General features: G+C 38.9%; 3 protein-coding genes across 8 annotated transcripts; all 3 read left to right on the forward strand.

The window, feature by feature from the left end:
- The first annotated feature begins 26,794 nt into the window (after positions 1-26,794).
- On the forward strand, positions 26,795-97,856 carry LOC145997339 (uncharacterized). 3 transcript variants are annotated; one of them, XM_083134285.1, is made up of 6 exons: positions 26,795-26,928; positions 33,134-33,505; positions 38,143-38,220; positions 74,173-74,820; positions 88,892-89,035; positions 94,206-97,856. In XM_083134285.1, exons 2-6 carry the CDS (start codon positions 33,260-33,262, stop codon positions 94,962-94,964), a joined length of 1,875 nt encoding a protein of 624 aa, XP_082990411.1. In that variant the 5' UTR covers positions 26,795-26,928; positions 33,134-33,259; the 3' UTR covers positions 94,965-97,856. The 3 variants fall into 3 exon arrangements, with proteins under 3 accessions (XP_082990411.1, XP_082990413.1, XP_082990412.1); XM_083134287.1 differs by lacking the exon at positions 88,892-89,035; XM_083134286.1 differs by lacking the exon at positions 38,143-38,220.
- Positions 97,857-115,544: 17,688 nt separating this feature from the next.
- Positions 115,545-123,939, forward strand: LOC145996980 (uncharacterized). 2 transcript variants are annotated; one of them, XM_083133574.1, is made up of 3 exons: positions 115,545-115,751; positions 121,346-121,675; positions 123,034-123,939. In XM_083133574.1, the coding sequence occupies exons 2-3, from the start codon at positions 121,398-121,400 to the stop codon at positions 123,779-123,781; spliced, it is 1,026 nt and encodes a 341-aa protein (XP_082989700.1). In that variant the 5' UTR covers positions 115,545-115,751; positions 121,346-121,397; the 3' UTR covers positions 123,782-123,939. The 2 variants fall into 2 exon arrangements, with proteins under 2 accessions (XP_082989700.1, XP_082989701.1); XM_083133575.1 differs by having other exon boundaries at positions 115,545-115,746.
- A 4,273-nt stretch (positions 123,940-128,212) lies between these two features.
- On the forward strand, positions 128,213-139,626 carry LOC145996981 (uncharacterized). 3 transcript variants are annotated; one of them, XM_083133578.1, is made up of 3 exons: positions 128,213-128,300; positions 134,039-134,150; positions 137,454-139,626. In XM_083133578.1, the coding sequence occupies exon 3, from the start codon at positions 137,491-137,493 to the stop codon at positions 139,600-139,602; it is 2,112 nt and encodes a 703-aa protein (XP_082989704.1). In that variant the 5' UTR covers positions 128,213-128,300; positions 134,039-134,150; positions 137,454-137,490; the 3' UTR covers positions 139,603-139,626. The 3 variants fall into 3 exon arrangements, with proteins under 3 accessions (XP_082989704.1, XP_082989703.1, XP_082989702.1); XM_083133577.1 differs by having other exon boundaries at positions 128,261-128,330; positions 137,422-139,626; XM_083133576.1 differs by having other exon boundaries at positions 128,261-128,330.
- Positions 139,627-144,179: the final 4,553 nt, after the last annotated feature.

The raw sequence follows: 144,179 nt of genomic DNA on the forward strand, positions 1-144,179 counted from the left end.
CATTGTCATGACGAGCTGAGATGACAATTAATTGTATAATATTACATAGTAATCGTGGGTGATGTTTATTGTCAGCTAGTTGTAGGTAAATTTGAAAAGTTGAAAAACCTGTCCGGAAACTTTTAAAGGGCTGTCCAGCCGGTCCTAATTGAACTAGAGTGAAGGCAATTGTAGATTCGGAATCTGCACATCAAAGCCTTTCCATAGAGTATATGGAAGGGGTCTACGGTCAAAATAACTCTAGAAGGTACCATATTTTCTACCATGTCCTCGTATATTTCTGTTACATTTAGCCTCAGTGTGTAAAACGGATTTGAAACAACGGTTCAATCCGTTATTCGGTCGGCCCCTCAAAAAATACCACATTTTTACAATGCCAACCTATATTTCTGTTCCGATTAGTCTCTGTGCATAACACAAATTTGAAACATCGGTTCAATTTGTCATTCGATCGGACCTTCATGAAAATACCACATTTTCTACCACGCCCTCATATATTTATGTTTCGATTAGCCGTAGTGCATAAAACGGATTTGCAATATCGGTTCAATCCGTCACTTGATCAATCGATCGGACCCCGAGAAGGTACCACCTTTTCTATTATACCCTCGTATGTTTATAAACAATTCCCGTTTCACTTATGTTTTCTCCTCTTTTACATCACCGGACAATAAACTGAACTTCAGCGGGAGTGTTGCCATCTGAAAATAGATAGATTAATATGTTAGTTATATTTTACACAGACTGTAATCACTGTCATATATTAATTCACACATAAACATGTGATACGACATGGGAGGCTTTGCGAAATGCTTACCATCACTATGAGCTAGGCGTTGAAGACGCAGAAAATTTCGCAGAGCTCACCAGGTCTGTTCCGAGGTAGCTGGAGGAGCAAGTTACAATCGATCGCGGTTCGTCGTGACCGGAATCGGCAAAGCCTCCAGATTTTTGAAAAAAGTTTAAATTTTTTTGACAAAAAGTTGAATTTTTAAAAAAGTTATTTTTTTAAAAAAAAAGTTTAAAAATTTTGAAAAAAGTTGAAATTTTTTTGAAAAAAGTTTTAAAAAATTTTGAAAAAAAAGAATTTTTTTTAAAAAAAGTTGATTTTTTTGAAAAAGTTGAATTTTTTTTTTGAAAAAGGTTGAAAATTTTTAAAAAAAAGTCGAAATTTTTTTGGAAAAAGGTTGACATTTTTTTTTGAAAAAGTCGACATTTTTAAAAAAGTGAAATAAGAGTTCCCTCAGTTACGGCCCTGTTTGCCCTGGACCTCAAGTTTCGAAGGGTCCCTTAGTTACGGCCCTGTTTGCCCTAGACCTCAAGTTTCAAAGGGAACCTTAGTTACGGCCCTATTTTCCCCAGACCTCAAGTTTCAAAGGGCCCTCAGTTAGGGTCCTGTTTGCCCCAGAGTAAAAGTAATTGTACATTCGGAATCTACACATACCCCACTTTTAAGACTGTAGGCCCTGTACTCATGTTTCAAAGAACCCCCATTTTCGACCTTGTTTGGCCCACAGTAAAACTTACTGCAGATAAAGCCCCAGCTCAAATCCTCTTTGCCTCAAAAGTAATTATACATTCGGAAACTGTGCGTTTGGAACCCCTTTCTAAAACTGTAGGTCCCGTACTCAAGTTTCAAAGAACCCCTGTTCCGACTCTGTTTGTCCCCGAGTAAAACTAATTGCAGATAAGGGACCCCGGTCCTGTCTATCCTAAAACTAATTACAGATTTGGGCGTGTTCGGTACCACATTTTAAAACTGTAGGCTCTGTACTAAAAGCCCCCGGTTATCTAAATTGTTTTCACAGGCACGTTCTCCATTTTTCGGTTGTGAATGTTTAATTTTTAACACCAGTGAATCTGTGGCAGGATGTAACAAGGAAGTCGTGCTTCTATTAATAGACCTCTATCGAATTCGCATTCCAGACGGAAATCGTTATATGATAACGATAACCGCTGCTAATTAGTCTACATCGAACATATGTGTTGTAACCATTACAAAGTTTTCCTTCTTTGGCGACGCTTCAACAGTACATGGCCAGCAAGGAAGTTGCATCCGTTCCGATAATGTCTAAACCCTACACCGAAATTAAAATTATCTCTTGCCCGCAGACTCAAAAAGGAAGTTGTGGTTGGTTATCTCTGGCATGCATAATCAGCAAGGAAGTTGCATCCGTTCTGTTAATGACCAAACCCTACACAGAACTGATATGTATGTGTTGTGACCATCACTGCAAAGCTTTCATTCTTCCGTAACGTCTTTACTGGTACAGTGTTGTATTGATGGAGGGAGATAATTTTGTACGTATATTACATCTATTTATTTCGATACAATAATAACATTTACTTGTATGTACAAACTCTTTTATTACTTTACACATTCTTTGTTAAAATACGGGTACTTTAGTATAGGTTTTTTGCAGTGGCGACGAAAGGTTCCAAAACTGGAGGGCATCCAAACTAGAGGGGCAAAGTGCCAAACTAAGGGGCAAAGACAGTTTACTTTTCCCTTGCAGGTGAGGTTTAGCATAGTGCGGGGCCACAAATGACAAAAGGTGGGTAGGCGAAACAAATTCTTAACGACAAATGCGAACGTACATATTGCGCTCTCTGTATGTTTTCTACAAAATCACCGAATACTGACGCATTTCTTTTCCCTTCAATAATAAAGCTGAATATGTTGACCAATGTGTCCACCTTCACTTCATGCATATTTAGGGTGATTGGGACCGGGGTCTATTTTAGGACCGATTGCTGTTTAATTTCAGTTTTATGCACATATAGGGTAATTGGGACAGGCCCAGGGGATATCCAGAATTGGATGTGTTATGGGCAATTCGAGATCATATTTGGAATGTTTTGTACACCAAGTGGACTTTATCTTGACAATATACTTTAGTTAGACATTTTTGTACGTACTTTGGATATTGTGTGGATACAAAAAATACATTTTAGACTACATTTGGATCTTATCTGGACACGATTTAGATATGAATAAAACTTTTTTTTTAACATTTTCTGGGTGTTATTGGAATGTACAAAAGATGTTTCCTGTTTGGAACATATTATGGAAATTTTCGTACCATTTTATGGATATAACAGGGACTCTTTAAACATTTATTATGACACCTTTTATATGTCAAATAGCTGTATCCTTAACTGAATTGCATAATTCTTACGAAATCGTGTGTGCACATGGAAAACATCAAATTCAAACTTGGTGGTGTTTAATATTCACACACCTCTCAATATCACATAACATTCTCAAACATCTCCGCCGCCACACAATATTTTAAATCCACCAATAACACCCTTGCCCTTTTCCAATATTTTTGGTATACCCCTGAACTTTAACTCCTTTCCGAAAATGTAGTATGTCCCTCAATAATTACTTCCACAACTATATAATAATATTGACAGCAATTCCCCCATTTGTGAACAACCCTCATATATTATTTTCTTGTCGCACCCCCATTTATTCATCTTATCTTTTATCCCAAAATTTGTATAACCGTAATGGTAAATATTCCTCCAATTCTTTTTATCCTGAGTGTTACATAACCCATTCGAGATTCCTACAAATAATTCATATTTTTGAATATATTATTTTCCTCTCTTATCGAACCCCATCTTCACCTATTCCTCTTTTTATCCTCCTTATTTTCAACAGATACCACATTTCTTACCTACAAAAAACTAACAAACATTTCCCCACACAAGAACCGTTACCAGATCCTATTATCTTTTATCCCTTCTATTTGTACCTTTTTTTTCCAATATCACGTTTTCCGTTAAACATATTTCAAACAGGCACAATTCCTAGAAGATTACGCCCAACCGTTTCCCTTCTCTTCTTCAACCGTCATAGACCCATTAACAGCCGGAAACCCATATCTTCAGCCCGACAAACACGCCGCACATATCACTCAACCGTTCCAAGAATACCATAACAATCGGAAACCCCTATCTCCCCCACAACACTCCCTCCCGTCCTTTTCAATTAACGACCGACAAAAATCACAACTCCAAGCAACCAACCGTTGCCGAATTTCCTACTTCCCCCACCACAATTTCATCAACGCCAATTACCATCCTATTTCCCTAAATAAACGCACATTCTTATCTCATTCCCCCTCCCAAATCTCAGAATTTCAAAATCATCAACGCCACCTCAAAAACAGGAAACACATATCACAATTCGAAGAAAAACGGCGCGCACGCCCAATTTATGACGTCACAATTCTCTCAGCTAATCAGGGAAAATCCCTATTCCGATATAAACAGTTCCATTCTCCCCATAATAACTCATCAACGCCATCTCTCCTCAAACAACGGAAACACGTATCACGATTCCCAGAATTTCAAACTCATCAACGCCATCTTTCCTCAGACACCGGAAACACGTACTCCAATTCCGAGAAAACCAACCGTCACAGGAATCCACAACTTTTCCTCCCCAACAACCAAACAAAATCCTAATCAACTCCCGACCGGAAACACTTATCACTCTCCTCATTAACAACAGGAAACCCATATCATTATGCCACGCCCCCTTTTTCCCAACAGCCAATCAAAACCCTCAAAACACCCACACTTGCTTGCCCACACACCTACATCATCAATTGATCTTTGATCGATCTTTTCCAATCAATTGATTTATCGACTTCAACGCGGGTACATAACTACTGCATCATCGGCGTAGTCTCTTCTGACATCGGGCGAATCGACGTAACGCCCTCATCTCTCTTCTTCCTTTAGCCCGCCATAGTTTCCGGTGTTCCTCGTTTCTCAAAAAATTATAAACGGCGTAAGGTAATCACAAAAACACGGTCTCGCTTCAACTTCTCCCATCGGTTGAGGTAGGCGCACTCGTGTAGACTTACTTACTGTCTATCACACACACTGGTGTTCGTAAAACACAACAAAGTCCACTGTACACACAGAGGTAGCCCGGAGCTGCTCTCGCTACAAGGATCGCGGTAAGACTGTGTGTCGAAAAACCATGTCCTTCGTTTTATTTAGATTTGAAAGAAGACGCTAGGCGTTCGTTGAAGTGACGCTTCCGAAGAGGTCATTTCACTTTGCTCTATTGTCTCCCAAGTGGGACGAGCCGTGCTCGAAGTTGAGTTTGTGCGGATTAAGCCTCAGCCTCGCTGTCGCCCATAGCTCAATTGCAACCGGTGTCCACAAACTGATCAATTACAACCGATTTGATCTGGCGTCCGTAATTGTTGCTTGATCGCGACGAAACTCCACACATCCGTCCTTGCACACATGCCGCTGCGCTGGTATAAGTTTCACGTGAATCTGACCGCTGGAAACCGAGATATTTAAATGTTTGTCATTACGGTCGAATTTCCTAAGCTTTAGACGCATAACGTGACCCTTCAGGTGCTCACCCTTAAGACACGTGAACGTCTCGTTCCTCCCGTCGGCTTGGCAAAAATCAAATATGTCAACTTAAAACTCTCAACGCTTTGAATCAACACATTTTTTACCGCTATGGACAATAATAATAATAATAATAATGACGTCGGTAAATCTGACTGTCACAGTCTCCATGTATTTTTGTGATGCTTCGAAAAAAAATTGAAAATTTGTTACAGATTTTGGTTGCTGAACTTCCATTAATCCCACACGTCAGAAGTTTCGGGGGGGTTTGAACCCCCCTCTAAATACGGCCATGATCGTGATTTCATCATACTATGTATGCAATTACGTCCGTAATACATACTGTGAAGTTTTAGCGATTAATTACACAAAAATATTTTAAGATTAGGTCCCTTAGCATTCTTCTAATAATAAACCTAAATGCTCTCATAGTTAGGTTAGGTTCTGTTAGCATTAAAATAATATAACTAAATGCTTTTTGAGAAAAAGGTTCTAAATTACCAGTACATTGATTCCCACTAGTCTTATACTTGCATTTTTATCGTCTTCATTTGTTCTTAAGATTGGTAACGTCCTCTTAGCAGACGAATTACGTAGCAGGAGCAAATTTGACGCTTATTCTTACTGCTGACACGCGCGTGTCAGCAGACTCGGCCAAAATTAAAAAGCTCTCTCCCGTGATGTCAGAACATAAGGTTGCTCAAGTGTTGTGCGATAAGTTAGACCCGTAAAGCACTAATTAATTTACACTGATTCAATGAAAAGACAGGGTTGCCAAACAAAAAAAATATCACAGACTATAAAATATCAAGTACCAAAATGTGTTTTAAACACTTCTAAAAAAACATGTTTAAAACACATTGTTTTAAACGTTTAAAACTTTTGCAAAATTTGATTTTTGATTTGATTTGATTTAGTTTATTTTACTTCGCGTTTTGTGCCTCTTGGCTAATTTGCGAAGATGGGGATGAGTGATGAAATTGATGAAAGGACATTCACAAACAACCAAGCCCGACCGGGATTCGAACCCGGGACCCTTGGCGTCGCAGCGCGATGTGCTAACCACTCGGCCACAGGGTCGGGCAAAACTTTTGCAAAAAAAAAACAAAGCCGTGTGTTTTAAACGTTTAAAACAAAGTGTTTTAAATACTTTTGTTTTAAACATGCCAACCCTGATACAAGGAAATATGAGGTGGTATAAGGATTTATTACATGGGCTTCAGCCCATTGTTTTTGTATTTCAAACAATTTATTAAATGGGTGAGGATGATTTTCCCATGATTTAAGGAGGAATTTTATTGTTAATTGAATCCACCTCTGACTCAAAGAACTTTCTTTACTCTCCATACAAACACTTACATTGGGGCTTGATTGCATAAGATCTAGTCAAATTCTCAATGCTTTTCTTCGTAATATATCTATTTTGTCGAGTAGACTGGATTTTGCTCCCTCGTAGCTGAAAGCTGCATAGTCGAAAAATTTCCGAAAGCAATTTTTATAAAAAAGATGTAAAATTTCATTTAGCAATAATATTTATGTGTCCTTTACCGCACAATGCGAGGACAACATTACATTCTAACGTCACGATACAAGGCTTTTGTTGTTAGGCTGCCTAAGTTGTTGGTTAGACTAGTTAGGTTTGGTTCTCTAAGCATAAATAATGCATTTTCAGTGTATTTATACTAAGAGAAACAAACGTAGCTGACCAAACCTAAGAAGATATAAATTTATTGTCTGACGTCAGAACGCAAAGTTGTCACAACTCTCGAGCAACCTTGTCGTCTGATGTCAGAACACAAGCATAGAATAGTGCGGTTGCAAGAGTGACCCATATTCTGTGCAACGCAACGAGTTAGAATACCTCTGAGAGCCATAGTGGGTATTAGTACAGCGCCTTGAATAACGTAGTGTGGAAAACGACCCAAGAAACTGGTTCCCCAGACGGATGAGAAACATAGATGGCAGTGCGATCAATGTCGGTGCTAATTTTCTTATGAAAGTAATGCGGCTTTGTTAGTTTTTGGAATATATTATGTAGATTTGTTTGTCTTGAAAGGCGGTACGTGAATTGATGGAAACAGTTATATTTGTGGAGTGATTTGCAGTCACGAAATGACATTAATTTGGAAAGAAAAGTAAAATAAAATTAATAAATAAATAGCATGCGTAACACAAGAAGAAACATCGCAAAGTGATTACGGACGTCAGGTGTTGGATTGTGTACTAGAGATTTATTTTTCTATCTTAGAATATAAATAGTATCCTGAGAGATATTTCATACCGAGGCGACAAACTACAAGTGTCGTTTGGAAGCTAGCAGTCCGTAATCAATGCAGCTTTTCGAACCGTAGGGACACAAGCTCTGACTGCACCATTTCCTCAAGGAGATTTTACACCAAAGCGACACGCCGCAAACGATACGAGGATTTCACACCAAAGCAACTTTGACACCGAAGCGACACATGTTGCTTGGAAACGAGCCAATCGTAGCGGCATGACGGGAAGCACACGCCAGCGTTCGGTTGGTGAAATCCTCAAGCGATAAGTGTCGCGTGCAGCTTGTCGCTTTGGTGCACAATCTCCCTAAAGCAAGACAGTCATTGCATCGCGCATGCGCTGTGACAGTCAGATTTACCGTCATTATTATTATTATCATTATTATTCATGTATGTAGCGGTAAAAAGACGTGTTGATTCAAAGTGTTGAGTGTTTTAATTTGTAAGATTACATATTTAATATTTTGCCAAGCCGACGGGAGGAACGAGACGTTCGCGTGTGTTAAGGGTGAGCACCTGAAGGGTCACGCTATGCGTCTAAAGCTTAGGAAATTCGACCGTAATGACAAACATTTAAATATCTCGGTTTCCAACGGTCAGATTCATGTGAAACTTATACCAGCGCAGCGGCATGTGTGCAAGGACGGATGTGTGGAGTTTCGTCACGATCAAGCGACAATTACGGACGCCAGATCAAATCGGTTCTAATTGATCAGTTTGTGGACAGCGATTGCAATTGAGCTATGGGCGACAGCCAGACGGAAGCTTAATCCGCACAAGTAAACTTCGGACACGGTCCGTCCTAGTTTGGAGACAATAGAGCGTGGTGGAATAACCTCTCCGGAAGCGTCACTCCAACGTGCGCCTAGCGTCCTTTTTCAAAATCCAAATAAAACGAAGGACATGGTTTTTCGATACACAGTCTTACCGCGATCCTTGTAGCGAGAGCAGCTCCGTGCTACCTCTCCATATACAGTTTTGCCGCGATTCTTGGAACGAGAGCACCTTCGTGCTACCTTTCGTGTACAGTGGACTTTGTTGTGTTGTGCGAACACCAGTGTGTGTGATAGGCAGTAAGTCTACACGAGTGCGCCTACCTCAACCGCTGGGGGAAGTTGAAGCGAAACCGTGTTTCCGTGATTACCTTACGCCATTTATAATTTTTGAGAAACGAGGAACACCGGAAACTATGGCGGGCTAGAGGAAGAAGAGAGATGAGGGCGTTACGTCGATTCGCCCGATGTCAGAAGAAACTACGCCGATGATGCCTATCCGCCGCCATGGAGAGAGAGAGAACGTCGAACGCCGCCCTATTGATACGCCGATGATGCCTACCATCCGCCACGTTGACGCCCCGACGACGCCGACGACGCCTACCAGCCGCGACAGAGAGACGTAGAGAGAGATGTTGAAACCCCGACGACGCCGACGACGCCTACCAGCCGCGTCAGAGAGATGAGAGAGAGATGTTGACGCCCCGACGACGCCGACGACGCCTACAACGACCGCTCAGATGCGACGTCCGAACCGCGCCATACCACGGAGATCCACCGATCCCGAGAGGAAGAGGAGCCGGGGAACTAGGTGTTTGAACCCTTTTTGCATCTTCATCGTCGCGACCAAAGAAACCTTTCGCGTGGATACTATGTGTTTTCAATCGCCCATAAAGACGCCAGGATGCACCCCGGAAGCTGAGAGATGGTAAAGTATTCATCTGTGTGAACCTTAACACGTGCGGCCCGATTGATTTAGAGAACGCCCTTGAAATTCGAAGACATTTTGAAAACGCCCACTCAACTCGAACTTCATACCAAACTCCCGTCGCGCTTGTAATTTGTAATCTATTCGTCTCAGGTCAATTTTTCTTATTCCTTGTGATATTTTTTTTATGATCTTAAATTCATTGTTGTTTGTGCTCCTTTGTATTTGTTTAAAGTGCGTACTATTAGAGTAAAGCGCCGCCCGCTTAATTGCATAATCTACTTGAGGTTTGTTCATTTTTATGTGTCAGCGCTGTGTCGCTGCTAGCTACGTCAGATCGCATATGTGATTGTTTGTTAAAGTATTTGCCTGGTAATGTGAATTGCTCGTCGCGGCGAAGTGTTTAAGTCCCGCCTGCTAGAGAGTATATGTTTGCGCCACTCAACGGAGGTTACTTGTTATGTTTGGAACCACGTGAGGTCCTGTAAAAGGAAAACGTCCGCCCACGTGAATGTAATTGCCGTTGAGACGCCTTTGTTTATACTGGTCAAGTAATGTATGGTCACCGCGCCGACTAGTTTCTTTTTTAAAAACAAAAGGTGAACTTAAGTAAGGGCTGGCTAGGATTTAAGTAGCACTGGAGCAAAATCACAAATGACCTGATTAGACAAAAAGTAAGATAAAATTAATTGAGAATGCAATAATTAGGGCTTGTCGTCATAAAACCTGTACATGTCATGTATAATTTCTTGTGTCGATGACCCCATGAGGATTGAATCTGAGAGAGAATGTGAGAGTGCAAGTGTGGGGACCTGTAATAATTCCATTTTTGTTGGTTATGAATAGAATATACTTTTTATTTTCATGTTAATTTTGGGCTATATCATTTTCGTATGCATGTCGCTACCCGTGATTTTCAGGTATGCAGCTAGCCGCTTCCCGGCTACAGGTAAAGAGGTGGTAATTTGAAAGTACGTATGTCTTTGTTTTTATTCGATATGGCTTATTACTATGCACTGTTGGTCACCGGTTCCTACACACGAACTTAACCTGGACCGTAACGCTATTTCGCTTGTCCGAGGGAGATTTTGCCGCCTCTATCTAGGTAGTGGTAGCATTTGTTTTCCCGGGCAGGGGAGGGCGTAACATACAGCGCGAATAACAAACCACGGCAACATGTTGCAAGCTATTGAGTAAATGGCCCAGTTTGAGCGACGCACAAGCGACAAAGCGACACGTGTGACTTATCGTGTAGCCTAGATCTGTTGTAATGTGCGGTTTGTCGTGTCGCCTATCTGTTGTTCGCACAATTAGCAGCGAACGCTTGCCAATAGACTGAATGAAGGCACCATGTTGCTTGTCACTTAGTTGGTAACTCCCCCTATAGCGCGTCGCTTCGGTCTGAGCACCCTTCCTTTAAGGAGCTTTCCGACCGAAGTAACAAGTAGCACGCGAATATGAACGTGTCGTTTGCTGTTTGGACCCTCATGTGCAATGAATGCTATTTTACAGTCTGGAAGTGTGTGTCACTAGTGTGACAGTGTGAACATCCCGTGTCGCTTGTCCCATTGGTTTGAAAGTTTCCTTACACTCATGTCGATGGCACTAAGAAAGTTTTGTGAGGTTCTCCTTGTCGTTTCATGGAATCATCATTATCATCATCGCCGCGATTAGTTTAAAGCGGAAGAAAAGAGACAGTACATATCCAAAATACAAATGCTTCAGTGTGTATATCTTTAAAGGAAATGATGATGATGATAATAATAATGAACCTAATTCATACACAAAAATTTAGTTGCCAAGAGCATTCCACGCGTATTTTTTCTCCCGTATTATTAACGAAAGTATGACGATAACAGGACGTGGTCGACTGTCTAGAATGTTCGTTAATATCTTCGCGACCACTGTACCAAATATAGCAATTATCACAACCATAGAAATGCTTCATGTAAAAGAATCAAACGTTGCAGCGAAAACTCCATTTACTTCCATTATAAGCAGACGAATACAAAGCACCGGGTTCAACACCAGCGCCTCTAGCGGATCGTTTTCGAGTGGAACCAGCCAGAGCGCGCAGGACTGTGCCGTGTTCCACACTACGTTATTCAAGGCGCTGTAATATTAGGCATGGATTAGAAATAGGTGCCTTGAGTTGTGACGGGAATTTTTTAAAATCCCGACATTCGGTACGGGAAAAATTCGCAATTTTCCGACAATCGGAATGGGAAATGTTCTAAATTTCCCGAAGATCTGGAAATCTCGAATTCTATTTATTTATTTTATTTATTTAGAAGCAATCCCATAACAGAGCAATGCTCCAATTACAATGGCATATCACAAACCCAATACTCACACTATGCAACAAGAAAACAAAAATAAAAAATACAATACACCCACCGACAAACACAATACAGCATAAGAAAAATGATAAAACTAGAATAATACTACTGTACCAATATACATGAAGCTAAAACTTCAGACTTCAAACATTATAACGAAACTCTATATTAAAACTCGCACTAAACAAAGAGATAAACACCCAACTGTCATTTTGATATTTTTCAGATTATCGAACATATAAACATAAAAGATAATATACAAATCCATAACGTTAAGTGCAATTTAATACATACAATACATAACATAAAAATAAGAAAATTAAATACCATTTATCGTTACATCTTAACTTTGTCTTGAATACTAGCCCTTTATTACCGATATGTACTTTGCGTAAGGGAATGCAAAATCTACATCAATTTTATCCTTAACAATACTATTATGTAGTCTACACATACTAATGACCACAGAATTCTGATGGACCAAATTTTTGGAAAAAGTGTATATAAACGGTTGACGCAATCTTAATGATTGAGGTTTAGTACAGAATCAGGGACGTCGTTAGAGGGGGCACGCGGGGGCACTGGAGACACACCAGATCCAGGATCCCCCCCAAAACCCGTACTTTCTCTCCATCTGGCCCTGCACTGGCTCCATGGGCGCCGAAAGGACGACACAAATAGGAAGATTTAGCTACGGGTGGCTAGAACTTTCTGCGTTAATTATTTTATGGTTAAAAAAAAACATCCCCATGCGTTTCAAATTCCAAGAACAGAATTCTATTGCTTGTCCCTTTTTCGGCGCGGGAATGAATGACATAGCGGTTCTTCTCACATGCACTCAACTCTCCTGCTAATGACCTGCCCTGCAAGGAGGAAAGGCCACTTCCTGAAAATTCGGAGAAACATCGAAGCGGTCGATTCATCTGTTGATTTGGTGGACAGTTGATATCTGTCAGTTTGAGTAGGATTTGTTGTCCGAGCGGTGGTAAACTTCTGTAAACGCGAGAAGATAGCATCAAGTGTTCGTGATCTCGTTTTCCTACATCGCGAGTAAAATGTCGAATGAAAAGCTGCCAGATTGTCTTCCTCTGGAAACAATGGATCAGGATCGACTGATCGACCAACTATCCAACATATTGGCATTCTACAAGAGAGTCTGACTATCACACAAGATCCTGGGTTCGACTCCCAGGGTGGTTGATCTCATATATATTGAAGAATAAACCACGTTTCAATTAGGGAAGAAACTTGGTATGTAGCAATTGTTTTTACAGCCGTCTGCATGCTCTATACGTATTATGTTACAAAATTTGTATATATTTCTGACCTTCTGTGATTTCTCTTCATTTAGCCGCCACCTGCAAATGCGGAAGCTGCTGCTGCTTAGGTGGCTAGGTTGGATAGACATACAAATATAATTAATACCTAGTCACAGCGAATAATACTTATAATATAATCATGAGTTATGGAGAAGCAAATAACTTATCAAGCATTTTCTGTTTCTATTTGTTGTGCAGTGGTTAACAAGGTGCATTACGATGCCAGGGGTCCTGGGTTCGAATCCCTGACTGGGCGTGTGTGTTCTTTATGATGGTCCTCTCATCAATTTCACATCACTCAATGTCATCTTCATCTTGACGATTAGCCAAAAGGTGTAACAAAAGCGAAGTAAAATAAAGCAAATCAATCATATATATTTCTATATTACACCGCTTTTCTACCTCTTGGGTTAAATGCCACGATGAGGATGAATAATGAGCCGAAGGAATGGCGATGGGACAGACATGAAACAACCATACCTGTTCAATGTCCAAACCTTGGACCTCTGGTTTCGTAGCGTGATATACTCAGTGGAATTCTTAGGAAGAAAAACTGTAAAAGTAGGGTGAAAAGAAGCAAAGTTGTACGATGCATAAAAAGCAATGTTTAGTTCTTCTAAAACCTTCCAATTATCGAGTTCGTGATTTAAGTCCACTGTATGCACAGTAAGGCTAATAGGGGATCCTAACCACTATGTGCCTCCACCGGGTATCGAACCCGGGACCCATTGATTGCAAGGCGGCGACGCTACCACTGCGTCATCGAGGAGGCCCAGAAAAACTTACAATTAGTCAGTAAAATTAAAGTTAAGGGACAAGGCCTGCGAAGAGTTCTTTCATTCGGTTGCGCGTGGTCATCACATCGAGTCCCATAGTTTCGAGAGCAGAATTTGCTTCCATATCGCTTTCAAGTACTTCCCAAATTGTCCTCGCGATGTTGGAACAGCACAGAAATTTTGGAACTAATACGAGCAGCTATTCATTGATTTCAAAAAAGCATATGATTCGGTCAAAAGAGATAAATTATATAATATACGAGTATTAGTAGAGTTTGGAATACCTAAGAAGCTTGTTAGTATGATAAAAATATGCACCAGTGAAACAGAAAGTAAGATTCGTGTGGGTATTAATATGTCTGACAAATTTACAATTCATGATGGGTTAAAACAAGGAGATGCATTATCTCCATTGCTCTTTAATTTTGCCTTAGAATATGCTGTTAGGAAGGTAAACGAAACTAAAGAAGGACTAAAATTAAATGGTGTGACTCAGTTGTTAGCATATGCAGATGATGTAGACTTACTGGGGGATGATGTGAATACAATTAAGAATAATGCTAAAATATTTTTCAAAACTGCTAAGGAGATAGGTTTGGAAGTTAACAAAGAGAAAACTAAATATATGCTTACAGGCCGAAACCAAGTGTTAGGTAATAATCAAAATCTAATTATTGATAACAACTCGTTTGAAACAGTTTCCAAATTCAAATACTTAGGAGTAATATTAACAAGTGAAAATTATATTAAAGAGGAAATAAAAAGTAGGCTTAATTCAGGAAATGCATGTTACTTCTCTCTTCATAAACTTTAGTCTTCTCGTTTAATATCTAAGAAACTAAAAGTTAAAATATACAAAACAGTAATTTTGCCTGTAGTATTATATGGGTGTGAAACCTGGTCCCTTACATTGAAAGAGGAACATAAATTGAGAGTATTTGAAAATAGGATCCTTAGGAAAATATTTGGACCTAAAAGGGATGAGGAGACAGGTGAGTGGAGAAGGTTACATAATTTACATAGAACTACATAATTTGTATTCATGTCCAGATATTATTAGAATAATTAAATCAAGAAGACTTAGGTGGGCAGGCCATGTTGCACGAATGGGAGAGGAAAGAGGAGTTTACAGGATTCTTGTTAGGAAACTTGATGGTAAGAGACCTGTAGGAAGGCCAAGACGAAGATGGAGGGACAACGTTGAGATGGACCTAAGGGAAATCGGTAGGGATGGAAAAGAGTATATAGATCTTGCTCAAGATAGGGAAAGATGGAAGGCCTGTGTTGCTGCAGCCACGAATCTTCGGGTTTAAGAAGGCTAGAGAGTTAGTTAGTTAGTTAATACGAGCAGGCACATACCCAGGGAAGGGGCTCGGGGGCTGCAGTCCTTTCCCGAAATCCTACAAACATTTGATTTTAATAATGTGTAGTAATAATTAAATTGTCCTCCTCCGTAGCCGAGCGGGTTAAGGCGTTCACTCGTCTTGAGATCGTTCGCTGCGGGACGGCGTAGGTTCGAATCCGGCTCTGGTCGGAATTTATTCGGCCTACGTATAGGGCCGGTGGCAACCCACCATCGTGAGGAAATTGGGAAGCTCCGAGTGAGTGAGCGTAACCCGATCGAGAAGACCTGCAACGGCTGGGGGCTCGTCGGGTTGATCCCCCGACACTCCAATACTGGTCTAAGATCTCCACGCTACAACAGGTGACGGCGAAACAGTGTGGGAGGGAGACCAGCAGTCGGTAGGTAAGCCAAGGCCCTCATCGGGCTGTAGAGCTATGGGTTATTATTATAATAATTAAATTTACTTCATTGACAGGATTAAACATCTTGTAGCTATATGGTAAGTTACAATATACCAAGAAATTCATCTTCAGCGCATTTACTCCTCCCCCCAACTTTTACGTCTTTAGATGGCGGCTGCCGATAAGATATAAGCGAAGCCCCTTCCGAAATCAAATTCTGGCTACCGGCCTGACCACCAGGCAAGGGCGCCGACTTTCCAAAATTTCTGTGGGTGCATATCAATGGCGGTTAGATCTGCAATTATCAAGTATTTTATACTTTAAACAACTTACATGCACAATGATTGCAAGATGCAATGATATTATCAACACGTTACTAAAAGAAAATACCACATTCATACAAATTAAAATGAAAAACTTCATAAATGCAAATAATTTTAATTGTATTGCAGAAAGAACTATGCAAGGATTTTGTTGTGAACAGAAACTACAAAATGACTAATTTTATGTACCAAATAATAATAATAATAATGACATGTTAACTTTCAATATAAAACACATTCCTTCTTACGTCATTTGCACTTATGAATTTGTTTGCAATTTTGGTAATGTCAATATTTTTAGTAATTTCTTTATGAACTTGCAAAATTGCCAAATCATTCAATCTTTTTTGGGTCATTGTTGACCGCAAAAACGTTTTCAATCGTCTAAGTGCTGAAAATGACCGATTAGAAGTACAAGAAGTAACAGGTATAATTAAAATCACCCGTACAAACTTCACAAATTCTGTGAGCATTTCACGCATACGACCACTGTTTTCTCTACTTAAAATATTTGTAATGTCTGACAAGTTGGCCACTTTTTCTTTGTTCGTTCTGCACACATCTAGAAACATGTCCCTGTGCAATGTTAGCTTGTCTTTATCAGAGTCTGTCCCATAGAACTGCAGAATTCGATCAGCACCAATTTGACAGATAGCAAAAGCTTCAAGTTGTGAAATAAGTTCCAAAACCTTTGTTTGAAATCTACGATTTAGCAAATCCACAGCCACATCAATTATTTCAAAAAATATTTGTCTGTACATTTCCTCCGGCGTTTGATACGTATAAGGATCACTACCTTCGTCGTAGCGTTCTAGCATCTTGCTTTTTCTAGGCAAAACTGCGTTATCAATGTTCAATTCCTTCCCTTTCCTCATGGTTTCATTCCACAACTCAGAAAATATATACCTTTGTGCAGCTAAACTTTCCACCGAAGTTTTGATTTCTCGGTATGACAATGACTTCTTCTGAAAAGAAGAATGAAGTTGTTCAATCCTGCCGAAAACTGAAATTAACATTTTCAGGAAAATATGAAATCTGAATTGATGTAGGTTTGAAAAATATCCACTAGCCTTCCCACCGACTTCACTTTTTTCTTCTGACAGATCTTCCAAAAATTTTAAGAGAACGTCATAATTACTTTCCAACGATTGTAGTGATTTTACCCTCACACACCACCTTGTGGGACCGAATGGTCGCAAAGTCAGTCTGGGAATGTTTTTTACAACACCATATTCGTTGGCTTCTTGTAGCGATTGAAACACTGCTAGCCTCTTTGGCGAATGTCTTACACATTATATTAATTCACGAAGAATCATCATTCGGTTTATTCTTTATTAGTGCTCAATATCGGCAAGTAGTTATTTTAAAACAATTGTTGACGAATGGAGTGGGCGTATTGTAGTGTGTCACTTGTAAGGAAATATCAAAGCAAGCCGAGAAGACGGCATTCTATTCACAATACAATACACTTCCATTGTTATTGTGGGGACTGCCTTTGACTTGGCCAGAGACAGGCAAGGAAGGGGGGAATGTGTTGCTTGGTTGTCTTTGCACAAACACATTTGAAACAATAATGTTTTAGAGGTTAGAAATTTTAACTTCCATCTCAATGTTTAATTGCTTATTATTTTTTGATAATGGCAAGTGAGAAATATTTATTTTATTTTGTTTTTACCAAACTAAAAATCTTGTGGGTGCGGCGCACCCACAAGATTATTTATGTGGGTGCTCGAGCCCCGGACCACCCACGTAGTCGGCGCGCATGCCACCAGGGATCGAATCTTGAACCTTTCGATTGATTGATTAATTGAACTGGTGTTTTAAGTCCACTTTATGCACAGTAAGGCTAATCGGGACTGGACCTACAGTTTAAAGTGAGATCCGAACAACTATGTACCTCCATCAGGAATCGAACCCGGGCAGGTTGTTGAACCTACCGAACCAAAGACGAGAGCGTAATTATTTGAGCGTGTGGGAACTTTGTTTTATCCATTGCCTTCATATATTCAGTTTTCCACACACAAATAAAATTAATTTTAAGAAATTAGACGTGTGCATATAATTTCTTATCGTCATCATTTCCCAAGTGAACAATCAGATGCCATAGAAGACTCGCCCCCCCCCCTTGAACTAAGAGATACCGGATTCGATTCCGGTATGAACTGTATTGGGGATTATTCCTGAGTAAACAAAAAATGTTCGATCAGACAGTTCGATTATTGATGGCGGGGAAAGAACTTCCGATTTGGCGAATTTTCCAATGTTAACAAATGGAATACATATCATCACCGAGCTTATTTTCTTAGAAAAGATTGACAATTCCCTGGATCCTTTGGATGCAGATATAAGGGACAATACTAATATTTTCCAAGGCAATGTTGATCTTCTACCAAACGTTTCGTCTTTGAAAAGACTTCTCCAGGTTAAAATTAAGCTTACATTAATTATAAACATTGAAATACTTCAATCACAACAGTAAAGGAAATAATAATAATTACTACGGTTAAAATTATTATTATGCATAAATAATATATACCTAATTAAATCAATTTTATTATTATTGTTGTTGTTTATTATTATCATGCTATTCGATCCACAAGCCGAGTGAATATCCAGCACAAGTATTTTCCATTAATTATATTACATTTCATAGTTACTATACTGAAATGCACAGTTATTGTATTTTGTTATTAACTTTTTCAAGTGCCGTTCAAGAAAGAACTTTAGAACTTAGAAAAAAATACTCACAAAGTTTATATTGCATGACGTCATCTAAAATTATAATTTTTTCGAATTCTGAAAACTGTGGAACCATTTATTCTTTGTATTAAATGGTAGAATATGAAAATATAGCTTGGTTCCTGTATTTTTCACTCAAATGCATATTTTACATTGATTTCTCTGTTCGAATACTAACCAAATGCACTTTATTTCAATTAACAATAAAAATAACAAACTTCCTGCTTTTTTGAAACTTGAAATGAAGGATGCCAGTTTCCGGGAGGGGGGAGGGATTGACTGATTTACCGACGCCCATAGAGAGAGCGCTTATCAACAAACAAAAGGCAAGTGCGTTATAATATGATTATAAATAGTTCCAACTTTTAAATTTAGTCAACCCATGTGCATCAGACAATTATAATTTTCGAAAGACGTAAAATATTTTTATTTGATTTGATGAAATGCCGACTGCAAAGCATACTCTCTCGTAATTGTGTTAAATCTTTTAGCTTTACTTCCTAAATCCACTGATTTTTCCGTATCGGGTCTGTCTGAAAACGATACATAGATACCTGAGAACAATAGTTTGTTTCCAATCTCATGTTGAAACCAAAAGTCACACAAATAATATCGCCTTTTCCGAAGACACTGCCTTTACACCTTTGAATTTAATGTTATTATTTTCAAAACCGGAAGTGTAGTCCCCATCAGCGCCAAGGAAGCACAGAAATATAAACATCGGTGAATAGCTTCTTCTTCTTCTTCTTCTTCATGCCCCTCACCGCTTGTATGGTAGCAGTCTTGGGCAACGGTCTGAAAACATTGAGGGCTGGAAATTCGCGCACTAGTACAAACAGCACAATATTTTGTTCCACTTCACTTCACTGTCACTATAACACTGCAATGATGAGGCATGATATCAAAAGCGAAGTTCACACTGTCGAGCAAATCCATAGAGAATCCACATAATAGAGGGGGAAGGTGATGAAAGTAAAGAGGGCAAGGAGAGAGGAAATGGAACCTTTTTTCGAAGGAGTCTGTGAAAGAGTGCCTGACGTTGTGTATTCCATAGCGGGCATTGAAAAAATAAATGGGTGGGGGTTTGTTTATGTTCTCCACAGGTACAATTGGGAGAGGGAGTTTGGTGAATTCTTGCCAGATGATCGTTTGTGGTCACGTGTCCCGTTCTAAGGCGTAGGATACAAGTGATCACTTCACGAGGCATTTTTAGGTGATGAAACCAGGGTCGAATAAGGAGTTTATCGTTGAACCATTTATAAGTAGTGGTTTTTGCCACTGCGGCATGAGCCCAATTTTCCCACTGGGAATTAATTTTTTTTTTGACACGAGGTAAAAGATCAGTATAGGCAAGTCGGATAGGAGAGAGGGAAGGAACGTCCACAGCTGTTTTGGCATAAAGATCCACTAGGTCTTGATAAGGATTAAGATTGCTATGCGCTTTGACATAAGTGAACTGTACTCGTTGGTCGTTGTGGTGGAGGTGAAAGTACTCCTGTAAAATTAAGGTGGGAAAGAGTTGCAAACGATAAGCTGCCTTACCACAACGAGCGATCGTAAATAATACACTGAGGGCATCTGTGAGAATTAAAGTTTGCGTATAGTGTGCTTCACGAGCGTGGAGCAAAGCCTGATAAATGGCATAGCACTCTGCCGAGTAAATAGACGCTTCTGACGATAAGGAAAATTGACGTACAACATTGTATCGAGGGACATAAAAGGCACATCCAACGCGGTCGGCATCTTTGGAACCGTCTGTGTAAATAAAAGTGTAGTCGGGCCATAATTCTTTGTAGTATTCGTGTCGACCGAAATCGGTATAATTAATATTAGGGAGAGGGGCGGTGAGTATCGGTAAAGTGTAAATCAAAGGAGATGTAAATGTGAAGCTGAGATGGTAGGCGTCTCGATCAATATTATAACAAGACAAAAAGAAAAGCCGAGGGCGAAAGCGATCGAGGGTTAAAGTTTCGTTCAGTTGTCGTTGAATAGCGAATACGGTATTGAAGGGGTGAGGGTGTCGTTCCCATGTTTTCAATATGTATTTCATGGTAGAGTATTGGTATCTGAAGGAGAGAGGCGGTTCAGTACTCTCTCCATAAACGCTAACATTGGGACTAGAGGCCATTAAGCCGAGGCAAAGGCGGAGTGCCTGACGTTGTAAAATATCCATTTTTTGTAGCCAGCGATCAGACATCCCGCCCAATACGGGAGCCGAATAATCAAAAAGTGAACGAAAACAATTCTTATAAAACAATAACATAATGGAGGGGTGGCCCCCCCATTTGGTAGTGGCAAGCCCTTTCAAAATGTTTAACAATTTTTTCCCTCTTGTGAGCAAATATGTAAGATGTGGTTGCCAAGTTAATTTACGGTCAAAATGAATCCCTAAGTATTTACAGGTTTGAACCACCGGAATTTGATGTAAATGAGTTAAATTGTTAGGATAACGAGTAAGCATATACTGATTGAAAATAATGATCTGAGATTTCTCCGGGGAAAATGATAAACCGCGTAGCGATAATTGATCTCGTAATTGAATGATAAAGTTGCGTAAGTCTAAGATACCTCGAGTGGCATCTGATGTACTATTATAGAAACAAAAATCGTCAGCATATTGAAGGATATGATGATTAGAATTTAGTGTTTGGTGTAAGTATTGTGTATATATATTAAAAAGAATTGGACTGAGTGGGGATCCTTGTGGGACACCACTCCGGATTAATCGTGGTCCCGTGACACTATGGGGAAACCAAAAAACCAGTATGCGTTCTTGATATAAATGCCATATTAATTGTGCTACCACCGGATGAATATGAAGAGTATCAAGAATTTGGTATAATATTGGAATTTGAACCGAATCGTAGGCATGAGCAACATCTATGAATAAACTAAAGCAATATTGTCGCAATATTTGGCTATTCTGAAGTGCTACTGTAAGGGTACATATAGCATCTTGACTGCCAAGCCCGGTGCGAAAACCCATTTGGGAGGGAGGAAAAAAATTGCGTTTCTCTAAATTCCAAGATATTCGGTGTTGTAAAGTTCTTTCAAATAGTTTAGCCATAACTGGTATGAGAACAATAGGGCGGTAAGACGTAGCATGTATAGCTGGTTTATTTGGTTTTAATATCGGAATAACAACATGTTGGGTCCAACCTCGCGGGATTTTACCCCTACGATAAACAGAGTTAAAAATCGCAGTGAGAATATTAAGTCCTTGTTCTGGTAAATGTTTGAGGATGTCATAAGTGATACCATCATATCCTGGGGCAGTAGATGGAATGTTCTCTAGAATATGTTGAAGTTCCGGTATTGTAACAGCAGGGAAATCTGCTGTGAATGTAATGTTTGTCTGGTCTATAAAGGGGGGAGGTAAGGTGACTGTAGGAGGTGTGAGGAGATCCATAAATTCAACTTCCCAGGCAGTATTAATCGGTCGGGGACGAGGAACATGGGGGTGTCGTAAAGAGTTGAATTTGCGCCAAATGACTCCGATTGGGAGATTCACATCAAGGGACTGACAGAAGAGTTTCCATGCCTGTCGTTTTGCTTTGGTATATGTATTTTTTGCGATAGTCTGAATGTTGTGTAGTACTAGCCAGGTTTCGGGCGTGGGGTGTTTGGCATAAAGTTTTGTGAGTGCTTTTTTTTCTGTTTTTGATGGCGGCACATTGAGTGTTCCACCAATGAATTTTGGGAAATCGATCGATGGTAAAAAATTTTTGGCGAGTGCCGCTCCGATCAAGAGCTAACGTAATCATGTGGAGGAATTTGGTATATGTCATAGTCCGTTGGGAGGGTATAGTATCCGTATAATATAATTTAAGAAAATAAGATCGGAAGGTGGTCCAGTTAATAGAGTTACGTGTCCATCGACGGACAGGAATGTCAGTCACGCCTGTATTCGAGAAATTATTCGGTAAACAAAGAAAGATCGGAGTGTGATCACTCCCTCGTAAGTCAAAATCATTGATCCAATTGATATGAGAGAAAAGGTTAGGGGATACTAATGTGAGATCGATACTGGTCGGGCGGGAACCATTGTGTGGATAGTGGGTGGGGGTACCGTCATTCATGATAATAAAATCATTCTCAATGATCCAGTTTTCAATGGTGTAACCTAATCGATCTGTCAGGACATTGCCCCACAGCTGGTGATGGCTGTTAAAATCACCGGTTATTAAATAGGGTCCTGGGAGGAAAGTAAGAAGTTCATTGAGGGTGGATAACGGGATGGTCTGCGAAAAGTGGTGGGGAGGAATATAAAGGGATATGAGTGTGAATAAGTGATGATGGAATTGAATGCGGACAGCAACAATTTCTACGTTATAGTATTGAACCAAAGGGAGAGAAGGGGGGAGAGAAAGAAGAGAGTGTGGAATATTTTCATGTACGTAGATAGCAACACCTCGTTGTGTTGCGGGGAAAGGAGGACCGTAGGAAAGAAAATGTGGTAATCTGTAGTTCTCATATCGTGTGCCTTTCACCTCTTGTAGGCTAAGAATGTGGGGTTTATAATCCGCCATAAGTCGCTGTAATTCACATTTTCTGGCCGAAAAACTGCGGACGTTCCATTGAAAAATGACAGGAAATAACATGGGGGGAGGAAAGAGAGAGAGAGAGAGAGAACAAAAAAAAAAAAAAGAAGGCGGTCTATACCGGGACATTCTAACGGCCCGATATAATAGAAAGTAAATGTGTCGTAAGATCTTGAATTTTGCGAATTAATTGTTCTTGTTCTGTGAAGTCGTGAAGTTTAATAGCCGAATTCCAAAGGTGCGGGATAAGGTCCAGGAGAGAGTGATATAGAGATTGGTGGTCGCTAGATAATGTCTGATAGTCAGAACGACTGCGATGGACGTCTTGAGACTGGAGACTTGTTCCTGGCATAGCGTTTTTTAGCGGAAGCTGAAGGTTCCGCGGCCGTGGAGATACCGGGGGAATTGCCCGTTTTCCTACGGGTAAGGAAGGACAAATTTCATCCTTTCCTATCGATTGAGAGGGATGTGCTACCACAGTTATGTCGTTATCAGTGTCCGAACTAGAACTGGAGGCATGCCGACAATCCAAGTGTTCAGCACCCGGACGCCTAACCTTTGTTATCAAACTTCTGTGTGGCCGATGGCGGGGTCTGGAAAATTTGTTGTGGTTGGCGAGACCCACCGAGGTGTGGGTGACACTGGGGCCTGCTTCCGGGTGTAAAAGACTAGGTTCTTCTGTTGTCAACGCTGTGAAAGGATTTTCCCAAGCGCTACTGAGTGGCCCAAGTTGACTAGGAGTCGTATTGAGTTTGCTAGGTTTGAGGGGTGGAAAGTCCCGTTTATTATAAATCGGGTTTAGGATCGCTTCCCTCGAAGGAGGGGCCGAATATGTTCCCAAGATTTTTTGTCTTGCGTCATGGTAGGATAAATTTTCCATGGCCATTTTATTTTGGATTTGTGATTCCTGGCGCCAAATTTCACAGGTGCGATCAAGGGCACCATGACCTTGCTTACAGTTAATACAAAAGGGGGGCTTGTTACAAGGGGTATCATGGCTTTCAGATCCGCAATTACTGCAGATAGGTTTTGACCTGCATTGGGCCCTGCCGTGCGAGTATCTCATACAAACGGAACACTGCAACACTGCCCTGACACGGGGTTTGACTACCAAGACTTCACTGTTGATAAGCACCTTTTCCGGAAGAAATTTTCCATGGAAGGTGAGACAAACTAATTTGGTATCAACTAATCTAGCTGTTCCATCGTCATTCCAAAGTTTTTTCTTAAGACGTTTCGCACTGATAACTGGAAAGGGTGAAGCTATTCCGTCAAGGACATCCTGTTCTGTTACATCCAACTCTATGCCATAAACTAAACCTTCTCGTTGAACTAAACTTTGTGGAATTTTTGCCCGGACTTCAAGAAGGTCGAGGAAGGGGGCATTTTTGACAAAAGCGTTGGCATGTTCTGCGGAATTAAATGTCACACGCACTCGGTTTTTTCCACTTTGTTCTATCAAATAGACAGGAATATCGGCCTTTCTCAGCCTATTGCCGAGACTGCCGGCAGAAAGTTTGCCAATATTTCGATTCAATCCCTCTAATAACACGACATAGGGTCCAGGGATATCTGAAGAGTACCAGTAAACTAAGGGACTGCGTGGATCCTGTGTGGGTCGCGAAATTTTTTCGTGCACTGTAGGCTCCTCACTTTCCTCATGTGTTCGTTTACCTGGGCCTTTTGTTATTTCAATCATGGATATATCTTCTGTGTCGAGGTGGGGGTTGGTGTGGCCGACTTGTGCTAATTCTACAAGTCCGGCAGCCGCAGACCGTTCCTGTTCGTCCATCATGGTTGGTAGTTAAATGAGGCCGGCAATTGCCGGCTTCCTCACGACACGAATTTAAATTCCCGCAAGATGCACAGAAATAACACTGAAACACGTATCAACGGGATATGACTTATAGTAATGGTATTGATCCTATCTCACACACAAAGCTACAGTTTCAGCGCACTCGATCACTCTCGGTGAATAGCGCCCATACATGAGATGCCAAGCTTGAACTCATTACGTACACGCTTTGCACTGTTGCCAATACTTGTAAACCTGGTTCCAGCACTTTATATCTAAAACCACGAAAAAGGGTTTTATCTACTTCTCATTTTTTTTCAGCAAATTTACAAATCTAAAGACTAATAACATTGTTCTTGGTGTATAAGCCATTAAGCTAATGAGTTCATTCTGCATTTAGTTTCCCGAATAATGGCTGTGGTTTTCGCGAGAGTATATCCGTAGACTGTTGGGGGCTACAGAAGAAAATGATATTCCTTTCCAATTTATTGATTGATTGAGTTGGTGTTTTAAGTTCACTTTATACACAGTAAGGCTAATCGGGACTGGTTCTACAGTGTAAAGTGGGATCCGAACCACTATGAGCGTCCACCGGGTATCGAACCCGGAACCCCTTGATTACAAGGTGACGCTGCTACCATACGCCACCGAGGAGGCCCTTGATCCTTTTCTTTCCAAGACTATATATATATATATACATACACACACACACATACATATATATTGTATGTATACAGCAAAGGCCTATATGGTGTATAAATAGTTTGTTAATTTATAATAGTTGGATAGAAAAAATCTTACGTTTGAGCCCCACCAAACTGATCAACCTAGCTACGTCCCTGTACAGAAGTTTAATCTTTGCAAAATTACTTCTGTTTCGGTTAGACCATTAACAACTTTATATAATAAAATATGCTTTGCAATATCAGATCTAGTTTTCAAAGAGGAAAATTGAAACTCAGTTAGTAGCATATTATAAGGTATTCTTAACACGTAAGACGATTTTTTATATTTCTTGAAGAACAGATATCTTAAAAATTTAATCTGGATTCGTTCGAATTTATCGATATATAATTATCACCGTAAGTAATTGTATCTGCATATGTGGTACAAAAACTAACAATTTCCGATAAGTTCAAGACATTAAAAATACAGAAATTCGAGAATTAACGACCTTTATGACAATTCTGTATTTCCCAACTGCTCGAGATCCCTAAAAGTCGGGAAGTCTTTTTCCGAAGTCGGGATCCGGAGAAGAAATTTCTTCCCGATACCGGTCCCGACCTTGCGGGATCCCGCACACCCCTAGTGGGTAACCAAGAGCACAAGAGGCTGATGAAACAGTTGATTGCAACAACCGGTGGTATATGCGTGCGGGATCATGAACAGACAGGAATAAAATTTCCGATCCCTTACCAAACTTTTCGGGACAAAAATTTTTTGGTCGGGACGGGATCTAATCCCGACATTCGGTACGGGAAGAATTCGCCACTTCCCGACAAAGTCGGGAAATTTTGGGGACGGGAAATGTTCGAAATTTCCTGAAGCTCTGAAAATCTCGAATTCTACACGTCATTTTCAACTTAAGTGATTGTTTTTGCACTACCGGAATAGAAACAAACAATTTCCGATAAGTTCCAGACACTTGTAATGCAGAAGACGTTGAGAATTAACAACTTTTTTAAAATGACCATTTGGTATTTCACAGCTGCTCGGGATCCCGAAAAGTCGAGAAGTCATTTCCCGAAGTCGGGTTCGGGACGGAAATTTTTTTTCCCGATACCGGTTCCGACTTTTATGGATCCCACACACCCCTACATCTCGCCAGACATTTGATGCGAAAGGAAATCGGATGTACTGGTCTCTGTTTTCCGCCATGATGTAAAATGCATTTTCGTTTGCCAGACACAAGGTGCGAGGCTACGTAGGGACTATGTGAAATCATTGATCGTTTTTTCAAGATTTTTTTAGATGGAGGATAGGTATGTGAATTTTTTTATATCATTGTTACTTAAAACAACTGCCCAGCTACATTATTTCATATGCAATTTTATTAACGTATTATATTTTCTCATGTGAGTGAAAAATACCACTCGGAGAGAAGGTAATCAATGAATATTATGGACTGATTTTTTCTGCATTTTTTCTTAACTGCATCCCGAGCTGAGCTTGGATCTGGCGAGGGGTGTAGACGGAAGACAGAAGCGAATGTTCAAAGCTGATGATGCTTTGTTCGAAATTCGAAAAGCCTTGCCCATTAGGCAGAAATAAATTGATTTGACAGATACCTATCTGTTTCTACTCTTCCAGTTAACCTGTAGTGTCTTTCTTTGTCCGAAATATGTTAATAACAGTAGGTTATACTACTGCTTCTATATTTGTCACAAAGAACAGGGATTTAAATTCTATTGGAATCGGTACTAATTAACTGGTCTGGACCCAATCTATGATATTCAATTGAAAAATCCAATGTGACAACGACAAGGTTTCAGAAGAAGAGAAACAGTCCGATATAATAAATGCTGGGTGTGGAATTGAGTAATAATGAAAGTACAATTTTTTTATTTTTTTTATTTCTTATCTTTTTATAAGTAACAACATGAAAGCATTCGAATGTGTCATTTCTTTATATTGGAAGTTCTTACTGCGAAACGTTTCCCTTCATTTATCTATGATACACTTGTTACCCTTGACATTTTCCATGCCTATATATCACAGGTTTATGTAAATAAATATTATTATTATTTATTGTCACTCCCCGTGGTATGAAAATTTCAGCAACACTAGTGTGACCAAATATTTGTTGACCAAGAAGAGTATAGTCTATAGGTTGAAGGTTCGCATGCATTTTGCTCTTTCACGGGGTCCGCAAAAATCCCGTGCGACTTCTTGACAGTCTAATTATCCTGGAAATTATGCAAATTAAAACTTCTTTTTTATTTTACACTAATTTTGCACAAAAAACTATATTTTGTGACTACATAATATCTATTTTAATATTCTGATGCAATTCTTGAATATTCTAAAGTAAATTTCGGCTCGGGTACCCTTTTCTACACCCTCGATTTTTCGCACATTTCAAATATTCTCGTTACGAAAATTAGTTCTTCATAAGAAACGATGTTTCTAAATAGCGCGGAAAGTAATTTTTTTAGATCTACGTGCTAGGAAACTTACGTTTTTCAATATTTAGATTCCTTATGTAACGTCGAAACGGTTTTGCAGGGATTTGATCATGGCGCATCTTAGATTCATGTCACAGGCGCACGTCTGAACATTTTCTTTTTCTTCTTATCTTTGACTTGTGCAATGGGATAATTTGCAATTTTTTCTTGTTATGAATGACTTGTGCAATGGAATAATTTGCGATTTCGATATATTATTTATGTAATTTATTGGCAGATTGGATATTTGAGACATTGCAATTGTTTTGTGCGACTTTAGACATTGGAATTGATTTGTGTGACATTGAATTAAGACAAAAGGACTAAATATGAGATTGACACACGTTCAACGGATGAAGGACATAGAGGACTTTGTTCGACGAGACATACGGGACATTGTAATTGACTTACAGGGAGATGGTCTGCTGCCCCACGAACCATTGGCGCTAGCCCCACGAACCATTGACGCTAGCCCCACGAACCATTGGCGCTAGCCCCACGAACCATTGGTGCTAGCCCCACGAACCATTGGCGCTAGCCCCACGAACCATTGACGCTAACCCCACGAACCATTGGCACGTGGATAGGTTAGTTCAGTTAGGTTGAGATCGATAGTTAAAATTTGGTGTCGTGTTAGTATCACGATCTAGAAATTGGAAATAATTGCGAACCATTTCAAACGACAAAATTTCAACTTTAAACGGCTGTACAGTCGTAAATACTTCTTTCTGCGCTCCAATTTTTTGTTATTCACAAATAGGATAAAATAATGTTCATAATGAAAAAAAAATAATTTCAAAATTCGAGGGTGTAGAATAGGGTACCCGACCCTAAATTTCTTGTTATGTTGATGCATAGAATTGGAGGAGAATATTTATACATCAATATTGATCAATATTTTGAACAAGTTTTAATTATTGCAATTTTCAAGTATCGGTATCTGTATTGGTGGGAATCTGTAAGAGTATCTGTATCGGTTCAAAGTGGTATCTGCTCATCCCTAATCATTATCATTAAATTCCAATGAATTTGAAATATGTTTTGCTTGTTGATGGAATATGAAAATGACACTTGAAATTGTTCATAGGAAATTCTTGAGTCAAGGAGTAAATACTTCAGTTTGTTGACATCTTGACGTTTCCCATTGTGTGGATATTAAGGCATTTTTACGCGTAAAATAATGAATGAAATTAAATAGCAAGGAAAAGAGTATATTTGGGGATTATTGCAAATTGAAAAGAGTATAGGGTACTACAGCCGGGAAGGAATAACCTGGCAGTGACGCCACTCCCTGCTAAATCAGCGTTGCCAACTACTATGAAAGGAACCATGGCACGAGTAAGAGTATGATCAGTGAAGATCGCGGTGCAAACTACAAATTTTCAATTTAATGTTAGCACTGCTAGATGTTTATTTTATGTTTGTTTATTTTAATTACTTCATATAATTCGGCTTTCAGCAAACCTTCTGCATGCGGAATATTGTGAGATGATAGCCACGACTTCATTTCATCCTTCTGCTGTTTAATGTTGGGATTTTTTCAGTAACTTGTTGTGGTACGGAGGATTGTCACACACAATAACAAGTTTGGGGGCAGATTGGGAAGAAGCTGTTCTTCGACCCACAACATAAAATTGTTAGCGTTCATCTCCCCATGATAGTCACCAGAAGTTGTTTTTGAAAGGAACACTAACTTCGCCCCCTCCACAAATGCACTTTCACCACCGGCATGCACAATAATAAACCTGGCACCCTTCCTTGTTGGCACCCCCCCCCCCCGAATCTTTGGAATCCAGCCAAACTTTGGGGACAGTGTGCTGTGTGTTCACGAAACTTTCATCCATGTAAATGAAAGACCGGCGGTTTGCTCTCTGCACAGTTCTTTAACTTCACGCAAAAATGATCGCCACAACGCAATGATGCTGTTTCGTTCAAGTAGTAGTTTCCTGCTGTTTACGCTGTTTTTTTAAAATCTGAATCCTAATTTTCTTATGATCATACGCAACGACCAATGCGAAACCTTAAAATTTTCTTGCAGTTCCTTCATCAGTTTATGTAAGGTGACAACAATGCCTTTCGTGTATAAATCATGGATTGTTCGGCGCACGACTGCTTCATCAAGATAATCCAGATTTGTGACACGTTGCTGGCCGTTCGGTTGGTTTTTGCCCGCCGTTGAAAAAGGTTTCCCGCTCGCAATCGCAACACTTTTGTATTTATCTTTAAAAATTCTCCACACAGATCTTTCTCTGACACCTGTCGCCACGGGCGTTCTGTGAACAGCTGTGGTTTTGTTTTCATCGCAATCAAAGTACTTATACACATTGAAAACTATTTCTCTTATATCGCTGTGCAAGGGCTTACCTTTCTTTACTCCACTGCTCATTGTTCAACAATGACAAAACCAGCCAAAAAAACCTCCCTAACAAAGAAACAAAATAGCCTGCAATCCTTCGCTTGTAGCTGCGGTTTGTTAGACTAATGTAGCAGTGTGGGGTTTGCAAGCCTGCATCACCCCTCTCGGAATGATTTCGATTGGTTTGAACGTCACCTTATCGTCCGCCCTAGCGAATGACCCCTCGCTTCTGGAAGGAGAGGTGAAGGAGGGAGATGACGTCACTGCCAAGCTATTTCTTCTGCGCTGTAGTTTACTATCCTTCGGACAGATTTCTTCATTTCTACAGAAGAAACTACTTACCGTAATAAGTTCCTGTAGTATTGTCTAACATCTGGAAGGTGTTTTGTGTGATGTGGGAAGGTTTCATAGTGGAAATTCAACCATTGACACATAGCCCCACGAACCATTTCCGGTTAGGTTAGCTAGGGTCACAATAGGTTACAATAGTTAAAAATTGGTTCGAAAAAAATATGCGTAGCCCCACACAGCATTCTCGCATAGCCCCACACACCATTCTCGCATAGCCCCACGAACCATTGACACATAGCCCCAGAAACCATTTGCAGAAACGTACTTTCTTCAGTTACAAAAACACTTTTTTTTTTAGAAAAAAATTGATCAAAAAAACGTGAATACACGTTAAAAAATGATCCGCGAAGCAGATAGGTAAGTAGGCCTACAAATGTCAAAAATTGACGAAACTCAGAAGTTATAGGTGTCCGAAGGATAGTAAACATTTACCGAGTATAGAGTATATGAACCTCTAAAATAGTATAATACTCTTAAAAAGAGTATGTCTGGTCACCCTAAGCAACACACATTTACTGCTGAGCAGTTTTTTTTAAAGAAACTGAGTCTCACAGTTTTCGACATGGACCCAAAAAAATAATTTCCTTGCCCACAAAACATTTGTTTGTAACAGATGCATATATATCGATGAAAATTGTGTTTCTATTTTTTTTATCCTGTTGGACGTGCAGAAAAGTAACTGTTAATTTTATTGCTTACTATATAAAAAAGAAGTGTTTTGCGTTAACTCGCATAGAGCGACCGCAAAGAAAAGAACCTTCGGCCAAAAGTCTTTGTGCACCTTCCCCTCCATTGGTTCAACTCTTGTCATAAGGAAGCATGCTCCACTCTGTCCCTCTCCTCCATGCATGAGTAGGATGCACAGGAGTCGCGAGTCTGCGCAGGCTATTTTGCCTGTGGTTTCACTATAGAAGAAGTAGAAGACAATAAACAACTTATCTTTTTCACAAAATGTATTAATTTGCTTGCCCTCTCTTAGGCCACGCTGCTACGGAAGGGTTCGAACTGCAGGTACAGTTATGCTCTCATTGCAAAAGTTACCAACTTCTTGTAAAGTTGGAGTAAAGTAAAGGAGTAAAGAGTAAAAAAAATGTAAAGTTAGCCCTGTACGTGTGGACACGTGCCATGAAGGCATATAGGGTAATGTGGAGGTAGAGCCCCACATATTCTTGATCTCGGTCATAGTTGGGATGATGTGATCAGCATCACACCCCGCTGCCTTTACCCTCCAGGTACCCAGTGATGCGAGGCTGGTTGCGCCTCAGAGCCGTGCAGAAACAGGGAAATGACGAAAATTTCCTCCTCCAGATTGCCTGCCCTGGGATTCAAACCCAGGTCTTCCGCATGGTAGCCAGTTGCTCTACCAACTGAGCTACCATTGCTCCTTTTGCAAACTAAAGCAAAAGGTTAATAACGACCCATAAATAACTATTTATTTAACTTTGACCCCATTTGGCTGGCATATGAGAGCAACATCATTACTGTCATCACTCCCCACACTCATTACGAATTTGATGTCGTCACCCCACTCTGAATCAGAGTCAAACCTACCAATTGACCTACAGCCCCCAACTTCTAACGTGGGCCCGCCTCCGCTCCGGCTCCCCGGCTTTATCTATAGAGTCCCTGTTAAAGGCATGTTAGAAATTGGCCGGAGTCACCTGCCCCCAAATGAGCCCCAAACTTTTAAATTTGAAGAAATCCGTTACATCACACAAAACACCTTCCAGATGTTAGACAATGCTATAAGAACTTATTACCGTAAGTAGTTTCTTCTGTAAAAATGAAGAAATCTGTCCGGGGAGTATCAGATTAGTACCAATAGTTATATTACGAAACAGAAATCAAATGAATCTCGTGCATGTCTAACTTGGAAGAAAACATCAATGGAGTGGTAACTTTCTCTGAAGCACTTTTCATCCATTGACTTTGGTGGACAAAGGGCAAGACTGGATGCCAGCTTCGTTGTTGACAAGCTGTCAAAATTGCATCACTCCACCCCCACTCCACCTGTTGTCTTTTATACCTTCGTTCTCTTTTCCCGATCAGCCAACAATCTGCACATTGCGAAAACATATTACTTTTTCAGCTTGCCTCTAGTAATGACACAAACGTGACTTTCTCAAAATGCTTCTGACTTTCAGGAAATGCATTAAACACACCCAACGTAGAAACCACACTTTGCTCCAATGTAATCCTGGTATGCACATAAACGTTACTCTTGCTGGATAGGTTAATGCAATTTGTGGTCCTTTGTAATCATAGTGAATTTTCTTCATTAGTGATGGTTCTGATATGTGTTTTTGTTCTTTCCAGTTGTGCTTTTTTTTATTGAAAAATGTGGTGGTCGAGCCTTAAAAATTTAACAAAAATGTCGTGAAAACCTTGACCATTGATTTGGTGGTGCGATGCATACATGTATGTGATTGGGAGACATTCTACATGTTAATGATGGATAGAGGCCCATTGAATATTCCTCAGCCCATGGAGGCAAGGCCCCCGGAGCGTGTGGATGAAAATCCGGGTGGGTTGAACTTGAAAACCGGCCCAGATGAGTGCAGAGACGTGGAGAGGGAGAGGTTTGATGACCACGCTGCACCTAAAACCAGCCCCCCTCCTGATATGGGCGAATACGAGTTCACCGCAAAAGAAGTGGCAGCTGAAATGCTCATGAACCATGCTCATGAGGTAAGTGCATGAGTTTCTTTTAGTAAATAGCTTGGTAACAGTTCTGATTGTTTTATGATTTTTTCAAATTCTCCTATCAGAAAGACCAATTTGGCAATCATTGTCACACGAAATTTGAACCTTCCTTAAAGTAATGAACACTATTTGGACTTCGAAAAAAGTTATTTACGTTGAAAAAAAAAACAACTTAAAAATTGCCTTACGCAAGCATGCAATTTCCCCATGGACAAGGCATTCTCTGTTGATGGAAGTGACAGAAAGTATTGTAGACTAGTAGGAATGAATGTGGAAATAATTTAGAACTTTTTTTTTTGTAATGCTAAGGGGCCAACCTAACCTCGAAATCATTCATTTGTAACCAAGACAACAGTAAACGAATGGCTGTTGGCAGTAAGTAATCACTATGTTTTAACATAAGCAAATCGAAAGTTGAATCAAATAAAAAATGCACATGTAGCATGATGAAATTGCAATAAAACAAAAGAAACTTGGGCCAATAGCTTAAGGTGTGAATCATACAAATATATGAATGGTAATGCAAAGATTGTGTGTTTGATAATTCTACTCATCTATTAACCTAACACACTGCATCTGATGGAATATCTTTTCCATTGCCAGATGATGACAGTGTTTTAACTAATGTCTTTAGCTTTGTGCGAAGAGTGTCCCTGAGGGAGTTTCTTTAGTAGCTATATCCTTCTGGGTGTCTACCAGTCTGAAAATTATGGAAACTTACTGTTTCTGGAAGAATCAACATTTTTGTTGATCACTAAAAGCAGGTTTTTGAACAAAGGAAAATAGGGCATGCGAGAAATTTAAAATGTTTTGTGGACAAACTATACTTCAGTTTGATACACTAGATATTACCAGTATAATTGTATATTCAATACTCTGGAAAAAGGGGTCATGTTTCGAACTATCATCATGTAGAAATCCTCTACATCAAGGTGCTGTTGGAATTTATCTTGTTGCTATATTTGGTTGTGTTTGGTTGATATTAGGATTAATACATGTGTTACTAATTTTATGATGATTGTGCATTATTTATGCTATAATTGTTAAAATTCTTTGTTAACCATTAGTGAATACGTGGCAGGTATTACATAAAACCTCACCCCCTGATACCAACAGTGAAGTGAATATTGTAAGAACTTTGTTAAGTGGGGTTGAAAGTGTGATGTTTATTTCAAATATAATGCCCTTTTTACACACATGTTTAAATACATGATTTGCCCTAATCATTTAGTCTGGAAAAAATTGGTTTTTGATCTTTAAACCTGGAAAAGTCATAGCAAAAAATACCATCAGTTCACAAGACACAAAAAATCATTATTCACTTTAAATCAATGAGTTGCAGCAATTAGGTACTTTTGTATCTTGATAAATATGTAGATACATGTGGTTGCTACCAATGAAATTGCAATTGTCCCCCTTCCCCCACTGTCCACTAGTCAAAATTGTTAAATTGATGCTGGTATATAGGTTTCAGTGTCTCCATCCATTGTTGAACTGTAACTTGTCCATATACTTCAGTGTATTTCTGCCAGAGATTGAAATATCTGATAGGAGAGGTTTTGCAGTCTGTCTTGTCTATATATGTACGCGTGTGTGTGTGTGTGTATTATGTTTGTTAGGGTTAAGCCAATATCACTTTAAAATGTAAAGTTGAATCATAATAGCACATGTGTGAATTACTCACTCGTGGCAAACTGAATAATGCTTTCTAAAAAATTCCTTAAAAATTTATTTTAAAAAAAATATCTAAAAACTGTTTACTTACGTATTGGCGAGTATTTTGTTGTTTGAGCAAGGTTTGGGAGTTCCTACCAGGCTTTACTTGGCATTAGTTTATCCTACATGTCGCGTCACTTATTTAAAAACAAGGATTGGGTTAAAAGGTACATTTGGAAAATAGAAATATTTAAAAAAAACATGCCTAAGCCTTGGTAAAAAGCTTCTCAAAGCCAGTATTACTCCCGTTAAGAATCCCCGAGGACGTTAAAAAATCAAAACCTAAAACGGTTAAAAATGTTCGGCACACAGTCGCCCATGCTGGTAGCAGTTGGGCAACATATCCACTTAACCAGAAATAATCTTCATCTGAGAGATTAATTTTTTGCCCAAAATTATGATCCGTTTCAAGTTCAATAGAACATCTATTATCATAAAATTTTTGGATAATAACAAACTTTCTTGAAGCGTGTATTTAGTCATGATGAATTGTCACAGTATACTAAACACAAATGACAACTAGTAACAGTTATAACATTTGAAGCATAGTTGCCAGTTCATTTCAAAATCATATCATTCTTATTGGAAACCCCTTTACATTGTATATTTTATTTTACAGCTCCTTTTGTCAGGCTGGTTCTGTAAGAATCACCCTGTACTACAATATTCCAAAATCTGAGAAATGATATATGCTTAGAAATTGAGCATTCCCGTGAATCTTCATGTAGTTTGCTTATTCTGTTAAATATTTGTAATAGTTCAGTTGGCTTATGCAGCCATGGAACTATTGTGAATCTCTAGACAACAGCGAAAGCAAACCACATAAGGATTTACATGAATTACTCCAGAAGGAATTCTAAGTACATAGAATTCCTTTTGGAGCATTCATATATAATACACGAAATTGCTTTACTGGCATTGGCCAAAGGTACAGCCGAGCCTTAAGCCTACATATATTAACAAAATGGTAAAAACAGCAGATCGAGAATGTGTGCCTTAATGACATGGTGCATTGCACAAACTTCTAGACATACTAATTTCAGCAAGCAGATGGTGTCAAAGAACAGTCGACACTGCCCTCTATAGAATAGCTAAACATGGAGACCATTCTGAGAATCAGGACACTAGGAATACCTCCTCTACTAAAGTGACTTTTCAACCACATTCAACTTGTCATCTCCATAAATTCATTTCTTTGTTAACGTGTTGTTCAATAAATATAACTTGTTCCTGTAGCTGACTTTTCCTTTGGTCTAATCTTACACAAAATACAGTAACAGTGTAATCCAAAATAGAATCAATTATATCCAAAGATGATCTTATTTTGTAATGTGAGATATAGTGTGTAATGTATACAGTGAATTCCCGATTTTGGATGTCCGGATTTTACATTTTTCCACATTAAACCTTCATTCTTTGTGGTTCCAATATAGCAAAATGCTATGAAATTTTCATCAGATTTTACATTTTCCTGCATTCAAAGTTTTTTAAAAAAGTGGTTATAAATAACATGCTAACTGATCATGCTAATCAAATTAAACAAGTTTATTCGACACTATTAACAATAAAAATGGAAAAGCTTCAAATCAATTTAATCATATCATCCTCATCGTTGTGATTAGCCAAAGCAGCAGAAAATAAAGGATAAATAACAATAATCAATTTGCTTTTCTGCCATTGTTGGCTAATCCCAAAATCAGCTTCATCTACCTAATCTTCTTTTATATAAGGGCTAGTCCCTGTAGTTGAGTGATTAGCTTAGTGTAACATGAAGCCAAGAGTTGTAGGTTTGAATCTTAAGCAAGGCATGGCTGTTTAATTCAATTTTGTCCTTCATCTAGTTTGACTCAACATCATCATTGGGTGCATTCCGAAATACAAGCACGAGTTTAAGGTATTGAACAATGTGCACACATGATGGCTTCAAACTGCACTAGTTTGGAAAATACAACTTAATTTGAACAGAGAGATATGAAGCAACATGCACAAGCTGAGTGTTCCTCAACCATTCTGAAAGTGTGATAAAAATAAGTAACAATTCCCGCAGTGGAGTTTATTTCTTCTAGGAGAACATGCCTTCCCCTTGGCCACCATGCATAAACTTTCTGTAAACATAACGCTGTGCCTGCACTTTTGCCTAAGACGTTTCTTAATTCTGTATAATATCTGGTTTCACCAGGTTCACGAGCCCAGTTATCTTCATTGAATTTGTTCATTAAGACGGGGAATGCACCCATTGTGATCAATACAGAGAGGAAGAAAAGCAACATGAAATTACGAAAAATACAAATTTAACATAAATGAACATTAAGAAACTATTCTTACACTATGTGACAAATAGAGATATGAATATCTTGTATTATTTTACTTGTTTTTAATTACGTAGATTGTGGTATTGATTCTAAAGTGTTGGGAAAAATATATTGAAATTACATTTTTGTGAACATTGCTTTCTATTTAGTTGCGTAGAACTTTACATTTTTCCTCATGTGGTTCTTTCTTTACTAATTTAATCTAGTTTTCGAGAACTCTATTTGTTATGGTTTGTATTTATTCAGTTGTCTGGTTTCCTTTTATTTTAACCCTTTTTGCATAAGATAGGTGGATACATGTTTTTTCCATTGGTTTTGTTACCTTCAATCAGGTTTCCAAAATTAATAAGTTCGATACAGATCATCAAGGCTTCTCCCTAATTTCTCCTATTCCCATAATGGTAAACATTAGGTGAGTTGCTTCTAAGTACATTTTCCAGATTTTTCTTCCATTAATCTTCTTTCTTTAAATTTAAAATAAATGTTTTGATTTTGTAATCATATGTTGTATGAAATTGTGATGTTGTTTTTTTTTAAAAAATGGTTCATATGTTCTTTTCTTGGTGGGTAATTTTTGATGTCTGATTTCTCTAGAGGAAACTATTTACTACCAGATCCATAGTGGCATACCCGGATTCCATTGTTTCCCCACTAACCCAGCTAGGCTCTTATGTAAGTAAAAAAATCTCTTCAAATTCTTTTCATTCCTCATGTCATGTAGTTTTCTTTTTGAATCAATTTTTAAGAAGAGGCTAGCAAGTGTTTATTTCTGTTATCCGTGTGTAGTGCACTTAAATGTAGAATCTGTGCAAATGGAGTCTTCATGTTAAATTTCTGTTTCGTAACTTTAACTGATTGTGTTGAAAGAGAGAGTCTTCTTAAACTTACTTTCAGGATACTCTTTTCGAGAGATTTTCTGACTTGTAAAGATCATGGTATTTGACTCCTAGATGAAAGAAATAAGGTTCTGTAACCCTTTGTAGTAGTTTTCATGTCTTAGTAAGTGCTCATTTCAACAGTTTACTTTTGTAACTTGAAATATTCAATTGTAACGTGTGAAATCAGAGGCAAATATGCTAAAAGAATGGCAAAGGGAACTTGGGGGCATGGAACTGTTTGAAAGTATTGAATTTGTCAGAGTACCACGTTCATAGAGCCACACATATGTATGGTGAATAATACATCAATATTTCAGTACAGAAACTGGGCACATTTTGGTATCGAAAGCAGTGTAATAAAATAAAATGTCAGATTCATGTTGAAATGGTGAATAAAACCCTAAATTTGATTTATAAACTACACTTATTACACAAAATAAACATTTTCCTTCTAATAGAGTATGTATGTATTTATCACAGATTAATTACTTTATTCTTGTATAAAGGAGTACATTTTTGCTTCTCAAATATTTACAGCAGAATTAATCAATTTTCCATGATTTGCATTACTCACGGGATAATTCAGACTTCAAAAACTGTCGTGTCAGTAAATAAACTCTAAATTTCACATTTTGCAGTTCCTTTCGCATCATTACATGACAAAACATTGAAGGGAAATGTACCTCACACCTTTCAAAAACATGTTAAATGAACATAAAAATGTGTTAATTCCCATTTCATGTTTTCGTGAAAAATTAAATATGCATGCCTCTACACATTGACTATCTGTTAGTGAGAATTGCTTGTGTCAGAGACTTAAAGGCAGTAACATTACTAAATAAGAAAAGAGCAGACACTTGAAATGACTTCATATAACATTAGCAGAGGCTGTATTTCATCAAATAAAGTATTTGTTAGTGTTATTCTCTGTCTGCTGTAAAAACAAAGTCTACGTAAATAAATGTATGCGGTGTCTGAGAAATCCTATTGGTGGTTTGAATGACAGCTGTGTAGGAATCTTGCACGTGAGAATGTGATAAACCCATACCACTCAACATAGCCCGATGTGTAAGGGGTGGCCCTTGCTAGACACACCCAAATGTCAACCTCTTTTCCACATAGTACACCCTACATTTGATTTTGCAGACTAACGAAGCTCTTGACCTGCAAACAGGATAATTCTCTGTTATGTTGTTCCTACATGTTTGTGACTGTCCCTTCATCTATTTATCAGTAGTCATCCTCATCTTTGTGATTAGCCAAAAGTACCAAATCAAAATAGCTTCTGACCTCCTGGATGACATATTAGTAAAGTTGTCTACTTATACTCATGGAATTCCAGGTTCGATGCCCAGTAGAGGGAGGCACAATGCACAGTAGTTTGGATCCCACTTTAAGCTGTAGGTCCAATCCCAATTAGCCTATCTGCACAAAGTGAACTTGAAAACAAAAATTCAAAATAGCTCGTATGTTGAAGTTGTGGCATGTTTTGAGCTGTACAGCTACGATCGCACAAATCTAACACATAGAAAAGAAATTGTTTTCGATTGATTTGGTTTATTTTACTTTGCTTTTCTGCCACTTTTGGCTAATCGTGATGATGAGGATGAGGGATGATATGATGAAATTGAGGGACGCTCACAAAGAGCACTCAGACTGGGATTCAAACACGGTACCGCAGGTATTGTACTGCACTGTGGTAATCACTCTGGAATGGAGGCTGGCGAAAGGAACTATTTCTCAGAAGTTGCATGGTTTTGTTTAAATAAACTTCTTTCTTGCATTGGATAGAGAATAGATTTAGATTGTGGAGGGGGATGATCCTGTGATTTTGGACATCCATGCACTTGCTATTATGTTAATTCAAGATTTAGTGCAGGTTTTAAGTGTCAAGAGGATTTATACATGAGTTTTGTAAGCTCCCCTCTGTAGCATCACCTGATTTCCAAACAGAAAAACTGCTTTGTATATTTACTGTGAGTAATGTAATTCTACTAGCGTTTGTGTAATATCTCATTATGCTCTTGTAACCATAAAAATGCATTCCAGTGTGTACACAGTCCAGTGGCATTAGCTTTTAGTTGTTCTTTCAAGTGAGTTTGAAACTATAAAAAAGAAAATACCTGTGACGGTAATTACCATGGTCTGAATTTTTCATTAATGAATAAATGCAAGATTAAGGAAAGGACTATTTTGTGAAAGATTTTGTGGATGTGGAAGATTTGTTTGTTTATCCCCCTCCCCAAAAAATAAAAGTGCTTTGATTTTATATATAATTATAATGTTTCATAAGTATGTTTTAGTGCTAAAATTATTTTTGGTGTACATTTTCAACCTGCAAGAACAACAAGCAATTCTTTTGATGTTAGATGTGCATGGTAATGTCATAATTGAAGATTTACATGGTATTTTTCAGAAGTAAGGATCAGTTGGTTATAAAAAACAACAAATGCAAAAAAAGGGGGGGGGGGTTTAGTGTTTAGGAACACACTTTTCTACATATTCACCATTGTTTTCCCAGCAGTAGGGAACAAGCCTATGTATACCTTATGCATACAATTCTGCTGCATGGGAGTTCAGCCAGTCCAGCACTGCAGTAGGACAAATGCGTTTGCCAGTACTATATTTACTAGACATGTAAGTAGATCGGCAGTGGAAATCAAATCCAGAACAATCAATAATAACATTACCTGATGGGCACAAAATGAGAGCATTCTATATTAAATATATTCTATGTTTGCGACAGTTTCGCCTGAGGAAATGAATTCTCATGCTTATCCCTTTCTGTAATTATTAATACAAATACCGTAGAACTACTACCTTTTCACAAAAATCTACTGATGCAGTTACCTTATAATCAAAGGGTCCTGGGTCTGTTTGCTGATGGAGTTAAATTGTGCAGTGGTTTGGGTTCTGCTTTGAAGATTGAGGCCTGTTTAGTTTATCTGACTACAAATTGAAGCTAAAACAACCCTTTGTAATTGTCTTGATGTGAATATAGACACTAGAGTACTGCTTTGGACCACTTTCGCTCAAAAATACTCGATCGAATCTCCCATGCCGCTCGTAGTGGAATGATTGAGAACATCCCGTATTTCAGAACCTAATAAGCAGCACTGTCAACCTAAAACCTGTACATGGAAGGAAACCACTCTATGGAATTACAATTCTAAATAATAACTCTGTATATTATTATGTAAGGCTCAAATACAATATATATGAAAGTATGCAATATGTACAGACCGAAACGTAAAATGAATACACATGCTGACAGACCTGCCTAAGCAATTACAAATATCGTATCACAGTGCAACGAATACATGTACATCATTGTTCATTTACCGAAAAGGATGATCATATTCTGCGAAATAATAAAATGCAGTTATAACAATCAATCGAACATCATTTTAATGTGACAATAATCGTAGAAACATAAAATATCAGCCTTGGTAGTTTCAGCCCGTAATCATCTATTTCATTTTCACATATCTCGGTAAGATATACAAAACTGTTTTTAACATGGAGATGATTACTATGTTCACTTATTTTTCAATCTCACTTCGTCTTTTACTTCACGATCCATATTTGAGGACCCATTACCATAGACAAATGACGGAAATACGTGTACAAATAGGTTCGAGCATAAAACCTATCAATTCTGCATGCCATCTAGCATTGCCTGTGTGAACTATTTGCCGCTTGAGCAAAAAACACGATCATTGCAGCACACTAATACACACAGACACACATATATTGAATGTTTTTAACATGTCGAAGAATCTCGTGTGTTACATCTTATCACATCTTATTTGCTTACAGCATAATCTGTACCCTTCCCAGAAAAAGAGTTCTAGATCCACCTGTGTCTGTCTACCTATCTGGTAGTGGTTCAAAAATGTGAGCAGCTATCAACATTTTTTGGGCTCATTGTGTGTGCACATAGGTTTTGATAATCCAATGTGTCAGTATGGTTTTGATAACCCAGTATGTCATAACAGTTTGGAACAATTAAATTTCTGAAATTACATGGCAAGAGTGATGTTTTTCTCGCATGTTGCATTCACATGTTCACCAGTGTTGTCGATCTGTACAATACAATACAACCAATTCATTCTTCAATGTGAACATTTGTATGACCTTCCCTAAACTCTCAATGCCTTGCCATACTTTTCCTTCACTCATTACTGTCGGACCGTTCTTCACAATTGGTGGGATTGTTGATTTTTGCATCTATCATTACTCACGCTAACACAAAGACAACAACAGCAAACTGTTGAATGCATGTCAGCTACATGCTCAGTGGATTACTGTTGTATAATTAATCGGCCCTTACTTTTTAACACATCTTGTACATATATAGGTGTGTGTGTTTGTGTGTGTAAAAAAAAAAGAGCTCCCCTGTGCATAGCACCATGCCATGAAGGCGTATAGGGGGTGACATTGTTATTTGCATAGATAAAAGGGTACGGCACAGTTTGTATTAGTCACTGACTTGGGAGACAAGTGGACAAATTTAAATAATTTCTGTCTCGCAGAGATAATATTTACTTAGCTTTTGAAATAAAAAAAATGTTTATTGTTGTGGCTTCAAGTATTTTGAAATATCATCCAACTCCTTTGGTATAAATAATTAATTTACTTGACCACACAGATGTACAAGTTCGGAGAATTTTTTTCAGTAAGCTACAGTTTGATCTTTTCAACTCTGCACATTATATTCATAGTTTATCCTTTCTCAGACATTTTAGTAGTTAGGGGTAATTGATTGTTGTTGAGGTAATTTATGTAATCATAAGTATTTCATTGTATAAAGTATCTTCCTTGTAGTTATAACAGTTTGTGAGATATTAGTGTTTTTTATGTTTATTTATGTTCGATTTCCCTCTAAAAAGCAGCTATAAATACTGGTACAAGAGCACACTACATACTGTTGCTTCATAAGGAGAAAAACTGTGATGCTGTCGTTAAGTTTTCAAATATACTTGATTTTTACGTATTGTTACTCACTATATAATATAATCTATACAAAATTTGTATAAAATAGTCTTACTTACATGAGTGAGTATAGAATTTCGAAACTACGTTTCGGGGTTTGACTGCCCCCTTCCTCAGGTTCTTTCTCCTGTTATGCTGAGTCAAGATGTTAAAAGGGTTGGTTAAAAAACACATGTTAAAAACAGGTCATCATTCCTTTAAATCCCCCGGTTAAAAATCCTGCTTTAAGGTGTTCCCCATTCTCTGTAAGACCTCTTTTCCCGGGATCCTATTAAATTGGCTAAACACATTCCGTTGTTCTGTTTGCCCTGACAGTCTGCTACTAACTGAGAAGTCGTAAAGGTTATTTTCCTCTCCTACACTGTTCCGCTTTCCCCTACTTGCATCACCTATCCAACTCGAACTCTCGTTCCACCTCAACTGCATGGACCACTTCCGGAGTAACATGGAATCCTATCTTACAATCTTCTTTCTTTCTTCTGTCCCATTTTTTAAACAATCTTATTTCTTTCTTCTGTCCCATTTTTTAAAAAATTCACCCATCCCTGCTCTAAATTTCCATTTCCCTGTTCAATTTTTTACTTGTCCCTGTGCAAATATTTGCGGTCTCGTAGACATTTCTATTCAATTTGTTGCCTTCTTTTCTAATAACCTCTTTCTTTATGATCTTATGTCTGCTTACGATTCTATGTTCGGACAATCTGGTTTTGGGGACTCCCTCCCTAATGTCATCCTCGTGTACCCCCATCTTATACACATACTTCTTCCCGTCTGTCCTATATACTATTTGGCACATTCACATCTAATCCTATATACGCCTTTGGCTTCCTCAGGGTTTCCTTTCCTTTTCCTCCCTTTTAATATTCGGTAAAATATTTCTCTATATTCCATGGAGCTTTCATCCCACATCTAATCCCATATTCTCTTACTGTTTTCTCAATTTTCTCGGATAACCCTTTAAAATACGTGATCCCTACAAAACTAACATTCTTAATTTTTTTCTTCTTCTCCCTCCCCCTTTGTTTCCTCATTCTTATCTTTATTTATCTCTTGTTTGATGACTTTCTGCACGTTTCTTTGTATGCGTTTCATTTCGTGGTTCTCAAATCCATTTTTCTTCCTACCTCCATTATCCATTCCTCTTCCCTTACCCTTTCTTCCTCCCCACTACATAGTCTCCGTGCTCTAATAAAGAAGTTGAGGTATACATTCCTTTTAACCCTACCTGGATGTTCCGATTCTTTATTGATGTACAATTTCCCGGCTAATTGTTTGTGATATACTGTCACGGGCTGCTAATTTAATAACTAACTAACTCAATTGACTCCACTGAACTGAGCTTAGCAACGCAACAACGAAGAATCTCTCGCCTCACCTGCTGGGCGAATTAAACATTACATGAAATATAATACGGTCAGGATAAGTGCCTAACAGTCGGAGTTACCAAGAATAAACCTAGGAGGATTTGATTTTAGATACCTGAAATGACGTTACATAATGCTACGGTGTTTCTGAATATACACATATATTAAAGCACAGATAAATACACAGTACAACTTGCCCTCTTTCACTCGATCTCACATTCATACTCTCATTCCATGGCATATGGCGACAATATGACAATTACAAAGGTTAGATTAATTACTACTTTGACCATACTCTTGCTATGTCTTGGCTACATTGCCTTTTACAATTTATCGTTTAGGATTTTAAGTATAAAGTGAATAATTGTTCCTTGTGCGAACCCCTTCTATCTTTTCTGAAGGTATAAATATATTGAATGAACTATTCTTTGCTGTTAACATAAACTCTCATCTTAAACATTGATTACTCCGCCGGAAAACAGATGTCTAGGGTTGCCATAGCACTGATTTAAGTTATGCAATGATTTGATTCACGCAGATTCGCGGTAGATAGTCGTCATCTTTCTCACACACGCACATGGTTGGATCTTACCTTAGCTGCATTCCCTCTGACCTGGGTTGGGCGGAAGTGGTCCTACAGTTCTGGAAAACATCTGCACTCCAGTGTTGCACTTCGCGGTTATCCTGGTTGGCGAAAGTGGATCGGTCGGCGGCTCCATCTGGCCTCATCGGATCCTGGCTTCACTCGTTCACTGTCGACTCCATACGACAACTTGCGCAATAATAGGTCAGTTCTTCGCGGTCACTCGTAAGTACAGATACGTGACTTGGGCGATGAGATGAACATACGCGATGAGCCATTCGCGGTTTCACATGGATATCAAATGTTATTAACTTTCACTACTTTGGACGTTGTTTCGGACGATTGACACGGGTGGACGTGTCTGGCGTTATTCTCACATAACCACACGTATGTGCACGGATGCGTTGACGGCAAGGGGAGGACGACCCCCTGGTTCTATATTCTGCTCTACTCCATGGCTCTGAAACACTCACTCGAGGAAAACAAATCCAGACCTCGCAGCTAGGTCGCGCGTAGCTCACACTTCGGTGGCGATTGTAGGCAAACTGTGGCAAACTGTTCCAAATCATCCCTTTTATTCCAGATTTGAACGTAGTGACGCGCTACCCTCTATGATCAGGTGCTTGTTTATTGTTTCTGGTGCTTTGACCGTTGTCCTCCTATCTTGGCCAATGCTCACTCAGGTCCTTAACCTCTGGCAGCAGCTCCTCGCGCAGAGATTAGGCTAACTCTTCCTCTTTTGTATTCAGTCACGAAAACCAAAGACAACTCGGCAGGGTAGCTTCTCCCTTTCAATCCGGCGATGAATCTTTAATAATTCATAACTCCCGTAGTTCTGTTCTGATTAGGCTCAAATCTTGGAATCAGTACTTTCAAGATGTGGTCTTCCGCTGGTGAAAATCTCATCCAATTCGGTCCATTGGTTTAGAAGTTGCATTTTTCTTGATATTCCCATAAGAATGCATGTAAATCCGAATTCGGGCGGAAAACTGTGGTTGAGCAAGCTAGTGCTGGCTAAGGCAGTTCGCTAGACACCTGTATTCGCGACGGATATTAATATTATTAATTGCAATTAATTCATACTAACGGGCAATTAGATTAATTACTTGTCACTCAATATTTGACCGTTATAACATTCCCCTCCTTTTAATTATGAATTTTTTTCAGAGCGAACTTGCGAGTGACAGGAAAAAATTCATACCACATATTAATGATATTTGTTAATGATCGCACACATAGGCGTCTGAATAGGGACTCGAACCCTGGACCGTATAACTTTTAACTCAACATTACAATGAAGTTATACTTTCTGCAATTGTGATATAATCATGAGAATATAAACGAATATAATAAAGTATACAAGAATACAATATAAAGTACATTTTAACATCAAAATCTCAACGTATATAACCACATATATACTAACTTTGGATACACCCTGTAGTTTTATACATAATAAAGTGAATACTGAATAATACGGTAAATAAGATATAAGTAAATATTAGGGTTGCAATTTGTTCCCTCTCACACACATGTTTGCATACTTCTTGCATTAATTATAAGAAAGGTCTACATTTTTTGCCTTTTAATAAAAAAAATAATCTCTAATCTCCTATTGTTTACTTTCTGGGCCTTTTAGTGGTCGCTTGCCCTTTCGGGCAGATTCCCGTTTTGCTCCAGATGTGCCAGCCATATTTCCCTCTTCTTTTCTGAACATCTCCATTTTTTCAGATTGTCCACGTGTTGTGGCGTCGCCGACTTCCCATTTCTACAATCAATTAACTGGAATATCCTGTTCCCCAGTTTCTCTTCACACAGGAATGGACCTTCGTACAAGTTAAAAAATTTGCTTATCCTTTTATCAATCTGTGAGCTTAAATAATGGCTCTTCCTGAATACAAGGTCTCCTTCTTTGATCTCTTCTCCAGATTTGCTCTGCTTTTCATTATTTTCTTTCTTCTTTCTTGTGACTTTCGCCTCTGCCATTATTAGCTTCTCTTCCCAGCGAACTTCCTCTCCCTGAGCCTTTATGCCGAAGTGTTCTAGAAGTGTTTTGTTTCCTGTGTGTCCTATAAAGAGCTCTGCCGGGGTGTATCCCGCTGAGGCAGATACAGTGTAATTTAGCAATAACACTATGGATGTCACGTGTTCGCTCCATGCTGGGTGGTTATCCTTGCAGAACACGCGCATTAGTCTATTTATCTCAGCATGTAGCCTCTCAACCGGGTTGGATGCTGGGTGATAAGGGGCGGTTAGCATTACTTTCACTCCGTAGTCCTGCAATGTGCTTTTCCACTCGTTGCTCAAAAACTGTGGTCCCCGGTCACTAAGAATACACTCTGGCGTCCCTAAGTGGACAAAATAGAATCTCGTCAAATATTTCAGCAATAATCTCGTGTTAGATGATCTAACTGGGTATGCCACCAGGAAACGGGTAGCCAGATCCATCACGGTGAAAAGGTACTTCTCCCCGGTTTTTGACCGGGGCAAGGGACCTACCAGGTCAACCGCGACGAGGGCACGAGCGTGCGGAGCGCTCAGCGACGAAAGGATGCGGTTCTTCTTTTGTTTTCCAGGCTTTGTTTCCGCGCACGTTTCACAATCTCTCAGCCATTTTCTTAGGTCTCTGCGCATTGCCTTCCAATAGTAGTTGTTTGTCAACAACCTCCAGGTTTTCTCAAAACCGAAATGCCCCGTTTTCTCGTGACTTTCATTCAACACCTTCTCGGTGAGGTGTTTTGGTATACAGATCTTTATCTGGCTGTTATCGTGGAAATCTTCCCTGACCAGGATTCCGTTCTGTAGGTGGAAATATTCTTTCACTCTCCTGTCCTTCCTTTCGTCTCGATCAGGATTGCCATCTAGTTGTTGTACAATTTTCAGCAAGTTTTCATCTTTCCGTTGCTCTTCTGCAAACTGCTCCGCGGTGTATCCTGTCAGCATCCGTTCTCCTAGAAAGATGGAATACACATGGCTTGTTGTCACGCCTGCTCCTTCATTATACCGTGAAAGGCTATCTGGGACTACATTTTCCTTCCCCTTGCAGTGTAGAATTTTATAGTTGTAATTCTGAAGCTGCAAACTCCAGCGGGTCAGTCTGCTGTTCCAGTCTCTGGCTCTTTGTAACCACTGTAGGTTTTTGTGGTCTGTGACAACGAGAAACTCTCTGCCCGCCAGGTACACATGGAACTTCTTGATTGACCATATAATGGCTAGACATTCGAGCTCGTTGATGCTGTATGACGTCTCGGCGCCTTTGAGTGATCTGCTCGCATATTGGATAATGCGCTTCTCACCATCTTTTATTTGGTACAGGCAGCTTCCTAATCCGCGTAGGCTCGCATCACTCTGAACATAGAACTTGTCCTCAAAGTCAGGGTGGTATAACTGTAGTTCTTCACAAACGGCGTCCTTTAAACCGTCAAGACTTTTTTGTTGCTCTTCTGTCCACTTCCATTTTTTTTTCTGTTTCAGGAGCTCGTACAGTGGCGCTGCTAGCTGGGCAAAGTTCCTAATAAATTTTGCATGCCACTGAAAGATCCCTAATAAGCGTTGTATTCCCTTAATGGAGGTCGGTCGTTTCAATTGCCTAATTGTTTCAAATCTCTTTGGGTGCTGTTTTATTCCTTCGGTGTTGATTACATGTCCCAGATACTCGATCTCTCTCTGAAAGAATGCTGACTTTTCCAGCTGAATCGTCATGCCGGCGTCTTTTATCTTCCTTAGTACAATCTGGATGTGTTGCAAGTGTGATTGTACATCATCCGAAAAAATTATTAGATCGTCAACGTAAGCTAGACAGAAACTGTTCACTTCTGGCCCCAGTACCGCGTTCATGGCGTTGGTGAAGCCTTGTACTCCGTTTGAAAGTCCAAACGGCATGACTTGAAATTCATATAAATTACCCTCAAATAGGAAAGCCGTGAATGACTTACTGTCCTCGGACAAGTTTAGCTGCCAAAATCCACTGTTCATATCCAATTTTGAGAAGACTTTCTTCCCGTGGAAAAGCTGTAAAATTTCATTCAAATTTAGTGTTTTCACTGTTTGGAGTTGGCAACGCTGGTTGAGCGCCCGGAAGTCGATGCAGATGCGTAGCCCCTTCCCCCCTGGCTTCTTCACTGCCAGTAAAGGGTTGAGATGACATGAACTTGACGGACGGATGATGTCCCATTCCAGCATTTCTCTTATCTGCTTGCGAATCTCGGGCCGATAAGCATAGGCTATGGGATAGACATGCGACACTACGGGATCTTCTCCTTTCACTTTTATCTCGTGAGTGTAAACTTTACACGTACCGGGTTTCTTTGCGAAAACTTCTGCCATTTCGAGCAAAACTCTTCTAAAGCCAACTTTGTCTTCCAAGCTACATGTATCCAACTCACAAACCAGTTTTTCTATTCGTTTTTTCACATCTTCGCCGGGGCAATCAGGGGTTTCTTCAAACACATAAAAACAGTCTCTAATTTCTGGGGCATTATTTTCATGTGAAAACTCGGCAGTCTCACTAACACCATCGTGCTGCAATCGCAATTTGCCATTTTTTATGTTAATATGTGCCTCATACTGGGCCAAAAAATCCATCCCCAATATCATGTCTATGCTGAGACTTTTAACTACATATACCTCAATCAGGGTATCCATCTGCCCCACTTTACCTCCAATAGTAACATATCCAACTGGTTTTTCTTTCACTTTTCCCGAGAAGTCAACCAAACGTATATCTTGGCAGCGCTTTAATTGCGGGCTTGATATCTCTTGCGAAATGCGCTTCCACACCTCGGTACTGCACAGGTTCAGCTCGCAGCCGGTATCCAGTATGGCTTTAACAATCTGCTCTCCTACTTGAACTTCGACTTGTGGAGTCCGGGTTGGCCAAAGTTTTTTACTTTTGACTGTGTCATTTTCGATTTGTTCCTCATCTTCTGACAGGTCATTTATGAACCAACAGTCTCTAATTTCTATATCGGTCATTTTTTGTTTTTGTTTACTTAATAATCGGGGTGGCTCTAGTGCGGTATTTTCTTCAGTGTCTCCTTTGACATGAGCCGGACTGACAAAGGAGTCCGCTAGTTTCCCGTCGGGCCTTGAATATCGGTTATCTGCTCCAGAGATCGCTGTTCTTGCCTCAGTCCACTTCGTCTAGGTTGGTAATCTGGGGAGAGTGGGTTCACGCTACGGCTAGTAGACGGTCTATTCCAGTCGGGTAAATTACCACCAGTCTGCGGGGTCACCATTGTTCTAACTGCATTCACAGCACGATTCCTCTCATCTTGTCTTGTGTTGTTTTGACCCCGGCAGTGTTGCCATCTCGCGTATTCTCCATCCCTATCGTCTCTGAAGTGTTGTTGTTGTGGGCGGCGATTGCTGTACTGGCGTCGCTGGGGATAAGCTTCTCTATTGTTCCTCCCAGAGTTCTGTCTCCGACTATTGTTCGTTGCCAAGTTTACTTTCGGGAATCCCCCTTGCCTTCCTTCATCAACATCTCCAAACTTTCTTCTCTGATTCTTGTTTTCCCAGGATGCTCGTTTCTCTTGCGCCAGCGCGTCCAAATCGCAAAGAATCATCGACATCGTGTCCAGGTTGGAAAGTGCGTCTCCGGTTAGCTGACGTTGCACATAATGCGGAAACATTGCGCGTACTGCGGCTAACATTTCAACTGGCTCAATTCCGGGCTTCAGGGCGTGGAAATCACTCACTCGCTGCCAAAAGAATTGTTTATAGGTGATTTTCTGGCTCTCATCAAACCTGCGATTTCTAAGTAGAGTGATTTTTCGTTCTACTAGCTGGCGACCTTGAAACTGTTGTAGAAATGCTCGTTCAAACTCTTCAAAGCTATTAAATTGTGGATTACGCTGCTCGAGCCAGATCCTTGCACTCCCTTTGAGTAATTTTCGCATTAGCCTCAAGCAGTCTGGGCTATCGACACCGTACAACAAACAATCTTCCTTGAAGTCCCTTATGAACATTGACGGTAAAGCCTCGTCGTGATCGGGGTTGTACGTTTGAAAATGATCTAGGCCGACTTTTGAGAAGATTCCTCGAGTACTCGACTCCGGGTTGGAAACACTGCGTGTCTCCTGCTGGACGAAAGCGTTCAAGCTCGGCGGACTCCCGCTCCGGCCGATGACGTCACGCGCTGCTTGGCGATCCAAGGAAGTTGGTGCTGATTGACAGGTCAGCTGGTTGGTCACGTCTGCTGCGACGAGCAAAGGAGTTGGGTTCACATCCCTGGACGTTGCCTCCAATCGGCGAATCTCTTCGTCCTCATTTCTTCTCCGTTGCGTGATTTGGAAATCCTTCATTTGGTCAATTTTTGATAGCAGCACTTGGAAACGGCGATCCAATCTTTCTTCTTCTTCTCTCCTTTCGGCAGCCTCTATCTTCCGCCTTTCTTCTTCTTCTCTCTTCCTCTTCTGTTCTCTTTCTTCATCTCTGGCTTGGAGATAACTGATTAGCTGAGAGAACATGGCCTGCACGTCCATCTTCTCTGGAACTGGCAACCCTGTTACCGACTGATCTTTCCCTAGATCCTTATCAACGTTGCCGGCTGACGAAACGCCTGTATCTGTAGAATTCTCAACCCCTAGGCGGTCCATGGTATTGTTCGTTAATCTCTGGCGGAGCCGAGCAGTCCTTTGCTTGCCTCTCTCCCTTCTTCTTCTTCTTCTTCTTCTCGCGGCTGGCTTGCTATCGCCGAAGGAAAAGATATCAAAATTCTTTTCCTGGTTTCTGGTTTCAGATCCCGGGGATCGCTTCCCCTCACCTGCTTCCGTGTCATAACGCGTGTCCTTTTGTCCTTTATCGTCCGAAGTTAATAACGCCCATTGTTAATAAAATAATAAGATTCTCTAATAATTCTGCTATGGAAAAATGCTATAGTCGCGACAAATTATTTTCACTATTACACCATAAAAACACACAAAATGGTTCTAGCTACACATCGATTGCATATTCAGTTAATTAAAATCACCGTACAAATTACACATTAATACTTTAAATGAACACGTCTTTATAGATTCTTATCAGGATTTTCAGTTACAGGTTGCAATTATTTAACTTTCAACAAAAAAATCTTAGTTCCCCCTTAGCGTTAAATTCTGGTACCCTGTCGTAGACATTCGTAGGCTAAAAAACAAGTATTAAATCCCCTTGGGTAATAGACATAACTGATTGTTAACCATTACAATCAAACTTAATAAAATTCACATTGAGTAGATAAGCAACTAATTAGAATACTCGTGACCTCCAGGTTCCTTACTAGCCTGCCTGTAACATTGTTCTACGAGCCTAATTCCTATTTGCTTCCTATTTGCCTACTCTTCTATTTGCCTATTCGTCGATTATTCGGCGTACTTTTTACTTGCCTACTTATTTTATTGCCTACTCGTCGTTTGTTCGGGCAACTTTTATATGCCTACATATTTATTTGCCTACTCGTCGAATGTTCGGGCAACATTTTTACTTGCCTACTTTTTTACCTACTCGTCGCATGTTCGGGCGCCATATTTTGTCACGGGCTGCTAATTTAATAACTAACTAACTCAATTGACTCCACTGAACTGAGCTTAGCAACGCAACAACGAAGAATCTCTCGCCTCACCTGCTGGGCGAATTAAACATTACATGAAATATAATACGGTCAGGATAAGTGCCTAACAGTCGGAGTTACCAAGAATAAACCTAGGAGGATTTGATTTTAGATACCTGAAATGACGTTACATAATGCTACGGTGTTTCTGAATATACACATATATTAAAGCACAGATAAATACACAGTACAACTTGCCCTCTTTCACTCGATCTCACATTCATACTCTCATTCCATGGCATATGGCGACAATATGACAATTACAAAGGTTAGATTAATTACTACTTTGACCATACTCTTGCTATGTCTTGGCTACATTGCCTTTTACAATTTATCGTTTAGGATTTTAAGTATAAAGTGAATAATTGTTCCTTGTGCGAACCCCTTCTATCTTTTCTGAAGGTATAAATATATTGAATGAACTATTCTTTGCTGTTAACATAAACTCTCATCTTAAACATTGATTACTCCGCCGGAAAACAGATGTCTAGGGTTGCCATAGCACTGATTTAAGTTATGCAATGATTTGATTCACGCAGATTCGCGGTAGATAGTCGTCATCTTTCTCACACACGCACATGGTTGGATCTTACCTTAGCTGCATTCCCTCTGACCTGGGTTGGGCGGAAGTGGTCCTACAGTTCTGGAAAACATCTGCACTCCAGTGTTGCACTTCGCGGTTATCCTGGTTGGCGAAAGTGGATCGGTCGGCGGCTCCATCTGGCCTCATCGGATCCTGGCTTCACTCGTTCACTGTCGACTCCATACGACAACTTGCGCAATAATAGGTCAGTTCTTCGCGGTCACTCGTAAGTACAGATACGTGACTTGGGCGATGAGATGAACATACGCGATGAGCCATTCGCGGTTTCACATGGATATCAAATGTTATTAACTTTCACTACTTTGGACGTTGTTTCGGACGATTGACACGGGTGGACGTGTCTGGCGTTATTCTCACATAACCACACGTATGTGCACGGATGCGTTGACGGCAAGGGGAGGACGACCCCCTGGTTCTATATTCTGCTCTACTCCATGGCTCTGAAACACTCACTCGAGGAAAACAAATCCAGACCTCGCAGCTAGGTCGCGCGTAGCTCACACTTCGGTGGCGATTGTAGGCAAACTGTGGCAAACTGTTCCAAATCATCCCTTTTATTCCAGATTTGAACGTAGTGACGCGCTACCCTCTATGATCAGGTGCTTGTTTATTGTTTCTGGTGCTTTGACCGTTGTCCTCCTATCTTGGCCAATGCTCACTCAGGTCCTTAACCTCTGGCAGCAGCTCCTCGCGCAGAGATTAGGCTAACTCTTCCTCTTTTGTATTCAGTCACGAAAACCAAAGACAACTCGGCAGGGTAGCTTCTCCCTTTCAATCCGGCGATGAATCTTTAATAATTCATAACTCCCGTAGTTCTGTTCTGATTAGGCTCAAATCTTGGAATCAGTACTTTCAAGATGTGGTCTTCCGCTGGTGAAAATCTCATCCAATTCGGTCCATTGGTTTAGAAGTTGCATTTTTCTTGATATTCCCATAAGAATGCATGTAAATCCGAATTCGGGCGGAAAACTGTGGTTGAGCAAGCTAGTGCTGGCTAAGGCAGTTCGCTAGACACCTGTATTCGCGACGGATATTAATATTATTAATTGCAATTAATTCATACTAACGGGCAATTAGATTAATTACTTGTCACTCAATATTTGACCGTTATAATACCCCCATTCTTATTTTCTTACCCATCTTGGTAATACTAAGATCTAAGAAATTAATTTTATTTGTTAATTTATTAACATTTTGTACACACAAAAAAGAAATTTATGGTCATATATACAGTTACGGGCAGTTCTGGGTTGTAACGATCCCATTGACTTTCAATGGGATTGTTACAACTTGGCAGTGTCCACGATTGGCAGTGTCCACGACTGTACATTCTTCACATTGTAAAAGTACCATATTCAGTCTTTGAGAGCTATCAATTATACATTATAATGTATAATTTTTCATTTATTGTCAAGTGTTTGAAACATAAAACACAACATTTAAGTACATATGTATCTTTTACATGCATTGCAGTGATGATATTCATAAGTCCTTCAACATAATTTTAAAATCACTGCATGCCTGCTTATGCGGATTCTGTGGAATATGTGGCATTATAACATAAGTCCTTCGAAATTGCAGAGTAGTTACCTCTAGGAGCTCTCTTTTCAAGTAAACCAATAATGTTAAAAGGGGTAATATCTGGAAACCTGGGAGTCCAAAGAGTTTTTCGAGAAAAGATGATTCCCAAACAAAGTGAAATTATTTCATGCGACACCTTCTTGCTGACGTTTACACTGATTTCAATATTTACTGTGGGACATCTCCTGTGCTACCACAGCAAACCATTACAGGTGATGTGATGACACAAAATACACAAAATGTGGAATTTTCAAAAGATTTTTCTTCCATATTCGACATGAAATAATGGAAAATGTGAAATATACTCTCGGACAGTAAATTTACAGTTGTCTCACATGACAATTGTGCAGAATCCCATAACGTTGCTTTTTTCTGTGAAAAGTTGTGAGAGGGAATAATTGGAACTAAAAACTCTGTTATGTTGATAAAGTAATGTACCATGTTCTGACATGTATAATCATTTAGCACAAATTCCAGTTGGTGAGAATTATCCAGGAGACTATTGATATATATGCGTTAGGAGCTACTGAGCTCCAGAAATAAAGTGTTTTGATTTATTTACTCATTTTTTTTTAAAAAAAAAATATTTTTCTTTTTGTCACTACATTTACAGAGAATTACTCAGAACATCTTGTTAGTGGTGTAATAGCTACGTAGAGTTCTCTATCAACCCTGCATTGTTGAAAATTCTGTATTGTCCAACATAAGAAACCAAACAATCTGAAATACATATTTACTTTCTTGCATTTCACAGAATGTTAAGAATGTGGTATTAAATTGGAAATATTTATTTTGTGCAATATTTTTTTTTTTATATCAAGGTTGAGATTTTATTCGACACTACAAAAATTAAGTGTCACTTTTCTATGAGGTCTGTAAATAAAGTAATGATCACTGCACACCATCTGGCAATGTTGCAGGCTCAACAGTCAGGAGAAGGTTAAATAAGCATCTCATTGACCATTATACAGCATACGCGTTTAGAAGGAACATGAGTTTGGCCAATACCCAGCCAGTGCTACTGCGCTGTTGCCAAACTATCTGCTAGCGCAAGGGAAGGACAGAAAATTTGCGATGTGTCCATTATTTTGATAATGCATGCACAGTATATATGAGTACAGTGAAATAATATAGTGAATGGGGTGTAAGGGGTGCTCCTTCCACGTAGTGCACCCAATAGTCAACCTCACTTCCACGTAGTACACCCTGGACTGCTGACTAACAAGGCTCTGGTGACTGGCCCCATGGCCAGTATAATTTTGTTTGTGTTCTCGTGTGTTTTGTCCTTATTTGTGTTGAGTGCTCCTTTACAGCCTCAGCTTTTAACAAAAGTCAGAATATTTTATGATTTTAGTTACGCAACGTTAGAGTTGTTATGTGTAACGATAAGGGGCTGGACCCCGTATAATGTGACGGGTGCAAAATAACCTTAGTGCTGACGCACCAAAGATTTTAAATTCAAATACAAATTCAAAATATATACTGCTGGACAAAAAAAACCGGACACTTGCATTTTTTGTGATAACGCATAAATTCTGATTCGAAGGCTATCTAAATGTTGCAGAAATTATTGGAAATAAAAAAACCTGAATATATTCAACAGAAAGCAAATTAAAATTTATTGTTAATAAGTTAAATTAGAACATAAACGAAAGTTACAGAAAACTACCAAAAAAAATTAGAAAAAAAAATCTTAGCAATATTTTGTTTTAATATTGTTAAGTGCTACTGGTGGGGTATATAAGCTGTCTAGTAGCGGGTGTTACCTCCCCTGCCATCAATTACAACTTGTAACCTCCGTGGCATACTTCGAATAAGGTTGGCAATCACTTATTGGTCCAATTGCTCCCATTCTTCTTGAATAGCAAGTCTTAGCTCTTCAATTGTTCCTGGAACTATTGCACGGTTTCTGATATGTCGTTTCAGTTGATCCCAGACATGCTCTATCGGATTTGGGTCCAGACTTTGTGGTGGCCATTCTCATCGCGTAATCCCAACTTTGTCCAGGTACTCCGTGACAATATTCGCAATGTGAGGACGTGCATTGTCATGCATAAAAACAAAATCTGGGCCTATGAATGGTGCATATGGTACTACATGATCTGCAAAACATTCTGTAATATACCTGCGAGCTGTCATTGCCCCATTCTCTACAAGAACCAACTCTGTACGTCCTTGTAAAAAAATACCTCCCCAGACCATTACACCACCGCCTCGAAAGGGTGTTATTTCAACGAAACAACATTGTGCATAACGCTCACTAGGTCTTCTGTACACTTGTTCACACCCGTCTGATGAACGTAGGTTGAATTTTGACTCATCGGAGAATAAAACCTTTTCTCACTGCTCCACATTCCAATGTAAGTGTTGTGTAGCAAATTCCAGTCTTCGCTTCCGGTGACGTGCTAACAACCTGGGACCTGTAGCCGGCCTCAGAGATGATAAACCACTTTCATTTAGTCTTCTACGAACTGTTCGTGAAGAAACCACAGCTCTATGAACATTTCTCAAACGCCGTGCCACAATATTTGAAGTCGTACGATGGTTCCGTTAAGACTATGATACGTATGAAACGATCTTCCCGTGCTGTTGTGCATCGTTTCCGACCAGAACCCGGTCTTCTACCATAGGAACAAGTTGCATCATACCGTCTGAGAGCTTCATTGATAGTACTTTGTGCTATATTTAGCACCCTAGCAATATACGACCATCATCACGAAGAGCTACTGCTTTTACTACCTCTTCACGTCTCATTTTCAAGCTAGCAAACTTACAATACACTTGCAAGATAAACACCAGAAATGACAATATCAATAATATCTGTTACTATGGTTACTATGAACCAAAATTCATGCCTCTCTAGACATTAAACAAAATAACATCAACAGGAATTGAAAATCAATAAATTAAAACAAAATTGCATGAAATTAATTTTGAGCCTACTAGGATACCCAAATAAGTAAATACGAGTAAATAAATAAATAGTAAATGGAAAACTATGCAAAATGTTCAATAATGAATGTTCAATTGTTCAATACTTAACTGAGAGCGTAATTCATAAGTAATTGCAATTCAGATGTCAAATATTAAGGTGTCCGGTTTTTTTTGTCCAGCAGTATAGTTAATATTTCTACACTGGATTATAATATCATATCACTGTAGCATATTCGAGCAACCTATACCTGAAAGAAGCTTGAAGGTATTTATTGTAGAGAAACTGCCAGGTCGTCATCACCGCTCTTGTCGTCTTCCTCGGTCTCCGTGCCACTGATTTCAATCATTTCCGAGTCACTCTCCTGGAGGTTAATTATTAGATTTTTCACCCTTAGTGCTTGTACTACTGGTGCTAGGTTTCGAGAGTGACATTACTGAAAATAGAAAGAACACATGGAACACACACTATTGCACGAAAGGGCTGTATTTAATCTTTTCACAAACTGTTCTTCGTGGCGCACGAGTGAACGATAAGCGAATAATTTTACACCGGCCTTGCTACGAAAATGCTGAACTCAAACTGACCCAGACTTTCAGTGTTCGAGAACGCCCAGAACAATGAAGGGTCATTGTTTATATCTTGACTAATTTAACACCTGCAGTTTTCCCTAGACACAACAACTCAGCTGCGTCAACATGGTGGCAACGAAAAAACAGGCGGAAGGAAATGAAAGGTGATGTTTCCCTTGTTTCTTCCAGGAGCGATAACTCCGGCTGTATGCAACAGAAATTCATGCGACTTGGACAGACAGATTCAAAATGTCTTGCCCCATCTTATGATTAACCTTAAAGTGGCAAGTTTTATGAAAACTGCTTGCGCGCAAGAAAAATACAGAACACAGCTTTTAACTTCCACGCCGCAGTCTCCTAACTGTACAACGTTGCACTCCTGCAATTGGCTGGTCGCCACGCATACCCTCTGCGTGGCCCCGCCCGATATCGCTTCTAAAAGCGTGCATCGTATAGTACAAGTTTCAAGTCATAAGCAGCAACAAGTTATTGTGAGTGTGGTTTTCGTGAAGTGGTTCTTTGTTTTGTGTCACGGAAATGAAAGAGTGAAATTTAGAGCAATGATGTGCAGTAAAGTTTTGTGTGCAGCTCAGGGAAAATGCCATGCAAATTTTTGAAAGCATGAAACAGGCCTTCAGAGAGCAGATCTCCATGGTGGAGTGGTTAGCACAGTGTGTTATGATGCCAGTGGTCCTGGGTTTGAATCGCAGCCTGGACGTGGGTGTTCTTTCATTAATTTTATCATATCACTCATCCTTATATTGACAATTAGCCAAAAGTGGTAAAAAAGTGAAGTAAAATAAACCAAATCAATTACCAAGGCCCACAGAAAGCATGTTTTGTTTGTCATAACAGGGTGGCTACTCACCGGGAATTCCTTGCATTCTTGGAATTCTGCATGAATGTTTCTCTGTGGACATGAAGAATTCCAAGATTTATTAATTTAAAGTTGTAAATGCCACAAGGCAAGTTTTTCACAGTTTAGTGTTTATTTTTTCGATCAAGCATAAGAAAGCTCATTGAAAATGAAACAGAATTCTCTCAATCTGTTTAATTTGTTAGGGTCCTTTGCAGAATATCTCACAGACTGAAGATTATTGCAAGATAACATATCTTGAAGTTGATTAGGTAAATTTGAGTTTAAAATTCTCAGCTAACATTTTTTCCACACCTTAACTTAAATGAGAATTTGTGGATACAGTGAAATCACACAGTCGCTTTGTATTAGTATATTTCTGTGTGTATGTGTGTGGATGGTGAGAGACAGTAATACGTAACGTTAAAATAGTGAAAACATCTGCTTGTACCCTTGAGTTTGCCTTGAAAACCATGAATCATACTTGAAATTTATCAAGGTCCTAGAGTCCCCACCTTGCATAGGTGTTGAACGCACATTTTTGTTCAGAGTTCTGTGAATCCATTAACCTTGAATGTCCCGATGATACCATATGGGATCATCAGAAGTAAGGTCGTACTGGCCCGATGATACCATATGGTATCATGGTGCTGATTACGAAATGGATGTGGTTTTTTGGACCTTCATACTCTTGTGTTTGAGTGGAAACTCTGACATAGGTCTGGAGCAAGCCTGGGAAATTCACATTGATGACCCCCTTTCCCCCTGCACCCTCTTTGCAACATTATCCATGCCACATTTTCGAACAGAGTTTCACATTTTGGCTTATTATTCAACTTGTATTGCACCCAGGAACATGAAACATGTTTCATTCTCTTTGGAAACATCCATTCTTTGAAAAGAATACTAAAGTTCACACCCTCTTCCCAAAATAGGGGAGAAGAGGGCAAACTCCAGAACTTTGTTTTTTTCCTATTGAAATTCGGTGGTCGTGCCCCCCCCCCCCCCCAAGTCCCCCTTCCTCGGTCTGGCGTTCGGAATTGTACATGGTTGCATGCGCTGATGTTTTAGCTGCAAAACAAAAGTTATCCAAAGTAGATTGCTCCCATAGTGCCAGAGTTATGACAATTTTCCTCCAAAGAGTGTTCGAATTTAAAATTCCCGCCGAGAAGCCTGGGCCAGAAGGGGGTTACTTTCGTAAACCTGCTCGGCCGTCTAAGGGTTAACGATTAACTCCATGCTGGAAGACCTTCAACTCCAAAACCGATGACAATGTGGAAAAATTACGAGCTCTTGTCTTTCCAACCATCGACTGACAGTATGAATGATAGGTGATGACTTTAATTTGATTTTAACACAGGAATTGGACATGAGGAAAGTGTGCATGAAGATGGTTCCCAAAAACCTCACTAATGGAACATAAGGACATCTGGAAGGACTTCCTGTCCTGATCCGAAATACATCCAAAGTGACAGAAATTTCTTAAGCACAGTGATTGCAAGTAATGAATCATGGATCTTTGAGTATAAAACAAAATATAAAAAACAGGAATGGCACTCTACCTCCTCACCTTGCCCCCCCCCCCCCCAAAAAAGAACAAGCAAATCCATGCTTGTTTGATTTTTTGACAGTCAGGGGATTGTCCACAAGGAATTTGTACCTCAAGGACAAACTTTTAACCAGTTTTACTACCATGACATTCTTGAATGACCACGAAACGATAATTGTTTGCATGTGCCCTGGCATTGCCAATACTTTGATGCTTCTCCATAACAATGCCCTTATTACAGGGTGATGTGTGTGAATGAATTATTGGAGAGACAGCTCATTCCTGTGGTTACTTAGCCCTCCAGTTTCCCTGATTTGAGTCCCTGTGACTTCTACCTGTTCCCCAAATTGATGATCCACCCCAAAGGGTGCTATTTTGAGACAGGGACAACATTGAGAAAGCTACGATCGATTAACTACAGGTGATTCTAGTTAATTACTTCCAGCACTGCTACAAAGAGTGGGAGTGTGTGTGTTGGTGCGTGCCCACCTACGGGAACTATTTTGTAGGTTCACACTTTTATCGTGTTGCTTAAAGCTGTCGACTTGTTGATCTTAGATCAAATCCTGATGTTAGGTAAAAAAAATACATTTGGCAATGTGGCAAAATGATTGTAAACATTGATAAATCTATAGACATATCACTAGTATTTCTGTGATGTTACCATTTGTCCAACTCTAAACAACAAATGTTTTAAAGTCTTTTTCAGAAAACATACATACTTAATACTTGCATTAAGAATGAATCTGAGGTGCTGGATATAGTAAAAAAATTCGTACATACTGCATATGTAGTAAAATCAAGTACATTAGATAATATACTGCCATTTATTGTTGATGCGAGTGTCACATGGACAATTTGTCAATAATGATGAAAGCAACTATCGGTTGCAAAGAAGAGAAAAGATGTTAACATATATAGAAATATTTTTAAACTATATTTCCTTCTAATACAAAAAGACATACAACAACTTCCTCATACTCGGATTCGGAGCTCTTGTTCTTGCGAGCAGAGGTTTATTGAATTTATTTTGTGATTACATGGTAACATGTTGCAGGTGGCCTGTTTGTTTGCATAAGTAACATACAGAATTTTCCTTGCACGTTATTGAGTAACTTCAATTTTGAAATGTAAAATGAGTCTGCATTTTCCCAAATGAAATAAATATTGAGACATCGTCTTGGATGGAAGTTATGCTCAAAATATGATTTCATTTTATGGTTAACAAATACAGGGTCTTTCTTTCCCCTTTGTGCGCCTTACGGCGGCATGCTTGGCGGCCGCCCGGATGCCAGCTCCTGTTAAATCACGTGCGATATCTACGCTATGGAAGCCGCTAGTTTCAAAATTACTTCAAGTTCTCAGAATTATAGTTACAATTACATTCAAAAGCACATTAAATTGTCACGGGGGATGTTGGAAATGTTGTCCTCGTGCATCCACTCGTCTTTTGCATGTTTTTAGGAAATTTCACATAGCTTTGGTAACAAGACCCGCTAAAAGGGCACTTACGTTTCCTAACAGCTTGTGGCACCAGATTGCCAACTGAAACACATGGCTTTGAGCATAACTTGTGGATTTATTTCTTAACCCAATTTCATTTCAGTAACTTCTCAATCTCAGTTCAGTCGTATTTTTAAAGTGGTTACGTGTTACAAGTGTTCTTGCGATTTTCTATTGTTTTATACAGTGTTTATTAAGCATATAGTGTTCCAAGTGTTATTTGTGTTTTGCTAGTGCATACGCACACATTACAACAAAACGTAGGGCTTCCCTGATGGCGTCTTCACCTCATAATCAAGGGGTCCCGGGTTCGATTTCCGGTGGAGGCGCATAGTGGTTCGGATCCCACTTTAAGCTGTAGGTATAGTCCCGATTAGCCTTACTGTGCATAAAGTGGACTTAAAACACCCAACTCAATCAATCAATACAACAAAACGTTTTTATGTACGATTCGTAGACGATTTTCAACAGAATTCCAGGTGTGTGAAACCTTGTGAAGAAATTGAGAACGAGAGTCTGTTAAATGTCTGTAAATGAGTTATGGGGAATGTTAGTGGTGGGGTAATTGATCAAAGTTTAATATTTTTTAAGGAAGCAAGGTTCCATTTACAGGGCACAATGGAACCTTACTTCCGTTGTTGAATTCATTTTGAATGAGGATATCTAGCCTTTTTTTCTAAATTTAATTGTATTTGAAAAACGAAACTATTCTTTTATCACATTTTGATAAAAAATTGTGACTTTATCTCTCCTTTCCCACCAACAATGGGACATATCATCCATTGTTGAACTCGTTTTGAAAAAAGGATATCTAGTCTTTACTAAATTTAATTTTCTATGAAAAAAAAACTCAGTATCCTGCAATATTTTTATCACACACTCTGACTTTATCTCTCCTTTCCCAGCAACAATGGGACCTTTCCTTCATTGTTGAACTTGTTATGAAATGGGATATCTAGCCTTTTCTAAATTTAATTTTCTTTTAAAGTAACTCACTGTCCTACAATACTTTTATCACATTTTGATCACAAGAAGTGTCTTCCTTCATCTGTCCTTTTTCATCAACGAGAGAGAGCTTTTGTTCCATTGTTGTACATTGTAAGTTTCAGATTTGCAGCAGAGTTTAAATTTAACTTTCTTTAACAATCTCGCATTTCTGCTATGTTTCTCACATTTTTATCGCATGTTGTGCCATTTCCCAGTTTCCTGCCAATATTTGCGAAATCAACTGCTTCAGTGTGCATGGCTACATGGGCGTAAGAGTTTCACACTCATCTCTTGACTCGAACCCGCTACATCTCAATCTCTAAACTAATGAGGCTTCTTCTCCCGTTCCTCTTTTGTCACCCTGACTTATCGGTTAGCCTTAGTAAAGTGTTTATCTATGGGGGACATTGTATAATAAAGTCTATGCAACAAACTTTCACACTTTAGAAGAACTGAAGGAGAATATCAGGAGAGAGACTGTAGCAATTTTAGAAGCTGAACTGTTGCATGTAAATGGATATTTCCGAAAAACATGCCAAAAACGTGTGGATGCACGAGTACAACATTTCCAACATCCCCTGTGACAATGTACGTTCTTATTTTGATTGTATTTGTTACTGTAATTCTGAGAACTTAGTCATTTTGAACGGTTTCCATAGCGGAGATATCACACACGATTTGACGGGAGTAGCCATCTGGGCGGCCGCGAAGTGGCCCGCTGTTAGGCGCCCAAAGGGCAGAAATAAAGTCTCTGCGATTAAGAAAAGTTTTCATCATTATAGACTGAAAGAATTCTCGCAAGTTTAATTACTAACTGTTTTAAAAATGTTACATAATTTTTATGACACTTTTCAGTGTCCTATATTATTTACACCATCCACGGTCATCACTATTACAAATCTAAGGGAGGTTAAATAAGGGCTTATAAACAGGATGAGGGTTGATAGGCACTAAAAACTCGCAAAATAACTAGACAAATAAGAACAAAATAGGTACTAATCGTTCTGCACATCGCCCTACGACACGAGGGGTCCCATTTTCAATTCCTGGCCTGGGCATGGATGTTTGTGAGTGTTTATTCATCAATTTTGTCATATCACTCATCTCCATCTTCGCAAATTAGCCAAAGGTGGCACAAAAAAGCGAAGTAAAATAAGTGAAATCAAATCAAACTAAACGTGCTGAACATTTTTAATCATTTTCATGGATTAGGCACTGAAAAAGCTGTTATCTTCAAAAGAAGCACTTGTGATTAAAACAGTCACAAAGAACACTGTACCTGTAAAATATGAATACCACTGACTCAGGCACATAGTGCTTCTGGTAATTTACAATGCATTACAGAGAACAATGATATGTTGCGACTGAAGCGAAACGAACAAGAAAATTTTTGGATCCAATTTTTTTGCAGGCTGTAATCAATGTTGATTTAATAAGGTGCAAATAATTTCACGGGATGCCAATGCATTCTCTCCTTTACAACTTTTGTGCCTCCCTGATGGAGTATTGATAACATCGTTGCCTTGTGATCAAGGAGTTCCATACCCGGTGGAGGAACAGTGATTCGGATCCAACTTTAAACTGTAGGTCCACTCCCGATTAGCCTTACTGTGCATAAAGTGGACTTAAAACACCAACTCAATCAATCAATCAATGAATACCACTCAGAAATGTCACGAGATTTTTTTTTGAACATAAACGACTACATTATCTTGCCAAGGAACAAGAAAAGGCATTTTATGGCAAATCGTTACCCTATTATTACATAAAATTTATAACAAATCTCCTAAAACCGTGCCAAAAATGAGTGGATGCACGAGGACAACATTTCCAACATCCCCCGTGACAATTAACGTGCTTATTTTGAATGTGATTGTAACTATAATTCTGAGAACTTGAAATCATTTCGAAGCTGGCGGCTTCCATAGCAGAGATATTGCACATGATTTGATAAGCGTGCCGCCGTCAGGCGCACAAAGGGGAAAGAAAGACCCTGTACTTATTCTAAATAAAAAAGATATAGTTTAAATTTCACGGGGAAACTAAGTTTGACCAACTAAAATACAATGTGCTCAGTTCATAACACGGTAGATATATACAATACAAAAATCATAATAGCACATGTGCGAATTACTTACTCGTGGCAAACTGAATAATGCTTTCTAAAAAAAATATTTTAAAAAACATCTTAAAACTGTTTACTTACGTATTGGCAAGTATTTTGTTGTTTGAGCAACATTTCGGACTCCTACAGCCCCTTCTTCAGGCTTCACTTGTCACTAGTATATCGTAGATGCCGCGTCACTTATTTAAAAACAAGAATAGGGTTAAAAGGTACATTTGGAAAATACATTTTATTATATAAATATTATATATTCTATTTTCCAAATGTACCTTTTAACCAAATCCTTGTTTTTAAATAAATGATGCGGCATGTAGGAACCTCGAAACGTTGCTCAAACAATAAAATACTTATTTTCTTGTAGTTTACGGTTATTACAAGCATAAGAAAACAGTTTTTCTTTGTGACGTTTCAGGAGAACACACGCTCCTTTCATCAGACATTTATGAAATTTAATGTAACAGAAAACATCAAAAGACTTTGTGAAAACAATGATGAATTTGAATTGCCTGATGATATTTTGGATTCATAATTTAAAAAGTCTCAAATAAAAATACAACAGACTGCTTTTTTCACAGTTAAGTTGCTATATTACAACAATGTAACATTGACAACATTCATTATATAACGGATTCTTTTTGTTTAAAAATTACTAACCATTGTTATAACTGTATCTTTAGTCAAAATGAAAATAAATGTCTGATGAAAGGAGCGTGTGTTCTCCTGAAACGTCACAAAGAAAAACTGTTTTCTTATGCTTGTAATAACCGTAAACTACAAGAAAATAATTCTATAATGCAAGCAATGCGTACATACAAGAAAAACTAATAAAATACTTGCCAATATGTAAGTAAACAGTCACTTATTTAAAAACAAGAATTGGGTTAAAAGGTACATTTGGAAAATAGATTTTATTATATACAGGGTGTTTCATAAGTTCGTTTACAACGCTTGGGAGGTGATTGTACGAGTGAAAATAAGGTGGAAAGTTCATGTAACGAAATTCCGGAAACGGCTTTGTTGCCGAGTTATTGACATTTGAAAACGTGGGAAAATGATTTTCCGAAGTGAATAATGGCAAAACGGGTGGAGAGAAGTCGTCGGTGTTGGGCGGTCCACTAAGAAATTTGGTATGCTCTTGTCAAAAAATCTCTCTGCAATGTTGTGCAACGTCGGTGCAAGGGATTCCCTAAAGGAAGCGAACGAAGATGTTGACGGGAGTGGGGTGGATGTGCGTTCTGCGTGAGCTGATATCGAGAAAAATAGGCATGTGTTGAATGGCACCAAAAAACAGAAAATTTCCTGAGCGAACGGCACCATGACGTAAAAACGAAAAAATGAACTGTCATAGGTTGCATACCCTGAAGGGCAGATGGGTGTCCATGTGATCTGACGTTAAGTACCACATTTCCCGCCAGGGGCGCCAACAGTGTAGGTTTCCTCATGAAGAAGCGCACGTGTCTGTGCCATTCATGCTTCAGGTGCTGTGCCAGGAACAGGTTGTTAAGCATTCACGGTTGAATGGAAAGACGTGAGGTTCTTGGACAGTAGTGTTGGGCAAACATTTGACCTAGCAGTGTTACGTGTTAATTCTTAGCCACAGCCCATCGTGTTCTGTGAAGTTGTGAAGTGTACTAGTGTTAACGGCCATAAACTCTTGTAGCCCGATGTAAGGGATGGCTGCATACACGTCCCAAGAGCTGGCGGACATTAATCTGATTTATGGGGAGGCTGGAGGTAATAGCCGTTCTGCAAGGCGTCTGTATGGGGCACGTTTTCCAAATAGGGTGTTGCCATCGCACACCTTATTTCAAACTGTAGACACTAGACTTCGATAAACAGGATCAGTGTTGCCACCTCGTCGAAAAGTTGGACGACCGCGAAGTGTGTGAACACGACGGTTTGTGGAAGATGTGCTAACTGCAGTGATGGATCATCCAGGCACCAGTACGCGCGCGCTAGCCCACGAACGAAACACCTCCCATGTGAATGTGTGGCGAGTTCTGGCAGAAGAGGGGACGCACCCGTACAAATTGAAGAAAGTGCAAGATCTTTTACCTCGGGTCTTTGGCCCACGTGAGGACTTTTGCCAGTGGTTTGTTCATCAAATTGAAACTATCACCAATTTTCAGAATACGGTACTATGGACTGATGAGGCTATCTTCACGAAAACTGGTGTGTTCAATAGTAAAAAAAAGTCATGTGTGGGAACATGAAAATGTACATGCACTGCTAGTGGCACATCATCAGCACAGATTTGCAGTGAGTGTGTGGTCCATACATTCTCCCTGTTCGCCTATGTGGACCCACTTATCAAGCATTTCTCAATGAGGTTTTGCCTGAACTACTAGACCCCGTGCCCTTGGCACTGTGAGAAAGCCTGTGGTTTCAACATGATGGTGCACCCCCACATTTCGATCGGAATGTGCGCCATTTCCTCAATACCGTATTCCACAACCAGTGCATTGGCAGGGGAGGGCCTGTGCCATGGCCACCTTGATCGCCTGATATTACGCTCCTGGATTTCTTCCTCTGGGGAGAGATGAAACACCTCGTTTACGAAACACCTGTCGTGTCAGCCGAGGACCTTGTTTCCCGTATCAATGTAGCTGCAGCATCGATAGCAGAAACGCCGGGTTGTCGGGTCACATTAGACAATCCTTGATTCGCCGTTGTCGCCTCTGCTTGGAAGTACATGGTGGACACTTTGAAAACTGTCTGTGATGAGGTTCCCTTCACATCTCCATTAAGCATACTGTTTGCCCTTCAGGGTATTCAACCTATGACAGTTCATTTTTTCGTTTTTACGTCATGGTGCCGTTCGCTCAGGAAATTTTCTTTGTTTTTTGGTGCCATTCAACACATGCCTATTCTCGTCGATACCAGCTCACGCAGAATGCACATCCACTCCACTCCCGTCGACATCTTCGTTCGCGTCCTTTGGGGAATCCCTTGCGCCGACATTGCACAACATTGCCACGTGATTTTTTGACAAGAGCATACCCAATTTCTTAGTGGACCGCCCAACACCGACGACTTCTCTCCACCCACTTTGCCATTATTCACTTCGGAAAATCATTTTCCCACGTTTTCAAACGTCAATAACTCGGCAACAAAGCAGTTTCCGGAATTTCGTTACATGAACTTTCCACTTTATTTTCACTCGTACAATCACCTTCCAAGCATTGTAAACGAACTTACGAAACACCCTTTATATATTATATATTCTATTTTCCAAATGTACCTTTTAACCAAATCCTTGTTTTTAAATAAATGATGCGGCATGTAGGAACCCCGAAACGTTGCTCAAACAATAAAATACTCGCCAATACGTAAGTAAACCGTTTTTAGGCTTTTTTAAAAATATTTTTTTAGAAAGCATTATTCAATATACAATATAGTTTAAGTTCAATGCTCTGTTCCATTCTGAGGACAAAATTGAATTGCAGTGGTACCAACTGTGTGCAGTAAAGCACAACAGTAATATTTTTACATTCCCTCTTTGTCCCAGCATGCTTGGTTCTACTTTATCATTATTATGGAAACAGGATTTACGAATTAATTTTCTCCTGTCTTTCACTTGCAAGACATTTTTTTAATCAAATATTTGTTAGTACAACAATGACACAACCGCTGAACTACATTCAAGTCTGCTGTTCATAGAAAATTCGTTAGTTAACTTTGACCTTAGATCACAGGAAGAATCAAGAGTTCAGCATGACTGCAGGTCAATTTTACTGGCTAATGGAGGACCAACTGTTTTATACAATTGGTCCTAAATAACATAAATACCAATTCAACCAAAAAATGTAAAACCATGGAGAAAATGTCTGAAAATAAAAAATGATTGTAACAAGTATGAGGAGAAACAAAACATTTCCTTACTCTGCATTTTCCACCTTCAGTAAGCTTTTGTGAATAGACAAACGTTGTAATTATGTGATTGAAATAATCATTCTTGTTACTTGTTTGGTGCGAGTAACTTTGCAAAATTGAAACTTTTACCAGGCCCTATACTACAAAAGGTTTAAGTTGGAACACTTCCCGCCAGTTAGTCGCCTGTCGTCTGCGGACCGGTTCCAGTGTTGCCAACAACTTGATCGGAAAAGGCGCTAAAACTCCTTAGAAAATCAGAGTGCATTTGGAGATCACGCACATAATTGCAACAAGTTAACTGCTAAAATAACTGGCTCATGAACACTGCAACTATTCATAGACTATAAGCAAACTGATGTAGAAGCTTTATTAACATTCAAACTTACCTTCAAGGACTGAGAGGGCGAATCCCTTCTTCCTCGTCGTCGTCTGAAATATCTGACTCAACATTAACCCTCCACTCTTCCAAGCTGTCCTCCCGAGTCTGTCGAAACATGGATCACAAACACGGACTCAAATTCCCTGCGGATCACAAACACGGACTCAAATCCCCTGCGACGAGGACAGGGTGACCCCTGGTAGAGAGAGAACAAAGCACGTGCTGTGTCAGAAAAGTCGCTTTTTCACATCGCCAGCTACCATTACAAATCTGCCAGATTTAGCAACTTTTCGCTAAAGTTGGCATCACTGACCAGTTCAATGCACCGAGGAAAGGGCGATCCCTGGTAGGCTGAGAACAAGGCACGTGATGTCTCCAAGGCTTCTGCCAATGGATGAAAACACCCACTTGTAGGTCTGTTTGGCAGCAAGCGTTCCAAGTTAAATCTTTGCCAGTTCAGGTAGGTGCAGAACTAGTGTCAAATTATATGAGCAGCCTCTAGTATAATTGCTATTTGTCTCGCTCAATAACTTGAGCTCTGGGGGAATGTATTTGAGTTGACCTCTGAGGCAGTGGCGACCCTCCATCTTTCAAAAGCAATGTTTGCAACGACACTAGTTTCTTTCTATTCCCAATAAATGTTACCACAATGCTTGAGAGCATTTCTTAACAAAGATGTATATATTCAGTATGTTGTTTTAATTGACAAAACAGTTTATCGTTTATCAATCTTCTAACCTACTACAGCTATGTTTGCTTTGTATGCAGTGCTGGAAAGTGGTCCCAGGTTCGGTTCGATACACGGTGAAGGGATATTGCACAGTGGTTCGGATCCCACTTTAAACTGTAGGTCCAGTCCCGATTAGCCTCACTGTGCATAAATTGGACTTAAAACAACAATTCAAACAAACAAACAAATGCAGCGCTGCGAGCTCTCTTCCCCCCTTTCCTTCCCTCTCCCTTTAGTAAAGGAAGTCATTAATAGGGATGGACAAAATCGGAAATTTGATGTCGTGATATATCATCACAGACGATACGATATTTTTTCCATATTGTGATATTGGCAATATATCATCTCCATGATATATATCGTCAAATATTGTGATGATATATCGCTGACATGATATACATCTCTAGAATATCATGATGATATATTGTCTAGTTTATATCGCCTGGATGATACTTTTTCTATATTGCAATATATCGTCTGGACGATATATCACCCAACACTAATCATTAGCTTAAAACATCCACCCCTCTGACATCATCAATGAGTAACATTGTAGTATTCTCAATATATATATATATATATATAATATATTTCTCTAAGGGCCCCAACTGTGCTTTGTTACTGTTGCCATTATAAGCTTCCTACCTTTTCCACTTGGTGGTAAGGCATACAACGTCTTTATCACGTAGCGACCACTTGCACTAGGTGGCTATAGACAAATTGAACAAAATTGTTTAATCTGAAGCAGCAATGTTCTGTAAGCTCGTAATAAACAAGCCCTCCTTGATGCATGAGAACTTACACAAGTGCCTGAATTCCCCCTTCCTGTCCAGCACTGGACATAACTTTTAACAGTAATCTTGCTGGTGCTTTGTTTTTTTAATGACAGTATTCCATGATAGCAAAGATAAGCTTTGAAATGGCCATGCCAAACCAATGTATAGCCTGACACAGAACAAACACTAACCGTTTCTTTATATATTTTAAATTTTCTTCTTGCTCTTTAGGTTTGAATTGATGTACCTTCTTTCCTATACACTGTATGTTATTTCCTATTCTCACTATAGCAGCATGCTTCCGTTTGGAACCCTAACTTATTGAACATGTTTACACAGCATATTTAAGTTACATGTACACTGCAAATGCACTTTTTGTGGTGTTTGGTTTGTATTATTGTATTATCTTCCTCTAGTCGGAACATATGTACATAGTATTTTATGCCTTCTGCTTATAAGTGGTTAGAAAGTTGTACATTTGTAATCTTGCAGGGTGATTTTTGTGTGGAGAATACAGTTTCTGAGGTGTCTTGTTTTTTAAATGTCATATCGGCAACCCATGTATGAGAGCTATTTTGATGGTAACTTCTGGTTAGCTGTGGGAAAAAAAGCAATGAGTTAACATATTTTTTTATGCACAAAATATAGTGTGCACCTACATTACTTATCAGCAAAGTAACAGAATGAATTTGGGTGCTTGTTGTGGCAGTGCATGAGCTTTGAATGCTGTTGGAGAAGTCAAGTGCCTGTTATAAATCTTCCCCACACTCAAATGATACTCATTGAAAACGTGGAAAAACTGGTATTCATGATGGATGCGGTAAACGAGGTTTAAGTATTACGTATGTTACGTTTCGTTTTTCCTCGTTGCAGAAATGGGTAGCTTTTTTCCGATTAATTTCAAAGGCTCACTGTCTTCATTCACTAAGGGTACGGCATCTGGAGTGGAGATCTCGTACCCTTAGTGAATGAAGGCACTGAGCCTTCGAAATTAATCTCGAAAAAAGCTACCCAATTCTGCAACTTGGAGACACGAATCTTTAACATACGGAAAACTGGTATGTAACAGGAAAAATTCAACAATAACATATTAATTTTTCTGGATAGATGAACATGTTGATTGTGAAAAAAGTTCCAGATTTTGGCAATACTCTTCTTGTTCTTGCAAATGATTAATTTTGAAGGTTCTATATTTTTAACTAGTGTAAGATATGACTTCATATTTGGAGAATGAAAGATAAGATACACAGAAGCAAATTATTTACTATTTCTATGCAACCGAATTATAAAGGTTCTATTAATTTTGGTAGCCCCTGCCAGCATCCACAGAGGAACTTGTTTCACTGCTTGTCCAGTTTCTGTTCACATTGTTTCCCTGCAGGTTAACTGCGAACCAGCAAAGCAGTGAAACAAGTTTCCATGTGGATGGTGGTGGAGGCCACCAAAATTGATAGGACCTTCATAATCAAGTTGCACAAAAAAGTTATTTGCTTCTCTGTATTTATTATTAGCAAGTTATGATGTTGATAAAGACTGTGGACCTTCAAAAATTAATTGGTCTCAAGAACAAGAGGATCAATGGGGAAACATGGAACTTTTTCTACACAGTATTTTCACCATGTTTACTGCACCACATGTTGATGTTATTGTGCAATGTTACCTATATTACAGAAGCGAGCAGGGTTAATGTTAAAAGAAGTCACAGGTAGCATTCAAAAGCTCATGTATGAATATGGCAAGTGCCTCTGTTGTTTCGGAAACTACGTCGAAGAGTACAGAGTAGCGCATGAAATGTTGCACCATTTGTTTTATGTGTAAGTCCCAAATTCTTCAGAGCACTGGTACGGAAGTGCAAATTGCTGTAATGGATAGCATTTCGAACATGACTCTCCTAGAACCTGCCTCCATGGTGGAGGTATTGCACAGTGGTTCAAATCCCACTTTAAACTGTAGGTCCAGTCCCGATTAGCCTATCTGTGCATAAAGTGGACTTAAAACAATAACTCAACTAACTTGCACATCTTCAGTGTTTTCAGGTGTATTGGTAATGCTGCACAGTCGTTCGGATCCCACTTGAAACTGTAGTTCCAGTTTTGGTTATGCTAAAAACAAAAAGTTGACTTGCGTGTATAAACACAAGCAAGTAACTTGATTCATAGGTAAAATTCCCCGTGCACTTTGCACCATGCCATGGGGCATTTAAAAGGGGATGTGGGGGTAGGGCCCCATACATTGTATCGGCCTCAGCCATGTTGGAGATTATGTGATCAGCACCATGCTCTGGCTGCCTTTACCACCCAGGTACCCATTTAGTTGAGGCTGGGTGAGCCCCAGAGTTGCTTTATGTGGGGACAAGGCTGGAAAATTTCCAACGTTAGATCACCCACTCTGGGAATCAAACCTGAGTATCCTGTGTGCCAATCAGATGCCATACCAACTAGACCACAGCGGCTCCTAACTTGATTCATATTGTCGGCAAATCAACAAGGAGGGTCATGTTCAGAATGTTATCCTTTAAAACAATATTCCAAGCTATAGTGATTATTTCTGTCCCAGTCTTCTGAAGAATAAAACAAATGGTTTTGTGCACCACCGTGTAATTTAGGCATGCCAAACACGTAATAAACACTTGTTACCTTGCTGCGTCCACCCTCCACAGTTGACTGATAGTGGGTTTCCAAATAGCCCTTGTACATGGTGAGAGAATGCAGGGAGAAAAGTGATGTTTGTTCTGCCTTCTTTGCAGATGTATGGCACGAAGCCCCACCAGCTGAAGCCATACAAGTGCTCGGTATGTGGGAAGGCCTATGCATCAAGTACGTATTTGTCCCAGCACAAAAGGATCCATGTCGGAGTTAAGCCGTACGAATGCATGAGCTGTCAGCGGAGGTTCACGCAGCTTAGCCACCTCCAGCAACACAATAGGGTGCACACTGGGGAACGCCCCTACAAGTGCTACTACCCCGAGTGCGGGAAAGCCTTTTCCCAGCTGAGCAACCTCCGCGTCCACTCCCGCTCTCTACACATGTCGCAGCAGCATTCCCAGGTGCACCTGAGCGTTAAGCCGTACCAGTGCGACATCTGCCAGCGGAGATTCACTCAGCTGAGCCACCTGCAGCAGCACACGAGAACCCACACGGGGGAAAAGCCGTACCGCTGCCTCTACCCGTTCTGCGGGAAGGCGTTCGCGCAGCTCAGCCACCTCCAGGTGCACTCCCGAACGCACCAGACAGACAAGCCCTTCAAGTGCACGGACTGTTACAAGTGCTTTGCCCTAAGAGAGCAGCTTGACGAGCACATGGCAACCCATGTGAAGACGCACATTTGCCATCAGTGCGGCAAGGGCTACACCAAGGAAACCTATCTTGTCAAGCACTTGCAGAAACACGATGAGGTATTGACCAGTGACAAAATACCCACCAAAAGTAAAAACCAGGAAGTAGAGTAGTCAGTAGGGAAATAAAGCTCAGCTGTCCAACGTAAGATATTTATTTATGAGATAAGAAGGGGGTTAATGGTAATTTCAGGTTCCAACTTCCTGCTTACAAAACACTACTGTGTCTGCTACATTTTCTTCGTCGATATGAACTGTAATTACTAGGGCTGAGCTGATGTTGATGTATCATTATCGGCTGATATCAGTGGTATCAGTTGGAAGTTAGTTGCCGATACCTTTCCGAGGTTTTCATCTTCCACAGGGTCTGTGCAACATTTTTGCATTATCCTGGAAAGTTTGCAAAATTAGAAGTTTTCATTTATTTTTCACCAACATTGTGCGAAAAAACATTGATTTTTGATATACCTACCAGGTATTTTAATATTTTGATGCAATTCTTGAATATTTTAAAGCAAGTTGTTGCATATATTCGAGTGAAATACTTACACAGTAATATTAACATTTTGAAAAATGTTTAATTGTTACAATTTTCAAGCATTGGCATCTGTATAGGTGGGAATCAGTGTGGTATTGGCTCAGCCCAAATAATTACTCTTCATTTTTAAAAAATACAGCCACAAAGAAAAATAGGTGGGGATTGGGGATATAAAAGGACAAGTTTTGAAAGAAAAAGTACAAGCTGTTCCTCACTCCTATTCATGTTTAAAAAAAAAAGGCCAGGGGGTCATTTTTCCAATACAAACTAAGCTTATCAACACTGCGAAGGCATAAGTAAAGTTGGCTGCATATTGAAAAGTCCACTGACAGTTTTTGCTGTGATGTTATGTGTGCTTGTGTGTGTGTTTCTTATGACTGTGCAAGATGCAATTTGAAAGACTGCTATATTCAACTGTGATGTAAAAGGCTTGATTGCTTAAGATGCAAGATATCATAAACTGCTTTCTCCATGTTAATTCTGTAGCTTGTTGTTTTGCTAATAAACTGCTTTACTAGTCAATAAAATGTAACATTTCTCTTTTGTTGCACAAAGCTTGCATGATTGCATTCTGGTTGTTTGCATGTAGACTTGCATGTTGGGCTAGAATGTAGTGTGTTTACTGTATATTAGCATTAAACTTTTTAAAGAAACACACAAATGGACCTATGCTTAATTTAAAAGAAAACAAAAGATGGCTTGTCTATTTGGTGCTTTGTTGTTGTGTTTTAAAACTAGACTTGCTTATTAACTGCAAAATATTGAAAATCACTAGTAATGTTGTTTAACCTGACATGTACTTCAAAATCTGTATTCTCCTATCTAGACATTAATGATTATAATTTATGGGTGTAATTATTTGCAGAAGTTAATTTGGTCACATTCAACTGCAAGCATACAAACACTTATTTATTCATTTGGTTGTTGTTTTGGCTAATGTCTTTTTATTTCTGATTTACAAAGAATAATAATTCTACATCCAGATACTCATCAATATAAAGTGCTCATGGCCTTGCAAAAGAGTTACTTAATGCAAGATTCACATGTATACAAGGTAATTTAAGTTCAACATTATATATGGTGCACATTGTATTTTCATTATGGTAGGTTGTGTGATGTCATGAATAAATTGATTTACATGCTTTACAAAGACATGCATGTTGAGCCAAAGTTTAGTGGTAATGAACAGACATGCAATCTGACTGGGGTGTATATGTAGCTGCTTTGGTTGACAAGCACATTGAGAATCAACTTGGCAATATTGCCACCAAAGGTTCCAGGTTCGTGTCCTGTCGTGAGCATGGTGATCCTTTGTAAGGGTACAACTATATGTAATCACCATTTCATCGTTATTGTCACAATTAGCCAAAAGTAGCAGCGAATTGTAGTCATAAGAAACAATGAGGCATGTATGAATTTATGCTAGGGTTCCTATCCTTGCCTGGGTGTTCTTTGTGAGTATCCCTTCGTCGATTTCATCATATCATCACTCATCCTCTTTGTTGCATTTAGCTAAAAGTGGCAGAAAAGCAACACTAAATAACAAAACCCAAAAAATCCTAAGTACTGTTGCCAATTACTTTCATCTGGAAAAGTTCAAAATTTGCCTCAATGTGTATGTCAGTAGCAAACATTAGGAGTATTAATTATCAAATGATAAAATATTACTGCTACGTTGGGAAATTGCTGATAACTGATTTGATGTTCCAATGAATTGCCTGTTATTGTATCATCTTGTTACTGTTCTGATGAACATAAGATAAGGTCAAAACTTTAATTAGTTAAAGGTTCTTGTTTGAAAGAAAACTAACCAAGGTCATGGTCACATAGATTAACTTGTTTGCCTCTTTTGATGTCTCACATGAACATGATTCAACATGGTCTGAAATGCAAAGTTGCTATTTTTGCCTCCTTTTAACGTTCTTCACAATTCGTGTTCACTACCTTTTCTGTATTGGACAAACACTCCAGCCTGGGTTGTTCTTCCTTCATCCCCTAGATGCAGTTTCGTATAAAAATTGCATATTGCTCCATGCTGTGGCACATTTTCAAGCTTTCTACAGGTGTTCATGTACATCTGACACCCAGAGGGAAACCTGTCGGCGCTACATCCCTAAGACCGCAAGTAATGAATGGGGCAAATTTTTTCCATTCATGTACCCCAGCCTCCAAGAAGAAACACCCAGCATATATTTTTTTGTGTTTGTGTTACAAGAATGAAAGGTGTGAGATGACAATGTGGAGTTCCTTCTACCTTCCTAAATGTTTTAAATGCTCAGATATTTTTAATATTACAGGGGTCATCCAGACAATAAGTTCCATTTGCCCATTAAAGAAACGTAAAATGTAGTGGAACAAAGACCTTTGTTGCTCACTGGGAGAATTGCTGTACTGCACCATCTCTGAACATGTTAATAATAATGCCATCGCTATATCTTTTACTCAGGTTTATGTAAAGACAATAGCATACAAGTGGCACATATTGTTATCTACCAATGTCATTTGGTAACCTGACCACAGGTGTGCGTACACAGAAATGGCCCATACTTAGGCAGATGCAAGACTCGCACTCAGTCAGCCATGGAACATTGTTCAGTTCAGACATGAGTCACAACAGTGGAGGCATTCATTCAAACAGGTTGCTAGCAGGAGACGTAGTGGACACTGCACTGGGAAGCATCAGGATTATACCTCCTCCGAACTGGAGACTGGTTCTGCAATCCTCATTGGTGCTGATTGCCCTGAGCCAGCTAATGTTCCAATGTGTATCATGCTGTGGAAATCTTTTTTTTTACTTTCTTGATATGTTAGTGTTACTGTCAGCTGAAAAAATCTAATCAGCTTGGTCTTTTTCAAACTTCACTGGACACCTGTTGGTCCTTGAATATGGAGAAATGACAACAACCAATTCAATTTAGAAGCTATCTTCTAAATCCTTCCTGTAGAGTCCATGGAAATTTCAATGCCTTCTGGAAGCTCTGGGAACCTGGAAATAGACGCAGGTGCTGGTGCAGATGCACTAAAGTATCCAGATAGCTCCGCATTGTTGACTTGACTGGCTTCTTGGTGTGATCCATTATTAGTTCCATTCTGGATTGTCAAAGAACAGTTATTGTTGAGCTTTAACTTCTTATCGATTCTTGATTTGGTTTGGTTTGATTTTGTGTTTTAAGTCCACTTTGTGCACAGTAAGGCTAATCAGGACTGGACCTACAGTTTATAGTGGGATCCGAACCACTATGTGCCTCCACCAGGTATCGAACCCGGGACCCCTAGTTATCGATTCTTGAGAACTTTAACTGGATTGTTAGGAAAATGATTTGCAAGGATTTAAAATCTATATAGAAAATACTGCTAGATGAAGGCCCTACTTTTAAAGAACAAGTCAAAAAGTTAGCATACAAAGGAAACATGTGTCTTGGAACTGTTGTATCCATTGTTTAAAAATGCCACATTAACAACTAGAAACAGAATGATGCTTTTCAATGTTCTAATCAGAACAGTGCTGACTAATGCAAGCGTGATCTGGCAGTATAGCGCATCTTCACATCAAAGATCGCTAAAAAGTGTGCAAAATAAAGTGCTAAGAGTAATATCTGGTGCTGATCAATTTGTTCACAACCTGCAAAATCACGAAATACTGGACCAAGATATGTCGTACGACTACATGCCATGCAAAAGTATAAAGTTTTGGGCAACAGTCACATCATATCAACCCAACCACCAGTAAAGGGATCCTAGAAGGTGGATTTATAAAATGCCGAGTCTAGATTAACTAAAGAATAAGAAATACACAAAGCTGCAAATAGCATAAGACAATGCATACTACAACCAGCTTAATGGATCACAAACACAAGTCGAGCAGCGTATTCGCTGGATAGTATTCAGATGGTGACAGTCGCAATACCAGGTTCAATTTACAACAATAAATTGAATAAACCACTTGGGACAAGGGCAGAAGAAATACAAAGGCAAATACATATAATAAAATAGAAATGATCAGGGTCTAGCTACTTAGCCTAATTCTAGTATAATAACTCCTACAATGTTAAATGTCCTATTAGCATGACAGTAGTATGAAAGGCCACAAATAAAAAATCTAGAAGGCAGGGTAACAAATGTTGCCGAAACTTCAACAAAAATGCAAAACCACCATGATTACTCCTGTCCTGTAAATGTTGACAGTTGCCTTATGAAACTTGTTGCACTGAAAAGATAAATTTTTCCGGTTTCATATGAACAGGAACGGGAATTAAACGAGGCATAGCTACTTGTAATAATTGTTATGGTCAATGTGTTATATAACTTCTCAAAGTATACCAATCAGTCTGAACTGTAAGGTGTTTTCCTTGATAGCTAACTAAAACTAATCTTGTCTCTCCCAGCCTATCACAGTATTCTTTATTTATTTATTTATTATTATTATTATTATAGTAGATGAGTATACATATCCTCCCTGATTGCATAATAGTTAATGTCATTGATTTTTTCTCATGGTACACATTGGTATACCATACTGGCACCTTTTCCTCATAGCTCAGAATTAATAATTCATTGTGTTGATGAAATAAATATATATAAAAATATGTACAAATATAGGATCTTAAATGAATGTTTCATGCTATTTATAGTAGCTGTAATTATCATTTACGTCGTAATAGCAAACTGGTATACGGATTAGGGTGACCATACATCCCGTTTTGACTGGGACAGTCCCGTTTCAGAAGCATGTCCATGTCGTCCCCATATTACATAAAAAGCACTATTTGTCTCGTTTCATAAAAGTCTAGGAGTTAGCTTCAAAACCAAGTCTAAATTTGAGAGGCAGTTCTTGACTAAAAATTTTTAAATTATTTAATAATTTTTTAGCATGAAGAGTCTTAAAAAGAATGAATTCCTACTTCTTGGCACAAACTCAAGAGACAAATCTCGCGTTGTGCGTCAGACATATGGGGTAAGTTTTTCGGGGAGTTTATGAACAGTTGGTGACAGTGGCGGCAAGGTGCCAAAATGGTGGGGGAAGACAGTACATTTCCCTTCGTAGATAAGATTTAGCATGGTGGGGGGGCAAAAGTTACGAAAACTGGGGGGGGGGGCAACTGCCCCCCTAATCCCCGCCACTGGTTGGTGAAGAATAAAGCTGTTCTCAAGAAGATTTATTCTTCTGATAAATACTTCTGGCATTCCTCAATTTCAGAGTTGGTCTAACATCAAAGGTTGATCGGAAGGGACCAGGAACATACCGAGATTAATTGACAACGGGAGATTACATTTCATTTATTTATGATGTACCATTTATGTGATCCATATTTTAATAAATAATAATAATGCGTTAATAACAATTTTATAATTAGGCCTAACCGATTTTTCAGGAGAGGGGTAAAGTGACCTCCTGGGGATGTCCTGTTTTTGGGTCAAATATTACGGTCACCCTAATACGGATAGTACCAGAACTTTTTCTGTTAGGGAAAAAGTCCCTGGTTTAAGGTTGTTACCTAATTACAAAGGGGTGTGGGTTCAATTCCTGATAGGATGGGGGTAAGATTTATTTTAAGTACACTTTATGCCCAGTTAGGCTAATTAGAAAAGTAGGGGAGGGGCATGAGGGGGATACTTTGGATTCCTTTTGAAATGTAGGTCCAGTTGTAAGTAAGTAAGTAAAAGAAGTGGGGTCAAATGTAGCTTCAATGGTTGGGGTCTAACAAATATTGGCCTCTTCCTCAAATAAAAGTATTTCACAACATATGACCTGAAGAATAGAAAGGAAGGGAACTGCATACATTAAAAAATTGGTCGTGAATTTTGGAGATTTTTTTTATAAATGGTTAATACCGATTAATATATCTTACCCCTAATTAGAATAATGGAAGTTAACTGAAAAAGGTAGCTCTTGAATTATTACAATTTTTCTGCATATATGATACCATATAGTCAGAATTGTTATTTCACTCTGTGAGATTGGTAAATGCTAAAGATCATGAAGGTAAAATAATTTTTGATAAAAAAGCGTAATGCATGCATATTATTACTTGTTCTGTATGCAACTGTGGGAGTATTTCTGTGGTAGTGAATTTTGTGGAATGCGGACGACTGTGTTTAAACCTGAAAAGAAAGATGATTTCACTTTCCAACTTTTTTAGATGTGTTGCTTTGCTGCTTTTTCGCTTTTCACCAGTCAGTATTGGCTTGTGCATGTTGTAGATGTGGAATGCTTCCCGCAATACTTCAGTTTCAAAGTCACATGTGTTTTGCTTCAGAACTTAGGTTTATAAGCATCATCACTAGTTGTTCATCAGAATTTAAGTACAGTCATCCCAAGTTTCTGAACCCTTACCTCAAGCATTGGGTTCTGCAGGAATTGAGGTTCAAAAGAAATCTTAGTGTGTGTTCAAATACTTTTATGCCAGACATAGTATGTGTGGACTTCACAGCAATAACAGTATCTCTGCTAGGTTCAGTTGCCTGTGTTATAAAATCTCTAAAGTGAGAGACCTAGTTTATTAGTAACAAGATGTTTGTCTATCTTAAGTAGTTTATTAAAACGAAGTTTCAATTTGAAAGTAGTGTATTTTGTGGATTTAAGATGTGAATTATTGTAGGTATCTGTGAGGCTAAATTTATGAATGGATGAATCCTGAAAGAATTGATGTTTGTGTTTGTGATCCAATATTATCATATATTATCAGTTTGCCTCATAATATGTCAGCAGTAAAAAAAAGTAAACAAAGAAAAATTTATGATGCTAGATATAAAGATACGGAAGTGGAAGTTGACCATTGTCTGTAAATCCATGTCCTCCAGCATCTTGTTGTCACAGGCTAGAGCATAGCAAGTGCATCATCCACTGATTATTGGGATCTTGATACTGTACGTGAAAGCCCAGTCATTCTTCTGACCAGAAAACTTAATACATAATAAATGTGGTATATGCAGGTTTGCCTAGTTATGTAATGGCTTAGTGTAGTGTGTGTATAGTTTAATCAACGAACTCAAGAGTTGACTGACTACATATAGACATTCTGTCAGCAAAACCAGAGCCTTATATGAGTCACAATTGTATTCCCAGTTTCTAGAACTCCTTAACTTTTGCATTCCCAGTTTCTAGAACTCCTTAACTTTTTCATTCCCAGTTTCTAGAACTTCATAACTTTTGCATTCCCAGTTTCTAGAACCTCTTAACTTTTGCATTCCCAGTTTCTATAGTTTCTTAACTATTGCATTCCCAGTTTATATAACTCATTATTTTTGCATCCACTTCTAATAAAACTTAAGCTTTTACATTCCCAATTTCTAAAATTCCATGTTTGCATTCCTAGTTTCAAAAATGCCATGATTTTTAGACTTCTAACTTTGGGCATGACAAAGTCCAACATGCTTCTATCCTGCCCTGCTTGTGCAAGGAAAAATGGGGCGGAGGGGAAGCCTGACTTAACCAATTACTGAGTGAGCATTGACAGTACTTTTCAAATTCTGGTGACTCTGTTCTTGAAATAACCACTTCTCTTTCCCCTTTCTGCCATATGAAGACTCATTTGAATGTTCCATAAGGACTTCCTATTTCTGCACTGCATCTTCTTAAAGCCAACCTCATTAACAAAAATCAATCAAATCAAGCATCTTCTTACTGGATCTTTGGCCTCTGCCAACAAAGTTGTTTTGGGAAATTCCTCTTCTTTCAGAAATCCACTTAGGCATTCCAAATTAAGAATAAAAGTATACATGTGTTTAAAAGTCCTTACAGAGCATCAGGGGTGCCCACAGGGGGGATTTATGTACGTCATGGGAATTATTGGGAGGGGACAACATTTTATAGTTTAACTACGAATTCTATATATATTCACACAAAAATGGGGGGAGGGGTTGATCATTTCGTTTGATTGACTTGTTGTTGATTTTTAATTATGGTTATTACGTACAGTTTTTCTACCTTCCTGTTGGTGATCGCGAAGATCGGGTTGAAATGAAACATTACCTCTTATGCCTTTAGAATCGGTTTTTTGAAGGGCAAGGTTAGTCAAGCAGACAAACTGTTAAGAATTAGGTTCAGTACCCTAACAATGACAGTGAGCCTGAGCAGTTTTGTACGTTTTATGTGAGCAAACATAAAAGTCAGAAGTGCTTTTTCTCTCTTTAGTCTTTTAAACTTCAACTGCAATGAAAGGTTTCGATTGTTGGCTTCTGTGCCAGTGGTAAACAATGTCTGGTGTTTTATTTGTGGTAGTTCCGAGTCTGCTCAGATCTTCCGTCATGCGAACTTCAGTTTTAGTGTTGGATGATTTCAGGAACGTTTTGTTTCACTTGTACGAGGGCCACTATTTATATTTTGAGCCTTGGCAACACTGATTGAAGTTAGGCGCGATTTGACGTTTGCACGGAATCGTCTGGCATTATTGACCATAACGTACTTCAAATGTTTTGTCAATAGCTTGATTTGTGTTGTTCATGTTGCCTTGGAGATTGCACGACAACAATAAAATGGAATTAACTCGTGAACATTTTCGTGCGATGATTTTTTACGATTTTCGACGTGGATTATCAAGACAAGAGTGCATCGATCAACTTACTTCCACATTTGGCGATGAAGCCCCATCCTTTGCCACTGTGAAACGCTGGTATAACGAATTTAATCATGGCCGCCATTCGCTCACCGACGAGATTTGCGAAGGTCGTCCAAAATCAGTTGTTCAAGAAAACATTGATGCCGTGCAAAACCTAATACTGCAAGATCGTCATGTGACATACTGTGAGATTGAGGCAACCATAGGCATTAGTTCCACCAGCATATATAAAATATTACATGATCATTTAGCTGTGAGAAAGGTGCTCGCGTCAATTGGTGCAAACAAATGCTCAATAAATACAATCGTGGTGCTTCAAAAGACGTATATAAGATTGTAACATGTGACGAATCATGGATATATGCATATGAGCCGGAACGTAAACAGCAGTCGACTGTATGGGTGTTTGAAGATGAACCCAATCCAACAAAAGTTGTTTGCGCTCGAAGCACATCGAAACAAATGGTCGCCTGTTTTTTCGGGAAAACTGGTCATGTGGCAACTGTGCCTTTAGAGGAACATAGAACGGTCAACTCTGAATGGTACACAACAATTTGTTTGCCAGAGGTCTTTGGTCAAATACGGAAAACAAACAAAAGCCGTCGGATCATTCTTCATCAAGACAATGCCAGCTGTCACACATCTCGTCTAACAACAGACTTTATGAACAGTCAAAAAATCGAATTGATGGGTCATCGTGGACAACGATTTTCGTCGGCGGAAGATGCCGTTGATGCGTTCAAAAACCATATTATGGAGGTGTCTCAAGAAGATTGGAAAAACTGCTTTGACAAATGGTTCGAACGAATGCAAAAGTGTATCGACCATAAAGGAGAATACTTCGAAAAACAATAAAGCAGTTTTCAATGCCAAATTCCTGTTTTTTCATTGTTAGGCTCAAAATATAAGTAGTGACCCTCGTATGTGTTCCTGTGCTTGTAAAGTACTGTCAGTTTTTGTTGTCTAAAGCTCATGAATTTCGAAAAAAAATAAATTAAAAAATGAAATCAAATTATTGACATTCAAACAAAAATCAATTACAGCCTGTTTATCCAAATTATATTTGTGTGTGTGTATATGTGGGGGGGGGGGTATGTTGAACAATTCTTTTGGGGGGATTTTGATGAATGACTTTGGGGGAATGGGCATCCCTGCAGAGCATTCAAATGAATCTTCACATGGCTTGTTTTTCCTCTTGTCTAGATGTACCAGTGATGTAGCCCTATTTTTTGTCACTACAAAAGCAAACTGCATGAGGATTCACTTAAGAGCTATAAAGGAAATCCTTATATGTGTAGTTTTTCAGAATTTGAAATATTATGGATCTCAAAAGCAAGGGAATTTTCAATACTAGTTTGCTGACACAGGCCAAAGTACCAACATCCTCCTTAAGGCCTTAGCATTTACTTTGTCAACATATTGTTTTAAATGGATTATCTTATGGTATTTGCAAGTCACAAAAAAATATCTGTTTACTTGCTTCAATCCCTTTAAAGATTTAGCCTTATATTGAATTTGGTGCATATATCCAACAATCAGATACACCTACACCAATTATAACATAGCAGCTGATAAATGAGTTAGAAGTAACAACTTTCCATGAAGTTTTATTGTGCTCTAGGTGTTTATAAATGTGATATGCACTCTTCATTGGAACTTGACATACAATGCAGTTTTTGTGTTAATTCAAAATTAATCCAACAGTATTAGAATTCTTATATTATGCTAGAAATCTCAGCACCTAGGCCCCTTCTCGGGGATGGAATGAATTCCTTAACTAATGCATTGAAATGGTTTAAAAGGTAAGAAAGATTAGAATTAAGATAAAAGTAAGTCACCATGGAAGTTGAAAAGTGTTTTAACTACAGAATCTAATTCCTTCCCATCCTTGAGGAAGAACCTGAGGTTTCCCAAAATTTGGTTGAAAACAAGACACTCGCTGCTATTTACTAAGGAACAACATGTTGCATGAAATATCTACTTAAGTCATATTAGTTTTTCTTGTATGTACGCATTGCTTGCATGATAAAATTATTTTCCTGTAGTTTACAGAACGGAAGAAAGAGCATATAAGGTTGGGAAAAAAAGTTCATGGTTTCAAGATCTGGTTGAAAGAAAACGACATTTTCTTAATAAAATCGGACAAGGAAAATAAACCTGTCCTTATCCGAATTAAGGACTATAAAGAAAAAATGGAAGAATGTTTCAAATTAAACAATTTCACAGAAACCTCTCGAAACCCTATAACTAAAATAATAAATGAGGTAAAGAAAGTAATTGAAAGCAGTATCACGATACCAAGAGAAATGAAGAAAAAACTCATTGTCAAAAATTCAACCCTGCCGATTGCCTTTGGACTACCAAAAACTCACAAACCGGGAACTCCAATACGACCCATCATTGCAACTTTCACACATCCTGCATACAAACTATCCAAATATTTAGTTGAAAGACTTGCTATAATTACACAACAAACACCATTCAGTGTTAAAAATGCATATGAAGTGAAACAGAAACTAAAAAATATTGTTTGGAATAGTGAGTATCGTATTGCAAGTTTTGATGTTGAAAATTTATATCCTAGTGTCCCAATAGAAGGTGCCACAGATGCATTACACAGATGGCTTATTGAGATGAAGGTTAACCCAGTAGAATCATGGGAAATGGTTCGATGGTTTACTGTATGTGCAAATTACAATTACTTTATATTTGATGGCAAAATCTATCAGCAAAGTAATGGTCTATCAATGGGAAACCCAGTATCCGGAATCATCTCCAGCATTTTCCTTCATTACATAGAATCTCCAATTGTTAATGCGATAGGTGCGGATATCAAACTCTACATCAGATATGTAGATGATGTGCTAATTATTGCTAAAAATGAGAACACCATCATGGACGTATTTAAATCGTTAAATGAATCACATCGTCGCATAAAATTCACTTGCGAACCCATGAATAACAATGTAATTTCTTTCCTTGATCTGCAAATTAAGACAACTGACTCAACAATTCAAACATCAGTCCATAGAAAAAAATTAGCGGGGGAAAAATACATCCATGCCAAATCAGAACATTCGCGTATAACAATGGATAACATATTTTTAAATTTTTTCCTGAGAGCACAAAGACTATGTTCTAATAACGAGGATATCAAAAATGAAGAAGAAAGGCTCTTTAATATAGCAAAAGAAAATGGCTTTCACACTAACAGAATAAACCAAATCAAAAAACAAGTCGCAAGAAAACTAAAGGAAAAGAGAAATACAGACAAAGATGAAAAACCTGTTGAAAAGAAATTTGTGTGCATTCCATTCCACAAGGGATTCTCACATAAAATTGCAAAAATTTTTAGAAGTTTTAATTTCAAAATTGTTTTCAAATCACCAAGAAGTTTGGAATGTACATTTAATGAATTCAAAATGAGGAACTCGCTACCAGATGTGGAAACCACAGGAATATATAATATAAGTTGTTCATGTTCAAAAGATTATGTGGGACAAACAGCAAGGAAAATGGCAATAAGATGGCACGAACACGATTTGGACATTATAAATCTAAACCCAAGAACAGGTTTGTCAACTCATATCATCGAAGAGAAGCATTTGATTAAAAAGAGAAGGGTTTTAAAAAGATTAACGGGAAACACAGAGTTGAATGTCTGGGAAGCCTCGTTCATTGCAGAAGAACACTGGAATAAATTAAATAATGAAAATGGTAACATAGATCCAGTGTGGAGTTTTCTTTTTCACAAATGGAGTAAGCCACCATCTTTAAAATTTAATGTAACAGAAAACATCAAGAGACTTTGTGAAAACAATGATGAATTTGAATTACCTGATGATATTTGGGATTCATAATTTTAAAAAATCTAAAATAAAAATAAAATAGACTGTTTTTTTCACAGTTAAGTTGCTATATTACAACAATGTAACATTGACAACATCCATTATATAACAGATTCTTTTTGTTTAAAAAATTACTAACCATTGTTATAACTGTATCTTTAGTCAAAATGAAAATAAATGTCTGATGAAAGGAGCGTGTGTTCTCCTGAAACGTCACAAAGGAAAAAACTGTTTTTCTTATGCTTGTAATAACCGTAAACTACAGGAAAATAATTAAGTCATATTGCATACATAATTGTTCATGGTAATGTAAACTTTAAATGGAGTAAGTTCTCATTATAGTATTTATTTTTAAATATAATTATTATCAGTGTAAAGGGTATTAATGAATATTTGACTAGTAGTTGAGACTGGTAAGGCTTTCAAGTGAATCTTGAGTGTCATTATTATATCTTGTAGAATGAGGCATGACAATAGAAATTAATCCGTCTAACAAAAAAAGTGTGATATTTCATTCACTTATTGATAACGGTAAAAACTACTTAAAATGTATTAAAATTTTCCCCAAGAATTTTCGTTTGAGAAATTGTAGTGATTAATTATAACTGTGAACACTACAGTTAAGTTTAGTAATTACTTAAGTAATTGTGTGCAGAATGTGAAAAGATGGAAATAGTGGGAAAGCTGGATAATCTTAAAGTTGAAGGTAACCGAAAACAAACATTTTGTCTTCCTATTTCTTTCACTTTTGTATGTCAATTATGGACTCAAACTTAGATTATTTCGTATTCAGTATTTTAACAAAGCTTTATCTTATGTTTGTTTGGAGACATTTAGTTGAAATTGAAAGTATTTTAATTTATTCCGAAGATTAGCACAATTCATTATTTCTGCTGTCATGAACTGTGAGTAATATATCATGAAATTTGCAAAACAAATTATTTCAATGCAGGATTTTATTTAAGATTGTTCATTTCAATCATGCTTATCATTTTATATACTGTAATATCTCCTTCAGTAGGTTTGTATTGTTCATTTACATGAACTTGATTTAAGTTGTATGAATGTATAGTTATTTGTAGTAATAAAGGTAAGGTTATTTTAAGGAAAAACTTCGTGAATGATGAGGAATGCATTATGGTGTGTTTGTGTGGGATGGCAGCGTTCTATTTGTCTTAATTTTTCAGCATGTACAGGACGGCATGTTTTGCCTCTCTTCCCAAGCAAATGATTCTAATGTTTCTCAGGCAGTCCCGTCAGTTGACACACAGTGCACGGTCTGCTGCCCATCTGAATCGGTGGATAAGAAGTACCCTCAGATTTCTGACAAGGTACTTACACCCAGAGTGTGGCATAATTTCTATTGAAACCCAAGAAAATTTGAATGGCAGCACATTTCAAAACACAGTTTTAGTGTTTCAGCCTTCTAGGTGGAATATAATTAACAACTTGTTAGCTATCTTTTTTTTTAACTACGATTGTCATCTTGAGAGATGTTGAAAGAAATTAAAATATTTCCTGTGGCAGTACAGGCTTGTTCATCAAGTGAATTAAAAAAAAATACGAGGATGAGTAGTTAAGTTTTTATGAGAAACAATAGAGCTCCCATGTAGGTAAATGGTTAGCAGTACACCTGAACCAATACCACTTTGGAACCAGTGCTGATACTCCTACCAGTGACAATGTTTGAAAGTTGTAATAGTTTAAAGTTGTTTAAAATGTGAGTTAATATTGGTGGTTGAGTATGGAATATTAAAATACCTGTTATGCAATCATAAAGTACAGTTTTTTCACACAATATTGGAGCAGAATAAATGAAAACTTCGAATTAATCGGGGGGGCCATTTTCAGGGTTGTTTGCATTTACCACTTTGATATCCCTGAGTTATTTACTGGTTTCATTTAAAAAGTTTGATTTTCTGAAATTTTCGTAGGGGGCTCTAGCCCCGTCAACTGCCCCTGCATTCACCAGTGGGACTGGTATCGATGGATATATTGTTATCTTGCCTTTGGTGCAACTGGTTCTGGGTTTGATCCCTCCTGGCAGCTACTTTGTTAGGCACATGGGGTACGGGTGTCCATCATCGATATTCATTGCAACATTGCAGGGGCCTCCTCTATGGCACAGTGGTAGCATTGTCACCTTGTAATCAAGGAGTCCCGGGTTCGATACCTAGTGGAGGCACATAGTTGTTCAGATCCCACTCTAAACTGTAGGTCAGTCCCGATTACCCTTACTGTGCACAATGTGGACTTAAAACACCCACTCAATCAATCAATTGCAAGATTGCAACACTGTGAACTACAGTGCACATGGGTAATTTTATGTAGATGGACGTTCTTTCTTTATCTTTGTTATAAGCTCAGCTATGTTGTTCTGCTTCACTTCTAAGCCACGTAATATTACAAAGTTAACGTCAGTTGCATGGAAGAGTAAACATGTAACGAGATATGTATGGAGTAAACATGTAACGAGATATGTATGAAAGCGAGAAAGACGAGCACACAGCAGATTCAGATGTTATATGAAAGTGGGTTAGTGAGGAAGGGAAGGACACGTAGGTGTTGTGTGTTAGTAACAAAGGTGAAGATGAAAGTGAACATGACACTGCTTCAGTTGTGACATATTTAGTAACGTGGAGGATGGCTGTCTCCCAAGCATGTGACTGATGTTAACTTTATAATATTACGTCATTTAGAAAGTATAATAAAAATTTACAGCTGATCTTAGAAGAAAGACAAAGAAAGAATGTTCATTACGCATGCACAGTATAATTCATGGTGTATTTCATACCTTAAAATAGTTAAAAAGTTAGGGAACAGGTGTACCCCACACACCTATGCATATGCAGAAAATGATGCCTCTAAAGCAGTGTTAAGCAATAATAGTGGACTCTGCCCTCAAATAGCAGTGATGGAACTCAAGATGCAGACCATACAGAGAGAGGGGTGACAGCATCTGGATTTTTATCCAATCACAACTGCAAAATTTACTTATAATTGAAAACTATAAACTCTGTTGTGCAAAAGTCCATTGAGGGCTAATACCTGCCAAGTGATGCATGGTCAGCACATCAAGCCCCTTTATCACTGTTTTGTGGCATTCGAGACTGGAACCTGTTACTTCTTTTTAAGTACCTCCCCAATTGTCCTCATAATATTTTGTAAACTCTGATGTTTTTGGACCTTGCATTAGGGATTGAATCCGGAACTGCTAACACCAAAGGTATTTGGTTATGCAAGGCTCTCACCGATAATTATTTCAGTGAATGAAAGATTGTGCACACAAAGTATTGGAATTACTGAGCAAATGTCTTGAAGAACAGCTATTTTGTTGCATTTGAAGCTTTACTAACCGGTTCTAACGAAAACCCTCCAGTAAAGCAAGCATTGTTTTGTCAGGACCACAGAGCGATGAAATGCTCCAGATTAAAGCTATAATATGTGTTCAAAGGAAAAGTAATGTTGTTCCATGATGGTAGTCTGGATATTAAGGGCATTGATAGTGCACCAATCTTGTAGTACTTGACACTCCCGAAATACTGGAGAACAATCCACTGCTACCACAGGAAGTATTTGTACAGAGCATTCCGTGACATTCACTATGAGACTTGGCGGCAAGGGGCCCGGCGTCAGCGCTTGTCTTTCCCTGTGAATGGAGTCCGCGACAGTCGCTACTCGGGGCTATTAAAATTGCATGTACACGTGCAAGTTCGTCTACTGTAATTCCTCCGATTTCTCATACAATACTCTCTAAACCCAGTTACAAAAATTCACACGACTCGCATTATCTCTAGGCTGTAATTCATGTACTATTGTCACTCTGTAGGGCTTAAATTTAAGAATTTTAGCGGCTCAAAATGCTGTGGTTTTTGAAACACCCGTTTCTTATGAGAAGCGGCGGATAGATTTTCGAGGAGACTGTTCTAACCTTTGTCCTATCTCATAGAGTTTTTCCTCAGGAAGTACCACTTTTATTCAGAACTGACCCTGTTACTCTAAACTTTCTTACGAGGTTTAATATAGTGGTCCTTTGTGGAACGGGAACAACAGGAAATTTCGTTGCAAAATGTTCACACTTCTTCACAATTTCTCTTTCCGAAGTAACACTCGACAAGATAAATCCTTTGTTGTAATGTAAACTTTTGTGGTTCCATATTAAGCCACAATGTTCAACACACGGACACGACACAACACGACTTCCGAGGGAGGATTATACTGGCATCACTCTGCAACATCAACAGAAAGGGAAAGAGAGCGAAAAAACAGACTGTAGCATGTGACTGTCGTGGACCCCGTTCACCGGGAAAGACAATCGCTGACACCGGGCTGCTTGCCCCCGAGTCTCATAGCAAATGTCACGGAATGCTCTGTATAAGCTATTATATTTTTCACCAACAGGTAAAGTAGAAACAGGCTTACTATGGATCATCTGAAATTCAAATGATTCGAGTAGTCGCTTTTTTCTTTGTTTTGAGCAAGAATGACTGCGGAAAGGAGAACTTCAATCAGAACAATGTTAACTTTATTTAGCAAAGAGAGTTGATAGCAAGCGAGAGGAGTATACAACAGACACTTTTGGAGGGAATAAACTGCAGTGTTCCCATCATTACAAGGAACTAGTTGAAGGAGAACTGCAGCCTTAAATTTATACACCCCTCCTCCTGCTTCATGTATGCAAATATTATTTACCTCCTTTTTTGTTTTTTTTAATACTTACACACAATCCTGTAAGAAATCCATAGCAAGAATTATATGAGTCTTGTCTCTTAGCGAAGTTTACTTATTACAATAAAACTGTCCTGTGACAAAAAAGTTCAAAGTATACATTTAGTGTTATTTATCACTCTGTTCCAAAATGCATTCATTACTGTGTAATATATTGACTACAATTTCGTGTCCTTACCAACATTTCAACTTTCACATTTTCTTTAATTTTCGTTAGAAAAGTGTTTGTGTGCTATATAAATTAATTGGTGTGGAGAATGATAGACTATGTAAACACAGTAAACATCTGTACAGGCTCTCAAACATACTACGTATTTTTCTGTGTTGAAATGCTATTTATGTTTACTTTATGAGCATAAGCATCACTATATAATTTGAGACACACATTAGATGTACTGTGTAGAAAATTCAGCAAAAAATGCAGGCTCGACCAGGACTCGAATCCAGTCTCTGGCATACCATGCCATTGCTCTACCAACTAAGCTACCGTGCCAGCTCTGGTTTCTCCTCAGATGAAAATGATAATTTGGTTCACAATCAATGGATAAATAAGTTACTTGAAAGATTGGACATACTTCAGAAAATACTTGTCATAACTTTTTGACCATCATTTACGGGGATGTAATTTTTAAAAAAAGTATAAAATTGATATTTTCAGTTAAAGATCTCAATGGAATTTTTGCTACATCTTCATACAGCTTTACAATTTATTGGTAAAGGACAGTTAAATTACTGATGCCTCTTTTTTTTCTGTTCCAAGATGTATATATTATGTATTGAAACACTCAATTGAACACTGTAACACAGTTTATAACGTTAGAGCCAGCTCCCCGTGGCGGTATGGTTAGCACATCGTGCTACAATGCCAGGGGTCCCGAGTTCAAATCCCGGCCTGGGCTTGGATGTTTTTGAGTGTCCATCAATTTCATCATATCTCATCACTCATCCCCATCTTTGCAAATTAGCCAAAAGTAGCACAAAAAGTGAAGTAAAATACAACAAATGAAATCAAATTATAACGTTCAGTAGAAAGAAATCTAAAAATCAGTATCTTTAATTGAGAGTGCTTTGGTAGGTTTTGAATAGAAGATTGTGCTGTAGGGGTCGTTTGTTACAGAGATGACTGTCCAATCCCTTCTCCTTCCTTTCTGTTTTAATTGGAAAAGTTGAGTGTTCTGTCGCAAGGGCAAGGAACCAGCTAAGACATATTACAGTTTTATGATAAGTTCAGCACCAATGTATGATGTAAATATCAGGCACATGGGAGGACTGCCATAAGTGTTGATGCACCCAAACATTTAAACTCGACCAAGAAGTTTCATACCATTATAGTCCATCTCTATTATTATATATTGTTAATAAAAAACTTGAATGTACTTTCAAGGAGTATAGAAATTACTTATACCCGTAACTATAGCATAAAGTATAATCTTAAAAATGAATTAAACAGAAAAACTTAGGAAATTAATAATGAATCAATATTGGTCTGTTGGAGGTTGATATTGACTCAAAATAAATTTTTGAAATAATATCCAAAATTTGCTGCTAAATAGTCTTTGAGATTGTACTTTTTGTGATATTCTATAAAAAATTTGAGATCATACAAACCTCTACTGAAAGGATCAAAATAGTGAAATTTTCTCCCTGGTAAGTAAAAGTGAAAAGGTTAATGATTGAAAACACAGGTATATTTTGTTGTGATTGTGTAGTTTCAGATGTTCCTTCCCCAAAGACTTGATGTTGGTTTCTCATTGGCTGGTGCTCCTTTTCCAGATCTTTGGTGCGAAGGCAGACCAAGTGAAGCCATACAAATGTCCAGACTGCAGCAAGCCATTTGCCAACACTTCCTACCTGACGCAGCACAAGAGAATCCACCTGGGAATCAAACCCTACCAGTGTGAAATATGCCGCAGAAAGTTCACCCAGCTAAGCCACCTGCAGCAGCACGTAAGGACCCACACGGGTGACAAACCGTATCGCTGTCGTTTCCCTGGCTGCATAAAAGCTTTCGCGCAGCTCAGTCACCTGCAGATCCACTCGCGCTCCCACGAGACGGACAAGCCCTTCAAGTGCACGGACTGCTACAAGTGCTTCGCGGAGAAGAACGAACTCTTGCAGCACATGCCGCGCCACTTGAAGACGCACGTGTGTCGCGAGTGCGGGAAATCATACACGCAAGAAACCTATTTGCTGAAGCATATGCAGAAGCACGCGGAGAACACGGCCGAATGCTTGTCGGCAGCGGCCGAGCGCGAGCAGAGGAACAGCGTGATGAACAGTGAGGCGGTTCAGAACAGTGCTCCCATTCCGAGACCGAACGAGGAAGAAGCGAGACATTGTTTTTCCCTGTGGCAGAAAGTTTTCGAAGCCAGCCCGGGGAGAATGCTCCACGAGAAGCTAGCGAAACCGCCGTTGCCACCGCCAGGGTTGCAAAGCACTCTCATGGCACACAAATCCATCATGACCGATGCGCATTTAAGTGGTTCGTCAAACCTTGTGTGCGCTCCTCATATGCCACAGAACTTGCCATAAGCTGACGGAATCCATGCTCCAAGAGTGCAATGATTTAGGAAGGCCGTGTGCCTGAATTCTCTCTCCTGTACAAATTAATTATTAACCTTTAAGAAAACATTTTGAATCATGGTTATGAGGTGAGTCTGTTCCATGTAGGCAGGTGATGCATCTTCCTAGTAGGTGACAGTGAGTCTTGTAATTGAATGCTAATTGTAAATAGACATGTTCAAATGTGTGGAGTGTGTACCAAAACAAACATTCAGCTATTTCCACTGTGTTCATCTTCAAAGATCCAGCAATAGCTGATATAAAGCACTGTGTGTGTGTATGATGGATGGCTCTTTCTATGCATGTAGGGAATTTCTCTAATTATTTCATATAGAAGTTTCTTTCTTTGCATTTCTGCAATTCATTATGCATTCAGCAGATCTTATATTTGCAACTTTATTATATTACCTGTTATTAGTTTAATGTCCAAGTTATTAACAAGAATGATTGTTAAGAACTGAGAAGAATGTGTTCATATGTGATTTCATACTTCTGACCAATTTTTTGTGAATTTTTTCATGGTTTTGCAAATACTGTATGATAAAGTATACATAATTCACGAGTTTGCACAGGAAATTCTTGAAACTATGCAATAGCAGTCTACCGATTTTGCTGTAAAATATTTATAATTTCATGTGAGAAATAATTTAATCATGAGATCTGCTTCTTGTATCAAAGTTGTTGCAAAAGTCATGAAAATTATGCATTGTGTGTAATTATCAGCATATTTAGACTCCGTAAATGTCTTGCAGCATTTTTGCAGATTCTGTAAGACCGAGGAAACTAGAAAAATATCTGCTGCTAACGATTGACACTGATAATTGGTGTTGGCTCAGCTCTAGAAAGTTGCAAATAAAATTAAGTTTAATAAGTTCGAAAGGACTGTGGCCATGTAGTATTACATTAACAGAAGAGAAGTATCTATGCATCCACAGCCTTGTCTTTGTGATTACCTGTTAGCAATTCGTTGCACAATAAAGCAGCTACGGTGACCAAAATTGCTGTTGGCAACAATTTAGCGGAAGAAAATAAACAAGCCTGGGTGAGGGAAATGTGAAATATGCATATGGTTGAATGGAGGGAGAGGTTGCTCTTAAATGATGATTCCTGCAAGTCTCTTCACCCCTTTCCTCCCCATTTATCTGCCAATCTGTCAATTGTTTTTCACATTTACAGTTAACAACATGTTTCTAATGGTTGTTTTTCTACAAAGGTAAGAGTACAACACCATGTACGGTATATCATGGAGGTATCTTTCACCCATTGACAGAACACTAGTTTGTTTTAAAGTGATTAGAGTAGTTATTTTGTTTCACTTTTTTTTTCATGTCGTCAGTTTTTTACCGGAAAAATGAACAAAAAGCTTTTGTTAAATGTTCTGTTGTTGTTATACTTCATTGTGACAAAAATAATATTGTCTCTATTGTATTTAAAATATGTATACATTGATTATTTGGTTAAAGTCTTGTTATTGTTGTTTTGAGAGTATTTGTAAGTTCAGGACAAACTTCCCAATTTAATTAATACTTTGCCTTGCATTGGTGTGTCATGCTGAAGTGATAAAATGTGTAGCCTGGAGTGGGCATCTTTTGATGCTGTGATAATGCTCCTACTGCACAGTAACCAAGCCTGTGGTTCTGAAATTGTGACTGAATCATGGAAAATATTGAATCGTGTGGCAGATTATTGCTTAGTGAACTGAGCAGCGGATTAATCATCTAGGGGTGCTGAGGGGGTGTGGAATGAAATTTATATGGTGCGACGTTGAAAATGAAGAAAACATGAAATATGATAATGAAACTGACGAATACTATCAACTTGCTTCATTTTTGCCTGATTTTAGCAAAATGATGACATTTGGAAACTTGAAAAGAAAGCTTGTTCAGTGGAGGTCAGTGACATATATGGACAAATGGAGGACTTTTTCCATGGAGTCCACTTTATGCACATATAGGCTAATCGGTTCTGGACCTACAGTTTAAAGTGGGATCTGAACCACTATGTGCCTCCACCGGATATCGAACCCGGGATTCCTTGATTACAAGGCACAACCAATTGAGGTACAAAATTCAGTTATTTATCAAATGTCAAATACGTTGTATAGGTGACAACAACTGCTGAATGTTCTGTTTGTGTGTATTGGGTAAAATAAAGAAATCGCTACTATGCAACCTAAAGTTCTGCAATATGAAGGAAAAAAAACATCATAAAATACGAAATAATGTAGCCACTTGCATGTAATTATCAGTTCACTTTTTTGGACTGCTTCACTTTTCTGAAAATGTTCCATTGCTTTGTTACCGCCCTTTTCATATGTGTTTGTTTTACATAATACATAGCCTACCTTAAAATCCCTCGGACCGCACTATCCCAATGACGAGCTATAACATTTCTTTGTGAATTTTTGGCCTCTTCATAAGAGTCTTTGAAAAAGTCTGAAATGGTACGTTTACTAGAACAAATTAACAAGGAAACTAGCATTAAATAATTTCCTGAGAACGACATGAGGATACTTGAAAGCAACTGAAATTTTTGTTCCAATGCAACTTGAAGAGAAGGGAAGATCAAGTAGGTGGACAACAAAACCGGAGTTCACAGTGCAAAGGAGAACATACAACTGACACTGAGCTTATACATTTATCAAAAAACACAAACAGACTACTTGAAACACAAGAAGAAACAATTCTGAAGAAATAAAGACAAGGGCAGCTGATCTTGATAGACTGCCGAGAGTACAGGAAAATAAATGTGTAATCTCTCTGAGAATAGGATCAATGCTTGCCTGTTGTAAATAATAACAATAGTCTCACTTCAGTACCTAACATTCGGCTCTCAATATGACGAGGACATTCATAATATGACACTGTAGAATATAGGTTTTGGAGAGGGGTGCTTCCGCAGCCCTTCATGCCCCCCCCCCCCCCCCCTTGCAACTGAGTCACTTTTAAGATTGAGGAGCATATAAGAGTTCCACAATTTGCTTTGTTTGCTCTCTTAAGGGCAAAACTGATTTAAAAAATCGGAAATCCAAAGGTTGCTTGGTATGCCAGAGACCCACAGTCCTAATCGAGCCTGTGTGTGCCAAATGGTACAAGTAAAATTTCACTGGCATGGTTCAGTAAACTTCGGGAACCTTTTCTATGGAATCTTGCAAGAGAAAAGAATAGCAGAAACAGACTAGATGGAAAGTGTGGTGGATGAAACTTGTACAGATGAAAAGCATGAAGTTGGAATTCCTGTGAGACTCTGCTGACTAAATATTAGCCCCAAGGTCAAGGAGAGACTTCCCTTCATGTACAGTCATGATTTCACAATCACATGTTCGGTTACTGCACTTAGAACAAGCATATGTGTATCAGATCATGTAAAGATGCCCATGCCACATGCAGGTGGAATCCAATTGTCATTGTATTTGCAGGTGTTTTGGGTAGGGCTGAGCTGATACAACTGTGGACTGATCCCAATACCAGTGCCAAAACTATTACTGATTCTCACCAATGCTTGAAAATTGTAAGAATTATGAGTTGTTCAAAGTATGGATTAATATTAATATGCAGTTATATGCATCAGTTTACCATTTTTTGCTTTAAATTATTCAATCACTCTGAAATATTAATGGCTCTTAGTTAAACACAGAATTCATTATTTTACACAATGCTTGTGCAAAATAAATGAAATTTTCGGATTTTGCATAATTTCCAGGATGATTAGACCACAAAAGTGTTGTGTAGCAATTTTTGCAGACCCTTCAAAATACACAAACTCCACAGAAAGAATTGGTCAGTGTCGGGACCAGCTTAACCCTAGTTTTAGGCTGGTTTGAATTTTAAACCTGCCATGACAGTGGTGGCATTTGCATTTCACAGATGCTGGGAGGGAGGGGGGAGTTTTAAAAAATAATTTAATTTGGTTATTCAAGTATCATAATTTATAATGCAGTTGGATGGTTGAATTATTTCTAAGATTGCAAGATCTTTTTATTGTAATTTTCATTTTCTATAAATGAATCATTTCATTTGTCATAAAACATGAATTCTGTGATCAAAGTTGTATGTACGATGATGTTTACTTGATTTCACAAATTTAAGTTTCAAAGGAGGGAAAATTACCTCTAATGCTAGCAGGATCGTTAACTGTAGTTTCAAAGTTAATTAAGTTGATTAACTTGAAAATGCAGCTATTTCCTGCAAAGATTCCTTCTATGGCCTATGCAATTTGTACCAAAAGTTATGTTACTTAGATATTGAGAAATTAGATGTTTTCCTGATCTACATTGAAAATTTCATGACACTACACAAAATCGTATTTATCAAGGTTCACACTGCTGAAAATTTTCTTCACTATTTCAAGTGCCAATACTTATACCAAAAAATAAATGGTGTGTGCTTTACTAGTGTTAGACTTGTTTCAAGCAGAATATGTACCATGATGAATTGAAGGAAAATAATTCAAACATATTTTCGTGTTTTTTTTATTATTATTTTCATAGCATAGTCCACCATCTCCCATTATAATTAATTATATGGATAATAATTAGACAGATGAATCAAGTGGCATGTTTTGAAGTCCTTCTCACTAAAAGGAAATCCCTGAAAGATAGTTCATCTTTGCCATCATTTGCTAATTTCAATCCAGTAACAACTGAAATGGAAACTCCTGAAACGGCATTGCCTGCTGAAAGAATGTACTCATTTTCTACATTAAACATTGCACCAAAATAACACATCCATTTAGTTTTGTCCAAAAATGAATATTATAAGTGAAATCTCATATTATCTAAAGCCAAGACTACAATAATGTTTGCATTATCTTTTACAAATTATATTTCTTTGTTCAGTGCTCCAACGTTAATATAAACAGGACATTAGTCTGTGTCGTACACTTCTACTGTACTTTGTGTTGATGACTTGATATTACACAGTAAGCAATAAAGCCTACTGACTGTTTTCATTAGACCATTAGAACAGTTTCATGTGAACAGTAGAAAGTAAAACCAACAAAATATAGTGAGATGTGTACGTTTATTATGATGTAGCCTTCTTTATTTAAGTATCATAATTTAATATGAACTACAGGGCAGGGTAGTAGAGAATAAACAAAAATACATTTACTTTAGTAACAATAAATGTTGTACAAAATAATGCACAGAGCAGCAAAAGTACTACAGAAATGTAAAATTTACACATTCATAGTTCAAAGTGTCAATGCTATAAAGTGGAAAGCTAGTCCAGTTAATGACGTAAGCACATGAGTAAAGGTGTGTAAAAGTTATTCAGTTAGACATGATTGGGATGCAGAAGAAAAACAATATTTTATCAACTGTTGCACAGTTGTCCAAATTTCTTCTTTATTGACCAATATAGTAAGTCATGACGGAAATAAGCAGACCCAAGTTCCTTAAACTCTTCACATAAAATATGCACACATTGCTTGGAAAGTTAAAAATGTTTTGTAGATAATTGTATGGAAGTAGTTCATTTTATTTGCTACCCTACTTGATTATTCAGACATCAAATGCAATAATGCAAAGGAATCAAAGTATTTTACAAGAACTAAAACTTGTTACAAGTACAATTAGTCAATTATGTTAATGAATTATGGCAGTCATAACTTTCTTGGGTTGAGCTGCAGGAAACCTGAAAGATTAATGGACCACTGGTTCTCAATAAGGGAGCTTTGAGACTGAAGCAAAACAGCCACAAATTCCACATACCAGAAAAGACACTTTCTTTCTAGTCTGGAAAAAATATCTTCACTGCACATGTGAAACCAACAAACCAAGGGGACACAATGCATGCTATTGAAAAAATTGCCCAGTTCTAGTGGCATGCAAACATGTGTAGCTCATTGTGTCACTCCAGTACAAAAGGTTGTGTTGTGGCTTGACACTTCTATCTGACAGCTCCCTAACGGAGAGTGGCTGGACTGTTGAAAGAATGCCTGGAATCATTTGCCTATGCAAGATTGGTTGCCCATGTTTCAGCACAGTATTAAATTACATAAGTGAATAAACTTGAATTGTAAACATTAAACAAAAGGAGAAAAACCTGAGAAATGCACAGAAGATAAATATTAAGACTGAACCTGAAAAATATTAACATTCTCACAATTTTGCATACCTCACAAGAGATTCAGATTTTGTATAAGTTGGCAGCTTTTGATGTTAAGCTCTTCCAGTGTGTTCTGGCTTATCCGTGGTGTTTTTGCTGCGAACCCTTTATTCTAAAAAATAAAATGAAATAAGGTTTCTCTCAGAGTTATAACAGATATAGTAAAATATCTTAACATTTTGTGGAAAAACTTTAGTTTTTGAATGACTAGTTTGGTTTGAAAGAAGTGAAGGTTGTTTTGTACATGTAAATTATTTCAAATCAATTGCATAAATGACCAATAGTAAAGACATGGTGTGTCATAAGTGATAATTATGTGGTAAATGTGAAAAACTCCCAACTCTTCCTGGTCATATATTCTTCATTCCATTCCATTCCTTCATGGAGTAGAAAGCATAACTTCTAAAATATTCCCTGTTGGCTTGAAATGTAAAATAATCCAACATTGACAGTCATTGCAGACTTCAATACTCATGCAAAGCTTTGCTCTCTGTGATAGGTTACCATAATTATAATCATTTACATGAATAAGGAGGACTGCCACACCTTGTCGATAATATGGGAAAACATAATATGAAGTATTAAACTGTATTGTAAGGTATGATTAATTAATGAATGGTTTAAACTTTTACAATTTTTGTATGTTCTGTTAAAAAGATTTTCTCTAAAGAGTAGCCTTGTGTTTGGTACATAATGTAGGGTTATTTAGTTTTTAGATGAACTAATACTAGTGTGGATCTAAATGTTGGAAGCATTGGATATGGAACGATGTGCGTAGACAAGAACTTTAGCTGAGATCTGTTAGAAGATTGTGTTCTCTGGTACACATGGTTTTTAGAAAACTAGATAGTTTTTTATATGAAAAAGCAAGTTATGTTAATGCTGTGAATTAAAAATATAGTATACTATCATACAATATAAGTTAAAATCAATGCCAAATGCCCAGTTTGTTTCCATTTTTAATATAGAAAAAAATATTGATGTATTATTTACAAAAATAATGTCATTATGAATATATAATTATTTTAACTGGAGACGTAAGAATGCTGCCAAGCAGTAGATTCTAGTATGTTTAGGCTCGTGTAAAGTTGAAATATGTAAGCCTGGCTGTATAAGTACAATGTATGGAGTGTATTTATGCACTGCTAACACTTTGTAGTTAGTTGTTAACTAACACTCCAGTAGAGGTTATGTAGTATTGATGTGATTAAGGTATTTTGGCAGATGTTTCAGAAAGTGGAAGCAGAACTGTTTCGATACAAATGCACCTAAACCCTAGGTAGACATTTCAGTCTGGTTTATGTTACACATGTTTGTTTTGTAAAAAATCTAAAAGGTCTATTGTTGAGACGTATACCTTTAAAATATTTCCAAATTTTCAAACCCACCTGGGTTCATCACTAAGAAAGGATGGAGGATTAAATAAATGCACACGAGTTAAAACAAAGTTAAAAGTTATATCCTTAACTTTGTTTTAAACAAGGTTGGAACCTTGGTTAACAATAGTTAGTTTTGTCAACTTTTAATCTTTTTTAACCCATGTGCATTTATCCTTAACTGTTTTGAACAAGATTAAACCTTGCTTAATCTTGTTTTAACCTATGTGCACTTAACCCTAGCTTGCCCATGCTGTATGAGAAAATTAGTTGGGGGAGGGGGGCTCATAGGCCCACACAGCTTTTTATCATTAAAATTCAATGAACCATTTTGTTATTGCTTTGTTGATTCTATATGTGCAATGCAGTTATTTATTAGTTATAGTAATTACAAAAATTACCATAACTGATAAGAAATAATAACTAATTATTGCCTGAGTGTCGCACACGTATTTTTACCATTTGCTGAAACTCACAAAAACATAATAATATTTCATTAATGCCTCTTTTTATAGAGGTATAAATGTTTCCTAATTATAATAGTTACAAAAATTACCATCATTACCAACCAATTGTACACCAGCATGAGTGTCTCGAAAAACACGCATTCAAAGATGGCACGGGATAGGCCTATTAGTGCATTTTGCCTCCTATTTACATTACAGTTATGTTTTTGTGAACAAAAGTAATACAGAAATATTGGGTTGAAAAATCGAAAATATAGAGATGGTGGGCCTGGCAGCACACATCCCCCCTCCCCTTCCTCCCATCTAGAGTATGCTAGGATTTAATCCATGATCCATTCATCTCTGATGAAGAATATAGGTGGGTTTGAAAATGTGGATATATTTTGAAGACATGTGTCTAGGCACTGGTCCTTTTACATTTTTATGATAATTACATGTGGCATGAGGTTTTATCTTTTATATGACATGCCTGTGTTGGTCATCTACCTTTCTAAATCGCAAGGAAATCCGTATTGCAAATCAATCTATAAAATTACCGTTTTCTTTTGCCAGCAATAAAACAATAGTACTCGTGGCCCAACTTTGGAGGCAAATTTATTGTTAAGTCTGGATAAAATATTTACTGCAGCACGTTACTAGAAGTACTTCAGATCAAATATGCTAATGCATATTTTCAGGCTAGAGGAAATAAACACTAGATAGCAAGGAAATAGAGTATTTCTCTCTGGCTAGGCAAATGGTTGATTTTGTATTGAAAGAGGATTCTCAACGGAATGCTGCTGATACTTCTGAAATATCTTCCAAGTCACATAGAGGCTTTTGTTTTACATGCTGGAAAATATATAGTGTGCATATACTCAAGCTATTTTATTATTTTAACAAGTATTTGTATTAATTTACAGGAATTTCAAAGCATGACAGTATAAGATGAACAGAGAGTTACATGTAAATAAAATGTATACAGTTTTTGTATGGCAGTAACATGTAATATACTATTCCTATTAATAGAATGTGCTTTATAACAAAAACATTTGATTTTAGTGTTTGAGAAAAGTTCCTATTGCAATTATATTGTCATCTGTATTAGTCTATGCTGTCTTGTATTTCTAAGGTTGTATGTGTAATACAAATTGTCTGTGCTAAAAGAGACTTGCTGACTTTTACTAATGTCCTAGTGTGCATGTCTTGCTCTACTAAAATATGCAAAATTGTACATAGCACTTGTTCATCCCAGTGTGTAGTGTCAATCGGTAGAATAGATGGTGTTGGAGCAAAACTTTTAGAAAAAGTCTGACAATCTTTATCCTACATAATAGATCATCAATGTGTTCATGATGTACAAAGTGGAATGTTGTAGGGCGTAGTAACTTCAGGTACTAAGTTAGAAATTTAAAAGGAAAACAAACAGATGTGAAAGTGAGATATTAGAAATGAAAGTGCTTTGCAATCATTTTATTTGCTCTAATTTGAACCATGTTAATGCATATAATGAATTTTTGTTACAAATTTTACAATAGGGAACAGTTCTGTGCTTAAAGGTATATTTAGACTGGCCCACATTAACCCAGAACAGAGAAAGGATTTGCTTGCTTCTTTCCACCCCCACCCCTCCATCCTGATCTGTAACATCATCTTTCCAAATGTCACCCCCAAATATTCTGTTGATATTCCTTCTCGGAAATTGCTTCTAGCGATTGTTAGAGCCACATATTTATGGTGAATAAATATAAAAAAGATCAAAATTTCTGTACAAAAAAAGGGTGCATTTCGGAATCAAAAGTGGTATATAAAATGGCATTTCGGTGTTAAAAATGGTGAATACAACCCTAAATTTGATTTTAAAAACTACAATTATTACACAATAAACATTTGAGATGATGTGATGTAAATTCTTATTACGGTGAATACCAACTTTGTCCAGTTTATAGCAGGTGAAAACAGAGCCATTGAAATGTACAAGGTGTTCACATTTTTCAGCAGCTGTGATTCTTTTTCAACCTCAGAAGAGGGGCAGGGGCATAATGTTAAATTTAGCACAAATTTACCCAAAATGAAGATTGTGAAGAAGAAAAAAATTAGGGGTATGTTGGTTTGCTTTATATCATCTCAGCTGCCACAAAGCTTGGTTAGTGTTAGTTCCACAACCGTGACTTGATTGCTATTGATTTGAGTCCCAGTAGAGCATCTCTGGCGTTAGTTCTATTTTCTATTCAATCATCATTCGTCCCGATTGGTGTGATTGACCTCTAAAAGACGTAGGCAAGCAATATGGAATAACCAAAAAATGCAATATGTCATTACCTATTAAATGGTAGCAAAAATGATGTGAATTTATTGGCAAGTGTCATACTAAAACAGAATACCTTGCATATAGTGCTAGTCTTCAAAGCAACCTCACTTTACTTCAAAGCAAGTTCCGAAAGATCAGTTTTTCCCCTTACAACCATATATCAAGTCCACGTGGAGTCCAGTAAATCCTCCCCTGAAACCTTTCCCACCAATAGTGTCCGTCCAAGAACTGACCGTATCCTGTCAGCTCCACGTGGAGTAAATAAGATGTTGACAATTCGGTTTCTTTCTAGATTGAGTTTTCTTTGCTAGGTTGTGCGGTAAAACGTCTCAGTGAATGCATGGATGTCTTAACACTGCAGGCTTCACTGAAAAACAGGTGGTGGCTCGAAACCAGATACATGTCCGGTCAGCTTCCTCTGTGGTTGTGTCAAAGATACCGAACTGACGATGCTTTGAAGACTAGCACTATACCACCAAATACCTCTCGATCCTCATTTGGAGGATCCAAACGTCAATTTTATCTGATTTTTTATCGCTACACACATATATTTTATTCTGTTTTATTATGCAGTGTTGAATAGGGATGGAAATAAAGAATAAGTCTCTTCAATGGCAAAATGCAAAGTGGCTGCTGCCTTGTGGACAAGGGATCCCAGGTTCGATCCCTGCTGCAGCAAATTACAGTGATTTGGACTGTGACTTGCATTCTCTCTAAGTTTGTCCATGATAAACATGTATTCTTAAATATCACAATACAGTTTTGTTATGAAGATAAATATATACTGTAGGCACAATTGTAAAATGGAGTTCATGTATTAGCATAATATCCTGAAAACTCAGCATGGCAAACGCACAGAAAGAGTAAAAGGATGATTTTGCAATTGTTTGTACCTGCCTTAAACAATTCTCTCCTTTAAAAATGTCTCATGCTGATATACATTTATGAATTCAACTGTGGAAGTAAATGAACAAATGATACATGCTTAATGCATGTTACAGACATCACTGCATAAAATTAAACCACAAAGTCTCTATTATGGTTAATGCATAATATTCAATATACAATTCAAAAAATTGGTGTGTGAAGTTACAGTATCGTTTATGTTGCTACCTGCTCCAGTAATGTTTTAACTAGTTCCTCGATTATGTGGTTCAAAAAAATGTTAAAATTTGTATGTGCTACTTTTGGTACCAGCAGTGCAGAAAGTAGCCGTTCGTGTGAATGTAAAATTGTATTGTCAAGTTTTAATTGACTGCAGAGCATGCAAGAGTGAATTGTAACATTGGCATCAGTGTATATGTTGAAAGTGTTACCCAGTTTTATGTTATGTGATATTGTAGTAATTTCTTTTGCTTAACTGGCTTCTAGAAGTGTTATAACAATTTATCATTTTTTTGTAAACTAATTGTTAACAAAGTTTTAATGTACTAGACTGATTATTAAAATCTGAATATAATGTCAGTTGATAAGTTACTTTTCCTTCATTATATGTAGCCAGTGTTTGTGTGAATTAATCAACTTTCAGATGAGTGACAGGACCAGGGATTTCACACTCAAAGCAGTGGCGGCTCGTGGTCTGGTTCTATGGGTGTACACTTCAGTCTATCGTCCAGAAGTGTTATACCACCCCTGTGAAATACCCACACCCATTTTTGTGTACATAATGAAGCTTAATATATTGGCAACCCAAGTTTTGATCACCTTTCACTGAAAATGGGGCTATGATAGAGTTATACGTATTTCATGATTTTTTTCACACTAATTTTTTTACAAATTTCAAATATTTCGGAAATTATCCAGCCAATCACGAGAAGAGTGATGTTATTGTGCAGTATGTAATTCAGCATTTGATAACCTGACAAAATCACTCAAAACATATCAATACTATTGTCGATTTGCAAAATATTTCGTAAAAACTTTCTCCCCCACTCTGCTGATATAAATGAACAAGGAGAATAATAACATTGGCATACACCAAAGAAGCTGATCCAACTACCACATGGAGGAAATCAGTTGTAATCTATTGTTTATTTCTAATGACAGCCTGATCAAACGAAGCAAATCAAGCGAAATCAAGATAATAAATGTTCAAGCAAATAACAGTACTCACTAAGTTCACACTGCCCTGCTTCATAATCGTACTTCAGAATTTTCCTTCTCTTCCTCCGTATCCATATATTACTGCAGTTGCTACAGGCTTTGTAGCTAACTTCCCTCCAAAAATTCAATAACGTTAAGTCTGCTTTCGCTATGTACAGTTTCCCATGAAATCAAACACTTTGCACTGAAACAGGAACGACCTTTTGACAGCGTTAAATAATTTTGTAACGCAGTAACAGCCACACAATGCAAAACAGCTGACTATTTGATGCACGCTCCCTCCCCGCAGGTTGATAATTCGGCTACTGAGCCACAGAGGCCGTTTATTTTGACCAAGATGCATGAAGCAAAGGCATGCTTAAAACACCCATTTTGGTTTCAGTTGCCCTCTCCTCCTTTTCTTCCCCTGTTATGCTTAGGACAATATACCATCGAAATTTCCCTTTCATAAAAAAAAACAACTTAATTTGCGATGATGTATGGGTTGCATCGACTCCGTCATATGATCTCCAATGAAATGGGTTTGCAACACTACATTTGCTAACGCACCAATCGCTGTGATCATGGCCTTCCTAAATGATGCAACCTCCCCTCTCACGGCACTCAAGTCAACACACCCAATCAGCATCCTCTACGAGACTGCTGCAACAGCGTCATAACGAGTGAAACTACCATTGTGTTCCTGCCCTGATCGCAGCCTGGTCCACGTGGGTTGAAATCACGGATCGCACACTTCTCCACCATCTCTCTTGGTGGAGCGGCGTGGGAACACTTGATGTTTCGAAGGAGATAAGTCTAATAAATAAGTATAATAATTATTTGCATTACAGACTTATTTGGGTGTGCACGTGCGAATAGGCAGAAGCCGCTACTGACTCAAAGTAACAAGCGACATGGGTCCCTCATGTCTGTGAAAAAGCATTCACTAACCATGCATGATCAACAGACTAAGGCAACACTAGGCAGGTATCACTTATTGGATACCGTATTGAACACAGCAGTCTTCTGTCACAATAAATGTTTCCATTGTTAGATTAGTAAAGTCAGGTTTAGAGTTCTTAGTATAAACAATGCCTTTTCGGCCAAGCCCCGAAAAACAGCAGTGTCTTTATGCTAAGAGAACTAAATGTAACAGACCTAACAAGAAAGGCATTCTGTGCTGACACCATTAGGCGATGGTGTTCAATACAATGTGTGATAGATAAGTGAGACACGCACACTATGCATGCATGCTATTAAGAAGTGACACCCAATAAACACATGCAGCTTGTCATGTCAAATATGATTACTGGGAAGTATTGCCTCCCCACTACTCTTTTCTGGTTTCATTAGGTGGAACTTCTGAATAGCATTGTTTACAATTTTTTTACTGGTCCATTAAGCGATCTTGGTTTGGTTGTTTTACTTTGCTTTTCTGCCACTAGTGAAGATGAGGAGGATGTGTGATGATGAAATTGATGCCATGCCCAAATTTTAATCTGGAACCCCCGGCATCGTAGCATGCTGGCTGGATGCCGGCCTAACAATCTTGGGAACCAGGGCAATGATGGGGAGATTGGAATATTTTAATTGTTGGATAGTTCTGAATTGTCTTGAGGAAACTACAGACACGGTGTCTCTTCCATAAGATGCAGTAATTTTTAAGTTTCCAATTAGCTTAATTTCCTTTCAATTAGTCAAATTAGATTTCATTATGTGGAGATTTAGTGAATCTCAGATGAGTATGCCTGATCCCAATGGTCAAGCAGTTAGTGTAAAGAACTGTTTAAAGATGGTCTATGCCATTTAAATGGCAACAGCTGAGATGTGTAATATCAAATACATGTGCAAGTGAAATGTTATTTATTTGCATCCTTATTTCTAAGGTGACGTGATCAGCACCATGCCCCTGGTTGCCTTTACCCCCCAGTGTTTCCTCCAGGTGCCCATTTTATACGATGCTGAGTGGGCACCGGAGCCACTTGAACAGGCAGGAAAAATCCCAGGTCTCCCCTGGCGGGGATCGAACTCGGGGTCTTTTGCATGGTAGTCCTAACGACTGAGTTACCATGGCTGCATTTTTTAATTTTTTTTGGGACAACAAACTGCAAGTGTCACCTATCACCACTCAGGCTCATCCCTTCATCTGTTGTTTGTCACTTGGTATGAAACCTCCGTCCTGCATGTCATATGTCATTTATAGCTTGTCACTTTTGTCTGCAAGTTCCCAAGGAGGTCTAGACGTACAATGTTGTTCTACCTATTGTTGGAAATTAACACTTTTAGATAAAGTAATATAAAGAAATGGTCAGTTACTTCCAGTGGCGTAGCGCAGTTCTCTGCCCCCCCCCCCCCATGGAAAACAAACATTGAGATGATGCCAGAGTGGGACGAAGGCACAAGTTAGCAGCCCCTCCCCTAATTATAAAATGAATTAACTTTATCCCTGCCTTCCCATTTTTTTGTCATCGACTTATGTTATATATCAGTTTAGTAGTAGTTTGTCTAAACTAAATCAGGGTGGTCTGAATCTCTGATAAATAACTGGATGAAGGAAGTAGAAATATTTTCTCTTACTTGAACGCGGTGACACAGCCAGGATTCTTTTTTTTAAAGGAGGATGGAGGCTTCACACAGGCAACTATTTTGCTCGTGATTCTTTGTATTTTTTTTTGTTCGAAGCATTTTTTTTTAAAAAAAAAAAGAAAGATGTAGGTTATACATATATTTAAAAAATACTGTTTGGTAAAATTGTCTAAAGGAAAGTAAACACTCCTTTTTTGTACTTAGAGGTGGATGCACTTTCAGTCCAAAAAGTCATCCTCTGGCTATGCCAGGCCATAAGAGCCGCTCACATTACGCTTCTAATACTAATATTGAGTTATATACTCAAGCAAACTTATAATTTCAGTTATGGGGTTGAACGGGACATCTAGATTGTCAATGGTGACCTAACATCAAAAGCTCAATTGCAATCTGCTGCGAAGAAATAGCAGCGGACTCGAGCCTTGAGAGATAAAAAACTTAACAGCGACTGGACTTTATTCACTGAAAATTTGTCTCTCAATGATATGCCTGGAATTGGGGATACTGGACCTAAGGGAAAGGGATAATTGCCCCTGGGCTCCACCTCCTGTGGGCCCCTTTGAAGTTAAACATAACAGGTGTGAACAATGTGGGAAATTTATCTCGGATCTTATTTCAATCTCATACTGAGGCTTTCGGACCTCCTTGAAAATATTTGGTGGAAAGTTGCATTTTTAATATCATGTAGTATTACTAAATGGTAATGGTAAAAAAATGTCATGAATTATCAAGTTTGTTTATTAAGGTATTGTCTAACAATAAGGCATCAACCGGTTGAACAACTGAATCTTTCTACCCAATTCACAACTGTACTACACTACACTACACAGCTGTAAGGGCATGAGATAAGAGAAGTTTCCTGTCGATTGTAATCTGTGAGCAAGGAACTTAATTCTGAATTTCGGAGGAGATCCCATAATGTCAAGTTGCCTGGGCCCCTCTGGCTGAGACAATACGTCGCTGCTTATTATCGCAGACATCATCATATGTGTTACTGGGAACCAAATTTATGTTTCGTAAATCCATTTTTTTTTAAATAAGCGACACTTTCAGCTGAATTTCTGGGATTATATAAAATTTCAGGAGCACAGAGATAGAGAACATAGCAACCCCCCCCCCCCCCCCCCAAACACACACATTGCGGGGGCAGCCGCCACACCACTGGTTACTTCACAGAAATGTGAAAAAGACAAATTTAAAATAACAATCAATATGCAGCGACTCATTTTAATTAATCATTGACAACTCCTCACATTAATATAATTTCTCAACAAGTTGCAGCTGCATATGCAACCTTGATATGCTCCAATCGGATTGGCTAAGTTTTTTAATTGCTGATGAGGATAATTTATATCAATTAGCAGTGGAATGTGAATACATTATACAAAATTTTATATTTCTAGCATTTGTAGTTTAAATATAGTTAAAATACCCACATTGATGTAACTTGTGTTCAATGGTGGCACCAGGATTTACTATCAAGAGTGAAATTTAGGGCATGTGCTGTTGAAAATAACTCTTTTTGGGGGGGGGGGGACTGATGAGGGCCAGTGCCTACCAGAGGTAGGAAATCATTCAACTAGATACAGGGCAACATGTCAGCATGACTTGTTTCCAGACGGGTTCCTGATCTGATATTGGTACTTGGGTCAGTCTCCATCCACCCTGCCAGTTCGAATCAAGGTCACAGAAACACCCTATATATCGTATGATGCCCAGGCATGACTCGAACCCAGGACCCCGAGCGTCATGAATTAATAAGCCAATCACTTCATAAAAGGGATTATGGAAGAAGCTGCAAAAAGCTTCCTTCAAACACACAACATCGGCAACCTTCAGCAAATCTTAAAAAATTTGCTGATGCAAATCCTACCGGAACTCGCTGGGGAAATATGCAAACCCAGCTTTACATTAAAAATGCTGTTATCGAGAGACATGCTCGAAGCAATGGATTTAGCGATCGAAAGTTCAAATTACAATTAAATAGTCCGCGTTTGAAAATCTCGTTCTTAGGTGCCTTTAGATTTTCAGTATACACAGTAATTGCTAGCGAGCTCCAGTGTCACGCTGAATTACTATCTATTTTACATCGAATTAAGTCTTAGTAACTGAGCTCCTAAATAGTAAAAGTGAAAAGATAAGGAGAGAGATATGAGCGAAAGTGATTGTTTAGAAATCGGAATTATGTTAGGGCAGTTTTTGGAAAAACAGAGTTACACTCCCTAGTTGCGTTTTATTACAGGTTAGGACCCTGTCAAAGTCAGGACCACCAAGGACAAGATTTTCCAACAGGGCTACAGGTAACGAACATCTGCTATGTTTTTCCTCACATCGCCTGTTCAGTCAAGTGAAGTGTGTTAAATAAATAAATGTGTGTGTGTTCTTATTTCACAGGGCTAGCCCCCTAGCTGTTTGAGTGTTGATGTTGCTCTTCAGAGCTGTACCCCCTTTCTCTTACAATGTACTTCTCTCTGCCTATAAACATCTAATACCAGGCTCTCACATACCCGAGGTTTGCTCCCCTAAATCTCGTTAGAGACTTTAGACGATATAAAAAGAGACCTTTAAGAGATGTGTTATAGTGAAGTAATGAGCAGAGCAATGCCTTATGTCATACTCTTTTTCCCCACAAACAAAAGCACAACCCACCTATTTAGTTATTATTACAATTACTAATACTCATAATAATGCTTGTGGGTAAATTAAGGTTCAATCTGTTGCTAATAGCATCCCATTTGTGCTCTGCAAGATGTAGATGTGCAGATGGAACAAGTTCCTATTTCTGCTTTGCATGTAGGTGCAGCTGTTCTCATATGTACAGGTGTATTATGGACTGTACTTATTTATTTATTTACTTCTTTTGGATGGCAAAGTTAAGGCACAAGCCTTTTCTTCCACTTAACCATCTCTACTTCACATTTTACAAATTTAGTTGAAATATCTAACAGTTTGCGAAATATAAAACATCACAATACCAAAGAAAATAAAAAAAACTCAAAGGATAAAAAAAAAAGCACGAACAGCATGAACACACACATAACAAAAATACTTAAAATACAGAAAAATCGGTCTGTGTTTGTCCTACAAATTTAGATCAAGAAAGGTTTCATTTTATTGTCTTCCCTTGTTTTCAGTACTGGTAAGTTGCGTCCAGAAGATGCTTTCTTAATTTTGATTTGAAATTGCTGAGAAGAAGAAGTGTTTCTTATGTCATTAAGGAGGTCGTTCTACGTTCTGGTGGTAGTGACAGTGAAGGAATTTGCATAAACCGCTGTCTTGTGGGAGGGGATACTTATTTACAATAGATACGTATCAGTGTTTACGGCGTGCTTTTGATTTCTTATGCAATTTATATGCCATTTGACCCTTCTGACCAAGCAGCAAAATATGGATATTTCTTCACTGGTTTTGTTACGTTTGATGGTGTTAGCATTTGGAATTATGGTAAGACTGCAGAATATGGGCTGCTTAGGAGGAACGCGGTTCATAATTTTTTGGTAACGTTTTGTAGTTGGTAATAGGGAAAAGTAAGTTTTAAGGTGCGGAAATTTTTTTTCTTTAAAAAAACCAGAAAAACGTGTCCAGGTTGGGTGATATTTAAATCATAGCAATGAAGGCAATTTGTACATTCCTGCACAAATCTAGTGAAAGCAAAAAATGCCTATGTTGTTAGGTAGCTAGGTTTAGTTCTCTTAGCCTAAATAATAATTAGTCATTGTATTTATGCTAATGAAACCTAATCTAACAGGCCTAACCTAACCTTGTAGGCATTCCGCATCAAAATAATGAAATAAACTGTGTGCAAACAATATGGACGGGAACGAATGGAGAAATGCATTGCTTTTAGTAGCAGGAAAAACATTTTTCATTGTATTTATGCTATTGGAACCCAACCTAACCTTGTAAGCATTCCTTGTCTGAAATGATGAAAGAAACTGTGCGTCTGTGGGTGGAATCCGGAGCGACAAATCAACTCGAATGCCGCGAAATGAAGGGTCTCACTTATCGCACAACACTTGAGCGCGTAAACAACATAGACGCGAACAAATGGAGAAATGCATTGCTTTTAGTAGCAGGAAAAACATTTTTTTACACGCAATAATATAATAGTCATCGGAAAAGTAACACCGGAAAATGGAAGTAAAAGGTACGTACTTTCAGGGGATATACATTTTGTTAGTCTATTTAGAGGAAAAAGCAGCCCATGTTCTGCAGCGAGACCTGAAAGTACCCTGGAAGAGGGCAGATTTCACGTATGTGGGCCACATTTTGGAACAAAATATCACAGACATTTGTTATTTATAACATCGAAATTTCATTTTTAAAAACTACCATGATGTTTCAGGAAATACACTTAGTACTCAGCGAAATGCCTTATCATTCATTTATTTTCAATTGTGAGTGTTAATTAAACAACAAGTATTACACAAAACTATTCAAATTTATTACTTTACAACAAGCTATCATATAATTATCTTTGGGGCATAACTATTTACAATAGATACGTATCAGTGGTTTCGGCGTTCTTCCTCTGCGTACGACTTTATGGTTTGTTCTATTTTAGCTTTCGTCTGCCTGTACATTGGCTCTTTACTTTCAGCTGCTGCTCGAATTGCAGTTGTAAATGCTTGCTGCTGCTTATTCAGGTCCGGACGATAACTGTCTGCTTCTCTCAAGCGTTGCTTCACTGCATCCTCTCCGGGAGGCACCAACTTGAACAAAACGTATCCCAGACCACCGTATCCCAGGATATACCCAGCAGCACGTAAGTAAACCATTACTCACAGTTTTGTGTTGTTGTTTTTTTCCTCAAATTCTTCCTTCACTTTTCCACACACTTAAGTCTGCCTCTCTTGCTTGACTTTCTCCCAATAATTCTCCTACTTTATAAAAACCATCTAGCACCCAATTGTGTTCTTTGTACATATATAGTCGGAAATCACAAGAAGTGTTCATTCGATGCCAGACAAAGTATGTGGACGCTACAAACACTATTTCTCCGGCGATAAGAATTTTACCTGCTCTCCACAGAAAACTCTTTGACTTTGGATATTTTTGTAACATAACAAGCACATTCGTCACCTTTCACTTGGATCTTTGGTTTTCGCTTTTCGGGCGCAAGCGCAACGGCAACAGTTGGCAAATTGTCCATCGTTACTTTCGTTCTTTTCTGTTCATTTGTGTGTTTTCTTTCTTTAGAAGAAATTCTACTTGCGCTGGAGCAAGCATTATCCTTTGTTTATTAGTTAGTACTTTCTGTTTCAATTTTTGAACACTACTTAGCGGATAACATAATAGAATGAATGAACATGAAGATGGACAATTTACTATAATATTTACCTTTGACTGTTCGCACTTTCGTTGAAGTAATAAGCAATTATACATAAGATTAATGTAGATAGAAACTGAAGTCTCAAACGAAATGGAGAGTTCGGCTCGATTCTTACAAGTACACCTTTGACCCGTCTGGATTTTTACAAGATCATGTCGGGCCAGGGTCTTCTCTGGGATACTAAACTTTTAATAGATTTTCTTGTGTGTCATAGAAATTTGACTGAATACAAAATTGAACTATGCAGAATTACTCATTAAGTTTTTTGGGGTGTAGTTGTCATATAATTAGAATTTTCATCGTGGTATTTTGCATCTGCATGCAGTCCACTCGTAGTTCTGCTAAATCTTAATATTGCAGTGTTTATGTGATATTTTGTTAATAAATTATGTACTAGTTGAGATATCTACGCACCAAATTTAAAACTTTGTCAATCCAAAAGTAAAAGGAGAGTATAAAATTACATGTCATTCACAATGAAGATTGTCCAAATAATTTCATAATGTCAGGTGAGGTGAGTTTCATTAACTAGGTATACTGTACAGCACAATTTGTTATAAACCAAACTTAAATGTAATGTATGTGTACTTTATTTCTTGTGTTTGTATGTTCAGGGAGCCAGTGGCCGACCGTACAGTCCAATATGGTACTAGTTTACTATCCTTCGGACAGATTTCTTCATTTCTACAGAAGAAACTACTTACCGTAATAAGTTCCTGTAGTATTGTCTAACATCTGGAAGGTGTTTTGTGTGATGTGGGAATGTTTCATAGCGGAAATTCAACCATTGACGCATAGCCCCACGAACCATTTTCGGTAAGGTTAGGGGTAAAAATTTACTATCCTTCGGACACCTCTAATTTTTTCGTTTCGTCAATTTTTGACATTCGTACTTACGTATTTGCTTCACGCAACATTCCTGAAGGTGTATCAACGTTGTTTTGATGAAATTTGAACTATGTTTCCTAACCTAACAGAACTAACCTAACCACGCGCCAATGGTTTGTGGGGCTAGCGCCAATGGTTCACAATTATTTCCAATTTCTAGATCCTGATACTAACATGACACCAAATTTTAACTATGTTTCCTAACCTAACAGAACTAACCTATCCACGTGCCAATGGTTCGTGGGACTAGCTATTCTCCGTCGGAGAATTAATTTTCAACAAACAACATGAATTTCAGCTATAAAACATTCCCACATCACACAAAACACTTTCCCGATGTTCGACAATGCTACAGGAACTTATTACGGTAAGTAATTTCTTCTGTAAAAATAAATAAATGTGTCCGAAGGATAGTAAACTAGTACCGCAGCGAGCTCCGGCGCAGGGCAGGCATGGGAATTCTGTCCCACTCCTCCCTGCAATCCTTCCATAGACCATCCAGGGTGGGCGGGCGATGGTGTTGAAGATGTCGTTTCAACAGTCCAAATGCGCAAAAATCCATTGGACTGGCATCTGGCCTTTTAACAGAAATGTCTTCAAACGGAATGACACAAATTCCTAATTCCTCTGCCATTTCTGATAAAAACGTAGTATTGTTCTGGCGGTATGACTCGAAGCCTTGTCCATATGGATCATCACCTGGTTCGCGTCCATTCCATACAATTGTGAGATGTCTCTCTGATAGATAGGTGTCAGAATGGAGTCTTGTAAGTATCTGGCATTCACCTTCACGTTTTTGTCCACCTTGTGTATCATCAGCTTACCCTCATATCCGAATCCCGTCACAACCATAAAGCCACGCGGGAAACTTTCCCTGCACTGACGAACAAAGTTGCTGCACCCCTTAGCACTACGGGTGACACTTTGCTTGCAGCCCTTCTCCTGGTGGTTTTCGTGGGTGAATGTTTCGCAAGGAGAGCCTGTTGCGTGTAATGGGCCACAATAGCTTTCGCAGTAGTGACCCCAAGTGTTAACCCATTCTCCCGACACTGTCTCACAATACGTACGTATGAAAACTTAGCATGGAAAAGGGTCATTACATAACCCTCCCAATACCAGTTGATTTTTGGCGCCATTTGATAACATTCACTACCAACACTCGTGCACCTACAAGGTCAGACACAACACTGCTCCCGCCAGCAGACCCATAGTTCCAGCATGATACACCAGGTGGCAGCACCGAATCGAAAATGGTCGGATATAAAGCGAACAACCTTACTGTAATCCTTATGGGTAATCAACTTCAACTTAAAGTTACGGCTAATCAAATGGAAGGTTCGACATTTCTGCCTGTCAATTACTACTTCACTCAGTCATCGGAAGTTTGATATTCCCAAGAGAACAAAGAAAATAGCACTTCCATAAGGGAAATGTATTTCTCCTTGCCTCCTACAGCCATCCTGGCAGTGTTGCCAAACCTGATACACACAAAAGAGCTAAATTTCACCGTAAACGGAGTAAAAACTGTCAAGGAGCTACATTTACAAAACTGAATAAAGTGCATCCCGGGGGTAATTTTAGGTGTCAAATGAGTGGGAGTGTGGGTGAGGGGGCATTGTTATTACCATTATCTTTGCAGTGATGGCAATTTATTCTTAGTTTTCACCGTCTAGATCTGGCAGCATCACCCATCTCAATAACCCACCAATTGTCGTATGAAATTGAAAATAAAGTATTCCCGGATAACAATATTACACCCTCTTCACGTCATCCAAGGTACTATGAAGAAAAGTAGCTGGGATGTAAGAGGGGGTGGGGCGATGCAGCCAATATAACAATATCACGTCACGTGCAAAATGTATACTTTTGACAGAAGTTGTCTATGTAAGCCAGAGCCAGTGATGGCATCATAGTGGAGCAGGGGGCGGGTGCCATAGTTCACAACCAAATGAGTGCACAAAAGGGCCAGATCTGGCTCCAAAAGAGCGAAGCTGGCAACAGTGATCGGCAGCTGCCGAAGAGAGAAGAACCTAGGGGAAATTGTCCCTCTCCCACTTAAGCTCCTGGGACCTGAGAAGCAAGTTAATAAATAATTTTTATGATTTTGCAATGGAACCGTAATTTAGTAAAGTAGTTTTGTGCACTATTTTTATGGGGCAGAAAACTTTTTGATTCTGCTCTCCCCCCCCCCCCCCCAATTTTGCCCAAGTTTGATTCAGATCCCAGACTAGATTTCTGGGGGTGGGTGTCAAATCTCGCTTAAAAACTGTAGGCCCAGTCCCGATTAGTTGTTCTGATCATGAAGTTGACTCTGAATTTTGTTTCTCGAGATACAAATGTAAATCGGCAATTTTTCAGCAATTATTAAGAAATATGTTTTGTCAGAGCTTTTTTTAATAATTTTTTTTAAAGTTGAGTGTGGAGTTTTACCACTTAAAATTGTCGAGATACCCCTCCCCCCCCTTGCAACCCCTCTTCTCTAGCAGCCACAAAAGTACACACACACACATGTGTATCTGTGTGTCTATATAAAGGGTGTTTTTTTAAGAGTGATAGAACTTTCGATGGGGATAGCAGTCATTTGTTTTGTTTTGATGGCATGTTGTTTTGTCATTTCTGATCAGTGAGCATTGGCAAATGATCATGGAAAGACTGACACCGCAACAACGTTTACAAATTTGTGGAAATATATTTCCAAAATCAATGTTCTGTTCGCCAAACGTTTAGAGGACTTCGGAAATATCGGTGCTGTCAGTGAATTGGCCTCACAAGATGATGGGACCTAACGTCACTGGATTATTTTCTTTGGGATATCTAAAGTCTCTGGTTTATGCTGATAAACCAGCAACAATTGACGCTTTGGAAGCCAACATAACTCGTGTTATTAATGACGTACGTCCCCAATTACTTGAAAAAGTGGTTCAAAATTGGACTGATCGAATCCGGTTCATCACAGCTAGTCGTGGTGGACATATGCTGGAAATTATTTTCAAAAAGTAAATGTCAGAAAGTTATCTTTCAAATAAAAACACAATTGGCTTCAAACTTATTTTTTTATGTGTTTTATTTCAATTCAAAGTTCTATCACTCTTAAAAAGACACCCTTTATATATAAGCATTGTCTCATGCTGTTTCTAGAGTCAGGAGAATTTCCCCCTCACTGGAAATTTCTTAAATACCACACTGGCTGTATCTGATGGTTGCACAATGGTGGCCATATTGGGAACCCAGCGTTATGCAATTTTCCTCATATTGAGGTTGTAACTGTCCTGACAAGAAAGACTATACTCTGTTTGAAGAATATCTGGGACACCCTAATGGAAGTGAAGAAGGAAATAAAATGTAGGATAAATCGTTGAAGTCTTTTATCATAGTGATGCAAGGTCTGCTAATCTACAACATTTGGGGCTATATAGGTAGCTTAGCCCATTGTCTTGTTAATTAAAATTTAAAGCTAAACAGTGCCTTTGCTAATATCTTGTTCATTTGAGTGTGTAAGAGGGAGGGGTGGGGGAGGAATTCAGATGATCTCGTTGACTTCAAACTCATGCTATTCTACCATAGGATAAAATAAAATTTTCTTATGCCAATGTTCTCCATTTAAACAGTCATCTATGCCAGCTCATAATTCTGATGTATTATATAATTAGTGCTCCAAGGTAAAGATATATATCTAGTATAAAAACCACACGCAAATTGTTTTGTTAAACTGTGGTATGTATATAGCAGTGCATATGGGGTTACTTTAGGCCCAAGTTCCTTTTGTTTCATTGCGATTTCAGCATGCTACAAATGCAATTTTTACGTGGTTCGATTTTGATTTACTTCTGTTAACACATACTGTGAAGTTTTAGCAATTACTTTAGATTTTGTTCAATATATGCTTTCGTAGTTAGGTTAGCCAGACCATGTTTGGTTCTCTTAGGATTAAAATGAAGTCCCTAAATTCATTCTCCTAAGTTCTACAATACAGTTGCTTCTCAACGGAAAATACATTGTCCATGGGAAGCGCACATGCTTGCGTAAGGTAATTTTTAACTTGTTTTTTTCAACATAAGTAACTTTTATTCGAAATCCAAACAGTGCTTATTGCTTTAAGGAAGGTTCAAATTCAGTGTGTCAATGATTTCCAAAATTCTACGATAATTATTCTTCCTGCTAGGAGAATTTGAAAAAAATCATAAAACTATCGGAACTGTTATCCTTTATATTAATTGGTTAATTCTAAATCACCTTTTTAAACTTGACAATTGGTGATTAGCATTAACACTTACATTAAATTCTTTGTTACTGTTGGACTCAAATTAATTACCTAACATCTGACTTTAGTACAATAATTCTCAGTTTTATAGCATCCACAGTAGATTATGAATGCGTAGTGTTAACTAACCCATTCTTGCATGCAAGAAGTAAGAATATTTTTCATCAAACTTTTCTTTATAATAAGAAAGAGAAGAGAACAATTATTTTCTGATAGCACTTGTTTGTTTGTAGATATTTGTAGCTTTTGACAGTGTATGTTAGTTCTGTTTTTGTTTCTTCAGCATCCTTTGTTCTCATTGCTTCTTCACATCCCAAGGGGTTTCTGAGTACAGATGAAGTTTGTAGTTCACTCTGATCAACCTACAGTTCATTTTTCCACGTTCTTATTATTCGCAATCGATTTTGCCACCTGTCTGTACATACCAGACAGTGTGAAAAAAATACATGGAAAAATGAACTGTAAGTTAAGTGAACAACCTCTCTCTGTAACCACCAAACTGGTATATTTAGGTCTTCAGGTAGTGACCGATAGTAGAAGTTAGGAGTGTGCGAGATCCTGAAAAGTCAGTACTTTGGGAAATGACTTTCTGACTTTTCGGGATCCCTAACAGTCTGGAAATTATAAAGGGTCATGTTAAAAGGGGTTAATTCTTGATGTTTTCTGCATTGTAAGTGCCTGAATCATCTTGGAAATTGTTAGTTTTTATTTCATAAGTGCAGAAACAATCACTGAAAGGGTAAAATGACAAGTAAAATTTGAGATTGAAAAAAAATTAACATCCCAACCAAAAAATCTGTTCCGCACACCCCTAGTAGAAGTAATTATGTAAATGATGACAATGATTCTGTTTACAGATAAGTTTTTTGAGGTACAAAGCTTGATTTTTATTAGAACATATTTTTTCTCAAGTTAAAATGCCAGTAAAATGTATTAATCAGATTATTATTTTTCCTCAGAAGTAAGGATGTTGCATAGCAGCTGATATGGGATGAGTTAGAGCTGCACAACATGGAGAGTGACGTTGATAACCTTTTGAGTAAGAACTCATTCACCACTTCCTCTGGCATAAGTGACTGTGTTGTAAAAACTGAACCTGAAGGAGATGCGTTGGAAGAAGGTAGTGTGTCTGATTGTGAGACTGAACATGAACAAGTGGAAAGTTGTGCTAATCCTGTGGATGTTTCATCTATCCCTTCGGATGCCTCTGAAGAGGAAGGGATGACTGATGAAATCATACGTAGTTTGAAAGTAGAGATTGAGGAAGGTGTGGAGGCTGTGAATAATGCGTAAGTTTCTTTGCTTTCCAGTTGAATGTGAGATACGCTTGCGCATAGGAACCAGGGCAAAAGTGCTTTCTACATTACAAGAATTCTTCACACTATTTTCTTTTTCTATTTGCTTCTGCACGTTTATCACTTTCTCCCTCACATCTGAACATAAAACTGTTCCAAGCTGAAAATCTGTAAGAAGCAACAAACACTAACACCACAACAAACTCTCCATGTCACACACGTGGATGTCTGGAAGGGGTGGGGAGCATGCCACTCCCCCTGGAAAACGAATATCTACCTAAAAGGTATATATTCCATACATAATTTCAAAATCTCAATATGCTGCGCAAGGCTGAATTGGAAACAAGGCTTCATGGTGTTAACATAATTTCATTTCAGTCACAGTAATTTATGTTACTTATTATAAGGGCGTTCATGGTCACACACATATTCTGTTTTGAGCTTCACAGTGTCAGTAAGAGGAGAAAGCCATAACATATAGACATTAACCCTTTCAACAAGGGTGCAGCAAGCTTTGGCAATGGGGATTGACAGTTCGACAATGTGGTTGGTTTTCGGTGACAGTAACTCAGTAGAATTAGAACTTTTCCCAATATATAGTATGTAAAAATGAGAGTAACATGCGGACGAATCTTTACACATTGATAGTTTAATTTTGGTGTATTTTCTTTCCTGGAATCATATTGTTTGACACTAGGGCTGAGCTGATATCTATTGTGATGTATCGGTATCAACTGATACCAGTGGGTCTCCCCGATGTCGCAGTGGTAGCGTCGTCGCCTTGTAATCAAGGGGTCCTGGGTTCGATACCCGGTGGAGGCACATTTCGCAGTGGTTCGGATCTCACTTTAAACTGTAGGTCCAGTCCCGATTAGCCTTACTGTGGCCAAAGTTGACTTAAAACATCAACTCAAAGCAAACCAGCTGATACCAGTGATATTGGTATTGGAAAGTATTCGTTGGATTTTATTACCAATGCCGGTCGATATTTTTCTGGCATTTTGATTGTTTGTGGCATCTGCAAAATTAGCATGCTACACTTTCACAGAGTCTAATTATTCTGGAAGGTTTGCAAAATTTAAAGTTTCCATTGATTATATGTTATATTATTGTATTGTTATTACACGACATGTATTTTTTTTTTTTTACATTCTGATGTAATTTTTTTATATTTTAAAGCAAAACTCTGGACAATTGATGTTTATAATTGTAGTGGAATAATAAATAAAGTTTTCAAGCATTGGTATTGGGCCAAAGTGTTATCGGTTCAGCCCTATTTGACACTTGTACATTATGTTCTGAAAGGTCCAGAAGTATGTGGATGTTTGAGATCAATTTTTTTTCCATTTCAGACAGTTTCTCCAAAAAGGAGCTCGTCCTCGCAAGAAATCGCAGAACTCTGTGAAAGGATCTTCCAAGAAATCAAATTTCACATGTAAAGTATGTGGAAAATCTTTCACGTGTAGAACTTGGTTCGCAAAGCATGTGGAATCTCACTCGTTCTTCTTCACGTGTGGTGAATGCGGGAAACAGTTTCAGAGGAAGCATGGTCTGAGGAGCCACTTCAGGACTCATTACTTGGGGAGAGACTACCAGTGCTCGATCTGTGGCCGAGCCTTTATTGAGAAGCATAATCTGGACAAACACATGCCGATACACACGGGGGTCAGGGCGTACGTGTGCAAGGTGTGCGGGAAGGCTTTTACGCAAAGTGCTGGCCTAACTGTCCACATGCGGTTCCATACGGGTTTGAGGCAGTTTTCATGTTCCCTGTGTGGTAGACGGTTCCACGACAAATCCCGTCTCACTGACCACTTACACAACCATATGCCTGAAAAGTCTTTCCTCTGCAACCTGTGTGGGAAAACATTCAAGAATCTGAGGAGACTCCAGCCTCACATAAGGAATCATTCTGCAGAAAGACGCTTCATGTGCGAGCAGTGTGGTAAAGCCTTCAAGAGGAGAACGACGCTCACGACTCACTACAGGACACATTCCAGTGCAAGGCCTTTCAAGTGCTCACACTGCAATAAAGGATTTGCATACAAGAGAGTTTGTCAGGACCATGAGAAGACCCACACTCGACATAAAAAAACTTAGACGGGAACATGTGTAGGATTTGGAAGGGGCTGTACATCATGCTTAAGTTTTTCACATGGGTAAATTATATAAAGGTCAGTCAGTGGGAACAGGCCACCTTGCCGTGGTTCCACAAAACTCCTGCCGCTGGAAGGGTGTTCCATTGTCTCCCGGTAGATGGCAGTTGCGTTGCAAGCTTGTGTGAGCCGTGCAAAGTGCAGATGTGCAGGGACTTGCCGTCTCTCATGTCATGGAGGCCGGTAAGGAATAGCAGCGAGCAGTCGTGCATTTCCTGGTGGCAGAAGGCCCCAGTATGCGAGGTTTTGCGAAGGAACAACAACACTAATCCTTTATCCGCGACAGAGATGAACAATGTTCCCCATGCACTGCCGTCATTCGACGGTGAATGTCTTGCATAGTAGCACCTTCTGCCACCAGGAAATGCACGACTGTTCGCTGTTCTTCCTTACTGGCCTCCATGATATGCAGGATGGTAAGTCCCAGCACTTTACACAGCTCACACAAGCCTGCAACACGACTGCCATCTACCGGGCAACAAAGGAACCCCCTTCCAGTGGCAGGAGTTTTGTGGAGCCATGACATCTACACATCAAGATATACGAGATGGCCTGTTTTCCACTGACTGACACTTATTACATTTCAAGTGCACAGTAATCTCGCAATATGCAAATGCTTCATCATATCTGCTACCATATGAACTGTCCAACAAGCATCCAGGAATTGAATAAAATTTTATTTAATTAGAATATGGATATTTGATATTTTATCCCTGGAGATAGTCTAGTTCTAGTTAGGAAAGTGTCTATGACAGTATAACTTTTACAAATTTAGTGATTAATTTTATAACAGACATATATTTTCTTGTTAGGGTCGTGTCCATATTTTTGTTCAGCAGGGAGGATCGAACAGGTCCATCAACCCCCTCCCCTTCTACCCTGGAAATTGGCTTATTTATTTCAAGTTTCAAGAGAGCAGAAATCATGTTATTTTTATAGTTAATAACATAAATAAAGTTCTGTTAGTATTGGAACAGAGTAACCAAAGTGAGGGAGTGTGTTATTTCGAAAACATTTGAGTGTAAAATGCAAGTTTCATCATTTCAAAATTCCAAAAATAAGATTTTTATCTTACAGGTCACAGAGGGTAAACTTTTTGAAAGCTTTTTCATGAACAAGGTGCATGAAAATCAAAAACAAAATATAATATAATATAACTATGAATTTCAATACACTAACTGTAGGAAATGAAAAAAAGCTAATGAAAAATGGTTGTGCTGGATCAAGTAAAATTGTCTCTCCAAGATATAATAATAATAATAATTTGTAAAACTAACAAAAACAATTTTATTCCGAATTCATCATCATCATCTTTTGCTATTTCCTGCCTCTGACTTCTATGCCGACCCGCCAGAGGCAGGAAATGGCAAAAAATGATGATGATGAATTTGGAATAAAATTGTTTTTGTTAGTTTATAATTGTTATTATTTTATAACAATAATTATTATGTTATTGTTTCTAGTATTAGACCCCCCCCGGTGCAATAATTTCTGGCGATGTCCATGTGTGTCATGGGCACAAGTAACCTTTGTGCTGACATGCCCATGATTTAAAAATCAGTCCGTCATTATCTTGAATTCAGTACTGAACTAAATACCATGTGAGACAGCCTTTATATGTAGAGGTGTTACGCCCACTAGTTAAGAAAGGTACTTGCAAATGAATATCAGTGTTGGAATTTTGGTTTTAAATCCACTTTATACGTAGGTTGGCTAACAGTTTAAAGTGGGATCCGAACCACTTGTGCCTCCACTGGCTATCCAACCCGGGACCCCATTATTACAAGGTGGTGACTGGGGCTTGGAAGTTGAGGAAAAATTCTTTTTTTTAAATTGTGTCCAAAGACGAGGCCCAACATAATATATGTTCATTTTGGGTCATTGTAGGCCAGAAAAAGGTGGGTTTTATTTGTCCTTTTTTGCCTTTTTCGGTGTTTTTTGGCTTATTGGTCCTTTTTTAACCTTTTTTAGGTCTTAACGGCTTTTTTTTTTTTTTTTTGCAACTTCACCTTCTTTCGACTACATTTTTACTGCCCATTCTCAATTCGAATCATCATCAGTTCATCACCTCTTAAACGTCCTTTCTGTAGTAAAGAAATAAAAAGAAAGAAAGAAAGAAATATATTTGAACCATCCCTGAAACGAGAGAAAAACATTTTTGGAAGACTGAAGCATGTACGGTACAAGGTCCTTGAACCATAACTTGTGTGGAAAGTCACGCTGTAAGTGGCAACTTTTTCTTGTTTTGAACCTTTCAGTTTTTTCGCTCTGTGTGTTCCATACCACCAGAATTTTGTATTTTCTGTATTCATTAAATATGTAATTAAAATGAAGTTATTAATTAATTTGGATCACATTTATACATCCTTTTTTCCATTTGTAGGTCCTTTTTTTGATATTTTTAGGTCTTTTTATAGGTCTTTTTTGGCAATTTATAGGTCTTTAACTTCCGAGCCCTAGTGATGATGTTGCCAGCACCATCAGGCAAGGGCCATAAATAACCGAATCACTGAAGAATTAGTAACAGTACAACTTCATAAGAGTTGTTGTTCAACCATATTCAATACACTATGAATTCAATGTAGAAGACACATGTACAGTGACGGTCTGTCAACCTTCCCAGCTGAACATGTATGATTTTTCACCTTAATATCATCCTTTATCTTGTTGATTGAATTTAATATTTTATTCTTGGGTGCGGATATTTTCTGAAGTTAAGCAAATTTACTTCTCATACTCTATCACAGTACCCATTTTCTGGTTTATATCTGCAGTAGTTTGTGCAGGAAATTCAATTTGTTCTACAGTAACTACATGGGATGCACTGGCAAAAACTGCATGTAGGAAAAACAAGAGGTTGGTGAACATTTTTTGAGTGATTGAATTAAAAGTTTTGGGTGTGTCAGCACTTAAGGCCATTTTGCACCCTTCTATGTATACGGGGAAATTTCCCCTAAAATTCTGACTGAAAAAGTTAAAATAAGGGGTGTAAAAATCCCCTTTGGAAAAATTAAAAGTGCAAGGTTGTAAAAAGATCTGCACAAAACAAGCACGGCACATTAAAAAGACAGAATGTATTAAAAGCTTCCTCACAGACTGCGGAAGAGACCAGCTTTTCGCAAAAATCTAAAAACATTTGATAAAACACTGTCGTCATCACCCGACAGGGTTGACAAACAGCTGGGAAGATTAAAAGTCTGTATGAGGATAGCCAAGTCGGCACACTCAATAAGAATATGCCGAACACTTAAAACAACACATCTGAGGGTCCAGCCCTTGTAGTAAGTGACCATGCGTGAGATGGCTGTGTCCAATATGCATCCGGGTTAGAAGAACTTCTCGACGGGAGGGACGAGACGAGGAAGGCCAAGTGTCAAGAAGGCAACAAGAAAACCCATTCTGCAGGTCACTAACTGGCAGCAGGTGGACGAGAACGTCGCTGTCTGCATCAGCAGACTTGGCGGCAGCATAGACTGCTTCGTTCCCCTGTATGCCTACGTGGCTATGGACCCAACAGAAGCGGACATCAGCATTGGTACATGTTGTAACTATGAGAAAAATATAAGTTACAGTTGTAGTAGGGGAAATTACAGTATGTTGTGCTTTTTAAAGGAATTATAGTAAACCTATGAATGTAATTCCGGTAACTTGACCTTTCCACAGCATCTAGCTTCATTACAAGGAGAGCAATGTATTTGAACAACCATTAAAGGTTTTCTCTGCAATATACAGGAGAAGGCATTGACCAGTTAGTCTACTAGTTTTTTTCATTCAGGGAATCTGTATTTCTAACATCTCTGTTTTGTTGTTGCTGGTAATCAAGGAGAGGCATGTAGTGGTTGAAATCTCACTGTAAACTGTAGCTCTGGCCCCTATTAGCCTATCTATGGATAAAGTGAACTTTATTTACACAAACATGTAAAAGTGACAAAACAAATGAAATTGTTCTGCTGATACTCACAGCAAAATATGCGAGATAACCCAACCCACCTAAGGTTCAATGTGGGCACAACTGTATTACATCACAGCATGGAATATAACCCAGTAAATTTACAAGTAGTAGTTTTCTTCTTGCATAGCAAAACTTCTTCAGCTGTATTCTGCAATCACCATATAAAAAAAGTTGAAGGCAGCAGACTGACACAATTGGCAACTTATCACACTGGATGTTCTGAATCAAAGTTAGTGGAATAGTACTTGGTAAGATAATTTCTTCCAAAGTTTAGAAACACCTTATATTCACTAAGATGTTCTTTAAAAGCAAAGTATAACACATTGCTCTTCACAGACCATCAAGGTTGACATTTTTCAGGAATTGCTCTATGTTCTTCCCATCTCACTGGAAGACTCCCTGACAACAGAAAACAATGCTTCTGTTGTATCCATAGCTTCCTGCAGGGACATTGTCTTAATGAAAATGTGATGATTGTTGAAAGAAAAAATATGGAATAGTCGATCCGAAAGTGAGTAGAACACCTCAACATGGCTGGAATGTACGTTTTTTCCATTTCGATTTTTTATTTATTACATCTGAGACAAAATTAATGGAGTACCCCCTCCCCTGCTAATGTAGTTATGTACACCATGTAATTACAGTTCAAATCCTAGAGACATTATACATTGGTAGTACAGACTCCAATTTATACTATAGGTCCAGTCTTGAGTTTATATGGGCATAAAGTCGGCTTCGAATAAACTTTACACTTTTGCCATGAATATTTATTCAACTTAAAATTGGTGTATGCCATAAAATAAGAAAAGTAGCACATACCTTCATGAAAAATGTGGCCATCCTTCTGTGTGCTCATGAGAATTACTAATTGATACCACATACCTTCTGATACAAACAATGAAATCCATGGTGATAAAATTTAGTGCACTGTAACACCCACCAAATTCACCTGTAATGGGACAAAAATTATCTCCTTTGATCTCTTTGTCTGTATATGTGGGAATCAAAGAGAATTTATACTGACGTATCAAAATACCATATACTAAAAACATAAATTTCAAATTATATGAAATGGTGATATTTACCAATAATAACACTAAGTTACATGCATTGTATCCATTGAATCAACAAATATATTGATTCCATCTGCAAAGTTTAGTGTGTGAATACCAACGAGTATTGAATTCTCCTTAGTGGTAAAAGACTGGAAATAGGCCATCTTTTGTTGAAGCATATTCAAAGTGGAGTTGTGTCTAGCTGGTAGATGAAAGAGCACAGGCATAATTGGCTTGTGCGGCTGCCGTTCCACAAGAATTTGCTACACTCCATTGCAGGGACATCATTAGGGGAGGGGGGGGGCATGCAGGTGCACTGGCCCCGGTAAACGTCCACGTGGCCCTGGGAAACTGTTCTGTATTTGCTGGAAATTTTACTTTGATGAAAATATTGCAAAATAATTTTTCAGTAAATTTTGCTTGCAGTTTGAAACACTTCTTCAATTTTCAGTAGCATGAACCCAAGCAAGTCATTTCTTTCCTATTTCCCTGTTTCTTGCTTGTTGAACACAAACAGATGTATTGGGAGGGGATGCAGTTAATGGTTTTGTGGTCCGCCCCGTTCAGAGAAGTCTGAGACCTATTGAAAATGCACTTTTCCTCCCTGCTGCACACCAGACCCAGGATCCCCCCAAAACCCGCACTTTGTCTTCATCTGGCCCTGCACTGGCTCCATGGGCGCCGAAAAGACAACACAAACAGGAAGATTTAGCTACGGGTGGCTAGAACTTTCTGCGTTAATTATTTTATGGTTCAGAGAAGATATCCAAATTCTATTGCTTTTTCCTTTTTCGGCGCGGGAATGAATGACATAGCGGTTCTTTTCACATGCACTCAACCCTCCTGCTAATGACCTGCCCTGCAAAGGAGGGAAAGGCCACTTTCTGAAAATTCAGAGAACCATCGAAGCGGTCAGTTCATATGTTGATTTGGTGGACAGTTGATATCTGTCAGATAGTTTAAAGTAGGCTTTGTGGTTTGAGCGGTGTAAACTTCAGTAAACACGAGAAGATAGCAACACGAAGTGTTTGTGATCTCGTTTTCCTACGTCGCAAGTAAAATGTCGAATGAGATACTGCCAGATTGTATTCCTCTGGAAACAATGGACCAGGATCGACTGATCGACCAAATATCCAACATATTTGCATTCTAAAAGAGAGTCTGACTACCACACAAGATCCTGGGTTCGATTCCCAGGGTGGTTGATCTCGTGTATAATGAAGAATAAACCACGTTTCAATTAAGGAAGGAAACTAGGTATGTAGCAATTGTTTTTACAACCTTCTGCATGCTCTATAAGTATTGTGTTACAAACTTTGTATATCTTTCTGACTTTGTGATTTTTCTTCATTTAGCCTCCACCTGCAAATGCGGAAGCTGCTGCTGCTTTGGTGGCTAGGTTGGCTAGACACAAATATAATTAATCCCTGGTCATACAGTGAATAATACTTATAATCAAGAGTTATGGAGAAACAAATAACTTATCAAGCATTTTCTGTTTCTATTTGTTGTGCAGTGGTTAACAAGGTGCACTACAATGCCAGGGGTCCTGGGTTCGAATCCCGGACTGGGCTGGGCGTGTGTGTTCTTTATGATGGTCCTCTCGTCAATTTCACATCACTCATTTTCATCTTCATCTTTACGATTAGCCAAAAAGTGTCAGAAAAGCGAAGTAAAATAAACCAAATCAATCATTTATATATTTCTATATTACATTGCTTTTCTACCTCTTGGGTTAAATGCGATGATAAAAGTGCCTACTAGGGTAATTTTAGTTGTCAGAGGGGTGGGGGTGCTGCTATTACCGTTAGCTTTAAAGTGATGGCAATTTATTCTTAGTTTTCACCATTATCTCCATTGCTCTTTAATTTTGCCTTAGAATATGCTGTTAGGAAGGTAAAAGAAACTAAAGAAGGACTAAAATTAAATGGTGTGACTCAGTTGTTAGCATATGCAGATGATGTGAATACAATTAAGAATAATGCTAAAATATTTTTCAAAACTGCTAAAGAGATAGGTTTGGAAGTTAACAAAGAGAAAACTAAATATATGCTTACAGGCCGAAACCAAGTGTTAGGTAATAATCAAAATCTAATTATTGATAACAACTCGTTTGAACCAGTTTCCAAATTCAAATACTTAGGAGTAATATTAACAAATAAAAATTATATTAAAGAGGAAATAAAAAGTAGGCTTAATTCAGGAAATGCATGTTACTTCTCTCTTCGTAAACTTTTGTCTTCTCGTTTAATATCTAATAAACTAAAAGTTAAAATATACAAAACAGTAATTTTGCTTGTAGTATTATATGGATGTGAAACTTGGTCCCTTACATTGAAAGAGGAACATAAATTGAGAGTATTTGAAAATAAGATCCTTAGGAAAATCTTTGGACCTAGAAGGGACGAGGAGACAGGTGAGTGGAGAAGGTTACATAAATTAGAACTACATAATTTGTATTCATGTCCAGATATTATTAGAATAATTAAATCAAGAAGACTTAGGTGGGCAGGCCATGTGGCACGAATGGGAGAGGAGAGAGGAGTTTACAGGATTCTTGTTGGGAAACCTGATGGTAAGAGACCTGTAGGAAAGCCAAGACGAAGATGGAGGGACAACGTTGAGATGGACCTAAGGGAAATCGGTAGGGATGGAAAAGAGTATATAGAACTTGCTCAAGATACGGAAAGATGGAAGGCCTGTGTTGCTGCAGCCATGAACCTTCGGGTTTAAGAAGGCTAGGGAGTTAGTTAGTTAGTTAGATTTGGCGGCATCACCCATCTCAATAATCCAATGATGTTAATATAAAATCGAAAATAAAGGGTTCCCGGATAACAAAATTGTCATCTTCATCTTAGCCACAGCGCTATATATAAAAATACATTGGGAGGAAAGAAGAGGTGGGTGACGCAGCCTATAGCTATACGAATATCACGCCACGTGCAAAATGTACACTCATGGCAAAAGTTGGTATTTATGGGCCGGAGCCAGTGGTGGCATCATAGTGGGGCAGAGGGTGGGTGCCACAGTTCACAGTCAAACGAGTGCACGAAAGAGCCAGATCTGGCTTCAAAAGAGCGAAGTTGGCAACAGTATACATGAGATGCCTAGCTTGAACTCATTACGCACACATTTCATATTTGCACTGTTGCCAATACTTGTAAACCTGGTTTTAGCACTTTATATCTAAAACCATGGAAAAGGGTTTTATATACTTCTCAATTAATTTTCTTCCAGCAGATTTACAAATCTAAAGACTAATAACATTGTTCTTGGTGTATCAGCCATTAAGCTAATGAGTTCATTCTGCATTTAGTTTCCCGAATAATGGCTGTGGATTTTGCGAGAGTATATCCGCAGACTGTTGGGGCTACAGAAGAAAATGATGTTCCTTTCCAATTTATTGATTGCTTGAGTTTGTGTTTTAAGTCCACTTTATACACAGTAAGGCTAATCGGGACTGGTTCTACAGTGTAAAGTGGGATCCGAACCACTATGAGCATCCACCGGGTATCGAACCCGGAACCCCTTGATTAAAAGGCGACGATGCAACCATGCGCCACCCAGGAGGCCCTTGCTCCTTTTCTTTCCAAGACTATATATATATAATGTATGTATACAATATAGGCCTATATGGTGTACAAATAGTTCGGTAATTTATAATAGTTTGATAGAAGAAATCTTACCTTTGGACCCCCCCCCCCCAAACTGATCAACCTAGCTACGTCCCTGCTTCATTGGTTGTAGCATCATCACCAACAAGATGGCAAGGGAAGTAATTACACAAATCTCATAATTGAAATCTTAATTAGATATGATACAGTTTTAATTAACTTTTCCCCACACAGCTTTCCACCAAAATTGCATTATTTTCTTTGTTATTGGCTGTGATTTCAACTGCAATTTGCTTGATGCGAGAAATATTATCAGCTGTTTGAGTAACACATACACTATCTGATCAAAAGTATCCAGATACCTATCTGAAACCCAGGTACTGTCAGTTTCCCCAGTACTGGACATTAATTTGGCCGGGTCCACCGTTTTCCTTGATCACAGCCCCTACTCTCGCGGGAAATTTGTCACCAGACATCTGAATGTTTCCGGAGGAATCACAGCCTATTCTTCCTGAAGAGCTGTAGCCAGACACACATTTATCTGAGAAAGCTAGCCTCTAGAGTGAAGTTCACGTTCTATTTCGCCCCATATATGATCTGTAGAGTTCAGATCTGGACTCTAAGAAAGCCAGTACATTCCAGGAACCTGATTGTCACACAAACCATTCACAAACAGTCCCCGCTTTAGGACAGGCATATTGTCATGCTTGTATAAACAATGATCATCACAGAACTTGAACTACACCATAAGAAGTGCACAACTGGTCAAAATGTCCTTGTATCCTGCCACATTAAGTGTGTCTTGCAGCGCTACAAGAGAACCAAATTAATTCCAGGAAAGACACCCCCATACTGCAATGCCACCTCCTCCAAACTTCATTGTAGGTACTACACATGAGGTAGATATCGTTCTCTGGGCATACACCAAGTCAAAACCCAACCATCAACCACCACATGGTATAGCTTGATCCATCAGTCCAAATCTCACATTTCCAATGCTCCACTGTCCAGGGGCTTCACTTAATATGCTCACCGGAAATGTTTAGTTTATTGGCAGCTACTTGGCCGTGAAATCGCATTCCTCTCTGGTCTTGACTTACAGTCATGGTGCTGGCTGTTCTGCTAGTGGAAGTACAGAACTCATGGATGATTGTTTCCAATGATGATTGGCACTTTCCAGCACTCGATGGTCGCAGTCTGTCAGTGTATTTGGCCAACCTGGTCACCTTTTTGTTGTGGTGAGGAACCACACCACCTCCTTTATGTTTCCACTTAACAGTCACGTCAGTAACAATCAGTCACGTCAGTAACAATCGGTTTCGGCAACTACAGAAAGGTTCAAATGTCCCTGAGGGACTTGATACTCACGTGACAATCAATGACCAGTCCACGTTGGAGGTCACTGAATTCTGCTGACTGCCCTATTCTGCTGATACTTAACTACCAACACCTCCTGATGCCCTGCCTTCTTTTATACCAGACTGCAACATCACTGTCTCGCCTAGGCTTCAGTTCACCATCGCAACGTGAATACTTTCGACCAAATAGTGTCTGTTCTATGTGCTGTTGTTTTGTTTCAGGAATGGGCCATTATGGAATTGTGGCCCTCAGCTGGATAGCCATCAGCGTCAGAAGGAACAGTCTTCCACCAACCACCTCTGTGGCAGGACGTAGCTGCCTGGAAAACTTCAGGTAATAACAAGAAAAAATTATTTCTACCCATGAAGATTTTTGCATCAACTGTAGTTTTTAATTATGTATGGTACGCTCATCTAACTTAGTACTCCAACAGTTTGTTTCAGGCATTTTTGTGTACATGTGAAAGATAGCATTCAACCCACATGGTTGTATTTCTACACCTTCATGTGATATGAAAAAATTCTAACCATGTGTACAAAGAGGAAAAATAAGTATATCAATATACACTGTATAAAGCACACCATGTACTACATTCTTCATGATTAAGCTAAACTGGCAGAAAAGTAAAGTAGAACCAAATCGATCAATCAATTCATTGACCCTGTATTTTAACCATAGGTGTAATAGCTTGTAGCATTAGTAGAATATCAATGCACCTTTTGATATAAACCAGCACAAACTTTGACACTCATTACGGATGTATTATTGATGCAATATGAGACAATTGAGCTACAGAGCAGCCAGTCTTGATCAGTGCTGATCTACAAGCCGCAAAACCTCGGAGACAAGTAAGCGTTTAGGGGGATCTCATATGTAAAAAAAATGATTGTAGTTACTCAGAGGTACAGAAATGAATACAATATATAGAGGTAAAGTTAAAGTTCCCTGTGCATATAGCACCATGCCAATAAGGCAAATTTAGGGTATATGGGGGTATGGCCCCACATATTTTTCGATGTCTGACATCTTGGAGGTGATATGATCAGCAGCATTCTGCGGCCACCTTTAGCCCCCACCAGGTACCATTTGATTTGAGGCCAGGTGGGTCCTGGAGCAGCTTTATGCACGGACAAAGCCGGAAAAATTCCTATCTAGATCAAATCAGGGTAGAATTTCACGAGAAATCAGTGGTGAAGGTTTCCAACCTATCTTTAATCAGGAAAAAGTTATGACTGTATGATTGTAACAAATATATAATTTTCCAGGTGTGAGAAAATAATATCATATATACAGTCTGTGACAAAATAACTGCACCACTTAACACAAACTGTGTTTTAGGTGATATGTAGACAATTATACCGCTCATATTTTACTTTAGATTAATCCTGGGCCTTGTTTTATATGTCTATATATGAAAAACCAGCTGATTTCAGGGCCATAATCTTGCCTTGTTTGCGTTGTGAAGTGTCACTTAGGATTTTCCCCATGCCTGTACACTGGTCACAGTTACTGCACTAGTAATTGAGAATAGTCCAGACACACTTTAGTAATCTAGCAATAGTGAAATCCATTACACAGATTTTCCACCCACTATTCACATGATTTCCACCATTAAACACGGCTGGACGTCAGGAACAGGCGGCACATTTTCACACAGACGTCAGAGACACCTGTTGGCAGAGAGTGGAATGAAAGACAGCAGTGCAAAATAACAAAAAAGAATCCAGATGCACCAAGGAACAATCCCAGGTGCAATTTCCCATTGTTTTGCACATTATTACAATGGCAATTTAAACATATTTCAATATTCCCCTCATTTTTAGCGGTGCTGCAGTTATTTTGTTGCAGACTGTATATCACATCGCCGCGGGCGACGAAACCAGGAGGGCCGGGCCCCTCCAGTTCTCGTTTGGCCACCCCTATAGGGGGCCCAATGCATAACTTTCAACATATTACATATCTTTTGCTCACAGAAATTTCACACACAACAGGTGCAAAATTACGCAGGATTCTGCTCTGAAATGGGCATTATCAGTAATGTGGGACTATCACTCATATCAGTTTGAGTGTCTTTCTCGTGCTTGTGCATTTACTATTTCAGTGTTGCCTTTTTCAAACAATGAAAAATGAATTAAGGGAAACCCATGGTATATTATGAGTTGGATTTGTGTAGAGATAAATTAATTGAAGTTACTTCTCAATGAGAAATGTATATTGCAAAATCATGTAGCAATTTATACTAAGAGACTACTGTTATTTTGATATGAACCTACAATATACGTGTTCTTTGTTCCTTAATAGGCACTGCAAAAACAAGGCTATTATTGATCGTCGTTAAAACCGTAAATATACAACATGGTCATTTTTTCTATTGGCTGAAGGTGGAAAGTAGTGGCATCAGGGTAGAAAGTTGAGGCGGGGAGTTACATGGTGCCAAAAATCGACCTCGCCTGGTTGAAAATTTTATCTTTGGCCTTCCCTTTTTATGTAAATATGTGTGGAATTAATCTCTAAAGGATTGTGGGAATAAGTAAAAACCGAATAAGATAATCACAAATTCTCAGTCACATCTTAGATGTAAAGTATTATGTTGTATAATTACATAATCACAGTAGTACAGTGAATTTTTGCCCAGTGATGTACCCTGTGTATATATGTTTTGACGTCAAACATAGTTATTGTAATTACAATTTTTCAAAGGTTAACTCGAGTGTTTTAGGTCCCAACTTGCCACGTGCCTCCAAATATCTGAAGAAAACGGCACCTACACACCACCCCCTTCTCATTTAAAAATGTCAAGTTGAATTCAATATGGCGGACGTCTGCTTGGAACACACCAATGTGGTTCTCTTAAGCCTAACCTGTTTCTATCATGATCAATTGTAAGGGACTTTTGAATCACCCTGTAGGTTCTTGTATGTGACTTTGTCAACATGAGATCAAGAATTACACACATACATTACATAAATGTGTGTAATATACATATATAGTGTGTGTGTGTGTGAGAGAGAGAGAGGTAGATAGGGAAGGGCCTTTGGTAATATTTTGCAGGTGGGGGGGGGGCAAGATTTGTAGATCCCGCACTGGTATTGAACCTATACACACTAGGGATGTATAAATTAAAGATGGTAACATGTCCTGTCTTAAGATTCTGATGCTAAAATACTTCTGTCATTCCCGCTTCGTTGTCTTTTATGGTTACCAGCGATTTGCACTGAGCATAAAATATTTGTGGCGCCACCACATGGTCAGAATTCATCTGATATCTTCAAACACCGTACCCAATTTTGCTCTCGTGCAAGTTTTTTTTTCCTAGCCTTCTCTCTCTCTCTCTCTCTCTCTCTCTCTCTCTCTCTCTCTCTCTTTCTCTCTCTCTCTTCAATTTTGTAGTTTGCTAGTTCGGTCCATCACCTGGGGAGGTGCTCTATGGAGGATTGTAAACCTTCGTGAATGATATAGCATTCATCTCCACAATATAGTCAATCATTTGTCCTTGTAATGTGGTGACTCAAATGCAATTATTGTTGTTGTTGTTAAGGGGCTTTGTGTTTGTGTTAGTCACAAAAGCCTAACAAATCAAAATCAGATTGAGTACCCATTCTAGGTTGAAAACTGACACAAAGATTCCTGTTCCAGAGGAAAACCTATAAAGAGTGCATAGCAGCTTTTCACAATGGATGACCAACAAGATCTTTCAACAATCCAAACGCCAGGAGCAGCTGCTAGTCTTCCAGAAAACCAGACGCAGACACCCGAGCATGCAACTTCACAGCAGACTTCACCTCGAGTAGGTTCCCCAGGCTCCACCTTCCACCAACCGGTTCAGTTACCAGGTCAACCATCTCAGGATTTGCTGGCACCTGGAATCCCACTCACTGGAATAGCTAGCAGGTCGTTTGTGACAAGTACCCCTTTGCCAACACAGACAGGTCGTTTAAGATTCTTTGGCCCAGATGCCACTCCTATTGATCAGCTTCCCCGGAGGAGATTCTTTGACGAGTCAGGCTCCTTCACAACAACCAGTCCTCAGCACCCTCCAGCACAGCAGCAAGGAAGTCCCACTTCGCCACTTTCGCCAGAATACCAGAGGTTGTATCTTAAGTTGCAGGCTCTCAAAATCAGACATCCTTTCTTGAGTTCTGAAACCGTATCGGGAGGGACATCTTTCTACACTCCAGTTTCTGGAACTGCTTTGGGAACAGTTCAGGATGCCCCTCCTTCACCTCCTCCAGAACAGCTGTCTCCTAAAGAGAAAACTCCTCCTCGTTCGCCTCCACCTCCAGAATTCGAAGCTGTTTATCGCAGACTAGATCACATGAGAATGTCCCCAAGACTTGGCCCAATATCACCACCCGAGGATGGCCTTACCAAGATTAGTTTCAGAACTCCTGGAACCACTTTCTTCTCACCGCCGCATCTGCTTCAAACAGACACCACTTCACCTGCAGAAAAGGATAAAGCCCCTTCTCCTGCAGATCAGGAACAAACCCCTTCAGCTGCAGTTCCTGCAGCTCAGGCTCCCACTGCCGAACCAGGAACACCTGAAGTTACTGCACCAGTCCAAGTCACTCCCCAGCAACAGCGCAGAGTTCTGAGTGACAGATTTTTTCCACACCAAGGATGGTTGGGTGAGTTGGACATAATGGAGGACCAGGAAATTCAGGATGATGTCGAAGACGTCGAACCACGTGAACCGCCAAAGATCGATTGGAAAGTATTGGAAGCATTGGAGAGAGATGAGCAGAGGCTTCAACTTCTGCAGCGATACCACAACAGTCGCATCTTTGCGCCCCCAGATCCAGAACATCCCGAGAAGTATTACTTGGAGCACAGAGATCACAGCCCTACGATTAGGAGAATGCAGCGTGAATTTAAGAGAAGAGCCCAGGAGGAACGATCGCGAGAGATGGCCATACGATCTGCTGAGTTGAAGTCTAGCGAGGCAGACGATTTTACAAAATGGTTAACTGCAGAGGACATTGAGCAAATAAGTCGAGACGTACACTTTAATTCGTTATTACCTCCCATGTCTCCTGTGAGCCCAGTGTCCATCCCTCGATTGACTAGAGACGATGTGCGTGGTCGTCGCTTTCCATTGTCTAGAGACAGGGACTTCGAAGAGCTCCAGCGATGGAGGAGACGGGAGGATCTGAGTGCTATGTATTCGGACACCGAATCCGAGGAGTCCGAAGAGAGCAGCGACATGGATGAGTCAATCGCTCCTCTCGATCACGGAGAGTACGCGTTCGTGGAACGGACCACGGCTGCAGCTGCGGATGCATCCATTCTGAACAAGATGAACGTCGCCTCGCGGAGCATGCTGCAGAAGCAAGGGCGAGATGAGAGGGAGAAGGTGAAGCGTTTCTACGCGAGGAAGTGGAAGGATACGGTGGACGCGACACAGGATAGTTCGTTGGACCTCAGCAACGTCTCCACTCTCAGCGCATCCAGCGTTAAGTCTTCGGTGAGCATGAACCGGTTCATCGAGGAGATGGAGAGCAGCGAACGGCCTAAAGAGTCGTTGACGGAACTGGGTGCGGCCATGAGGGACCTGGCGAAGGTGATCGCGCTCACCAACCTTCGTTCGGCGGTGGCAGTGGCGGAGATGGCGGCCGCCAGTGCCCCGAGGGCCGTGGCTGAGGAGACTGCTGCTGCTGTGGCTAGAGACTACGAGACGCGTCTGCTGGACGAGTTCAGCGCGGACGTCGTGGACACGTCCGCTCCGTCGGAGCCTCCGAAGCTTGTGTCCGTCGTCGGATACATCGGCATCACCAGGCCACGGTAACTTTCTTTTTTTTTTTTTACCCAGGGGACGTCTATTGACATGTTGGTGATCTGTTACATATTATTGTTCTTTACATTTCAGTAACAACGATTAACTATTGCAAATCGAGTACATTTACTTAAAATGTGGCAAATCGCACGCTAGCTGAGTGGTCAGCATAGACGCCCGCGCTTTCCAAACCTCACCAGCGTTCGGCCGTGTCCGAAAGTTGCAAAAAATAGGCTTGAAGTAAGGTCTTGTCGGAAGTGACGTCACGTATTTTCAACATTGCACACACAGGCGTTTCATCAGATGGCTGCCCTGTGGTGGCAGCAGCTGATTGGGACATCCCTATACGCCACACCCAGTGAATTTCATAACCCTGTCTCATCTCAATAACTATACGTGCTGGGGAAAAACAGCATAGATCAGGGGGTCAAATCTAGTCTACAATACCTATTAGTTTCTCTGATGATTGCCAACAATATTTTTTTATGTATGATGTCTAGAGGGTGTCCATAAAGTCTCACCCCACCCTGGGTATTGTGAGAACGGCTGTAAATAGGAAGAAATGGCGAAACACGTATTCCATGATGTTCAGGGGGAAACTTTTTGAGACCAACCATTCCCTACCCGGGCCCCCCACAAGGGGTTAAGCTGGGGTAGACTCATTTTTTTCAAATAGCAAGGGGGTCGAAGAATATGTCGTTTGAAAGGTCTTATCATAACAACAATAATACAGCAAATCCGGGGTCTCTACGTAGCTCCAATTGACAATGGTGTGAAATCAAATGTGGAACATGACCAGCATTGGACAGGACTCCAACTCCTACAGTAGTAATCCTAGACAACAGTGGGAGCTGGAAAAATGTTCCTACACTGTAGCATGATTCGGAGATATCCTAGCAGTGTCTACAAATACGTACCCCCCCCCCGAGATGGCAACCGTCCGTGCACAAAACCGCATATCAACGCGCCCCCTGAGATTGCTATCAGGAGGACAAGGACCAACATGCACAATCGCAACTCAAGTCAAATGGTGAAGGAGGCACGTAGTTACATGTACAATGTCAACTGAAGGCAAATGTGGGGGGGGGGGGTTTACAAGATGTTACAACACGAACTACACAAAGTCAAATTGAGCTTATCTACTATTTACAGAAGATGTTCGGAATGAGCCCCATTCACTTCTTGGCAGTAGAACAGACGAGTATGAAATGCACGTCGCACTTTGCTGAACGTGTCTGCTGAATATGTCTACAGGCTGCTATTATTATTTGTTGCAGATCAGCAAGACTACTAGGTTCTGTTTTGTACACAACAGATTTAAGGTGTCACCAATGAAAAAAAAAATCTTTCGGAAACAAATCAGGCGATCTCGCAGGCCATTCGATGGTAGCACGACGACCTATCCACCTATTGGGATAATGTTCGTTCAAGTATTCACGTACGTCCCGGCTGTAGTGTGCAGGACATCCATCTTGCTGAAAAACGATATTTGTCCGCATCAAATTCAGGCATACCGTTCACATCGACTGAGTTTTCTACAAGGTCCGTTACAAAGGAATCCACTGTCACGTAGAATTTGCAGGTACATATTACCGTTTAAATTGCCATTAAGAAATAGGGGTCCAATTATGTGGTTTCCTAAAATACCTGCCCACACATTAACCTTCTCAGGTCTTTGCATATGGCCTTCCCTCACAACATGGGGATTAACATCTGCCCATACTCGAACATTGTGTTTATTAACACAGCCATTTAGGAAAAAAGAACTTTCGTCACTGAAACAGAAGTTCTCGGTTGTTAGCAATCCTGTCGCACATAATTTCGCAAAACTCAATTCGTCTATCGAAATCATCATCTCCTAGTTCTTGCTTTATCTGCCTTTTGTAACGATGAAATTTGTGTAATTTTAACACCTTACTGATAGAACTCCGTGGAATGTTACTTGCTTTTTCTTTTTGTCTGAGAGACGTTTCAGGGTTTACAGTCACGCGTCCTATACACTTCTTCCAATACTGTTGCCTCATCGATGTGAGGTCGTCTGTCATTCACGCTTTGCGTTTCACGGAATTTTTTAACAAGGTCTGAAACATACTTATGGTCAATACTAGGGCGTTGGGGATACAATTCGTTAAATCGTCTAGCAGTGGCACGGTAGTTTCTGCCACATTCACCGAAAAGAAAGATAATTTCCACTTGGTCTGCGCCAGAACGCGCCCTTCCGGCACCATTCATTTTTCTCGTCGTTGCAAACACTTTAACCACCAATACACACACACGCAAACAGAACCACGGTAACGGAAGACACAGGAAACACGTTAGTAGAACACGGTGTGTACGACACTACAACTCTTCTACGTCTAGTATTTCAAAGTGACTTCAAAATTTTGCGGTCCGGTCTGTTTGCTTACGAGAACACAAGCAGAATGGTCAGTGTCGGATCTACAAATCTTGGGCCATCCTGCAAAATATTACCAAAGGCCCCCTACCTACCTACCTAGGGTGACCAGACACGTACATGTAAAAAAGAGGACAGAGCATGATGAAAAAGGAGGACAAAGTCATAAAAAGGAGGACACCGCAAAAAATGGCAATTCATTTGCCATTACTCATAATTTAATCAATATAAAAAAAACCTACGAAGACTTTGCTCACATATAATTCTGATGATTTTTAAAAATATTTTCTAGCACTCTTTCAACAGCAGGGGAAAGTGACAGCCACCTTACACTTTACCTCATATTTGTTTCTTCCATCCTTTAAAAGCTGGATATGAGGCGTTGCGGATACGAAGGGCGAACTCCACAAAAAACTTTGGAAATCCCACATGAAACATTCCGTCTCCGATCTACTGTTACCAAGTTTTTGTGGAGTTCGCACTGTCTGACAACTTGAAACGCATTAACCTCACAACGTACGTTTGTTGAGTTATAGTAGTTATTCACCCCCGTTGAGGTCGATAAATCAATTGATTGGAAAAGATCGATCAAAGATCAATTGATGACCAAGCAGTGTGGGCAAGCAAGGGTGGGTGTTTTGAGCGTTTTGATTGGCTGTTGGGAAAAAGTGGGCGGGGCTTAATGATATGGACTTCCTGTTGTGAATGAGGAGAGTGATAAGTGTTTCCGGTCTGGAGTTGATTAAGGGGGGCGTTTTCGGTTTGGGGGCTTTGATAAGTTTGAGATTGCGGGAAGTGTTTCCTGTTGTTAATGAGTGATTGATAAGTGTTTCCGGTCTGGAGTTGATTGACAGGGGGCGTTTTCGGGGCTTTGATAAGTTTGAGATTGCGGGAAGTGTTTCCTGTTGTTATTGAGGACTTGATAAGGGTTTCCGGTGTTGATGAGATAGGTGGCTATTTTTGGGGGGCGTTTCCCGTTTGAGACCGTTGATAAGTCTGAGATTCCTGGAAATGGGTGTAACGGTTTTCTGTCTGAATAGAACATGTCCGAACATGTTTTGGGCGTAGGTTTGGATTAATTTGCAATTTCTGGGTGGTGTAACGGTTTTCTGTGTGAACATGCCCGAACATGTTTTGGGCGTAGCCTTGTAGTTTTAAGTTTGTTTAACGGAAATGGTGACGTAGGAGGGAAAAAGGTATAAATAGAAAGGATGGAGGATAATAGTATCATGTGAGGATGGATGTAAGCGGTACACGTTTGTCTGATAATGGTGTGAATTTCTACGAGATCAGCTACGAAGAGTTCTGGGAACTTGTTCGGTCTTGCGGCGATCTGGACAGCGATCGAACGAGCCTGGATCGGTTGCTGAGTTATTTCCCGTTTATGTATGTAGCGATACCTGAATCTCCCTGGTGTGGATGTCACGTGGTCAACGGCTTAGGAAAAAGAATTCACCGTCGCTGCGAGACTTTGAAGGAGATAGAAGAGAGGAAAAGAAGAGGTGACGAGAGAACAGGATTTCCGAGTCACGGGTGTATCTGCGAACTACGTCGCAGGAAGGAAGAGTTGGGCGAAGCTTTGAAGAAGAGAGTGAAAGAGTGGCTTTCTTTGTTGGCAGACAGAAATTCCGTGTGGTGTTCTGGCTGTGATCGTCCATTGTTACTTAACTTAGAAGGTCATCCTTGTTTCCCTGTGGTTCCTCCCGAAGGTTTCGATTTTCGCAGACGGCTGTTCCCCGACGATCCTGAGGATATTCTGGCTGAACCTTTATCGCCGATACCGAGGACCCCGTCACCTATAGTATCTGATTTTGAGAATATTCTGGCTGAACCTTCATACCCGATGCCAAGGACCCTGTCACCTACAGAACCCGATTTAATTCGTTTTTACCTCGTATGAGAGTGTTTACTCACCACGATTGCTGGACTCGCACCGAGCCTACAACGCCGTCACCTACAGTATCAGACGAGTTTCCTTTGTTCGACATATGAGAGTGTATACTTACCATACTCGTCTGATAGCAGGCGGTCCTTTTACCACCGATTATATGTCGGTGAATGCGAGATACAAGACTTACAGAAAGTGGCCAATAGGATTACGTCAGACTGCTGAAGAATTAGTCACTGCAGGTTTTTATTATTCAGGATTCAGTGATAGGGTAATATGTTTCCATTGTGGGTACGGAGCGTGTGA

Source organism: Lepisma saccharinum, chromosome 13, assembly GCF_977018435.1.
Source record: "Lepisma saccharinum chromosome 13, izLepSacc3.1, whole genome shotgun sequence".
NCBI classification, from domain to species: domain Eukaryota; kingdom Metazoa; phylum Arthropoda; class Insecta; order Zygentoma; family Lepismatidae; genus Lepisma; species Lepisma saccharinum.

Coding starts and splice junctions, on each gene's coding strand:
- LOC145997339 (XM_083134285.1), top strand. CDS start 33,260: ATGTTAATGATGGATAGAGGCCCATTGAATATTCCTCAGCCCATGGAG. Junction 33,506..38,142: donor TCATGAACCATGCTCATGAG/GTAAGTGCATGA, acceptor TGATTTCTCTAG/AGGAAACTATTTACTACCAG. Junction 38,221..74,172: donor TAACCCAGCTAGGCTCTTAT/GTAAGTAAAAAA, acceptor CCTTCTTTGCAG/ATGTATGGCACGAAGCCCCA.
- LOC145996980 (XM_083133574.1), top strand. CDS start 121,398: ATGGAGAGTGACGTTGATAACCTTTTGAGTAAGAACTCATTCACCACT. Junction 121,676..123,033: donor GTGGAGGCTGTGAATAATGC/GTAAGTTTCTTT, acceptor TTTCCATTTCAG/ACAGTTTCTCCAAAAAGGAG.
- LOC145996981 (XM_083133578.1), top strand. CDS start 137,491: ATGGATGACCAACAAGATCTTTCAACAATCCAAACGCCAGGAGCAGCT.